The sequence below is a fragment of the Phalacrocorax aristotelis genome, chromosome 1 (assembly GCF_949628215.1).
Source record: "Phalacrocorax aristotelis chromosome 1, bGulAri2.1, whole genome shotgun sequence".
In the NCBI taxonomy this organism is placed as follows: Eukaryota; Metazoa; Chordata; class Aves; order Suliformes; family Phalacrocoracidae; genus Phalacrocorax; species Phalacrocorax aristotelis.
Genome location: NC_134276.1, coordinates 157,964,424 through 158,108,602, shown reverse-complemented (window position 1 = coordinate 158,108,602; position 144,179 = coordinate 157,964,424). Strand labels below are relative to the sequence as shown.

At 41.4% G+C, this 144,179-nt stretch overlaps 3 protein-coding genes across 5 annotated transcripts; 1 reads left to right on the top strand and 2 right to left on the bottom strand.

Annotated features, from left to right (window-relative positions):
- Positions 1–24,589: 24,589 nt before the first annotated feature.
- C1H12orf75 (chromosome 1 C12orf75 homolog) lies at positions 24,590–44,116 on the bottom strand. The gene is made up of 6 exons (XM_075089374.1): positions 43,558–44,116; positions 36,303–36,327; positions 29,032–29,067; positions 27,810–27,889; positions 26,969–27,009; positions 24,590–25,700 (listed from the first exon to the last, which is right to left on the bottom strand). Exons 1-5 carry the CDS (start codon positions 44,114–44,116, stop codon positions 27,005–27,007), a joined length of 705 nt encoding a protein of 234 aa, XP_074945475.1. The 3' UTR covers positions 24,590–25,700; positions 26,969–27,004.
- Positions 44,117–60,721: 16,605 nt separating this feature from the next.
- On the top strand, positions 60,722–100,506 carry APPL2 (adaptor protein, phosphotyrosine interacting with PH domain and leucine zipper 2). The gene is made up of 21 exons (XM_075075428.1): positions 60,722–60,980; positions 65,950–66,048; positions 76,373–76,432; positions 76,904–76,975; positions 78,915–79,002; positions 81,130–81,171; positions 81,291–81,349; positions 82,310–82,456; positions 84,492–84,574; positions 90,218–90,376; positions 91,505–91,693; positions 92,006–92,048; positions 92,137–92,193; positions 92,308–92,396; positions 94,012–94,164; positions 94,288–94,340; positions 95,890–96,064; positions 97,014–97,050; positions 97,167–97,307; positions 98,029–98,076; positions 98,950–100,506. Exons 1-21 carry the CDS (start codon positions 60,927–60,929, stop codon positions 99,076–99,078), a joined length of 1,977 nt encoding a protein of 658 aa, XP_074931529.1. The 5' UTR covers positions 60,722–60,926; the 3' UTR covers positions 99,079–100,506.
- Positions 100,507–100,540: 34 nt separating this feature from the next.
- WASHC4 (WASH complex subunit 4) lies at positions 100,541–143,763 on the bottom strand. 3 transcript variants are annotated; one of them, XM_075075404.1, is made up of 34 exons: positions 143,619–143,763; positions 139,710–139,849; positions 138,554–138,607; positions 138,382–138,447; positions 138,158–138,203; positions 135,693–135,760; positions 132,595–132,677; positions 131,491–131,533; positions 130,868–130,971; positions 130,116–130,236; positions 128,476–128,599; positions 128,238–128,365; positions 127,367–127,527; positions 125,400–125,526; positions 123,935–124,060; positions 122,572–122,679; positions 121,593–121,739; positions 121,418–121,497; positions 120,406–120,511; positions 119,476–119,592; positions 118,322–118,490; positions 118,028–118,182; positions 115,762–115,836; positions 114,887–114,991; positions 113,218–113,352; positions 112,371–112,479; positions 111,587–111,653; positions 110,795–110,881; positions 110,078–110,225; positions 108,668–108,764; positions 107,997–108,193; positions 105,390–105,489; positions 103,824–103,899; positions 100,541–103,056 (listed from the first exon to the last, which is right to left on the bottom strand). In XM_075075404.1, exons 1-33 carry the CDS (start codon positions 143,677–143,679, stop codon positions 103,832–103,834), a joined length of 3,522 nt encoding a protein of 1,173 aa, XP_074931505.1. In that variant the 5' UTR covers positions 143,680–143,763; the 3' UTR covers positions 100,541–103,056; positions 103,824–103,831. The 3 variants fall into 3 exon arrangements, with proteins under 3 accessions (XP_074931505.1, XP_074931495.1, XP_074931513.1); XM_075075394.1 differs by having other exon boundaries at positions 100,541–103,899; XM_075075412.1 differs by having other exon boundaries at positions 100,541–103,899; positions 135,693–135,754.
- Between the last annotated feature and the right edge of the window lie 416 nt (positions 143,764–144,179).

The window sequence follows — 144,179 nt, the reverse complement described above, 5'->3', positions numbered from 1 at the left end:
CAACTGGAACCGATGCCAAAATGACTTAGAAAACACTGTTCAGGTTCCATATAATAAAGCAAACCATGGGAATGGTCTATTAGCATTAAAATCACAGAATCATTGAAACACATTAAAGATAAACATGCCATCAACGTGAGTCGAGCAAGTGTACCACTGCAACATTGCTTTTTAATAGCCCGGATTTGTATATTGCACATAAACCTTTGATTATGTACGCCGTACAGCATGCTGTGCTATGTTATTCATTCGGGGCAGTTCCCTTCTCTCTATTCACTTCTGTTTTATCCCTAAGGTTGCATGGCACGTTCCAAAAGACAACATCCAGCCCCGGGCTCAAAGAAGAACCCACAGCTCTCTGTCTACTTCAATCTACCAAAACAGGAGAGTATTTCATTAACCCTCCAAGTTGGCACCACTGTGATTTCACCAATTAACCAGCCATTTCTTCTACCTTATAGGATTTCAGTCTCTAACTAAAGCAACTTTTCTAAACATATTTCATTATTTCATTCTTTGAGATCAAAGCCAAAATTCCATCTTCTTATAGGTTTCAAAGAGTGTCCAAAAGCAGTTGACAACGATCCAGCTGCTGATATTCCCCAATGCCTTTTAAAAATTACATTGCCAGGTTCCCCTATTCTTGACTGCCATTCAAGTCTCACAGCCAATACCACTAAAACCCAGAAGTTCAGGTGACCAAAGGCTGACAAACACACCCACTACCTCCGTGCCCCCAAGCTGTTGATGTGCCTACAAGTCTAAAACAGACTCAAGGGCTCTCTCTCAAGAGTATTCCTGTCCATAGAACCAAGACCTTTCTTTCTGCCCTAATAAACACTCGTGGTCTATACCTCAGGCGTCTGATGACATATCAAAGGAGATGGGCAAGGAAACTGTGGAAAGGTCGATGCACCGGCTTGGAAGTTAAGAGGAAGAATCACATGAGGCCCCAGATTCCGTGAGAAAGGGGATGTTATGGTTTCCTAAAACTATGGTTTTCAGTCAGTTCCAGAGAAATTACTGGGGAGAAATTAGGAGAAGCAGCTTGCATAGATCAGGCCAATACAGAGCGAGATGTACTGACATCAGTAACAACCTTTCCATCTGTTCCAGTGCAGTTTTGAATCACACCCATGATGAAAGGGGAAAGCATGCACGAAAGGGAGGGATGTTTTGGAGAAGAATATTGTTTTGGCTATCAGCAGAGGTATTCCCAGCTTTTGGTGTATTTCCTTCCGTTCCTCAGACCAGGCCGCTTACATGCCCTTGGCAGTCTGAGAAGAATTTCCCCTTCTTACATCAGATTTAGCATAGCTAACAGTATATATCACTTTTCCACATAAGGAGCAGCCCTGGTTTCTGCAGGGAAGTTGCAAATACGTGGTATTTGGCTACACGTTTTGCCATGTTTTGCACATTCCACACGATGGAAGATTTGAGGAGGGGGTGGCATCCTCACACAAAGGCCAGCCTTACCCAGGAGAAAAAGTGACACTGATAATTGAAACCTCTACGAGGCTTCCCTAAAGTTATCTCCATCCCCTCAATTCAACTCAGACTCACTTGCTAGGACACAGTTTGGGCTGCATTTCCTCTGCTACGGCCACAGTGCCAAGGCTGTTTAGAGCTCCGCCATAAAAAAATGCCAACCTTCGAGAGCCTACTTGTTCTTGCTCTGCCTGGCCCCCTCGAAGAAATTACCTCCTTGCCTCAAGTCTTTTTATATCGGTAATACTATATATACCGTGCGGCTGTGCCAAGCAGGGCACGCGACACAGAAGGGGATTTCCTTTCTCCTTTCCGCAGTGGATACCTTTTCAAACCAAATGGGGCCATTCCCCAGAGCAGTCACATCACATCTTACTCTTCTCTTACAATGCATTACTAATTCCATTTGAAGAATTCTAATTATAATCATATTTCTAATATTAATATTATTATTACTAATAATAATTCAGTTTGATTAACGAATTTTATTTTTGTGGCTAAGTATGCAGAACAGCTAGCAAGATGCTGAAGCCCTTTTCCTGCACACCGCATTAGTCCAAGTTTCACCAGATCCACCGGATTTGCTCTGCGCTTTATTTGTCATCTGAGGAGACTGACGTGAGTCAGACAACTCAGACTTTCTCCTTCCTTTGTTGGAAAATGTTGCTGGACAGACAGCTCTGTCTTCTGACGGGAGAGACAGCTAGCCACTAGATGTCATATAGACTATGGGTAAAAGGAGCTTTATGTGCAACGTCGAGATGTTTCGAGACTCATGGGGATGAGCGAGTGCTCTGATCCATAACCCTGCAATTCCAGCGTACACGTAGCTTTTCAGTGAAACCAAATACTCTCTGCTATTTTCAGCAACACCATAAGCATGTGGAGTTGTTTTCCATTTAATCTACTTTCCAGAAACCTTTCACAGAAGCAGGAGAGCTGCAAGGAAACCTCTCTGCTGTTCTTTATTCCACACCCTTGCAGAACAAGCATGTTTACCCATCCTGAACCCAGACCAAACCTCACAGACGAGTATCTCCAATGACTGTTACGTCAGCACCTTATTCAGCAGACCGTCCCGTGTACTAGCTCGGGTTTGGGGTTTTTTTAAGGCATGCAATCACAGAACCATGCGTGTACAATGACACGTGTACAAGACACCTTTCTCCTGCTCCAGCCAGGGCACTGCTTTCGCCACATCTTACCAAAATGTAAAAATACATGCAGGTAATTCATAACTCAAGCTCCTGCAGGACAGCATTTTCAAAAATCTGTAAGCTAGTTAGCTTTACTTTTAATGCTGGAGATGTTCATTAGGAGCATATGACTAGCAAACACTTCCTCTGTTAACGATGCCTTTGAAAGGGCAGCGGGCAGTTCAGACAGGTCTAGCTGACTTCCAGGTTGCTCAGCCCTAGAAGACGACTCCAACGCAGTAAGAAAACACCGCTTTCAAAGCACAGCTAAACTCACAGTGCCTACAGCAGGCAAAGCAGAAGGAAGCCGTGTGTGTAGAGGCATCAGCAGCAATCGAGACGCGCTTTTTAGGACTCCAAAAGCAAATCTAGCCTACCCTTTTGGAAGCTGAATCCTTTGAAAGACCTCAAAGACCCCATGGAGGGCAACCTTAATGCTGGCCGGCCAAGCTGCTCTGTCCCAAACCTGGGGAAGCTCTGAGCTCATTCAGCAAAGCCTGCAGGAGCTGACTGCGTACCAAACCACCTGAAAAGAGAGGAAAGCAGTGTGTGCATCACCTAACTTTCAACGCTCAGCTCTGTGCTTAGCCAACTGCTTGCCATCTGCCTCTTAAGCAACACAGGTTGCTTTGACAGACAGATCCAGCGCAGGAATCATTCAGGAGCTTCAGCTCTCCCTCTCTAGGGGCCCCTTTGCACCTAACATGAAAAGAGTCCAGAAGGATTACCTTGCTCGCTTCGTGCTTACAGACAGGCAATGTGCGTTTTTCTGCTAGCAACCCCAAGATACACAGTTAGTCAACTGAAGGGTTGTAAAATCAGCATTATATTGAACCAATCTTTACATTTTTTGTATCTTTCCTTTATACAGAGACATACATATTTACGGACATGTGTGTCTTGCTTCTGGCTTCTTATCAATAGGGGGATATTCACAGCTCGCTTTACTTCAAATCTACTGGTTTTAATTATGAAAGCTTTTATTATTTTTACTGCTGCCCTCTGCATACTCTCCCAATGCGTCAGCTTTGCTTTCGTAACATTTGTGGTTGCTGATGACCAGCACCACGGTAACTCCTGCTTGCAGTTTCTTTCCAAAAAAGACCGGTCCAGAGATCTGAACAAGTTGGATGTACTGACACGTATCTGCTTGCCGAATGCCCAGCTTTAGGAAAGCCAAAGTCGTCGTGGACACATCGCCAACGCTACAAGGACCAACTGTTAGAAGATCAGTTCCGTGTACGTCACAGCTTTTTGGGCAGGCTTCCAGCCTGACAGCATGGGAGGATCCATTTCAAAACAAACAACAAAGGGAAGGTGAAGATGGGAATTAAAGGCTTTGAAATAAAACCCATGCAGCAACCAATGGGTCAGAGGATTTGTGAGCTATTTTACCTCTCAGCCTGTGCCAGCAAGGGAACATACATATACGCTACAAGAATTCTTTCTGTACTGGGAGCCTGAAGACACAGAAAGAGTCTCAAAGTCAGATGAGTGCAACACCTTTGAGAAAGAGGTCATGAATCCCACCATGGGATAGATAAAGAAATCCTACAGTCACATTCCAGGTACAGCCAAAAAGCTACTGCTTGAAAAACCTTACATTCTTGCCTGGAAAACGTGAAGAGAATCTGGAAGAAGAGGTATGCCTTTATTGTAGCTGTGGTGTTTCTAATATTCAGACAGGGAAACACTGAAATGGGAAGACGGTGGCTGATTAGCTGAGCCACATCTTGCGGATGTAAAAAAATATAAGCCTACCTTCCCCAGGAAGCCTACCTGGGCCCCAGCTCAGGTGTCTATCCAAATCCCAAACCTGTGATCACTGAACAACACAGAAGGGAAAGAGAGCCGCAGTGCTCCTTCCCTTCCTTCTGAGGTACCCCATAGCCCGAGCGTGCCTCTCCAGGCACCAGAGAGCATTAGCAAAGGTACCTTCAAGAATTAGCAAATCAGCCAGTATCAGGATAAACAGGAGAACCTGTAAGGATGAAAGAGCCAATTGGTGAGGTATTTGGCTGCAGACAACACTTTCAGGGAGGCACGTAGGTTTGTTTTTGTTCAAGCCTTCCCTTCCTCACCCTTCCTTCCAAAGCCGGACATCAGACTACAGGGACAAGCAAGTCAAACCTGTTGGTACAAACGCTGTATAAGGCACTGTTCTTGTTACACTGCCGATCCAGCCTCAGCTTGCACATGCCTGAAATCTGGCTTTGATCGCAGAGCTTTGCTGCACAGGGAAGCAGAGGACTGCAGCCACGAGTAGGCCCAGAGAGGACAAATGGCTTGAAGAGCTCTCGCAGAGCAGATCGCTCCCTGCTTTTCTTCTGCCCCACAGCCACAAGCCTTTCTGGTAGATCTGATAGCGTACATATTTAACCAGCCTCACAACCACAGATGCAAAGGGACCAACAACGAGTCTGTGATGCAGAGTGGCCCCTTTGGATCCAGGACTTAATGCAGAAAGGAACGGAGGTGTCCTGGGTAATTCCACATGACTGTCAAAGAACACCACCTCAAAGGAAATCTGCACATCGGCAAAGGCCTGTTCCCACACTAGGTTTGGACTAGGGATGGAGAACAGATATTTTAGGTGCTCTCATCTAACGCTGCACAGAGCTGGCTTTGTTGACACAGTCCTTGAATGGAGAGACCTTCAGGAAGCCACTAACAGCCTGATTGGAACGGGTCCCACACCAACAGGTTTGAAGAAGTGCCGATAGGCGTAGCAATCTCTTGCAAAGTATCTTGAGTTCCTTCTACCCTAGTTATGACTAAGAGTGTCGTGCAAAGACCTGGTCTGAGAAAGCAACAATGTCTCAGATCTCACTTTTGAGTGAGGTCTGCACCTGCACAGAGTTTAAAGCAGAGTTGTACTCTTTGACTTGAGGACGTCTCTCCCACCTGCGGGGGCCCACAGGATGGAGGTAGATGCCTTTGCTTGCATAGGCTGCATAAATCTATACTGTGCAACACAGTGCTGTCCAGGCATGCCAACACAGGCCTACAAGGCTGTATTCACGGAACGCAAATCTCTGTGCCGTGCCGCTCGGCATAGCTGGTGTGGGCTTAACGCGTGCAGACCTGGCCCAGAGGACTTGGCATTGCACTCCCTACCTCTGGTGACAGTTCATACAAGACCAGTTGAAAGACTTCTGCTCCTCGGGTGTCGCATACAAAGTCGCTGGATGGCTCTGTCACTCTGCAGATAGTTCATAACAAACAAGATATTTTCAGAGGTATGATGGGACTCTTCCTCCTGTACTATACAGGCCTCAAACAGTAGAATATTAGGAGTGATGTTTCAGAGCAGCCATATCTTGGCACAATAGACAAGTAAAGGTAGCAAGATTCACAAGCCTTGAATGTAGCTTAGGCATATGCGTATGGCTAAGCCATCCATACATGTGGTTACATTAATTGGAACCCAAATTCAAACACCTCTGGGGACTCGTTAACATTTAACTTGTGCCAGAGCACAAAGAGTTGTGATGTTCCCTTTGTGGCGCCAAATTAGGCCCATTAATTAGTCCCTATTAATACACAGTCCCTGGCTGCCATTAGCACGTTTCCACTGGCAATGTATTCACAGCAAACATTCGTTCACTCATTCTAACTGCTCAAGTTGTCTTTTTCAGAAATCTAACAGTTGCTTTTGGATAGAAACAGTTGTACAAAACCACAAGTAAATAAAATAAAAAATACACCAGCTTTAGCAGAGAATTTGGAGTGCGATCCAAAGGGCACGGAAGTCAGTGAAACCACTACAATTGTCTTCCACAGGCTTTGGATCAGGCTCCTGAAGAACCAAGGTTTGTTACAATTTCAGCCGTTTGGCGAGTCTGCTCAGCTATTTCGTGTCTACTCTAATTTCAAGTACATAGGGAGGGATTCTCCAGCCCTCTCTTGCGTGGAACAGCTTGGTCCCGTTAATTGCAATGGTTCTCACAAGCATGTGCTCTTTCATACACAGGCTGCATAACAAAGTCCGCGGTGTCTAAACAACAGTCCGGGAGGCAGGAAGAAGTAATTTCTAATAAAGACACTCCCCCCTAAAGCTACAGCCACTTAGACCACATCGGTTGCAGTAGTTTATACTTTGTTACCATCTACACCTTCCTCTTTCTTCAACCTCTTCTAAAACCGCTTCCCTGTGTTCAATTTCTTGCAGGCACCTGCAAGAACAAGGGGAGGAACCATGACCCTGATTTTTCCTTATTACGTTTCAGAACATTTCACCCTTCAAAGGTTAAGTAATGACAGCTCTGCCTCCTAAGAGGTCACAGTGGCAACACCCTCCCACATACGGAGGACAAGGAAGGTTTCCCGTGTGTTCCTCTGGCTCAGTAGCACAGCAGCCACAAAAACAATTGGCTCTGCAGGCAGAGAAGCAATGTGAGGCTCAGCACAACTTTGCTGCCTTCTGCAAAGTAGCAGTGCGTTTCATGAGGGCTGAATCTGGTCTGCAGATCGTCAAATGCTGCAGTAGCTTAATTTACAAGAGTGCCGGTGAAGACCGGTCCGACTTGGAAAACAGGCAGCAGATGCAACAAGCGTGATTGCGCCTCTACAAACACAGGAGGATTTTTCTCCCCACACCCCCCAAAAAGTACCCCAAATAGGAGCAAAATGATTCAGAAAAGGTCTGGACCTGTTAATCAAGCCCTAATTTAGTATCAGCAAAATCACATCCCTCACTGGCATGCTAATGAATTAATTTCCCAAGGTTTTATGCGACACACTCTGTCACGACCCTGAATCTCTCCTATTCGGCATACTGCAGAGTTTTAAAGACCTCTTCATAAAAATACAACATATACTTGACGATTGAAGGACAGTGGGAGCACTTTCTTTGCGGAAAGAATAGCACAACACTAGACAGCAGCCAAGAGCCTTTAGAAAGCCAAGATTTGATTCAAAGTTGTTATGGAAATTCAGGGGGGTCCCACTTTAACAAACTTTTGCATTTTAGCTCCAGTCCAGTGTGTTCACAATATTCTGCAGATCAACACCAACACAGGAATGGCTATGCAAAGCCACACTGCTGCTTTGGCATCCCATCTCTGAAGGAGACAAGAACAAGGTGCTTTCAGGAAATTGCATACAGCTTCTAAAGCCTTTGCTTTATTTTAAGAGCATTTAGTGGCAAGTTTCTGACTAATTTAGAAGACTGCTTGTCAGTGAGCCCTGAGAAGAGCACACCAAAGCAGAAACACTAAAGCCACCATGGCTGAGGCTGGAGGCTGGCTGTGTCCATCGGCGGCGGCAGCTCCAGACCTCTCAGAGGTGTAGCAAACATCAGACCCCACCACCTCGAGGGTGGGTCCAGGTGACTTCTACACAGCAGCAAGGAGCACAGCAAGGGGAGAAGGAACAGCATGAGGGACTGGAAGGAGTGAGGGCGAGTTCTGCCGCTGTGAAGGACCCCTTGCCTCCTGGCCAAGCAGTGCTGCTCTACAGTCACTTCCATCTCTGCCTTAGCATCAGGCTCGGCTCTCCAGCAGTTTGGAATTAGCAAATGAGGCCACAGGGCAACTTGTGATCTTGGCAAATACCTCCCCTCTGCATCAAGCTGAGCTGACTTTTGCCGCAAGCTGGAAGCCTGCTCTCAGAGCTCAAATCTGGCACTAGTTCCCAAATTTATTGTGCAGACCACATACACATATAGAATTAGATATCCATTTCACCAAAGTGAAACTGAGCCTGAGGCAGCCTGGATAATTTTGAATAAAGCTTTTTAAAATAATGATTGTTAATTTTTTTTCTCACTTACCTTCTCACATCTTATCTTGTTCTTCAAGCAGTTATGATTAGCCTGTAGAACATCAGCCTGGCTTGTTTACCCAAGGTTGCTTCCAGTTTCACATTGAGCAAGAGCAATGCTGCCAAGGGCTTGAGCCAAACTTAGTGAAATCCGTACGGGAAAGCTGCATCAATTTTAATGGGCTTTGCAACAGGTCTCTGCAATTTCAAGAGTAAAAGTGCTCCGTTCCTACATTCACAGCCTTGGCGGGAGGACAGCATGTTGGCCAAATGTCAGGAAGACGCAGGGACATAGCCTGGGGTATGACCAGTGGATCTCAGCAGGAATTCCCAAGTCCAGTAGTTAAAACTGAGCTGCTGCTCTAGTGTGCCGCCTGTCAGTGGAGGTATTACCACTGTCATGACACTAGCGCTATTATCTCAATGAGGTTTTAAGGAGTGGAGTAGCTCGCATGGTACAGGCTCAGTCACTAACCACAGAGCCCTTGTTACGTCCTCAAGACTGTTGCAGAAGAAACGCATTTAATTTCCAGCGTTCTTTATTGGAAAGAAAAACAGCCTTTTCGGTGTAAGAACCGAGCCTTTGGTGGTCATATCACAGGTTAGCAGAGGGGAAAGGCCAACTTAATCCTTCGTCCCTGCTCTCCCTCTGAAGCTGTAGTAGAAGCCCTTCCTTCATTACGCAGTAGACATCTACATGAGAAACAGCCACTACTAATGTCCCAGGCGCAAGAAAAACTGTAAGCAGGTTTTGCGTCTTGTGAGAAAGGAAAAAAAAGGTGGAAGCACAAAGTCAGAGGAGACTGGGCATCTCGTGAACTACTCTGTTTCCCAGAGAAGCCAGCTACTCACGTGCACACCAAACGCTGGCCCAGTTCACCTCTCACTGTACTCGAGCAACTCGGGCATCACGACAGGACTCCCTCCGTGTGTGTGAAACAAGTCTTACCATGTCCACATTTTAACAAATGGGAAATGACATTTTTCTCCTAGTCTTGGCCTTTAACATGGGTTTCCACATTTCACCCACTCTTCTGCAGAAAAAGGGCTTGTTTTTTCATCTGCTGGGTAACGTTGCCTAATATCATCAATCCTGCACAGGTATACCCAATCCAAGGTATCTAAACATCCTCCAACGCATCCCTGGGCTGCACAGCTAACAGCTGTTATTCTCTCGGTGTCTCAGCCCAGCAGCAGGAGAACCGAGCCCATGGCATTTTCCTCCAGCGGGGTTTTTGTCTTGCAGTTCTGGGTTTCCTGAGGCATTGAACACGCACTTGAAGTCAAGCCTGCACAGCATGACGACTGATGGAGTGATGTGAGTGAGTAACGGCAATTCTTTAAAGTGCCCTGGGATGCGTAGCACTCAGTGTGCATAAATCACTCCTAAGAGCAACTGCAACAAAGCCTGTGACTGGCAGCACAGGGTCATGAAATGTATCCAAAGCGCTTGGGAAGGCTTTGCAGTGACGCAGCTCTCCCTGCACTGAAACGCGCACGTTGAAGCTCTGTAAGCCTGGTCATCCATTCTCCTCGATAGCTTTAAAATAGACCAAGACAAATAACATACTCCGTACTTAGTCTGTGCTGGTGCAGAAGGAATAATTTTCTGAAACTCTTTTTTGTTTCTTATTACTATGGAAGTAGCACCCCAAAAATTTATGTTCATTCTTTTTTTGTTTTGGAGTGTGGGGTTCTGCTGATGGCATATTTATTTTCCCTAATGCCACTAAATACATACAGAAAACCAGGCTGAAATAACCCAGCTTCTTTTAAAGGTTAGATGTCAGAGGTGATGGGAAGCGTCAGAAGGAGGAACGCTCCTTGGGCTACCAAGGATGGCTGAGTGGGTCAGAGAGCCAAGGCTGCCCTTGTTCTTGCTTTACGATGCCATTTCAAACCTAGCCCAAATGAAGAATGAGCCTTAAGGAACTGTCCGTGAGAAAAGAACTGGCACTGTATGCTAGCTAATAGCAGGGAGGTGTCTACAGCACCAAGCACACAACGCTTTACATTGATTTGTAACCTCTCTGTCTTCCAGCAGGCAAAAATGGGTCTGCCGCAAAAACACCGCGCTCACGAACACATCTGTTTTTCTCGGGGCTCTGCTACCTCGCTGCTGGCCTGATTAATGAACCCACTGCTTCTGGCGCGCCAGGACGTTTCCCAGGAAGTTGCTACTGCAAGGTAAGACAGAGCAGCACAACTACTAGCTCCCATCCAAAACACTACAGCCTGGCCCATCGCTGGGTTGTACCGAGGGCTGCAGAGCCCAGAATGAAAGTGCCACCTTGGAAAGGACTGATTCCTAAATAGGGCTCAGGTCTATGTACAAGAAGAGGACAACAACATTATTTTTATGCCTTCCCCACTGGCAGAAGGTTCATGTTGCAGCAGGTATAATTAGTGCAGCAGGGATTTCAGAGGTGAAAAAAAAACAGGGAAAGGCCAGCAGAGAAGCCCCAACAAACCAGTGGGGAGATGTACCATGCAGACATCAGGGGGACACAGTCTGGCCAGAAAGAGCACCCTGCCAGGGAGCCACACAGGGCTGCCACAGCAGCGAGGACTAGCTTGCCATCAAGGGTGGCCCTGTGAAGGCAGGTCCCTCACTGAGGGGTGAGCCCCAGAGGGCTGAACGTGGGATGCAAGGCTGGTAAGAAGGTCCACTGATGACACGGCAAGGAGGGAGCCAGTAGCAGGGTGCCCAGCCAGGAGCAGACAGGGCCAGACCAGGGCTGAAACATGGCAGCCGGGAGACACAGCTGGAGACAGGCCCAACGAAAAAAAAAAGAACAGGGCAGAAACAAGCTGGGTCCCTGCCTGGCCTGAAATAGGCTCCCAAGGCCATGGTGTGCATGGAGAGCCCAGGTGAAGCCAATCAGGGCCATTAAGACCCACTAGCGCCCTCAGGGTCTTCCTCAGGTCTTTCCTGTTGTTGTTTCTGACTGCAGTGGGTAACTGGGCTCCAGTGCATGTCTTGCTAGCAGGCCATGCAGCAGGAAAGCAGTTACACAGCCCTTCAGGCTGGCCGCCTTCTGACGGTAGCGGGGCTGCTTCGAAGGACCCGTTCTGCCCTAGCAGGCAGGTCTTGCTTTGCTCTCCGCAGCAAAAAATCAACTCTGCCTGAGATCTCAGCCCCTGGAGGAGAGGGAAACATGGGCTGTAGAGGAAGCATTGACTGTACACTGAGCATACTTCACTGGCCCCTTGGGAAAAGTAACTTTGCCAGGTCACAGCATGTGGGATGAGCAGGCGGCTTAAATCAGGTCCAGTTCAGACTCACCCCTGACTAACCACAGGGTCTCAAAGATTTTTGCTAGCCAGCCTTCTAAACAGGGCTCCCTTTTGTCAGGTTACCTCCATTAGGAGCCTTAATTGGAGACAGCAGATGATGCTAGTATCAGTGGCCCAGGCCCCAGCTGCGCTCAATTACATTTGTAGGTGACCTGCACCTCTGATGCTCAGGCCAAGTGCCTCACATTAGACATTGAAATTAGTACAGCACACTACTCGCAGGACTACAAGTTTTAAATCTGTGACAGAAAGCCTGTGATACAATGAACTCTAATTTTTCTCATGCTATGGCTGACCCTGGAATAAAAGAAGCTCTGACCTTCATGAGCACGTTCCCTTTACATTTCACCTCCCTTGCACACAGGCTGAAAGCTTCTCATTCTAGCCGTAGCCTGGGTTTTCTTGCATTCAATACTCTCAATACAGTACGTTTTTTGAACTTTCTCATTCCTCGGCTCCACTGAGGGAAATCGATGCTCCATATGGCCATTTTCCCCCCACCGGCAGCCCCACCGCCCCTTGATGGAAGCAGCACGGCAGAGCTGCAGGAGCCCCGTCCAGCCGCCAGCAACGCAAAGGCGCCGCTCGCCGCTGGAGCAACGCTGCTCTCTGGTGGGGACCCGAGGCGTGTGCGGGCTGCTGCCCTCGCAGCTTCGCCCTGCCTCAGGTCGCCTTTTTTTCTGATGGGTCCGATTAGCATGCCTAGGCTGGGGTAATCCCTTTCTTATGTTTACCAAGTTAAGTAATGCTCGTTTTTAAGAGGCAGCCGGGCGCATTCATGCAAACATGCAGGCGTGTACGATCACCTTCCAACCGTTGCGTGCTCAGCAGGAGAGATCAGAAGCAGTTTTCACCATGTAGAAATATTCACGCTTTAATATGGCTCCAACGTGCTGCTGGTTTGCCTCCCTTCTGTATACACACACAGAAGACAAAAGGTCCAACCCTCCTTTCTCGTCCCAAGGGCTTCATTCACTTGGTCTCAGAGTCTTCATCCCCTCTCGGCTCCCATCACGAGGAGGACCAGGCCTCTCGCTTTCTCCCAGCTGGATTTCTACTCCATCTGGACAGCCTTTGGTCCACATCCTCCTACAGCTCCCAGTACCTCCTTGGTTTTCGATATTTTAGCACTGAAGTAGTGCCCAGAGGCAAGGCAGGGGCCCCTGGACCTCTCTTGCTCTGCTGCTCATCAGCCCTGAGCATCTGCAATGGTTTCCAAGGGGGTCAGCCTCACGGGTGCCCACTATTACTTGCTGTCAGTTATGCCGTTACAGCTGGACCCGGTCACTGAACGAGATGTTCCCCCTTACAGCACCTCAGGCCTTTCATGATTTCTACACATCCCAGAATAGCTCTTCAGAATTCCCCCTGCTGTTGCTGGTTTCAGGAGATGCCAGGTGGAGATCTGAGTGTTTCCCATTTTCCCCAGCCATTCCCTGGATGAGGTACAGCACAGGCCAAGTCCAGGAGAAAATAAGGTTGCTGTGTCTTCATGGAAAGAATCTTGTGACTCTTGCTCTTGCCCTCACCTCTGCTTTCACTGCACAGGAAACCTGCCTGCAGCCAGCCCTTGGGCAGTGACGGGTGCTGCAGCACAAAGCCCCCGCTCCCCTGTGTCTGAATCCCTTTCCCTGGCCAGAAAGCCACTCTGCCGTTGTATCCTCAGTCAAGCTGTCATTCCTTAAATCCCCTGCTCCGTATACCTGAAATGTGTCCCCTGTAGAAAAAGAGTCCAGGATTTTGCTTGGCAATGGTCGGTGTCAGAGGAAGAAGTTGCAGAGCCTGCAAATATCCCAAGGTGACTGCTGCTTACATTGTTTTTTCCACAATGTCTGTCCCACGTCCCTTCCCTGGTGTCTGCACCTAACCACCTGCTGCAGGTCCCTGGTCCCCTTTTACAATCTCAGATTGCCACAGCATGCCCCTGATTTTCCCATTTCCCCTCACAGGCCATGGACTCAGCCATGTACCTTCGAACAGCTTGATGCTCTCCGGTGTTTGTTTGCCACCTTTCTACCTCCATGTGCTCTCTGCCTCCTCATGTGGTGCTTTTCACCCATGCTACTATACTTTTTTACTGGGGTTCCTAAGTGGAGGAGAGAGCAGGCTTCGTTCTCTCCAGTCTTTGGGGAATGCCACAAGATCTTCCCCTTTAAAGCACTTCAGGAAAGGAAATCTTTCCAGGCAGTAATGTGTCACCATGGGTGACTTAATGAAAACGCCTTGGCTCCTACTGCACAGCTGGCGTTCAGCAAGACATAGTCCCCTGCTGGACTCTGATGGGTCCCATAGTACAGTTTGGAAACATGCAGGGATCTCTCCTGTCTTTGCTACCTTTGTGAACGGGCTTCTCCTGCCCAAAGCTGCAGCTGCAGGAGGGGAGTTGTTAGTGCCCTGGAGAGAGGACTGCTCCCAGTGCCCAGGGAAAGCCCAGCCCAGCAACCTCGTCAAGCATCTTCAGGTCCCCAAGACAAACAAGATCTGGTGGCTCCTTTTCAGCAATGACACCTGCAATTTTATCAGCTGGAGGGTGCAAATGCAAGAAGGAAAACCTCTAATGCTACCCTGAGGACCAAAGTAATCCCAGGCTGGACATAAGGGAAACACTGGAATACCTCTTACTTACCTCTACCATTGACCCTTTCCCTGGTCACAGTGCAGAGTAAACAAGCTTTTTGTCCAAATTCAACCTTTTCTTCTGAACAAAAGTTGGTTACAAAAATCACACATTTTCCTGGGCAAAACAAGGTTAAATCTGGATTTTTGTGACATTGGAGTTTTTTTCTCAGGCTGGACCTCTGCAGAGCTGTCTGGTCTGTCCAAACCGTTTGGGAGCAGTGACAAGTTTAACACTTGCCCTTAGAGTCAGAAGAGACTCATGTGTTCGGCACAGACACCACTGAGAAATACATCCAATATGGGTAAAAGTTACACTCTTAAGCGAGCCAAAAAATAGCTGTTTACTCAGGCAGATCTCAGTGTGTGAAAAACTCACTCCGAGTCCTTGCGATGTTTGGATTTTTGCTAAAAGCCACAGAAAAAACATGCAGGCATGCTGCTGCTAGGGCTTTCTGTACAGGTGCACTGGAGGCTGTTCAACCCAGAAAATGGGCACTGTTGGAGTTAACGCTGCCAAATGAAAAGAAACACAGACACAGACATTCCCCCGAGCCAAAAAAGGGTTGACCACAACTCAGCACTCCTGCATGTGCAGAGCTGCGGGTCAGCTTGCATGGTTTGCTGTGCCTGCTGCTCCGACCCCGACAGAGCTGTGAACATGATGGGAGAATTCACAAGAGAATCCACGCTGTTGCATTTGAGCAGGGAATGAGATACGGTATTATTTGTTTTTCCTACTTAAAAAAAAAAGAGAAAAAAACCTCATTCCCAAGCTATTACTAGAAAGAGTAACAGATTCTGAGGCTTTCAAAGAGAAAAAAGACAGAACAAAAAGCTGTTTTGCTAACATGAGTAATGTTTTTTGGCACTTGTAATGAAGTTAAGCTACTGTTTCTCCACCTAGAAAAGAGTAATTTCCACTGAAGAGGTGCAGGGAGCAGCATTTCAACAAACAGCAATTCATCAACATCATTAACATGCTCTTGCTTTCCTGCTCACCTCTCAACACTCCTTCTTCGCCTTCCTTTATCGCACACATAAGACATGCTAAACCCTTATTCTCCAGCTGATGTAAAACACATTGGGGCTATGTTTTTGTGCCCAAGGTGGCAGAAAGGAGGGAGAAGGTAGAGAAGGAGATCCAGCCCCTTGCTAGACTGCCTGCTGGCAGTGTGCAGGCTCCTCACTGTCGTCACCCAGCCTCAGCAGTGGTCCCAAGAGCCTCAGAAACATGCTCACCACTACAAACTCTTCTCAGCTTTCCCTGGAGAAGGAGTACTGAGACATCATTAGAACAAAAGCCCTTCGCTTGAGCATTCAAGTCTAAAAACTGTTTTTGAAGGATTCCACCTAAGTGATTCAGCCAAGACTAACAGGCCTGTGGCATAAGGAAGGCTGGAGTTTCTGATTCCCAGCCCCTCATGTCTATTTTTAGCTCTGAAATCAGATAAACAATAAAAATCAAAACTAACGAGGCAAACAGAACCTGCTGAAAAATAGCAGTTGTGTACTTTTGGCTTCCTTCCACAGGTAGCTAGATTTAAGTAATAATAACAACAATAAAAATAAAAGACACAGACTAAATGAGTAATTAACTGTTTTTACAGGCTTGTAATCTGGATGGTTAGGAAAACTTCACATTTTCACACTGCGCTCCCAAAGAGTGACTGTCCACCCTAAGGCAGGTGCTGGGCTTTCTTTTCAGATGCCTCTTATCCCTTGATATACCTACAGTTTTCATGAAGCAGTAAGGGTACCAGCCTGCTCATTCTTTTTAAATTTATTTTAACCCATTCAGCAGCATGATGAAAACTTTTGAGTTCCCAGTAAATTACAGTAAAGGCAAAACAAAATAATTTGAGATTCATCAAGCTGAAGGCTTGACATTTTTATTCAGAATTTTAGATGGCAACTGCCAATCCTTAGTAGATGATGTCCTCAGTAAAAAGACCATCTTTGGGTAATCAAGAACCAGCTTTCAGTAGTTCAAAAATAAGAGAAAGAGAGAAAAACCACCCATTTTTATTGTTGAACTCACACAAGAAGTACAGGAAAGCATATTCCTGGGCAACAAATTGGCCCAAAGCAATGATAAAACAATGATAAAATTAATGAACAAATATCTGCAAAATTTCAGGGGGAAATATACTTTTTTATACATATCTAATTAGGTTCATCTATTTTAGCATGTATTCTGTGAAAAAATAATATTTTATCACATTGTCAAAAAAAGTGTCGTACTACAAATGTATCAAGAATCTTAATTTTGCCGTTCTTTAATTTTTTAATGTTCAATTATTTTAGGTTTTTGAGCATGAGAGAGTGAATCTTTTGATCTTGTTTATAGTTTAGTAGAGCCCAAAGTGCATTGGAGGTCATAAAAACACAGCAAGATGCGAACATTTATTTTAAGCTATCTTGCTTTTAAGACTTTACGGAGCACCCAGAAAGGGCTGGTTGCCTTTTTTCATTGCAGAATAATAGTTGCATCTGTAGAGGGGCTAGAACAGAGCTATAATGAATCACCTTGAAACTGGACAACACCATAGATTTCATTATAGAAAAAACCTCAGAGACACATTTTTATGGCTTAGAGGACAATCTGAAGTAGCCCAGAGACAATGTTTATATAGCCTCTATTATCTTTCAGACTTGACCTAAAAGCTCCATAAGAAGCAAAGTTATTGAAAATAATTTTATTTTAAAGTGATGTCCATAAACTTTGTCACAGACAGTGGCAAAGTGACAAGTAGTACTGTTAGCACTGTCATTGCTAAGTATTGCTATCTCATTTGTAAAATGAGATAACTCCTCATTTTAATACCAGAACTTGAGCCCATCTATTAAAACTAAACCCTAAAGTGAATAATAAATAACCACAAGCTTTGAAGTTATCGATTAATTCAGTTGGGTAATTTCCTGGAAATCAGGATAATAGACATAGAGTAACTTTTTTTCAAAATTTGTAATAGTGTTTTGAAAAAAGGTATATTTTTAATTGCTAAAATTTTATGTATAGATACAATGAAATCAAAACAAGACATTTGCGGCTTTTAAGGAGCAATCAAGTGAATGTTACAGGAATGACAGCAGCAGAGGTATATGAAGACTCCTTTCAAAGGATTCCTTACACACTTTTAGGGTTTTTTTTAACAAGCCTTTGGGATGCTCTCTCTTCAGAACATCTTTTCTGTCAAGTTCTGCCAGAGGGTTCAGCTTCAGGGAACCAGCGTTGCTATGTGGGTCTGCAGAGATTCTTTCCCATGAAAGACATTTGAAGAAAGCGATTGGCAGCAATATCAAGAAATTTGCTGTCTCTGATCAAAGCAGTTTCTTGAGGCCAGGCACAGTTTGCTGACCTACTTTGGACAGGATCTGTTCCGACATCCCAGGCTACAGCCCACCCCCTCTGAGGCTGCTGGGAGAGCCCGACGTGCAGCTGCAGACGGGACAGTGATTAATTTGATTGTCACCAGCATGGCTCTGAACATAAGGCTTGTTCAGGAGGCACATAAAAGGAAACTGAGTGCAGTCACTTGGGTTTTGCTGCTAAGAGAGCAAGGGAAGGAGAAAAACAAATCCCAGCACTATTTAAGACTCCAGCCAGCCAAAGACAAGGCCAGCCTCTCCAGCACAGCAGTGTTGTTTGTACTGGTCTGCTGTAACTGGGTGCATATGGGACGGTACAGTTGACCTTTGGAGGATCACTGATAATATATGGTTGGTCCCTCAGTGGGTGCAAAGCCACCATACCTCACCCAGAGAACCAAAAAGACAGTGGGATCAACAGAGGGAGTATGTCATGGAGGTGTCCTTCTGCCCCACCAGTTAACTAGCTGGTTCTTCAAACCACTTTCACTTTTTACACTGGTAGACACCATGAAGGTGCGCTGCAGAGTTACATGGCAAAACCAGCAGGTTGCAAAGTGGGAATTTTCAAATTATGATGAGCTACACTTTGTGCATATCAGCCAGACCCCATGACTCAGGCAAGAAAACCTACAGGTCAAATGGTCAGCCCCTGTCAACTGGAAGTAATTTCCCTTACTATCTATGGAGGTGTACAGGCAAAATTATTACAAGACTGCAACTGCTTTGTGGCAACCACAATGACAATACAAGGAATACCGCTGTAATTTGTAATGTCTAATACAGGCATTTATGATATTGAATCACAGGACCAGATTCTTTATTATCTTGCTCCTTTTGTCATCATTTCAAGCCGCTCCAAAGAGACTTTGCAATGTTGCAAAGTCATCTCTCCAACTAATTTATCAGTAACATTTACTCGTGTTTTGCACATCACCATTCAAACAGGAATGCGATGGAGACACTTTTGCATCATTTTGTGCCTTCCAACTTTGTAGCACAAAGCTGCTTGTCCACAGACACAACTGAAGAAGGTGTCATGCAGGGGGTAAGATAAGGTTTCAAAACCCTACACTGAGGAATGGAGGACTCCTACAACCACACCAGTCCAAGTCCCAAGATGATACAGTCACATGTATAGTAGAGAACAATCATCGCTATCCACGTTTCAGCTGGTTGAAAAAAAGCAGCTGAGTAGCAAAGCTTTCAGAATAAAGTGTTCTTCAGCGGCACCTACTTGGAGTGCTCACCTGAGCTAAGGTGTAAGCCTAGGCCTTTGCGTAAAACCTAGTCTGGGGCAGAGTTTTATGCCAGAGGGTGTGCTTGCGATTAAAATGGGAAATAGTGCAAGACGTTTTGAAAATTGTAACGAAGTACACATTCTTAGAACAAATATAGAAGAAATATTTTTGCCAGGGATTATTTCAGGAAGGAATAGGATCATATTTCAATAAAAATACCTGAAAGAAGGAAACATGAAATCTAGTCTAATCTAGCCGAATTTGTTCAAGATAAGAATTGACTTCAAATGTACGAACATGTATGCCCCTGCAGTAGAGCTAGTCAATACCATTTATCTTTCTTCCTGAGAAAATTCTCATTTTCTCTGAATGACAATTGCCTGCAGTTGTTTGCAGGCAAGGAGAGGTTGTTTGTTCACCTTACTGGTTTAGATGAGAAATTGGCTTCTTCTTGAAATTCAAAGGGAAAAATATAATGCTGCTCTTGGCAAATTATTGTCAGAAACCAAGAATTATTTTCCAAGAAGTGATTTTCGGGGGTTTTTTAACTGGAAATCTTGGGCTTCTCAGGAAGCAATTGTTACACAAGCAATGATATCTTGAACAAAGACCCTTTAACAGTACTGTGTAAGTTCTCCAACCATTATTCATTCTATTTAAAAGATTTTGGAATTGATAGAAGCTCCATCTCCCCTGGCTGGCACAGTTTCCTTATTAGAAATTAATTCCCTGCCAAAAATGGTTTGTTTTTATCTGACAATCCAAAGCAATTCCTTTGACAGAACAGTAAAAGAATGTAATCATTTATTTATTAAAGTAACCCACAATTTGGAAGAGGGAAAAGAAGTAGGCGACTGGTTTCTTGTGAGACTTCAGAGACAAAGTACATCATTGTTATAATAACCAGATACTTGGAGTTTGCTCAAGTTGATTCTATTTATATATTAAGATCCAATTGAATTTTTTAATTTTAAAGAAAATCCGTTGGCTGATTTCCCAAAAGCATGTAAGGCTCCTATGGACAAACCAGGTAGTGGGAATCCCTCCAAGTTTTTTTCCTTACAGCAGTATCATTTTGGGAATGCAAACCTGACTGTGGGAAAATATTCCTAGCTCAAAGCTACAGTCAGTGTCCAGTAATATGTAACCACAAATGTGATACTAGATATAAGCTGAAAGGTGTGCATTGCTTCCCTGATTTTATTTATTTATGCATGTGGTGTTATGTTTGTGTTCTCTCATGTAGAGTTTGGTAGTGATGCAATGTGGACTCTCTTCAAAGTTTGAATACCCCCCTAACTCCAATAAATAGTCTTATATTTTCCTGCAGTCTGGTATCCCCCACAAAACAGCTATTGAACATGACCTGCCTCCAATTAACATGTTGCTCTGAATCGTAGCCTCACTGTAAGAATCCAGTGAGCTCAGCTTTTATGGAGCTGAAGCCATCCTGCAGACAACACTGAGATTTGGCCAACATTAAAAGTGGGCAATGAATGCTAAGGGTGAAATTTAGTATTTCACATTACTGCCACCTCCTATGACACAGGAATCAAAGACCATAAACAAAACTTTGTAAGTGGAATGCTAATTCCCAGAGTACCAATAAGGGTGCTATGATCCAAACTAATCACTTGCACTGTGATCCAGTAGTTACAAGAAACGTAAAATAGATGGCCTAAGTAAACCAAAGCTTTGGGTCAACTCTACTCTGATTTTCAGATTAGACTTCAGATTAAGCTCTTGCTTCGTTTTTGCATGTTCTATAATCTCTCCTTGTACTATGCCTGTTAATGATTTTTACATCTTATGCATTTTCTCAGTCTACTAAATTGCTTTTCAAGTGTGATGCAAACTTCCAAAGTAATTAGAAATTTCAGTCTGCATAGAGACACAAAAACACCAACACAACTTTTGAAAGAGAAGGCAGAATATTTATATATCCTGGTAACACTCAAAAGGACCTATAAGGTTCATGGGCTCATTACACTGGGCATTAAACAAACAAAAATGAGATAGAGTTGTTTCCTGAAAGGTTTGCAATCTCAGACATCTGAGGGTTGGAATGAACCGATAAGCCAATCCTCACTTCTCTTTTGTCTTAAAACTATTTGTCAGTGGTCTACTTCTTGCTCTGTTTTTAAGAGATTAGAACTACGGAGCAATGGACCAGATACTTAATTAAACTACTTCCTTTTTTATGTCATTTTCAGTGCCTAACCTCCTTCTGCATCTGTCTTTACTGCATAATATTATAACCCTCATTCTCCTATGTATTTCCTCCTTTCTGCCACACAAAGTCCCTTTCATCCAGGCTCCATCCCATGGCATCTTTCTAATTCTTTCCTCAGTACAGTTAAGCCAGTGAGATTTTCACTGCACTTCATGGAATGATCTGTTTCACAAGCAGGGTCCTATCTTCAGCTATAGGTATTTTAATAATGACCAGAGAAGTGCCCACTACACAGAAGTTCCCACAACATGGATGACAACCATTCTAAGCACCCACAAGCAGGTTTCTCCTGTCTGGGAAACACTCCCATTTGAAAACCCTAGGGCTACAGTAAAAATTGCCAGAACATGTAAAATTAAATCACTCCTATTATGATAAACCTGAGCTTTGTGCCCATTTGTTGTTAAAACAAGGGTTGAATCATTTAGCCCAGCCTCAAAAGATTTCCTGCAATACTGTCACGCCATTGCTCTATGGAAAGTTTACAGAGATGTTATTTTCATGGTCTTTTCCTAAACACGCTACAAAACAAAAATACTCCACAAGTCACCCTCCCCCAGCATGTACTCCACAAAGCAAATTCACCTGAAGTGTTCAAATTGCTGTCAATAGGAAGCAATGACCATGTACTGCAGAACTCCAAGGAACTATAACCAGATAAGAGCTTCTTTTAGTGGGCACACGCAACTGAAGAACTGTAGTAGCAGTCTGTAATAATTGTCACTTCTGATCACCATGGGAACCAAACAGAGGTCTACTTTGCAGAAAACAGATCAGCAGTGACTCATCGACTGCTTGGGAAGCATGATTATTGAGAATCACTAGACTTGTGTGGGTGACAGGGAACAATATGCTAGTGATGCCATTTCAACCATAGTCCGATACAGCAGAGATTCCTCTGCTAGACATGCACAATGAAATCAAGTAAATCAGTACTTTGCCTTTGCGTTCATTAGAGACGGATTTCACCTTTATGTTTTTCTGCAGCTTCAGCCTTGTGTGGACTCTTTGCTATGACAGGATTTCACTTCTAGTGAATGAAGTCCCAGCAGAGCTTACATGGGGCTTTACCAGGTCTTCCACAACCCTCTTACGGACAGATTTAACCCCTGAGCGACACAGAGGTTTAAAGCTATATCACATCCTCTGAACTTCACTGTGGTATGGATGGCACATCTGAGATGCGCAGTATCTCTGCCTGGACTACCCAGATACAGAGAAGTTGGGTTCTTACAACTAAGCTCCAGGTTCTGCATTAAGAAGAAAGCAAAATAAATGCACTGTCTCATCAATGCCATTCAAAGGAGCAGCTCTCATTGAGGTGAATAGTTTGTACAACTAGAACAAAATTTGCAGCCTAACAAGATATTTGGATTGCTTTTCAGCAAATCACAAACTGTTTCAATCCTATGCTTTAATACTCCATAATTTTTCAAGATTCAATTGTCTGGGTTATGTGAATTCAAGCATAATATTTCTGAGCTGTCAAAGAATCCCAAACCAGAGATTCTGCGATTATAAAGCCCAAATCCACTGTCTTTGCTAAATTATTCCACTGTCTCCTCAGCGCTGGCTGGAGAGAGAGTGACAACTGTAAAGGAAATGGCATCACAGCCCCAAGATTTCAATGGTTCTTCTTTACAAATGGTAATTCAAGATGAATTTACAAAACCAAAGTATATCTCTTGATAAGAACTCTGCCATTCAATGGCTTCTTGTGTTCTGTTCTCAGTTGTCACACTGAACCATCATTTGAGTGCCTAAATATCCTCCAAGGATGCCATCAAATGCACAACTGGCAGCTGGCATATAGGGTTTCTTTTGTCTTCCTCCTCCTAACAGAAATATCCATAGGCTTTAAGTTTTGAAAGAGCAGATATACTCATTTATCCATGAAATGTCGTGTGCTTTTATTAACAAAGGCTTAAGAAATGCTACTCACCATAGAGAAATTTTGATGAGCAGAAAATCAGTTCCCTAAGTGGAATTTGGCCAAGACAGAATACAGTGTCCTGTCACACAGTTTCTAGATCTGTGGGTCCTTGGGAAAACAAAAGACACAGTCTGCAATTCTAAGACAAGGGCATGGCCCTAGCTCTTCAGTTTGATGGGTACAGGCCTGCATGACATAAATGAATGTACATCTATTGCAGAAGCTCCAGCCCATGATACTGAAACATTTGTCAGTTGATCAGTAAGCTTTTGAGATTAAAAGATGCAAAGGAACAAAAATATAAAGAAACTACCATACCTCCCACATATTCAGCGGATGAATCATTAAGAGGCCAATTCTGCAAAGTGCTCCACACTTCTCTGCAGGTCTGCACAGGAAAAATTAAGCAATGACATAAACCAAGAAAAAGTACCCTTTGCAACTGCCCCAACAACAACTGCTAGGAGATACTCATTAAAGATCACCTCTTTCTTTCCCCAGCCCACACATGGGGATTCAGATGTCAGTAGCAGAACAAGAGATGTTAAAATTTAGCCCTGTCCACCTTTCTGATTATACTTTCCGGCAACTGAAGGTTAGAAGCAGACAAAATACTGGGAGATAACTGGCGTCATTTGGCTTTTCAAGCACTAGCTGAACTATGATGTGTCCCGGGATGACTGATGGTTTTTCTGCTTTGGGAAGGGCAATCGTGACCAAGTCAGGCATGGATCTAATCTTTTATACTAAATAAAACAGTGCTGTGCAGACCATTTAGACCATTTGTGGAACATATGATGTGGAAACTACACCGTTATGCTACGGGAAGCAGGTGGAAATCAAACCTGCATGTTTATTACTCACTGCTATTTGAGTTCTCATCAGCTTGGCATGCAAGAACAAGACTCTGCAGATGTAATCTACAGGCATTCATTCATACTGAGATATTTTAACACCACCTCTTAATCTTCAAGCTTATTTCATCTTGGTTCAAGGTTGATGGGGTCAAGCATGAGATGTGTATTTGTCTTCTGGAGCTGGAAGCCTGAAATCGTTGATAACCCAAGTAGCAGATTTCTAGAGAATAGCAGTAAATAACGTCAAAAATAATTAAAAGAGGACCAGCAAGGAATATTTTTAAATACTTCTTTTTACAGACCTCCCACCAAACAAATTACCATTTATTTTAAAGCCAGAGCTGCAAGTTTCTGGAAATGATTGTTCATTGGTCTTAATAGATATCAGTGAAATGGGCAGCTCATGGTTCACAGTGTTTTACTTTTTCATGTCCAACTTTTCTGTTTTGCTTTTTTCTTTTAGTTTTAAAAGTGGTCATTAATCTACAGTAATACATTCATGTGGAGTGGGTTGGGGATTCTTTGTTTATTTGTTTGTTTAAAGTGTATGGTATATTGTGTCCTATTAAAAAAAGTTTGACTAAACAATTATGCAAAAGGCTTTAATAATTTAAATACTTGTTCAGCCACATGGAAATGTACAATCTGTTTTATGTTCTGTGGGAAACCTACAGTTGCTATAAACTTCACGAATTTTAAAACCTCCCATCCGTTATTTAATATAACAATTTTGCTAAAGTGATAACAACACTCATTCTGTTACAATTTGCCATACTGGAGATGTTTAGAGATGAGTCAGGGACACAAAACTCTAATAGTGATCAAAAATCCTCTATAGTTCAGGAGGATGCAGCACGGCAGTGTAGTCCCACTATCTCTGAAAATACTATCACTTCATGCTTATGCAAGGAAATGCCATTATAGTATTACACAGAATGGAAGACATAATGTAACAGTTTGGATCATTAGTATTTTTTCCATGTAATGCTTTATCAAAGAGATAAAGCTCAAGAAAATAAAAACAGACATGTAAATACCATGATGAAGTACATTGTTCTTATTTAAATAAATTTCCTTGAGTAATAACTTCTTAAAAGGTGAAAACCAACCACTAACATTTGTCTCACTGTATAAAAGTGACAGTAGTAATTATAAAGAACCTGATGGTCTTATGCTTATTTCATCCTATTCTTAAGTTTTCACAGCAAAAATATTAAAATTTGCAATATTACCAAAAAGATGCAAACCTGTCAAATATATTACTCTGAAGTAAATAAACAATTAATCTATAGGAACCTACCATAGGAACTATTAAGTGGACAGTAGTAATGATTTTCTATATAAAAATCTATCAAAAATTGCTGGAGAAAATATATGAAGCGTAGCAGATGAAATCTGCAATATGGCCACAAAGAAATAAGTTGCAGATCATCAAAGTTAGCTCTTGTACAGAAACATCCACCATGAGTTCATTAACTTCACTTTTCACTGGAGAACAGCAGGAGGTTTCCATAATGCAACCATCATAGGAAACTTATTCAACGCTGTACTTCAAGCTTTACCCGTAGTTGGAACTTGCAACAGTTTAGATTTTTTTGGTGCTCTGATTATTCTTGCTCTCCGGAAGGCTACATAAATATAAAAATCTTCAGCAGAAAGTCAACTCTTTCTAAAGCACTGGCAACTGGTCTTAGTAGAAGACTGCAAAAAAAAGAAAGGAAAAACCAGACTTAGCTGGACAGGTAAAGCAATACAGTAACACTCTACACATAAACCAGCAAACTAGGTCATCACTAGAAGCTTAGATATTCGTGGTCTATGCCCTCCAGACACAAATGCCCATAAACTCATGGAGCTCACAGGACCCTTTGCAGATTTAAAGGTGCTCATCTAAGTGTTTTTTAGCTGAAGTCAGCAGCCAAGCCCTGATCTTGTACCAATGGAGGCAAAGTGCACTTTCAACTATGTTGAATATCAAAAACGTCAAGTGATTGATTCTACCCAACCTCAGGCATTTAACTACAGCACCTAGACAAGGACGTAATTTACCCAGGCTCTGGTCATCAACCACAGATGGAAAGCTGCAACCTCAAGAAGGTGCTTCAGTCTTGCAGAGGTCTAGGGTGACAGTATCCCTAGCTTAGACATCTCAGCCAGGTTACTGAAATTAGGCATGGTGACCAGCTGCAGGTCTCCCTGTATATAATCAGTGTACGTATGTTCTGCTCTACTGGGCCTGCGTCCAGCACCAGGACCAGCCAGAACTGTTTATGGTTCTTCACCTAAATTAAAAAAGGGTTCTTCTTCCTATGGAAAGCATTGGCAGCTTCCCCTGCCCCAGCCCCCACTGGCTAGACACCAAAACTGTTCCATTTTGAAATTTGTTAATGTTTATTCAGTTCAAATTCTGAATGGAAACTTAGCTTGTTTTATTTTTCTTCAGACATAAACTTGCAAAGGACTTTTTTTTTAGTTAGTTGAAACTCTTAAGTCAGGAATAGAGCCTATAAATTTTCACTGTCCTGTTCTAGCCAGCGAAGAACAAAGCCCCAGAGATTCTCCCATACCCATAGCAAGAGGAAAGCTCCAGTACTTTACTTAGTGGGTGCCACACTTTGGTCCTCAAGGTCCTCCCCAAAATGGAGAGGATGTTTTCTAACTGCAAACTACTTGTTCCTGGGAAACATTTTATCTCTACAGATGCTGGTCTGTGCACTGCTTACGCACCTCACCTCTCATGGGAGGTCTTAATACCAAGTCACCAGGAAGGTGAATTTACTCTATTTTCAATTTACATCTGCACCACTGAGAACTGACCCCTGGTCCAGCCTTTAGAAGGGTTATGCTGCAGCTGGAGAAGTAACTGGGCAATTCCCAGACCACCTGAATGCAGCACAGGGAGCATTGCACCTTCTTTCTGTTCAATTAATACATGCCAAGCACATAACACCAGTTAAGACATACTGTACCTCCAGCTGTTTGGATCTTGATGTGTTTATTTCGTTTTAATCTTAATTAGAAAACAAAAGGTAAAGACGGTTAAAATGTTGTAACGCATCACTAATGTAGAACGTTTTAAAAAAAAATGCAACAAAGGTACCACTGTTCCAAATCCAGCCACTATTATTATGGTTAATAGTGTTACTTTTCTTCATTTTTTTGTTTTGCAGCGAATTTTGGAAGCACCAGTTAGTGGCTGACCTCTGTGGTATATGCATGTGGCAGCAGCATTTTGTTGTATTAAATCTAACCAATTGTTACATTATTTCATAAATATGTTTATGACTTGTCTATAAAGTACCTCTAAACCTAATGCTTTTTCCCACTGTTAGAAAACACCACATGGAAAAGAAAGAGTTTGCACTATGTTTCATATAAGAACAAAAATAAACCTGAAAGCAAGCACTTACTAGCTGTTATTACTGGAATTCACCACAACACAAGTAAACACCTTCAGAACTAAAAACAGCACCGAGGCTCTGCAAATGCATCTATCGCAGCCTCTTACTCCTAACAGGGTATTGTTTTCTTTGAATTCTCAGAGCTCTCAGAGTGTGGAGAAGCTGTTCAGAAGACAATGTACCACATTGTCAGCATCTGCTCTAGGATCCTTCTGCAAAAGTAAGTGTGTTAAAATTTAAATAAATGGGAAAAATCACTGTAACAATTATAAATAGCCCCTCTGCCTTAAGAGGCTCCAAGGCTAGCCAGTCTGTCTGAAATAATAATTGATTTTTAAAGGAAATACATCCTACTAGATAAAGTTAAACTGAGGAAGCAGGAGAAACGCAATACGCAACCTTCCAATACCTTTCGGTGCAGTTTTTGTCTGACTGGAAACCATGGCAGCCGCGTCTGACGGCAGGCCAACATACACGCCACCATAGTTCCTGATTTAACGAAACAATAGAAGAGACATCAGAGCTTAATTGTAATACTTCTCCCTATAAAGTCAACATCACACAGCAATATTATAAAGACCATGGATGGTCAGAGAGGAGGGCATCTCTGCACAAGCATCCTCAGAGGAGCCATCCTTTCCCATGGCTATTAAGTGCCACGTGCTTGTTAATATGGTGCCAGGCAAAAAAACCCTGAAGCTAGCTATTACTCTTAAGTGGGACCCAGGCCTGTGAAAGGAGCTATTTTTCACTCAAGTTCCTAATATTTTTCATTAAATCCCAACTGTGTTCTGACAATAAACTCCACTGGCCCAACGTCTTCTAGACACCAAATATATCCAGCTGAGGGCAGAGCCAATCTGATAGTAATGTTCAACACTGGGACCACTGAAGCACCTCACTTCAAACAATGCACACCAATTAAAGAGCACTTTGACTTCTCCTCATTAATAAATAGGACCTGGATCTCCCTGCTTAGGCCACACTTCAAGAAAACCATTAGCAGGAAGGAGCACAAGAGTGTTAGGAACTTTCATAGCCCAATCCTCTCCCCTTCGTGGCCTTGCAGAGCATATTTTCTGGCTCTGAGGCCGATATGAAAAGCAGGGACTGATGCAGAAGTGAAAAAGCGGGTCCTTAAGAGCCTCTGTTGTGCCTGGAGCTACTTGTAGAGACTCCCATTATACTGCTCTGCCCCATTAGGTGCCAGAAGAATCACACTGCCTCCAGCTCCCCAGGCTCTGAGTTGATTTCTGATTTGTTTGATGAGTCACATTTTCTTTGATTTCTAGCCCAGTGGAGATCTTCCACAGGTGCTAATGCCATCTTCTGTGGCAGGGCTGGGGTGAAGGCAGAGGCCACTGGCCCTTATAGAGCACATCACCTACAGCTGTGAGGTAATGTGCTCTTCTTGCCACAAAGTTCCCCCCTTCCCAACTCACGAATGGCGTGGCGGGGACTCATCAATACTGGGCTCTGAGTGAGATTTCCTCCTCTCTTTTTCTTTTTTTCTTTTTCTCTGTTTTGGTGGTGTTGTTGGGAATTAGGAGGAGGAAAGGAAGGATGTACATCTGGCAACAGAACTTTCTACAGCCTATTGCAAATAAAGCCAGTCCCAGTATAGCACCTACCTTCTTTTGTCATCATCTGATACAGACTCTTCTGCTCTGTAACGTCAAAAGATATAAAGCACATGAGCAGATTGTTTCTTTCAGACACTCCCTCACCATCTGGGTAGGTTCACGAGCAAGGGAAGAAGAGGATTAATACTGATGCCAGTTTAATTCAGGTCATCCATAGTTCAATAAAGTATTCACACAGGCACAAAAAAGAGTGATAATTTTCCAATCTAATGTACAGAAGGAAGAAAATGATTGAGAATAGATGCAGCTTAGTTTTCACGACCCCCACCAGTGATGCCTGAAATAGATTTGGGAGCTGAAACAGGTAAATTAACACTTTTCCTGAGTGAGTCCCCACACTGCTCCATATATAACAGGAACATGAAGACTGCACATAACAGGAGTGAGTCAGGGCTTCTCTTCCACCAAAAGAGGACTGGCAGGGGTTGGCGGTCCACGCTTGCATGAGAATGAGGATGAAGAAAGAGAAACTTTCACAGCAGCTGTGCCAAAAGACGTTACAGAACCTCTTCATAAAATGAGGAACTGCAATTCCTGAGTCAGAGTTGTTAGCAAATCAAATAACTGTTACTAATCCTTTATAAATGGGCAATTACTTCTCTTTTACCTTTAGGATAAAATCACAGGTCAGTCTGTAGGTTGATAACGACTCACTGTGGTTTGACTCCCCCCACTGAAATACTGTCCAGCATAGCTGAAGCGGGGCAGGGGGTAAAGTAAGTGGCATCAATGTGAAGGCAAATGTAGTATGGAAACAATGACAATTTTATTCTTACTCCCTGAGGGCATAGTGCCTGTGCTGCAGTTTCTGTCTGTGCCTCATTGTCTGTCTGTGCCCCAGTGTCACTCTTTACACAAACCACTCACCTACCTTCGATTAAATATCTGGACTTGGAGCTCTGCTTGCATGGCTGGGTATGGATTGGGGCAGCAGCTGCAAACTACCTACCCAGCGATAAAAATAGAGGCAAAATAACTTGAGTGCTGTTAAATCCACAGACATCCTTCACTCCCTCCCTACAGCCAGGGGCAACTGTGACACCTGCCTGAGAACGAGTCCCGCACTGTAGCCACTCAGGGAGCCATGAGATATGGCCGCAGCGGTGCCCAGGGAAGGCTGCCAACAGCGAAGGGGACACCATGACCCAAGGCGGGCTCTGCTGTGGAAGTGCTCATGCACAGGCCATTCACACAGATATTCTCAGCTGGATGTTCCCATTGAAGGACCAGTTGCCTGAACTATGAGGGCAATGCAAAGATACTCCCATCATGAGCTGATCCATGAATTTCTGATCTGCTCCCCAGGCAATAAAACTGAGAACTGGCTTTTACCCAGCGTCAAGGCTAAATCCATTCTGTAGCCTTGAAAGGCATTTCTGAACTATGATATTTAACAATAATATACGACATTTCTTATTGTAATTTATTTATTCTGAGAGGTAGATGTGCCTACTCTTTAACCATCAGGGCTGTATGCCATTACTGACCCCTGAAGTCAATGGCATTTTGGCCCAAAGTGCAGAATGCTCGTAGCAAGATGCAGCCGTAAATGCAAGAAAATGCTCCTTAAACCTCAGTCAGCATTCTTCTGGGAGGGTAGCAAATTCCTTAAAAATACCGCTACTAGTTGGAAATTATCTTACACTGATCTTTCTAAGTGGCAGAATGTTATAAACCATCCTTCCTGCATCACCACAAAATAAGGCTACACAGGTCCTTTTAATAGTAAAGGTTTGGGGTAATTTTAAGTATGCTGCATTTTTGCTAAATGATATTCATGCGAGGCATAGCACTGAGTGGGGTGAGCCTCCTCGTCTGCTGTCTTTGCCTACATCTTACTACTCAAAAGAGATGGAGCAATAAACTCCTCATTCTCTGGCATTCCTGCCACTCCTCCCAGGAGGAGCTAGTGCCATTTCAGAAGGCATGTCCCATCTCCTCCGACCCTACGTAGCCTAACCCACCTTGCAGTCCTCACACACGTGGCTGGAAAATGCATAAATAACTTTCCTTGAGGACTTTTAAGCTGCTCTGCCCTCGTGTGGGTCAATTCCAGCTGAAGAAAGTGGAAAGACTGTGTATATCAGTGGGTAGAAATGAGCCCTGTATTTTCAGTTTTGTTTTTTTTAAAAAAATGACAACACTTTAAGAAAGGGACTTTGGGTGCCAAAAGATCACAAACAGTGTTTCCATTGAACCAATTGAATGTGCCACAGGACTGATTTTCTCATACAACTGGAAACGTTCTCTATAATCCAGATTAACCATTATCCAGAGAAAATAATCCTTTAAAAGCACTGGCAACCTCATGCGCATCTCAAAGCCTCTAAAATGGAGTTGTAAGAATAATAATCAATATTGTCCAACAGGAAATTAATGTCAATGTTTGGATTGTTGTTTTTTTTTAAAAAGCCTCTACTAGGCAACAGGGCTATTTTCTTCTGTTCTAGAAACGTTTTGTAACAGGGCATCACTGGACCATTACTGTCATTCTCTCACCAAAACAAATTATCCAGGTCTATGATTAAGCAGACTAGGTTTTTTTAAACATTTTGCTTGCTTTCTTTCCTCTTAACAGCTACAAATCAAAGTCTAATTTTGCAATACCTTTTCCCTTAAACACACAACAGCAAATATAACCTGGGTTTGTACAGGCCACAGCTCCTGAGCTGGGTGATGACTGGGTGCAATCGGTTGTAGCCCTGCTAGGAAAGAGTTGGTGAGCAGAGACAGGAGGAACATGTGTGAGAGGGAAAAGAGAGAAAAATTCTGGTGATGGCACCTAAGGAAGAAGCCATTTTCCACTCCTTTCTGGGGTCTCCTTTCTAAGCAGCATGGGAAGGAGTGCTGCTCCAGTTAATGCATTACGCACGTTCACACACCTCTTGCCTTCACACACTGTAGCTTAAGGCCCCATTTTGAGACGCATCCACTAATTTCATATGATCAAATGTCCAAATGCCAGCTAAGCCATTGCAGAAGGCGCAACTTCTGTGCCCAGGCTGGGTGAACACAGGTGGCTTGGGGGAGCAGGGCTGCAATGGCCACACGTGGAAATGAGAATGGAAAGAAGATCCTCTGGTTTTGGCAGTGCTCCCATTGCCACATCTCCCAGACTCACCAAGAGGGTGTGGGGATACGGGAGTTCAGCACACCCTTTCTCTCTCCCTCCCTACCTCCCGTGTGTCTTTAGCTTTTTCTTATGTCAGGGGTGAAGGAAGAATCTAGCATAAAAAATATCTTTAAATATCTCCATTTATGGAGTCCTCCAGGAAGAGCAAGCTAGGATAAGCTTTTCTGCACCAGGAATAGACGGCAAAAGGAACTTAGCAGTCCAATGTGCTTTGTACTAATCTGCTACTGTGTTGCTGCATCTTCCCTCAGTTGTTGTTGACATCTACTGCAGAGGAACTGAGAGCACGTTCTTCAGCAGGTAGCATGGGTGGAGTCCTGTAGTGGTAAAATCTGTGGTAGGCAGATTTAACAGCAAATCCACAAAATGGCATTCTATTTTCAGCTAGCATAAATGTTTCTTTTGGTAAGGATTTGTCTATCCCAAGAGGCTCCCTGTCACCCTCCGAAGTCTGAAAAATATTCTTGGTTCAACTGTCAGTTTTTACATCCATCAGTCCTATGTCCATTTGATGATAAAAGAAGCTGCCATTTTTCACATAATATTTTAAATATTAAATGACAGGCACTCACATTAATTCATTCCATCCACATTTTTCTTACCTCAGCTTTTATGACTCTGTTCGTGCTGAGCATTATATAGACTCTTTCTAGCCATGTTCTGTAGTCCCACAGAAATTATTCACTAAACTTTGCACAAGTGACAGACTACTTCTCAGTTTCTCAGCATTTCTTCGGAACAAGGGCTTGTCATTTGTATATGATGGATTTCTCCCCAATATCTTGAAAAAGGCTTGAAGTGCTGTGTCCTTTCCTTCCTAATGTTGCTAAACTTCCTCTGAGCTTAGCCGCATTCTGGATATCACAGGCATTGCGTTATTTTCTAGCATATACTTTACCCCTCCCATATCTAAGCTTTTCCAGTTAACAGTGACATACTTCTCTTTATTAGTGGGGCAGGAATGTTGGCTAAAGCTGGCCGACAGATTCAGCATTACTTTGAGGTTTAGAGTACACAGGGAGAGATCATGTTCCCAGACCATACGTCCTTCTTGTCGCCATGCGCCCTTCAGTCTCACAACACTTTGTGTAGGAAGATCATATCATCATCCCTATCTTACTGGTGGAGAAACTCAAGGCCCAGAGGGCAAAGCAGCTTTCTCGCGGCCACCCAGGAAGGCTCAGAGCAGGATCCAGCCCTCCTTTCTTCCAGCTGGCTGCTCACTCCAGGAGGTGCTGGTGCCTTGGCAATGGGTTGCAGTCAAGAAACAAGAAAACCCTTGAGTTAGAATAAGCATACTCTGTATCAAAAAGTATGATGTCAGTAAGGACACACCTAAATGCTTTTCTGGACCAGAGTCAATACAACTGAAATTTAACAGCAAAAAAATTCAGATCTTTTTTTTTAAACAGAATTGGCTTTTTTTTTTTTAATCTTTAGCTGATAGAAGTGAAAAGGTGTAAAATAAAAGCTTGTGTGGATCTATAATGTTAGTTAATATAAATCTGTTAACTTCCATGAAACTAGAATAATTTTTCTGGTATTTTACTTCCTTTGTACAAATCTGCTGCTGTATGTTAGCATGACTGATTTAGGACTTTTCGGGTCATCACTGCCGTTTCTCATTAACAGATCTGTGTTTCTAATGTCTGACAGAAGGCTCAACCATGCTATTACTCACACAGGTTGTTCGGCTGGCTCTACTATACTTATCTGAATGAGTAATGGTTCCAGGATTGACCCTTTCCCTTTGTTGAAGTCTGCACTAGTAATTATTTTTTCCTAAGTTATCCTAATACTTTTTGAAACATGACAGATGATCTAACATTAAAAAGTAGGATGTTCCCAGTTTAACTTCTAAAGCCTGGCCCTACAAATGCTTACACACACTTAAACACAGTTCTACATATACCCATACCTTCAAGCACAGAAATGTGCCTACCAAATTCATAATTTAACAGTGTTTGCAATTCTGAAATTTAAAACTACTAAAGAGCAGAGACAGAGAGAGATGCAGTTCTAAGAGACTTAAATTACCTAAAATAAACAACAAAAAAAAAGGCCTAACAGACATAAAAAATAGTGGGTTTGTATATGTAGAAGTCCTGAGGGCATGCATGGATGCTGCAGGCTGTATAAAAAAGAGGTTCCTCCTAAGTTTGCCTTCTGTAATTTATTGTCTGACACTGCAAACCCAGCAAACAGACTACATGGGTAACATAGATCTCAAGAGTATCTGTGACAACAATGTTCATCTGCCAATTGAGACCTGTCCTTAGTTCTCAGCTGTGCTCTGTAATAGCAAGGACAAGCCTGTTGTTAAGCTATTCTCTCCACTTGTTTATCTGACTTGACATCCCTCACCTCTACACCAGGATTCCTCTGTCTAATTAGAATAGTTATTCTAAATGAAGTAAATAAAACTGAAGAATGTTCCTATTGCATAACATGAAAATCTTTCCCAGGTTCCTGAGTCTCAAACTCTAGTGGCAAATACCAATTATATGAAATAGAAGGAGGCAAGATCTCTAGAGGACATCTTTAATGTTTCCTTTGATAGCAAAATAAATTTATGGATGAATAAAGCTGTTCCTGCACATTTCTGCATCAGCAGATGAAAAATGGGCTGAGAAAGGCTGATCTTTTGCTGCTGCTTTTCTGAAAACCAGAAGTTGGAGGGGGCAACAGGACAACAGAGGTTCAGACCTTCCACATTGTCATGGTTTTAGCTGGGATAGCATTTATTTTCTTCACTGTAGCTGGTGTATGGCTGTGTTTTTTACTTTGTGTGAGATAATATTGATAAAACACTGATGTTTCAGTTGTTGCTAAGTAGTGCTTATACCAGTCAAGGACTTTTCCAGCCCCCCATGCTCTGCTGGGTGTAGAAGACGATGGATGGAGAGAGGGCACAGCCAAGATAGCTGATCCAAACTGACCAAAGGGATATTCCATATCATAGAATCATAGAATCGTTAAGGTTGTTAAAGACCCTTAAGATCATCAAGTCCAACCAGTAACCTATCACTGCCAAGTCCACCACTAAACCATATCCTCAAGCACCACATCTATCCTTCTTTTAAGTACTTCCAGGGATGGAGACATGTGACATCATGCCCAGTATATTAACTGGGGGGAGCTGGCCAGGGGAAGCAGTGATTGCTCTTCGGGGACTGGCAGCATCAGTCAGTGGGTGGTAAGCAGTTATATCACTTCTGTTTGGTTTTTCTCCCCTCCCGAGGTTTCACCTCTCTCTCTTTTGTTATTTTCCTTTTCATTATATTATTATTGTTATTGCTATTATTACTATTACTGTTTTATTTCAATTGTTAAACTGTTCTTATCTCAACCCACGAATTTTCTTACTTTGGCCCTTCTGATTCTCTCCCCCATCCCACTGGGGTGGGGGGAGTGAGCGAGCAGCTGTGTGGTGTTTAGTTGCTGATGGGCTAAACCATGATACACATTTAGAGAAAAACAGGATGGGTAGGGCTGCCCTCTGCTAGTCAGCATCAAAGATAAGGGAGAGAAAGAGGAGACTAGAGAACTGTCTAGGTGGAGTACCCATCTAAGTGGGTACTTGGAAAAGGAAGTCTGGATGGGTTACTGGGGTTACTGGGTCTCCTGGAAAGGGGGGAAATTATCCTCAGTGGCTCTTTAAATCTTTCACAGGGCTTGGTGGAAATTTATGTGGGCGCCTCATACAATGACATGGCCTTTGGAAAAAGGTGTACTGGTATGTGACAGGGAAGAGTAGTCTGAAGTAAAATGACCACTTCTGGGAGACAACTCTCTCAACAGAAGCAGAGAAAAGACACTTCTGTTAAAGAAATTACAAAGGAAGCAATCTGTAGAAAAGTAAACAAGGCATGATGTTGTTTTGTGGAGATGGAAGCTGTCACTAAAGACAATAAACATCTGGTGGTGTTGATTATATGTTAGGAGCCAGATGAATCATGTATGACCAAATCTAGCATAAGGCTAGTAGGAATAGTAGCATTCTAGAATTCTACTATGCTAGAACCCATTCATTACTACTAGAATAGTAGTAGGAATAGTAGGAAATCGGTAAGAACTGAAGGTAAGTCCAGGGTTACATATTTGAAAGAGTAGAGTAAGTACTTACACATCTTTAGTAGTCCCCGTGGCACCTAGAATTAAGAAAAAAAAAAAAGGTGCATGTTTACAAGAGAGTGGCATAATCCTCTAAACCAACCATTAGTACAGTAAGCATTTTCTGCCCTTCCATCCTAAACAACACAGAAATAGCAACAGGAATTTTCTATTGTCAGAGAACAGGTTTCTCATGATTGTCTAGTTTATCCTTAATGATTATCTATAGTATACCTGAAGTCTATCATGCTTAGATCTGGGCCAGATTCTCAGTGGGTGGAAATGATGCTGCTGTGGACCAGTGCCCAGCTACAGTCACTCAGGATGAGGGCAACATAGGATAAAACTCATCTTTCTGAATTTCATACGCTTCACTTTCCTCAGTCTTCTGGTGGTTTTGTCTGCTACAAAGTTGGCACAATTAACCAAGCAGTTACTCCTGAAAGCCTGTTTATTTTGTGCACATGCCATTTGATTCAGTTATAGACTTGGCACTACATGTGTAAAATGCTGCTCCATTCTTCCTGCCAGATAAACAAAGTTTTATAAAACAACTAGACAGAACTAATATAAACATTGGGACACAATCCATCCAAAGCCCCAGACATCTGACGAGATCAACGACCCCTTAATTCATCTTGCTATTTAACAAAAAAGCAAAAAGACAAAAGCTACGACCTGGCTGTCTGATCTCAGTGATTTTTTTTTTTATTTATTTTTTTTTTTTTGGTGACTCAGATGCTTCTTGCTGGGAGAGGAACATTCGCTCAGGTACAAACTCTTTCCTGTTCCTCCTAAGTTATTAATGCCATGTTGCTGTTGCTGGTATATCATTCACCTGAGTAACCAACAAATTATCCCTTCTATTAATTATGCAAGCTAGAGTAGACATTAGAAAACCTTTCACTTCACCTTTTCCTTATCCTCCCAGCACTTAGCTCTAAGAGGTTATCTGAGCTCACTCTGAAGAGACTACAGTTGTCAATCCAAAAGATTTTTGTGGGTTTGGAGGTAGGTTGGGGTTTTTTCGGCCACAGCACTTCATTTCTTGAAAAACTTTACTTTTGCTGCTGAAAAACATCCATAAATAGCAAATATCTTTTGTCTCACTCTGATGTGTAAGAATATGCCTTCTGCATCCTTATTTGAAATGCGGAGAGGAAGAAACAATCCTGTAAAGCCTTCCAGCGCTGTCTACCTGAATGGATGGCTTGGATGGCAGGAAACATCTCCCTTTTCAGCTAACTCTTGGAACATAATATCACTGCCAATTCCTATGGCTTGACCATCCCTCCTTTTCACAGCAACAACGTAGACTAGACTTGTATAAGACTGTACACATTTATTTTGTTAGTATTGCTTCCAGAGCCAACAAAATCTCAGTACAGCAGTGCCAGCAGAAACTCTTAATTAAGGTGGAGGGAGTACCTTTATGCACAACAAGCTCAAGTCATCACTTTAAAACTTTATTCTACCAGGCAGTTTTCTGAGAGTTTTTGGCTCTATAGGCATGTCTACATAGTGCTACATATAAGCCCTCCAAATTAACTGTGTCCAGGTGGAAGGCTGGCATTGCGGCACTGCATGCAAGCTCCATCTCAGCCGATGCAGGGAGACATTTTCTGTTACCAAGGCTAGTTAATTCAGAGTCAGCTCAGCTATGTACCTTCAGGGCACCACCCTGCACATTTAGACAGAGCCTAGGCATCAGCAACACCTCAGACAACACATGTTTTGAAAAGCCTAGCTCCATTGCTGTAGCTAGCAGGATTTTTTTCCCCCCAGAAGATTCCTGTGCTGTGCCTGTTCTGCTGTGCCAGAACCAGGACCTTCTCATTTTCTCAACCTAAGCTCACTGCAGACAAACTCTGTTTCTCCAAAAAGGTTCATAGTCCTTTGTGAGGCCTTTGCCAAGCTTTTTCGGAGTCTGAGCTGAAGTCTCAGCACTTCAAACCCTCATTTGAAAAACTAATGCCTTCCTTCCAGGAAGCAGACCAAAAGCAAAAAGCGTTCAATACAGAAACTGAAACCTTAGCTGAGAGAAGAACTGTGTGCCTACAGTACCACTACATTTCCCAGTGGATATTCTCGAGTCCCAGTCAGTCATGAGGCACACTTCAATGCCATGGCCATATTCAATGCCAAACCTGTCTTCAATGCATTAAGGTACACAAACAGTCACACTCTGGGGACAGGAGCTGTCTGTCAGACCCATCAAGTTGGGCTTCGCGTAGAGCTATGAATGGAGATGTGCCACTAGCATTCACACTTGGCAGCACTTGTTTCCTTTGAATAATAGAGACAGTACCACTGCTGAAAAATCACTGCAGCATTTTGAAATGCACCTCACACAAAAACATTGAGAACTACGTACGATAAAAACAAATTCAGTCTTTAAGATATTATTTTTACTGTGTATAATAAACACATACATACAATAAACAAACAAATAGTTTGTTTTCTATTGGTTTTATAAGCACAAAGAACCAGGTTATCCTCACTTCCATTGGTGGGATTCCATTGATTTCAGTGGTGTTATTCCTCATTTTCACTAGCAGAAGTGAAACAAGAGTATGGTCTAAATTCACTTAAGTACCACTAGAGTACCTGAATATAGATCTGAAAGTATTTCCAGTTCACAAAGCAGTTTTCTTCATGGAAGCATTCTGAGCTTGCAAATGAACACCACTTCAGTTAGGTGGCCTATGTAAAAACTCAGAGGTTTTTTTCATTAGGGAGCCTGAACACTCCTTATACATAGATTTTATTTCACAAGGAACCCAACAACATCTCAGTTTGTACAGACGTGTTTGTGTTTAAAGTCCAATCCATTCACCATCACCCCTGTTACTTCACTGACACATTTCTCTTAACTCTTCCATGTTTAGTGAGCAACACATTATTTTATAGCTATTCAAGTTCTTCCTGCCAGAAGTTCAGCCAAAGAATCTTGTTTACCACCGATTCACACACAGTGCATAGCCGCGCCACAGCAGCAAGGCGTAGCACTCTCGGAGTCATGATGTTTTAGAAATACGACTTGAGAAAAGGCTCACATATTTGAACGCTAGTCCATTTTTTCCCACCATATCAGCTTGGCCTAAAAAGGGCAGAACTTGACCCTACAGCTCTAGTCTCAACAGGCTCATGTTGGTTTGGTTTTCCAAACCCTGCCTAACCTCAGCAACAGTCTGAGAGGTAGCCAGAAAGCTGCATCCACATAAAACAGACAGTACTGAGTTGTCCTGAATGACCTCTCTGCTTACACTGTCTATATAGTAGGACCATGGGGGCATTTGGGCATTTTAGAGCTGCAGGAAGAGGAGGAGGAGGAGGAGCAGTATAGCCTGCAGAACAAACAAGGCACATTCAGATATACATTGCTCCGGGCCCGAGCGCTTACAGAAGGAAAACATTCTGTCTAGAGTAGCGGAGCTGTGATCCCTCAAAAAAAACCCCATAGCATTTAAACAGTCACAAATGAAGGACAAAAACGTACCCCAAAGCATCTCCCATTCAGCAAGAAGGGGTTTTGCACTTTCAAAACAACCGTAGCTTTGTTACTGGTGACCCTGTAGAATTTCAGTAATTTCAGGACAAATGCAAAAGATGGTTGAAAGAAATCGACAGCCACAGACGATATTCCTCTGTGCTGAGAAATGCATCATGAGTGAACGTGGAAGACAAAAACTTCAGAAGAACATAAAAAGGATGGGAGGCAACCACTTCCGTGAATAAAAACATGGATACAAAAAATGCCAGTAACTGACTTTAGAGCAGATTACGAAATGTTTTTCGATTAATTTTTAATTAACATTTTCCTCCACTATTTTATTGCAAATACTTCAAATTTTTACAAAAAGCAAATAAAACACTCAAAATCATGCATACATGCATGCAACAGTTAAGATTATGTATGTAGGCTCCTTTCTGATTTGCTCCAAAAGACAGCAATACGGAACCAAATCCTAACATAAATTAATTTATTCTTTTTATGCCTCAGTGTAACCAAGGAGAGAATTATATCAATTTACTTCATATTGATTACTTCTTCAACTCATCACATGGCAGGTTGTACATAGAGTTGATGTGATCAAACACTAATTTTAAAAATCAGTTGGATTTTAAATAGAACAGCAGCATGGGTTCCTGGGAATTCCACCAAACTTGAAGTTAATAAATCTGCTTAAACTTGGTGTGAAAGTTCTCCTTCATCGTAATCTGTATTTGAAGCCCTCCACAGACTAACAGTTTCTCTGTATATTTAAATTAAGGCTAGACTGCCAGCCTCCACGGAGTACCATAATTTAAGGTGCTGTTGTTGCTACCACAATTGATATAGAAAGGAGGAAGCAGTTAAAAATTGCTGGTGAAGCAACACTAGAATGAAGGGAAATTACTTAACTCAGAACAAAAAGTAAATTAATGTTGAAGGGTGTATTTTCAAACGACCAAAAAAGAAGAACTATTTTTGAGCTTCTAAAATACCAGGAAATAACATGAAAGAAGGATATGTAAAATGAGCTAGCAAAACATCAGGAAAAATAGCAATTCGGTAATAAAACTTCCTATGGGTAATGGGAAATCTAAAAAATAAATATAATCCATAGTTAATGCGTAAAATAGCTGGGCGATTTAAGAAGGATGTGTGTACATCAGTTTACTCAGACAACAGAAGTGGCCATTTCTCAGCTTTTGCCAGTGTCTGATGCCCTGGGAGGAAAATTTGAAGTCTGTGAATTATATTGGTGTTCTGGAGTACTGCACCACAGACAGAAATGTTATTCTAGATCATGTCTATTAGTTTAGATCTCGCCGACCTGGAGGAGCTGATAGCTCCTCTGATGTCATTCCAGACGTGCAACAGAAGATAATACCATTAGCTGAACTATCATTACATATACGCCTGCTTAGGAAAAATCGAGTTAGGCAACAATAGAAATTTTACCAGAGTAAGAAAATGGGGACTAGCATCACACATCTAATGTATTCTGTGAAGTATGCTACAATATTATCCTTAGTCATATAATATGACAGAGAGTGTTACAGGTTAATTATACGTTATGTACCTCTAGCTTTGACATTACTGACTGTAGAATAGTCATAACTTTATCATTAAAGATGTAGTCAGGCTGTGCAAGACACAAAATTAATTTGTATTTACACAGTATTCACGTCTTTTGGGAAAATATTGAGAGTTACACTTTCCTTAAGAGCTCTAGAATTCTGATTAAAAATGGTACGTCTTCTCCTTCCCTTACATAAAATAATTTTATTTTTATTAGACACACTTCGTAAGGAATGCTAAATGGAAAAAAGTAAATAGTAGAGATGTGACTTCCTACTTTTATTACCAGTTCTTGGTTATTATAATACCACAGACTGCATAGAGTTATTCCTGACTGACAGTGGTGAAAGTGAGAACTGGACTTTTCAGAGCTGTATTTGCTTTGGAAAGGTCTATCAGGGCAAGCGTAATAATTCCATTATACTAATTATGTGTTTTACATGGCATTGTTGGCTATTATTTGCTCTAAACCACTGGAGAACTGTGGACTATTTCTAAAGAGTATGCAAAAGGCTGCCACAAAATGCAAGTTCAAATGTATTAGGAATAACAGCACAGGTAAGTTAAACTACTGAAGGGGCCGTACCTTCGGTAAAAATAACTTATGAATCTACAAGCCAAAAACCTGTTGAAAAGAGCTGCCTTTAATGGAACAGTGGACACATCTATTTAAACAAACAAAATTTTAGTTCAATGTAATTCACTAAATACTACCACTGTCAGAGTTAGTCTATTTGACCTTGACCCATTTGTGTCCTGGTACAAGTTCCACAGAGTGGCCAGCCCAGCATTAGTCGAGAAGCCACCACAAAGGCAGTAATAATGAACTCAAGATTTTCCTCCGAACTTCTCTGATACTTGCGCTGGTGCTTCTACCCAGCAAACAGGAATGGGATGCAAACAAGCGTCACCCCAGCAGTATGAAGCTACATTGGTCATATACTGAAAACAACTTCCAGTCACGGCAATGTGGGAATCAACTAACTAGTGGGAGAGAATTAATGTATGCAAACAGGACAGCTCTAGTAAGAGTGCTGGAAGTTCAAGCAAATTCATACAGCGCATTCTTCATGGATGAGAGAGGCTTCTGATAGATACACATGCTACCTAAACCATAATTTATAATCATTTAACAGAAATCAAGTAAGCAATAATGACAGAAAAGCCTCCCCTTCCCCTGTAAGTGTGAAGTGCAGGGCTTAGTGGGAAAACCAGCCACACACCACGCAAACGTACACACATACGTACAACTTGGAGAAGCCATCAGCATTCACACTTCAAGATATGCCCAGTTCAGCACATCAGGACCACCACCACCGGAGGCACCACTGAAGCTCTGGGTAGAGCAGGTCAAAGCGGTGAGAGATGGAGACGCAGCGATTCCAACTGTCCAAACTATTTTGCTGTGCATTTTCAAGAGGTTATGAAGCTAACAAATGTATCCATAACAATACAGATACTGAAACAGGTGGCAATGTTTGCCAAGTGCAGTTAGGATGAAAATTGATTGAGAAGTGCTCATATTGATAATTATATGGTGAAGGTCTGCTTATCAATTTCCATGTACTTTCCTCTTTTGTGGGGATTGGGGGCAGGAAGAGCACAACAGCACCATCTTCCCAGATCTTATCTCTTTTGCAAATAACAATGAACAAATAAGGGAGCCAGCTGGACGCGCCAGCCAGTGGTACAAGTTAACATGCAAGAAACCTCTGTCTTGGAAAATCCTCCAACTTCGCGGGCAAGCAGAGGAGAAGAAGTGGCACAAATTCATTTCAGAAGTGGCATTCGTGGCCTTATAGGGAAGCAAAGAGGATGGTGCTTCCACTCCCAGCGGGATCCTTAGGTCCAGCTCCTGGCCTGGGCTCACCGTGCCCAGGACAGCTACTGGTGGAGGCGGTGACCCTAACGGCAACCCGGGCACGACGAAGCCGCCGGTGCGCCCTGGCGGGCCGCATCGCCCTCTCTCCCCACCCCGGGCAAGCGGATCAGCCTCGGGAAAGATGCTCTTGCAGGAGCGCGGGCAGCGATCCCCGCGGCTCGGACGGGCATCCCCCAAAGCGGGGGGACGCAGCCCCACCGGGATGGGTGTGTGCCCCCCGCTGCCCCCCGGCAGGGCTGCCCGCGGGGATGCTCACACCGCCGCCCGCCCGCCCGCCCGGCCCCACCGCCCCCGCCGCCCCCGCCGCCCCCGCCCTACCTCGCCCGCCCGCGCCGCTGGCCTTGGAGTTGCCGCAGCCCATGGGCGCTGCCCTGCCCGGCGCCGCGCCCGGCGGAGCGGAGCGGAGCGGTGCGGTGCGGTGCGGTGCGGTGCGGGGACGCAGCCGGCGGCAGGCGGAGCTGGGTGGGAGATAAAGCCGCGGGGACCCCTCCTCCTCCTCCTCCTCTTTCTCCTCCTCCTTTTCCTCTCCCTCCTCTCCCCACCCATCGCCCGGGAAACCGCCGGCCCCGAGCGCCGCCGGCCGGCGCCAGCCCCGGCCCGTCGCTGCACCTCCACTCCGTCCCCGGGGAAAGCCACTCCTGACCCCCCCGGATACCTTCCCCGGGTCCCCCGGGCTGGAGCTGTTAAGCCGGAGATAAGGCTTAACACGGGCATAGCCCCCAGGACCCCTAAGGACCCTCACGGGTAGGCGGCAGGCGCGGAGCTTCCCTGGGCAGCGAAGGTGCCCTCGCCCCACGAGTTTCACGACGGCTTTGGGACTCCCCTCATTCACGACGGGGGACCAGGCTGCGACCCCTACATCTGCTCTTAATAACATCCAGTTCGCTATTTTAAGCAAATATTTATTGGCTGCTTTCGGTCTTTCTCTTCTTATAGAAACACGACAGTGAAACTGAAGACCCGCTGGGTTGATACAAGCTACAGATTTCCTTTTCCCAATTTATGTCAACAGCACTGAGAAAATTGCAAGAGTAGTTTACAAAGTCTGCAAGCAATCTTTTTTTAGTTATTTGTATCGTTCAAAAAAAAAATTTACTTATTTTTCTGCTAACCCGAACCTTTCTTCCACACAGAGAAATCAAATACTTCCAAACCTTGATGGCTTACTCTTGCTCAATCCTCTCAAATGACCAGGGAGCCGAAACCCAATAGATACAACCAGATGCAATCACAAATACTCTAGTTAGATAGGTATTACTGCTACAAGAAATCTGTTTAAGGGCTCAGAAAGACATTTTAGGGGTGTCATATAAACACCACTACAAGCACCATGGCTGCATGACTGATAGCTGTCTTTACTAAAAAAGAACCAGATACAAAATGCTGCTGCCTGATCTTTCAGTCTATCCAGAGAAGAAAAGAAAGACATCACAGTTTTCTAGACTTCCCCAAATGCACATATTAAAAACAAGCAGCAACATAAGCAGCAGAGTCAACAATGTGCAGTCTCCTACGAATTAATGCGCTGGGGAGGCACACCTTCATGGGCTCACTGATGTCTAACCAGCAGTGAGCACACCTCGGAGCAGGGTGGGCATTTGTGGCATCTGCCTCCTCTGGCTGGCCACCTGTTTTCATGAGATTTATAGAAAGTCAGGATTTTCAGGGTCTTTGCCTATTCCTTGCTGACAAACTGCTGCCTGAACCTGAACAATCAGTTAAAAATTTAATAAGGCAGTGCTAACAGGCACATATGCACGGCTACTTACCTCCTTCACCACCAGCAGCCCCCAAGCACACAGGCAGTGCAACTGCGTGTGTTTTGCTTCAGAAAAAAATCTCACAAAGGTTCACAGCCACCACTTTTTAATGGGACTTTTTCTGAAAATCGCATATAGAAAAATAAATCCTCAGGCTGAGCTTTCAAGTGCCAAGCATCGGTCCAAAGTGAATTTTTAATGGCAGGGTTAAGAAGGAAGAAACAGTGCTCTGAAAGCAAGGCTGAAAGACATGCTGCTTAAGATCCCATACGGTTTTCTTTTACAAAACCAAAAAAAAGTCCCAGCAACCCACACTGACTATAGATTTGCCACACTGTGGAATAATCTATGAACATGCTTTTACTATATCGTTCACCTGGGAGGAAGCAGTTGTGGTGAGCACAGAAACCGAGCCATCTCCTCACATATTAGAAGAGACAGCTGGGAGGCAAAAACCCCCTGGGGATCCCTTCACGCCGAGCCACTGCCCTGGCCACAAGGAGAAGATATGAGACTGGTTCAGAAACCTGCGGTAGCACTAAAGATAACAGAAGGATGCTTTCACTTCCTTCAAAGCATTCTCACTCATCTTACAGGTTCAGTGTACTGTACGCAAGCTGAGCACCCTGCGTGCACACCCTAAGGGCTCCGTTGGGTTCAAGAAGGTAAGAAACTTCCAGCACGCCCATCCAAAGCTGGAGCCAGTAGCCATTCCAGGGGACTTAGGACAAAGGGCATGTGATATATTCCTCTATATACTGTCTGGGATTGTAATGAGTCAGCCCCTCCTGAACCTTTTAAAAGAAGGGCCCCGAGGCAAACTTCCTCTCTTGGCAGCTGTATTGTAGGTGCCTCATGTTTCAAATGAGAAGACACGCTTTAGTTTCAGCTTTACCTGTGTTCTACACAAACTGAGCATTTCACTTTATTACTGAAAATAACTGGTAGCAAAATACAGTCGCATAAGCAAGTTCATTAAATGAACGTTTTACATTAAAGGAATGGAGTCCTCAAAGCAGTGTGCTCCCTGCATCGACGAACTTTCAGTGTCTGCCATCACACACCCTCCGTACTCCATCTCCTCTGAAGAAGACTGGGAGATTTATGGATGTGAGCTTCGGTAAGTATTTCAGAAGGTGTAGTGAGAAAAGACTTTGTTATTCTTTCCCTAAATCAACCTAAAACTTACCCAGCTGGGAAAGCAGGTTAGTTAACGGTATTACCCAAATCTGAAATTCCAGTGATTTCCTCTTTTTGGACATTTGTACTAGTCTGAGTGTTTGAAATGCAAACAATCTGTCTGTCCAGCTGGTATGCAGGTCTATAGAGAAGGATTTTTAAATCCCATAGTTACTTCTGGGTATTAGGAAACAGCCCTTATTTGTACAAGAATGTATACTTCCCCAAATTCTTTTTTGTCTAGGCATCCATATAGAAACCTTATTCACCCATGATTTTTTCTAACAAAACACTTGCTTCCAAATGCTTGTATCTATCTCAGCTTATGCAAGTATAGAAAAAATATAGTGCTAATCATCTTATGGATATTTTCTTTTGAAGAATGTCTTTTAGATATGGATGTTCTCAAAACCTCAAATCTTCGGGGGGGGGGGAAGAGTCCATTTTTCATCAGTAGTTAGCAACCTGAGATTAATTTTTTCCTAACTGAATTTACAAAAGGAATTAATTTTAGACAAAACTTTCCTACTTTAAGAGTTGCACTACAAATCCATTGTCAGAGTTAAACAATGCAGCCACCTTGTTCATGGTGGATTCTCAATTCCAATGTTTTCAAGTTCAAATTCCAGTGTTTTCAGGCTACTGTGTACTATGTTTCTCCCTGCACAGTTTTACAGTCTTGCTACAGCACTGTTTTTAATAGCTAGCAACCTGGGCTAGTAGTTTTCACCAACCTGTTCAAATATCATGGTGCTGCATAGATGGTGGTTTTGATCATTTAGCCACCAAAGGTCAGCCAGTTACACTCCAATTTCCCAGTAAACCTGCAAGGATGATTCTGCCTGAAAAATTCATTAGTCCAAGCCCCAGTCTACCATGGACAAAAGCACCCTTGGGTCAGCTGGGGGTTGTTTGCTTTTACATGTCAGTAAACAAAGCCTAATGTATCAAAATATTCAATTATTTTCATTGATATGAAGAGGGGGGAAAAAACAGATCAAGAACTTACTAGCAAAAGCTATCATAATTCCACAACCGTTGAAGGTGCCCCTACATGGCATTGGGAAATGCTTCAAAATTTTATATACAGAGAAGATCTCTGCATTGCTGTAAGCATTTTCAGAAAACCCACAGCATTCTTAAAAAAAAGTGTTAACAAATTTGATTTGGGGAACAGAAGCCAAATGACAATTATAACAAAACCCGTAGGCCACCAAAAGGAAAAAACCCTACAATCCCCTGTGTCCCTATAGTATTTCTTAGTAATTCTTATATTGTGATAGGACTTGATCACACCAGCCTGACCCCATCTGTGCGAGGTACCACCTGGACACATAATGAATTTCCACCATTAATGGCAGTCAGAAAGACAAGAAATAGCTGATGGGTGAGATAGCAGAGAAGCCAAAGTAGAAAGCAGTGAGATAGAATTATTGTTATAAAAAAGAATGTGCCTAACAAGAATACAAAAAAGCTGTATCAAGTCAAAGCAAAGATCCACCTTGCTCAGGATCCTGTCTCTGATAGTAGCTGAAAGAACGAAGGAAACTCATATAATATGTCCCCTCAAAACTCTCTCATCTTCCAGCATCGGCAGATCATAGTCTTCCTAAGACAGATGTGGGTGCTACATATTTAGCAACCCTAAATGCATTTCTTTTCTGTGAACCTCTCCTGCGCACCCTTGAATGCATGTAAGTCGTCAGCACCCAAAACATCCTTTGTTCCCCTTCTCGGCCACATGTGATTTGAAGAACCTCCTTTTGCTTGCTTTGGGCCTGGCTCCTGCCCATTTCAGCTGCTGACAGTTTGTTCCTTGAATCAGGATAAATACTGAAGAATCTATCCCCCACTTCACGCCATTCATGATTTTTGTTCTTCACAGTAGAATAAACAGCAAAGAACCAACATGCCATATCCCCTATCCTAATCTTTAGTTAGCAGCAGTGATGGTAAGCTATAATTCCCTGGCAGCTGTATCAGAAAGTAGTTAAAATACTTTGAAAGTGATTTTCTGTAAAAGGATTTTAAAAAAAAATTTTAGAGACTAAATTCTGCTAGTAATAGCAAGCTTATACAAGAAGCAGTGCAGGGACCCTGCATGGAGGGAGCAGCCAAACCGCTTTACCCATCATGGATTTACCGTAATCTGCGCAGCGTCGCCCCTCTTGCACTCATTGTGAGCAACAAGAAAACGTGGATAAAGAGCTTTCTATACGATCCCCCCTCTTCCTTTTTCTGGCCCCCTGGGAGCCCCATGCTCACTGTGGGAGCTTCTCAGCACCAACCCTACACTCCTCTGACGCCCGAGCTGTTCTTGCCTCACCTCGAGCCCACCACTGAAGTGAGCAGCCCACAGATGGGCCCACTACCAGCTAGCCTTAAATCATCCACACAACATTATTTATCACAGCAACATAGCAGAGAAGAGAATCAAACTACAAGAACTTAAAAGAAGAGGAAAAGTGATCTGCCTTTCTCCTTGCAGTGATAGTGGAAAACTTGACATAAGTATTTCTTTTAAATCAAAATGATGACTCCTTCTATTTAAAGCACAAAACAGAGTAGAACATACTGTTTTATAATGGTCCATGGAAGCTGACTTTAAAAAACCAAACATTTAAACTCTTCACTTTAAAGAAGAAAGAGTACTTGTCAAGAACAAGGGTTTTTTTCTTCCTAAGGCAAGAATATTTTCATTTATCTATCTGTTCCTGCTCTCATGAAAGTCACAAATAAAATTCTCATTATTGGGCCAAATCAGACATGGATTGGGACAAAATCAATGACATCCATGAAAGTGCAGCATCCCCTAAAATGCCTGGCAAGAAAAGAACATGGAACCCACTGGTCAGCCATGGAGAAGGGCAAGCATATCACTAAGTGGAGGGCTAACACATGTCAAATAAATGTGAATATTTGGCTAACAAATATGCCAGCTTTAGAAAAAATCCCCCCAAAATCTGTGACAGAATGAATAGTAATTAATTTTGCAATAATTCTTTCTGAATGTGATTATTGCGCATAGTCATGAAAATCACTTTTGTTTTTAAAAGCTAACAGTCCAGGCATGTGATTCTTAGCTGATTCACAACGTAGAAATAAGTTCAGGAGTTCAGGAGTAAAGTTCAGGAGTAAAACTTTCAAAGGTAAATTCATGGGAAAGAAGTAGGTCATAATTCAACACTAGTATGTTCACATCAGTGTCACGTCTGTTCCTGAAAATGTCTACATTTTAGCACACAGACCTGCACAGAGCTTTTAAATAATTTGCTCCTGAACTCAGCTATTACCCACTCCCTGCAAGATTTTTCTTTCAGAGCCGTGAGGATGATTCAGTTTTGGGCTGTGTAACCAAGCATTCTCCGAGCTCATGGGATCCCTGTCTGAGTGAGAATCACTCTATCAACCTCAAAGCTGATTTAGAAGGTATATTTTATCAGTCTCCTTAAACAGCTGCATTCATATCAGTGACAGTGAAATATGGTTCCAACACCTGCAGCACGTTCAGCCCTAGGAGAGCGAATTACCAGCTTTCAAGAAATGGTTACACTGAGACATCAGAGTCCTCCCTGGGAAAGGCAGAGGAAAACAAGAAAGCCTCCCTGGAGACCTTTACCCGAATACAAATTCTGACCTTCCATGTATTATTTCTTCAGAATCGGTTAGGTAACTGCCTCACTTTTTTCCTTTCCAGATACAAATGGAGGATCTCAGTGACTTTTAGCTAATAAAATTCTAAATCCATGGCCACATTTTCTGTAATTCCCCTCCCTTCCATTTGAAAAAGATGCTTGGCTTAGTGTTGGTGCATTTGCTGCTACAGTCCAAGGTAGGTGCCCTTGAAAATAACAAATGCTTACATTGTATATTCAGAAACAGTTTGGAATCCTTTCTGTGCCCAAAAGGTTGATACATATGCTGTATCAGATCCTTCTATTAGAGGTCTTCTAAAAATACAGGAGATATATAACAAGAGTTTCCTACCTCTGAGGTCACTCAAACTTCATTTTACCATCACTGATAACAATCTCCTGAAGCTCTATTCCAGGGGAGAAAAGCATCTTACTCTCTTAATATGCTACGCAGACAGAGTAATCTCTTTCCCCTGTCTCTCACTACATAAATTAATTTGCAAGACGCAGCTAAATCAGCTTTTACAAACAAAGAAGGGATCACAAAAATGAAAAGATAAAAAAATGGAAAAATGCTAGAGAAAGGGCATTTATACTGAGATGTCATTGAGATTCCAGTGCATCCCTTTGAAACAAAGCATGTGGTTCATTTCAGGCATATGCTTAATCCCACTGACACGTACTTTAAACACGCATCATTTGATAAACTTAAACTAATACTCAAAGGTAGTGTAAAACAACCTGATCGAGATCCCTGAGAGGAAACTCTCCTTGCCTCAAAATCGTACATGGGAAAGGCACGCCTCTCAGTAGATGGCCCTCTGCACAGTACGCTGCTCTGCCTTACGGAGTCCCACACCCTCGTTTCAAGAGAGGCCCTTCTGCACACAAGGCTCTTCTTTGGTCAGTATCGTGGGAAGATGGTATCCCTGCTTTATTTTCTTTTCATTTTCATGCACTTTTTCAGATGTAAATTCTTCCTCTGTTGCTGATACAGATTTTCATTACAGTTTTCCACACATGCTTTTGTGGTAATGAAGCCAAATAAGCACAGTCACTGCCTTGGTTCTGTATGCACAGTACCAGCAGACTGTAGCAACAGAAGATACATCCTCATGACAAAAAAATGTCTTTATCTCTGTATTTATCCACCTCTGATTATTTAACACCTTACCTTTTGAAAACTTACATAAGCTATATATAATTCACTCTGGGTGGGGCTTTCATAACTTGTATGCACCATTTTATTGAAAATATGGAATTCTGCTTCAGCAAATACCAGCCAGGTTAACAAGGAGAAAAACTCTACATCCATTAAAACAGCACCTCTTTATCTAAACATACATTTAATACAAGAGGATGTCAATAATTTTTATTCATTGAAACTTCTGTCCTATTAAGCATACGGTAAGCAGAAGTTGTCATACAATTAGCAACATGGAAGCGGTGTGTTAGCTTATTCAAAAAAGACACCCACGTATGCCAGTAATTATTTGGCATTGACTGACAAAGAGCAAAAGTAGGTTTTTACCACTGAATTTTAATCAGAATGTGATTTCTGACAGATAAAACAATAGTAATTTTTAAGCACTTAGGGAGGGCTTTTTTATACATAATTCGAAATATTTGTAAGAGCAGAGTATTTGTACACATGAAATAAAACAAACTGTAAGCAATTAGTATGTGTAGTTACATAATGTTCTCATAGGAGACATCCTTCTAGCACCTACATAAAGGTGACAATCTCCTCTCACTGAGATTAATAAAGATGAAGCAATTCACCCTTGTCCTAACATGGAGCCAGCTTCTGGATCCCCAAGTAGAGGCAAAGGGTAGAGAGACACAGAAACGGACGGAGTTTGGGAATCTCTGCATTAAACACTTTATCTAGTTTAATTCATTCCAGGTTTAACAACATAATGGAGGCAACGCACCAAAACCCACAACAAGCTGTTCCTCAATATATCCCTGGAATTACTCCCAAAACACTATTATTTTGTTTACTAGCATTTGCATCTGCAAATATGTCCAAAAATCATGACTGGGGGCTCTTGAAATGCATGGAATTGTGTAAAAACTATGAACTTATCTTAAAATAATTACTGTGGAGATTTACTTTGATTTCTGATTAATGCGCATTTAGGCTCTGAGGACTTGCATTTGCTTTTTCCTCCAGCAAAACCAAAATCTCTCTCATCTCATAACAAGAAGCACATGTCGGTCGGGGAAGCACTTACGGGGAGACCACAGCCCCAGTAGCCCCTCACAGCAAACCTGCCCCGGAAGGCTGCGACACGATGAAACCACGTGTGCCAGCAGCACCTATCCAAATGTACAACAGTGTAAATGAGAAGAGATCTGGACTCAAACCTAACAATAACCAGAGCACTTACTTGAAACCAAGCCGCTCTCTCTCGATTTAGTTTTCAAAGTACTGAACATTGCTTCATCTGGCAATGCTACAGCGCAGCAGCATAAATCAAATGTAACAAGACCTCTGAAGTACTGTACGCACAAGAAGTTCTGTTCAGGCAAGGGCTGAAAAACTCTGCAGACTCTTCTTTTGTCACTGATTTCTTTCAAAGCAATTAAGTTAGTTTAAATGCTGACGAGAACATTTTCCATTACATTATTACTCATGTTCTCCCAGCCATGGACATGCATTGCTGTTCTGCTTGGGGCTTTTTTCTTTTGGCTATTTCATACAGGTTGGATTTGAGAGGGTGAAAAACTAATTAGAAAGCATTGGTCCCCTCTAAGAAAAACTGATGTCTATTATTAGGTCCTATTGACTGTGCTGTACATGCTGTCTGCACACTTCATGGTTTTCATAAAGACAGACGCTTGCTGACTGAGGATCTTGTCAGAACTTATGTTTACTTATCTTTACGTTTAAAGATAATGACTGTATGTGACCCCTTGAACAAAATGTTCTGGTTTTAAAAAGTGAAAGAAAAACAAAGATAAGCCATGTATTACCATAATGAATTTGAAAGAACTGGAAAACTATTAATGGATCCAGCCAACATTTATATGCCCAATTAATCTCCAGAATTTGACAGGCTAAACACAAGTCTGCATGTTTGCAGGACTGAAGCCAGGGTAGTTAAGCGCACAGGTAACATGGCATCGTTACAGGTGTTACAAAACACCTGCCTGCATTGCAAATCTCATGATGGAAAGCAAAAGGGCAGGGCAGCTTTAAGGCAAATTCTGGAGAAGTTGATGTGAGGTGCTCAAACAGTCACAAAAAGTGGGCAGTTTATAGCCAGCAAGCTGCCTGTGGCCTGGTGAGACAATTCATCTTGCTTCTACCTTGCTCACAGTGGCCTTTATCCTGGGAAAGAAACTGAAAGAGGATTGTCAGCTGCAAGGATTATTTTGCTAACAGCAGTTTGGCCCTGCTGCAGCCTTCGCAGGGGCTGCGCTCTTACCACGGTTGTAAGACCAGCACATCTCTGACAAGACAGTCTAAGAGCTACAATGCTATTGTTAACCTGAAATGTGGGTTCGTTCACCAGGTGTGCAAAATGCCAAACTACACACACAGCGGAGGTGTTTTATTTAAAAAATTTTTGTGCAAAGATTGGTGCTAGGTGGTAACCTACAAGGCTAGCACCCCGCACCGAGAAACTACAAGGCATTTATACAGTTAAATGTGTCAGTCACAGCTAATATTCACACGCTTCAGCTAATAATTGGTTTCTCCCTTGGATGTTAAGGTACAGCTTGCTTTTAATTTGCCACACATGCTCAGAGAGTAAGAGGCTTATGGGGGTGCGGGGTGCTCCTGGCCTATGGGCCTGATTTTTAGTATTATAATGAGGATAGTTCACCTAATGGGCACTTTGTTTTAGCTCTTATCAACATCCCAATTAGTTGTTCTCCTTGACTATACACTTCATCACCCTGTTCTTAGTGTCTTCTGAGGCAGGATGTTTGCTTTGATCAGTCTCTCAGCTCTCCTCAAGGATATAGTCATAAAACAAGTGCTTCCCTATCTCTCAGTTGCTATCTCTGGCTGTCAAATTCTGTTTTGCCAAGCTCACATAGTTCATTGTTATGGTTTAGTGGAAAATTCCAAAATATTCCATTTTCTTTGGGATATCACTATGAAAGGTAATAACAATACGTGGCTTGCAACCTGCACTATAATCATACAGATCCGCTCCCCTTGTACTGCTGACTGGACCCCACAAAACCAAGCCACCAGCATGGCAGGGTGACGATCCTGCCACCAGCAGCAATGCTGGATGGAGCGTCTCAGTGTACACACTGCGCAATTCTGGCTTTCTGGCAAGCCCTGCATTTGCAACAGTAGGTCCAGTCATATGACAGGAAGGGGCTTCCAGAACCTGGCTTTCTCCAGACAGCAGAACAACAACTAAGTGACCGTCACAGGAAGAAAAATTGGAAACGTCTGATCTTGTGAAGCTGGAAGCATCTGAGCACTGCGGAGGAACACAGAGCTCAGTGAGATGGTTCCTGCTGAGCTAGACTGGGGGTGTCCAAACCTTCTGCCTGGGCAGCAATGCAGCAGCGTATTTTCCTGGTATGTCAGCACTTCCTTGTGTACCCGTGTTCCTGACGCTGCCTTGGCAGCCTACCCAGAGGAGTCACTCCCCTTCAGGAAACAGATTGTGATAACAGTGCCCATTTGGGTGCTGCCTAGAGTTTCCTTATTGCTTTCTGTATCATCCTCTGGGTTTTCTGCCGTTTCTCTAAAAGCTCAAAATGACACCCTGTCGCACCACCGCGTCCTGCTCTGCCTTTGCCTGGGGCAGCGCAGGCAGGCTCTGCTAAGGGGGAAGCAACCAGGGGAGCTGTCTGGGGCCTCTGCAGTGCGCAGTAGCCTCAGTTATGGATCAGGACCCGCCTTGTGCTACACTATGTAGGCATAACAAAAAGAGCCCAAACAGCAAGCAGGAAAATCAAAAGGGATGTAATAATGCTAGTACTTTTGTGGACTTCTAACAGGCCTTAGGAGATGTTCTAGCGTTACGACTTTATTGTGCAGCTTTCTAGCCTAAGCAGCCATAGAAAGATGCCAAGGGAAGGTGAATCAAAGGGAGTGACCAGAGTTAAGACAACATGGCCTTTTCAATTCCGTTGTTCAGAAGAAAACACAAAAGTGCAGAGCCTGGTTGGTTCAGGTGATCTCATGAGAGAAAAATTAGGCTAAAAGCTGGCTTTAGACACAGTGACAACATTAAGTGCATTTGCTTCTGATATTTGTATTAATGTTGGATTTTAGAGAGTGTAAAAGAAGGGCGCTGAGTCAGCGTTCCCTCTGACACTAAACTGACAGTCCTACCTGCAGATCCAACCTGCATTTGCAACACGGTATCCTGACCTTTGGTAACCTTTACACCTAACACGTTACTTACTAGCAATACATGAAACAATTATATGCCAGGCATTAGATGCCTCTTATTTTAATCTACAGAATCATACTACGTGCACATTACTTTGATGAAGCACCTGTATTACTCCTTCTGTCACTTGTACTGCACATTAAGATTTTTCACTATACCTTGGATACCTCCGAACTCCACTAGACCATCACCTGAAATAGGAGAAGTGTCTGCTAGGTTAGGGAGCAATGTACATTACAGAAAGCACGGCTAAAAGGAGAAAGGAGCCTATATCTTAGCATTTGCCCAAGCACTACAAAAATCGTGGACAAAAGGTAATAATATTAGCTTAAAATATTTCATTACTTCTCCCTGCCAACGAACCACCCATTCTCTGCTTGCTCCTGCTCCTTGCCAAGCAAATGCAAACTGTTAAATCAGATGTCCTTCATCAGAGTTGTGCCAACACCGCTGGAGGCCACGCACCACCAGGCAGAGGCAGGCATGGGGGAAGTGGTGGTGATACCTCCAGCCAGCACTGTCATGAGAAACTCCGGCTTTTGAAACCGTATTCTTATTCTGGATCTGGATGGAGACTGCTGCTGTACTTGGTTACATGAGGGAACTTAATTGTCCTTAAATTACATGAAATTAAAGATGGCAGTTACACCCTTCACCTTCAAAGAGATTTTAATTGGATCCATCCCACTAGCCACTACATCTGTACATCTGTACATATCCATTCTGGCATATTACTAATGTGTTTAATGGAACTAAACAAAGCCATGTGTTTTATGTTAAAACACAGAGCATGAGATCTTGGTTACATGTCAATTAATAATTTCAATGGCATTTTATTTCACTCCGGTATTATCTTGTGGGTCATACATAAAATCACAAGACACTCCTTCTCTCTGTGTCCAAGAGTTCTCCTGTACATTAGACGCCCTATTATTAATTTAACCAGTAATTTATTCAGATTCTATGAAAAAATTGTTTTGGGATGCTTCTGATAATGCAAGTAGTGAGATTCTTTCTCAAATCTTTCCCTTGTAAAGAATTCATTTGAAGTGATTTATTGCTGCTATAATTTCATACACCCTCTATATTTATGCAGGACAGCTGCACAACTTAGGGTAAACTATTACACCTCTAAATCTAATTTGTAGTTCAAACATTTCTTTGTCACTGAGCACGAAGAGGAATAAAAATATTAGACACTGTTGAATGCATAAATAGACTCAGCTGACTTTGCAAACATGTGACTAGCACACTATTGCTCAGAAATTTCTTGTAAAGTATAAGGTATGAAGCCAAAAAGGAAGTATAACGCAATACGTTCTTTAAAGTTATAATGGAACATATGAGAAAGAAAACACAATGCAATATGACTGTAACTAGTCTAACCAGAAAAAAATAATTATAGTCAGCTATCCATTAATTCTGGGTGGATTATAAAATTTGAAAATAAATTATGCTTAAGGATGCACAACAGCTGCCTTGTTTCCAAACAGACCAATTAAAGCTGGCAGGGCTTATTAAGTCAGGCACAGCACCATCCAGGCTCAGCTCTGCTGCTTCCAGCCCCGAGCTGGTGCTGGGCAATTAGCTGGAAAAGCGCTTGGGCAAATCTGGAAGTGTGGCACTGACACCCTCCAGCCCTGCAGAAGTCCCCAGCTGCCATCTCACATTGTGGTCCCTTCTGTCGCAGGAGCAAGGGTGTTGTCACACAGTTTGAGTCTCCTCAGTGTCCTGAGGAGGACCATACTTGACTGGCTGGTTACCAAGGGATATTCCTGACCAGCCTCAAACAGGAACAAGGCTGTCACACGTATAACCCGTAAAACACCAAATTCTAGTTTGGAGATGCACTAATTTCTGTGAAACTGCAGCAGTACTGGAAGGTTTTACATCACTTGGCCAAGAGATTTATATAGCAGACAAACCTCAAGCTTACAAATCAATCCAAACTTTCGTCTTCTTTCCTTTAAAATTGTTCATTTTCTCAACTATGAGAATTTTGGGCTACATTCAGGTGTTTGCTGGAAGGAAGTACCATCTTTTCTTAGAAACAGTACAGTTACTTCACTTAATGAGTTACTTCATACTCAACACTAAATTATTGATTGATTGTATCTGATACTATTAATTTTATTAGTTTTATAAGCAGTATGTAACAATTTCATTCTGGCCATGCCAGGGTTTTTACCTTAAGTCTTCCCACCCTAAGAGGCATTTATCTTAACATAATCAAGTCATCCGTAGGTTACAGAATACAAACATAAAACTTAATTGGACTGCTTACTGGAAGTGTTCTCCAGCTCAGTTCATACTGCCGTGACAGGTTTTTTGAGCATTCAGGTGATGGATTCTAGGTACTATGTCTGCTGTTTCCCTATTCTCTTTCCATATGTACAATGTGTCCATTAAATTTGACTTTGAAGAATAGCTATGAGAGTGCTTTTCACTAGCAAGACTTTTTGTAGTAACCAAGTGTTGCATTCAGTACCTGGATTTAGAAGACAGGAGCTGAAGTGTTGTTAGTCCTGCAGCGAGCAGCTCCTGGGCCACATCACAAGATAAATGCCATGCCACTTCTCTTCTAGATGGGGATAAAATACTGTGAAATGTAAATCTACTGATGAGACAGCTCTGAAGAAGCTGGCTTGGGTACCAGATGCAGCATAGGTACTGCAGAGTGCTCCACAAGCATGCCACCTGGAGCTGAGCTGGCCAGGCTGCTTCCAGTACGCTGGAAGGCCTGTCAGCCCAGCACTGCAACACTGGTGCCACACATGGAAACCCGTGAAACCCAGAGATGAAGTCTTCTCATGTCAAAGGCTTGGACACACCCTACCCAAAGGTCTGCCAATAAACACAGGTACCTAATTTTTTAATAATATCACTACTGTTGTATAAATAAATTGTTGAAATATTTGGTGGTAGTACTAAGGGTTATTTTAATGACTTTACAAGCATTATTTGGAGTTACTGAGACTGAAGAATAATTATTGAGACCGAATAAAACTAGGTGACTGGGAAATTAATTGCAGTTATCAGTAACCCAAGGAAAAGATAATTGCAATTATTAATAGGCAAGTTTTTTTTAAAATTCAAAAACACCTGGTCCATCTAGGGAAAGTTCAATAAAAATTATTTGTCCACTACAAATAAAGAATCCATCAAGTTTATAGCTGTGTAAGAAATGATGCAAAAAAGAATGACAATAGAAGTGTCACCCTTCAGGAGTTACAGAAGTGCTTTTTGTTTAATTTACATAAAACCAGTAGAACCTGTTCTGGAAATAGCTATCCTCAAGTTTGGAATGGCAATAGGCTTCCACACTTTAACCTTAGACTAAACAAAGCCATCAAGAGGAACAAGATAAGACCTTAAAGGTTATAGCTCTTGGGAGGGAAGACAATGTGAAATAAAAACACAAACTACACCGACTTTTTCTTGTTGAAAAAAATACTTCAATGGGGAAGAGCTGTTGTGGAACTATTTCAAAACTAGAGGGGGAAGAAAAGGCCAGAGTAGCAATAGAAGTATTTGGAAAATATTAAAAAATGCCCTGAAGCTACTTTAACAGATATGGAAAATCGGACAAAGCATGGTCTTCTCTTCCTGAGTGAATTTCAAATAGTGTTTTCAAAATCTCTGAAGAAAGAGAAATAAGACTTTAACACAGACTGACAAAATTGGCTCAGAAGCAGTCTTGAATTCTTAAGTCTAAGGCCTAAAAAGTGCCTTACTTCATATTCTGTAGGAAAAAAAAGTTTCTCTGACCTCTTTCCACCATTCTGACATTCTCTGAAACATTATGATAAAGCCATATCTATTTTTGTTTTCTCATTGTGTAAATATATACTGTCATATTTAGTATTTTTGGTATTAGCTAGTGATTTTAATTATGGTTCAGTGTCTTTATTCAGCCAGGAAAAGTGGACTGACGTGAGAACTCCGTTCTTACTCAAGGGCCTGGAACAGGGAGTTCAGCTCCAGGACCGCTGGAGCAGAGTCATACCAAGGCAGGCTTAGCACATTGGGTTAAAGGTCCTATCACGAGCTTCAGAAGCAATACCAATCAATGTCAGACCCACAGAAATATCTTAGCCAAAATTACAGGGTTCAATGATCATCTTTCACACATAATTAAAGCAAACAATCGCCCATCTGACCTGCAAAACTTTCCTAAGGCCACCTCGTGTACAGTCTTTTAATCACCAAAAAAATCTGTACTAGCAATCACCTTTCTTGCCATATAAAATGTTCACTATTGTATAAGAATGACAGAAGTGGAAAAATCCACTGGGATTTAGATGCAAAGAGCAGGCACTTACCATAATGGCAAAGCAAGCCAATGCTAACGTTTGGAGTTGCTTACAACTCGAGCTGCATTTTTTAAAAATTATTTTTCTTCTTTCAAAAGAGGGCAGCAACACAAGTTATCTGAAGACTGTGGAATTTCTTCTAAGACGACAACATCATTCTACAGCCAATATTTCTGTTTGCATATTCTGTTTAACCAGCAGGATTCTTCCTAAACTCTTCAGAGATGTTTTCTTCTTAAATGGGATTCTGGTTTTGCCTATCTCCATTTTTGCCTCGAGCTACACTGGAACAACAAATGCTACGACTGACAAGAACAGAGCAACTGGTCTGCAGATCAGTAACTCCGGACTTTTACGGAAACCGAGGCACCCAGAAGTGGTGGACACCCTTCAAAAACGTGAACGTAATGAAATACTCATGGATCAAAGCAAGAATCTGCTTACTTTGAAAACGTTAAGCATCTGAATTTATGTCCAAATGCTTAAGTGATCCAATACAATTAAGACAGCAGCAAGATGATAATAAAAACATGGCTTTGTATGTGAAGGACCAGAACTTAAAATTCATCCCTTCTAACCCCACCGAGTGTAGGGACATGACTGAGGGGTGACTGACGTCCCTGGAGCACTGTGATCCCATAGTTTCGCTTGCAGAGCTGTCCATAAACAAGAATGAAGGCAGATGCCACAGATGAGGGCTGCTCGTAAGAAGACCTATCTCACCCAGCGGCTGCACAGAGCCTAAAAGGGAGCTGAGGCCTTGGGGGACCCCTCTGCGCCTGGCTGACCCTGCCGCAGCCCCCAGCTCCCCTCAGCAGAGCCGGGACGCCCCGGGAGGCACGGCAAAGGCCTCGCCCACAGCTGGAGGTCCTCAAGCCCCACAGGCCGAGGCTGGAGGACGGGATCTTTCCCTCATTCCGATCACACCCACGAGGATCTCCGTCAGCTGAGGGGGGATCCCACTACCTCCCCCTTCCCAGGGGACGGAGCCGCGAGTGGGGCTGCGGGAAGCCGTCCCAGCCCCTGCCGCCCGCGGCTCGGTGGGAGGCAAAGGGGCACCATCCATCTGGGGCCTCGTTCCCCACAGGCGAGGCCGCCGCGACGCCGGCCGGGCCCGAGGAGTTAATGGCGGCAGGAAGCTATCCCCGCCCGGCCGGCCACCGCGCTGCCTCCCGCCGCCGGCCCTCCCCGTGACTCGCTTCCTCCGGCGGACGGGAACTGGGAGGAGTGAGCGGCCGCGGGCTGCCGCCCCCACCCGCCAGCGGAGCCAGCCAGCTGCCGTGCCCCGCTGCCCGCGGAGAGCCGCGGCCGCCCCCACGGGGAGGGACGCCGCCGAGCCCCGCCGCCGGGGCGTGCCAGCGGCCGTCCGCCACCGCCGCCGCCGCACACCCAGCTCCCCGCGCCCAGCCGCCCCGCAGCGCCAACATGCCCGCCGTCGATAAACTCCTCCTGGAAGAGGCTTTGCAGGACAGCCCGCAGGTAGCGGCCCGCTGCCAGGAGCGAGGCTGGGTCGGGGGGTGCAGCCGCGCCGCGGCCGCTGCCGGGGGAGGAGCCCCGGCTGCCCGCCGGTGGGACGCCCCTGAGCTGGCGGTGCCGGCGGGCAGCCCGCTGGGTCCGGCCCGGGCGGTGCGGGGTTGACAGCTCGGGAGGGCCGGGGAGCAGCCCTCCCGCGGCGGGGAGACGGGTGCCAGCAGGCGGGCAGGGCGGCGGGGCGGGCTCCCGAAGTGGGTCAGGGTGACTTCGCCGGTCGGAGCCGTCGGGGAGCAGGGATGCTGGGAAGCAGGTCAGCGGCACCCGTGTGGCGTCGAGGGAAGCTTTGGCCTCCTACGGGGCATCTGTCAGGGAGAAACAGCCTGTGTCTGCTCCTGGGGGCCTCTGGAGGAGAGGGCTGCACCCTAGCGTGGGGGGACAGGGTGTGAGGGGCCAGGGGCACGATGCCCTTTCTCCTCACCTCCCTCAGAGTAACCCCTTGTTTGGCTTTTCCCTCACGCTCTCCCCTCGGGGTGGGTGCTGGCTGGCTGTAAGGGTTGCCCTGAAGAGGTGAGGTGCGTTGGGGAAGGATAGGTGGGCATGGCTTGCTGCCCTGGCTTCTTCCGAGGTTCCTGAGGGAAAGGGAGACTCGTGTGCTGTGAGTCACCTGCCGCGGTGGCACAAGTGGGCTGAAGGAATGCCACTGCCAGCATGCCTGCTCCTCCCGCTCGTGGTGAGGGATCCCAAGGGCGGTGGTTCAGATACAGGGGCTTCCCTTGAGGACAGATGAGGTGAGGTGGATCCCAACGAAGATGACCTCCTTCTGAAGGAGTCTGAGAAACAAGGGCAGGTGGTTCCTGCCCTTTCCTTCCCAAGCCCTGCAGGCGGGGGAGAACGCTTCTCCCCTCTGCCCAGTGCTACGCCCAGCCCAGTGTAGCACCCTGTGCCCCAGTGCTGGGAGCCACGATGGGACATAGCTGCAGAAGTGACCCCTGAGGACTGTGGAAACCCCACAGCAAAGAACACGCCATGTCATGATGTTTTCTGGGTGGCAGAGAGGTGTGAGGCCTTGACAGCTGGGAAAGGAGGATGGAAGGTGGGAAGTTTGGGTGGAAGAGAGAAGCAGGGAGAAGGGGAAAGAGTGGAAATTTCACAAAGGGCTGGGGAAGGTGCAGTGGTGGACAAAATGTGGTTCAGACAGAGATAGAAAAGTAATTGGTGAAGCAGAAGAAAAAAGAAGGGAAGGCAGGGTGGACCGGCATGGATCCTGTTCCCATGTAGCCCTGTGTTGTAATCCTAACTAGTCTGCTGATGGATCAGGAGGAGGAGTGAACAGGTAAGGTGTGGAACAGATTGCTAAAGGTGTTGCAGAGTCTGTCATGAGACATTTTGAAGGAAAGACTGGACGTGCACCTGTCACAACTTAATGAGTCTTGGGGCTGATCTTGATCACCTTTTCTTATCCTGTTTTTTCTGTGTTTCCATGAAATCCCATCCTAGCAACAACAATTTTCATCATCTGTTTGATATGGCATATCATCTCCATCTTTGGAGACTTTCAAAACTTGACTGGAAAAAGTGTTGAGCAACCTGATGTAGTGTCAGAGTCGGCCCTGCTTTGAGCAGGGATTTAGACGAGGCGACCTGCAGAGTTCCTTGCCAGCCTGAACTGTTCTGTGTTCCACTGTTGACCAAAATGTGCTAGATTTATTATGAGCAGTTATTAACGTTTTTAGTATTAACCTCCCCACTGCATTCTGGAGCTGAAGAACTTGATACACAGGATAAGTGGACTCATTTTTACCTTTTCAGTCAACGCTTCCTTCAATGATTAAAAGTGTAACAATGACTGAAAGCAGCTGAACAATTAACTGAATTAAATTTGGAGGTCTTCATCTTTCTTCTGACCTGAAATGAAGGCTGTTAACATCTCCTTTGCAATTACTGGAAATACCAGGCTGTGCATAAACCCGAGTATTTGCAGGATGATTGGGCTTGATTTGGTCATTACTTTTTGTTTAAATTCTACAACTTTGGGAAGGAGGGGCATTGTTTAATTTTTCTAATGGCCCAGTGTTGTTAAAATCTATTTTTTCATGCAAGGAAACAGGAGGGTTTTTTCAGTGTTGTATATTTTTATTTTTTCTTGGGGAGAGCTTTAGATTCACAGTGCAACAGGATCCCGCTGCATACTACAAAATCAAAGCAAAAAGGCGGTCTCTGTCCCACAGAATTTACAGCGTAGGAGCTTATGGGATCATTTACTTCTGCATAAAGTGACCTGATTCTCCTCTGCCTTGTGCAGTCACGTACAGCAATGCAAAGAGATGGTAAAATGAGGATATAACCTCACTTTGTATAAATTGTGTGAAGTATGTAAATTATGTGCAAGGCAGAAGAGAATTAGGCCAAAGTTGTTTCTTCATCCATTTTTTGAAACTTGATTTTTCCCTCCCATACAATATAGTACTTTTGTCTTGGTTTGTCTCCAAGAACTGGCTGAAAAAGCCATAAGAAGTGCCTTGATTTTGAAGTGTTTGGCCACGAAATAGGAGAGATTTACATAAGCAGTCATGCTAAAACCAAGGTAAATACTTACATGAAAGTAGATTTTTTTTCCTGTGTTTTTAGAAGCTGAGATAATGGTGCTATTAATGAGGCCTCCTAAATGTTAGCTTAATATTTGGATTACTGGTTTATTTCGGCAGCATTAGCTGCTGTTCCAGGATTTGTCAAAACAGCGACAATGAAAATATACGTATGCTGGTATTTTGTTGCAGTGATTTAAAATGGTGTTCTTAAATATAAAAGTTTCCAAGAACAACTTCCAAACTGCTTGAATCATTTATTGTTTTTATTATTTTTGAACAATATGCTAATAACTGAGGCCAAAACTTTCAGAAATTATTTCCCAGATCTGTTCTACCTGAACCCATATTTAGACATCTGAAAAACTGATCCTACAAAAATTCAGTAATGTTTAAGAATGCAGCTGACATCCCTGTTTTTGGAAACCTTTCCCTGCATGCAGAAACCTGTGATTTGTTGCCTACTTTAGGCAATTTCTTTATAACTTTTTAGTCTTGGCTTGAGATTTGTCTCAATAAACTTTGTGTCAAGTTTTATCATTTTTGCCTTCCCTTAATTTATTTTTTAACCATCTTCATACCCTGTGCATTTCACGTGCTCTTGTAACACCAAACAGGAAAGACAAGCACTGTATAGATAGAATATAGTTTGTTGACATTAGTTTTGCTTGTTTTAATGCATCATTGAAGATAAAAACATTTAAAACCAGATCTTTTGGAAAACCAATATGTTTTCAATTACTGAAATAACAGCGTAGTGTGGAAAACCCTCAAAATCATGCTACTGTCCTTGTAGGGAAGCTCCTCACAAAGGTCCTTTATAAGTTTGGGTTCTTGGTATCAGTTTCATTGACTTGGCCTTCTCTGCATTCTTTGGTTTTTATGTTTTCTTTATTTGAAAACAGTACTTTGTATTACGTATGTCCTTACATGCTGAGATCTCAAACTAGTTACCCAAATACATTGACTGCCAGTGTCGCTAAGGTAGGAAGTGTTGTAGCAGCTTAGCATGATAGCAGACTGAAATGTTGAGAGCTTTAGAGTTACACAAAGTATGGAAGTACTCCCATGCAATGTCTAGAACAGAACCCAGGGACTGACTCCCAAGTCATGTACTTTAACTGCTGAGCAACACAAAATTCTGGCTTAGATACTTCCTGACAGAGATGAAATTATACTTAATCTTAGGTCAGGGTTCGAAGGGTGCTGATTTTGAGTTTTTCAGGACAAACATAAAGTCTGGGCAGAGAAGAATAAATGCCTTGTGAAAGTCCACGTGTCTTTTAAAATAGTGGAGCAACTTAATCTTAATTCTTTGAAATAAATTTCCCAGATTTGAACGTGGATACTTCAGATACGTTAGAGATTCCTGTAATATATGAGGCTAGATAAAGCACTTGCTCTGTTTCAGGACTGACGTGTTTATGAAAGAACTGGAGTTTATGCATGTCCCTCATGTAAGCAGATGAAACTAATTAATGTCATATAAATTAGCTGTACAGATGGAGAGACATTACCAGTTAGCATCAAATAGATTGGATTTGCCAAAGTTAAGACTAAGGATGGATCATGACTTTGTTAAAGGGACCGCCTTCCCTTTACCATAACTGTCTCGACCTAGCAAATCCTGGAGCTTGGCATTATTCTGAGATATCTTTGTTTCCCATCTCAGGAGCTGTGTCAGCAACACAATTCTTTGTTCCTGATGATTTCACTGAAACAAACCAAGGGAATTACTGTCTTTAAGGAAACACAAGTCATTATGCCCTTTTTTCCCCCATTTGGTGATGAGGATGAGCTAGCAGAATGGAGAAAGTACGGGGTATCTCTGAGTGGGTGTATACTTCTCCGCCTGTTGTTGTAGATAAACGTTCAGTTGTTTGGTCTCATTACGTCAGCTAGCTTTGGCAGTGGCCCTTTAAGAGTTGCTCAAGACAGTTGAGAGTGACTAATACTCTGTAAATTATCTCATGGAAAGGGGTGCTTTTAATGCAGTCTGACATTAGAGAAGTAAAGTGAGCAAGCAGTGGTGTTTGACCCAGCGTCCTTAACGTGGTTTGGATTACTGTAGTCAGCAGGCAGATATTCAGGATTTTTTACATTCCTGATTATGTTGGAAGGAATGTCTATTAGAGCAAGAGACTAGGAGTCAGGATTTGGCCGTAGCATTTTATCACTTCACTTCCTTATGCCTCAGTTTACCTATCCATAGTGCAAGGACTAATTTCTACATGTTCTGAGATTCTGAATAAACAGAATCATGGAAAGGTAAAGGCTTATTATTTCTGATTGATTTGAATCTTTTTGCTACCATCTTTTTACAGTTGTTCATGATTCTTTAATATTTTCACTTGGGACTAAAACCATTTGTGTTTTTTCTTTTATTGAAGACTCGTTCTTTGCTCAGTGTATTTGAAGAAGATGCAGGAACCCTTACTGAATATACGAACCAGTTGCTTCAGGCAATGCAACGGGTCTATGGTGCTCAGGTAATTTTTCATTTGTGTTTCTTTTGTTTGATGTCAAGTAGAAGATAAATTGCTATTATAATGCTGTTATTTACATGAAAATTGCCAAGTACCTGCACCTCTTGTGCTTTAAAAGGAGTTGTGGGTGTTTTCCATCTGATATCTTAGGCCCTTCCCACCTCAATGTTCAGAAAGTCATGTGCATGAAAAAAATCTTATCTGCTTTGTCTGTCTCCAAACAATTAATAAAATAATAATTGTGGTATGTCCCTATGGTACATTGGAAGGCCAGCCTTGACAAAATTGCTTGCCTAAACGTAGACACAATACACAGATAGGTATTCACATGGACTTAGGCATCCGACTGAGATGCTGTGACTCACCATTTGAAAGGAGCTGTCTATGTCCATTGATTACAGAGAGAATGTGTGCTTTGAGTCATACTGAAGTTGAGTACCTAAAGTAGTCACTGTTAAAAATATGGGAGCAGGAGCAGAAAAAAATAACACTTTCTAAAGCACTTACATGACCTAGATGGATAATTCCCTTTGAAAGTAAAGTTCATAAGGTACATCATATCCAGTGCTTTGGAAAATGTTATTATAAATCTGAGTGATTTTTCAGTGAAGCTAGGATTCCCATGTGCATAAAACTGGATATTTCAAAATACCATATGCAGGTCTTTAAAGTCATATACAGTATCCCATGGAACACTTGCAGGTATTTATGCAGGTTAGATACTCAAGTTCCTTAGAAACAACAGCTTTTTTTTTTTTATTCTTAAACCAGTAAATCAGAGGACACAGAGAAATGAGAATGGGGGTATTTTGAATTTACTGGAAGACTGAGTGCCTGATTCTTATGTTACCAGGAATCAGCTCAGCTATAAAACTACTGCAAGTCTATTTCCATTTGGTGGGATTGCTCTTTTGGGTGACTGATAGTATGACCTGGAAGAAAGAGCCGTCTGCCCACAATCTAGCTACCTACACATGGAGGATCAAGCTTTGGAGAACTTCAGGGTCTTCATGTCCTGGATCCCGTGCAAATGCAGAGCAGTCAGAGCCTTACAGCACAGCTCAGATATTTAGGAAACAATTCAGCATGTAGCCAGGGGCCGGAGAGGTGACATGAAATCAGCACTGAAAGTCAGTGATGGGCATTTTGGTAGAGTCACTGAGCTTTAAGAGTAGCAAGAGTATGGGCACATTGGGTGGTAGAAATCTGAGACTGAAGGGTGGGTAGGATTGAAATAGGTTAAAGAAGGAAATCAGAGGATAAATATGGCTTGATTGTTAAGTGTCCAGCTTGTGGACTAAGTGTTCCTTTGCCTTTTTAGGATGGCATTTTAGGAAGCGGTTACTCTGGCCTGTGATTTATGAAAAAATGCTTTGTCTGCTTTTGTTTTCCTCTTCCTTTCCATCTCTGGTTTTAGCCTTCTCCATTTCTGCTGCCCCACAGTTATGACATTTCCTCTTTCTTCTCACTGTCTCAGCGCATTTATCCATCTGTACTTTGCAGTACTAATGAGTCTACTTCATTTTTCCAGTGCTTCTTGGCCACTTTTGTCCTGACACTTCCTGCTTTAGTTTCATCTAAATATTCAGTCACTTGTGAATGTTGGATGTGTTCCTTGAAATACCTCATCAGATGTTTGGTGCCATTTTGAGATTGGAGGTGCGTAGCAGTTGTTTAAAGTCAAGCTTTGTAAGGATGTGGAGGAGGGCACCCTACGCTACACTGCCAGGGACTTAGGAGAATTCAGGTTTAGTGGCCAGTGTTCAGGAGTTTACCAAGGACATTGGCTCAACATTTAGTGTTCTTAGTGTTGCTGCTTCTGCCATTTAATTCCTTGGGAATCACTGTGTTGTGACTTCAGTTTGCGTTTGTGTCCTTGTGATCCAGCAGTGGCAAAAAAATGACATTGCAGTAAGAAGAAAGCATAAGTAGGTCATATTAATTAAATCAGTGGAAAAGAAGACTGAAACTTTTTGTGGTTTTTATTATGTATATGCTTTAAAAAGTCTTGATATTTTTGCATGAGACCTAAAAGAACAGACTAAGATTGGGACAAAATTTCTGGTTTTTAAATAAAAATTAATGGAAATTCAGCCATATGTGGTGGTTAATTCCCAAGAGAATGTTAGGAATCAGTGTTAGCCTACAAAACGCTGACTAGTTTTACTGAGCTTTGGAAATATCAATATATCCTTTTAAGAGACTGCTCCTGAATATGTCAAGGGGAGACATGTTTTCTGACTGAACTCACCCTCAATTTTTGAGAGGCATACCCCTTATGGCAAAACTTTATGATTGCGGTTGCCATAGAAAGAGAAGTATAGTGCTGAATTGCCCACTAAACAGGAATGAATAGTTAAGGAAAAATCTATGTGTAATATTTCTTTGCTGCCTAATCACAAATTGAGAGAAAAATCAGCTTTTGCTGCTGTGTTGTTTGTAGACACGTTGTCTGGGCCTCAGTAGTGACATACTAGTAAGTGCTACCAACCCTTTTCATTTTGAGAGGGAATGAGATTTGGTAGAGTGTAAAATTGAGAGAAGTGAGAAGCCAGGTTCTGAATTTGCCTTTTTATTTTCCTGACTTAAATTTTGTCCTTGCAAAGTCACTGACATCCCCTGCTCTGATTTCCTCTTCTGTAAGTTAGGAATTACAGTTACTGACCTACTTTGAAGCAGTGACACAAGTTCATAAAAGTGGCCGGAATCACAGTCATGGCAGACAAAACAGCCGTGGCTTGTACCAGCCCACAGTATTGAAAAATGAGGGTTTGTGCCCCCTCAAAACAGTTAAGACAGTTCTAAAAACCTAAATCTCATTTTCTTCCTAACTACATTCTGAACTGTAAAATTTCCCAGGTGTGTGCCAACCATATTCTCAAGATTTTCTGGAGAAGTTTACTAGGAGTGTGGTGTTTTTTCTGGTGAAAACTCAGATTTTCATGTAATTCAAACCACTGTAGCTTGTGCTCAAATGGTTGATGGTTCTGAGTGGAGGCAGCACAAAGTCTCAGGGGAGTAGCAATTAGTACCAACTGCAAGCCGTTAATTATCTGTGTGGATATATGGGTATATTTGTCCCAAAACACTGCTTTGTGTGCGGAGCAGCATTAAGTTTGTAAATTGACAGCTCAAGCTGCTCTAAACACTTGGATCAGTGCATTTGAAAAGAACATGAGAAAGAGAGAAATGTTTGCCCGGGGTTTTAAAAACACTTAGAAAAGCAGGAATCTTTATGAACACCCCTTTTTTTATTTTTTTCCCTTAAGATACAGGTTTCTGCCAGGTGCTGGGTACCTAACTTTTCAGACTTATATGTATTCAGGCAGGACTTCATTCTGCATGCCTTTGACTTTTCTAATGACATTAGGGTGGTTATTGGGATGAAGTCCATCCCAATGAATGCACCTAGTGAACGATGTAGGTGGACCTTTGAAATTACTTGAAACTGCTTTTGTCCCAAGAGTGGAAGGAGGGGTCTGCAGCATCCTGGTGCAGGGTGAAGGTGTTGCAGGGTGTTGCAGTGGATATGCTGCCTAGGCACATGGAGCCACTTGATGTGGAAGGGCCTGTAACACGGGGCTGCAGCTGGATGTTTTACTGCTAGCAGATTGTCCTTGGGTGCAGGGCCTTCAATGTGTGAGAATCCCCTGGTTTGTGTGCAGGATCAGGACAGTGCTTCCACCTCTTTGGGCACCCATACCAGGTGTGATGGGGTGGTGACTTTGTTTCACACATGGAGTTCTTCAGTGAAAAAGAGACTGTGATGCTACAAGGCAGATGCAGTGTATGGTGATGTGATCGAGGAGAAGTCCCAGGAACCAAATGTAAGAGCTGTGCCGAGGAATGAAGTTTAGTTGATCTGGCAAGCCCATGTGTGTAAATTAGTGAAGCATTTTTATATTTTTCATCAAATAAACCACATCAGTGTGAGTACATCCTGCACTTCCTGCTGTAGTTCTCCTGTCTGTGCTGTGCTACCCTGAAGTAGTTATCACGTTAGCAGCTTTATACAGGAAATCTTCTGTACAGAGTTTGTTCTTGTAGTAGTTCTTCCTTACAAGGAAGTCCTGATGATGCATCTGGCATTACTGCTGTCTGATTTGTGTTCATTGTTCTGCACATTTTATTACCTGAGCAATATGTAATGCAGCAACCAGGGACCGTTAGAAAACTTCACTTACTCAAGTTGCATGCTGATGCTTTTGCAATGGTGTATGAGCAAAGTCTGCCCAGCTTACATTCCTGACTTCCCACTGCAATAGTAAATTACTTTCAGAGTTTTACTGTCACCTCCAGTTCTTCATCATATTATAGAAGTGTCTCAGCTGGGATCTTCACTTGAAACAAAATGCCTTTTAGAAACTCAGGAGACTGTTGTGTCTCTACTGCCTGTTAGAAGGGGTAAACAGTTAAGCAGGTTAGAGGAAAGTAAGATGCAATATTTTGTCATTGGAAAGAGGTTTCATCTCATTATTCCTGACAAATCTTTCTAGATACTAAAAGCAGTGATGGCAGAAGTGGAATAAAAAGAAACCCATGTTGCCTTTATCAATATATCCAAAGAGATAACAGAATTGGAACTGTGAAGTGTAATTCTGCTCAGCATCTGTGCCTCACAACAGTTGTCTTGTGATTCCAGAGTCACACGGGCAACAATCTCTGGAGCTTGCTGCCTTTTTATATCCAGACCCTTAAGGAAACTCTTGACAATCATGGAATAGTCTTGGGTTGTGTGTACCACATTACACGGGTATCAGGACAGCCTGTATCTGTCTAGGGCTGTTTTAGGTAGTGCTTTATACCAGTGTTATTTCTCTCCCCAAAGTCATGACACATCATGTCTGCATTTTCGAATGGTGCTGCTTGTTTCATCTTCCTATGTATTGTCTTTGTTAGGCTATAATTCAGTAGATACATGTCAAGCTCTCTAGGGCATGCATAGATTTTAATATTTATTATGTTGCATAGCTAACTCCAAGTGTTCAGAATTCTTAAATTAGTTCTCGCTAAACTAATAAGCACTGATACCATTTTATTTTAATTGCTTTCTTTTCATGTCGGAGGGAGCAATTGTGTTGCCTTTTCAAATGATAAGACTTTTTTTCCCAAAACCTTTTGAAACAATAAAGTTTAAGTTAGTGTTTTGTAAACTTCCAGTTCCACGCAGAGAAACTTCAATAGAGTATTAGCTAGGACAAATACTTGCAATAAATTACAGTTGTCAGCGCTGACGTCTGTGAAATACCTTATGTATTATCGTTCCATATTCATTGTCATTTTGCATCATATACCTCTGCGCTTCCTGAGGCGTATTCACCATATGTTGCTAGCAGAGGTAAGCAGAGCATTATCACATGAGAACTAATGTATTTACGAAGCCACGGGAGTTGTTTTTAATACTGCCTATGAAGTTAGAGGTGTCACTATGCCTGGAAGCAAGTAAACATTGTGCTAAGCAGGATCTGGAGATTTGAGTACTACAAGGAGACATAAATGTATGGATGCCATGCTGATAGCAGTTGTTTTGCAAGAAACTGAAGAGATTCTTTCCTTACAGAACTAGGTATCCTACTGTAGCTGCTTTTGCTCTTTTACAGCGGAGTTCTGACTACTGTCTTCTATTTCTTGAAGCTATAGATGATCCTTCGCTGAACTGTTCACGTTTGTGAGGACTGAATGCCGTGCTGTCTATCAGCAGCAGGGCAAGCCATATGTTAGCCTGATCTTGTAAAGCGCTGGGCAGCCTGAGCACCCTGGTGAGGCTTAGCTTCTCTCACCCTTGGGTTCATGTTTCCAAGCTATTTAATATGCAAACCTAAGCCTGTAGGCCTGTAACATTTACTAGGTTGCTGGAGAACTCTGTTTTGTAGGAAGATGACATGCACAGGTAGGCAGAGCTGCATAACACTGTTGTATCAAGACGCAGTTCTTTCTGTGCTGTGCCTCATTTTGAAGGTAAATGTGTTCTCTAGTTCTGAAAAGATGAGAAGGCTGCAACTGCCTCATGGACCTCCTCCTTCAGCCACCTACCTGTTTTTTTGGTGTTTTTTTTTTTTGTTGTTGTTGTCATTTAGAGGCATTAAGCTTTCCCAGATATAAGCCAAATTTTATTACATGCCATTCTGCACGTACAGGGTGCATGAATAAATACTTTTACCAGTTGCTTGTTTACATGGAGAAGCCTTTGGCAGTTCTGTGTGCTGGGTACTTACAGAGTTTTAAAAATGCCAGCTTTAGCTAGAGTAGGAAAGTAGCTTTGCAGAAAGCTTCATTATATTGGGATTGGAACTGGACGTGCTGGAATAGCTCTCTGTCTTTAGAAGTTAATTTATAGCTCAACTTAATCCTTTACATGCCCTCAAATCTGGAGTCTGTTAGATGATTGTATATAGAAATATTTTCGGACTTCAGTGTATTAGCCCTCAGAGTTTATTTTGGTAAAATACAAAAAGAGACCCTAAAAAGGGATGGACTGCGTCACTGGTAAATGGTTAATGGCATGGAGATTTTATTACAAACAGGTTACAGAAAAATCATACTCTGTTCTGATGATACAAACAGCTTGGTGAATAAAGGTGTTAATGAAGAAGGTGGACTCAACCCAGGAAAAATGATGTGCTTTTGCCTTGGCACTAGAATAGAAAATAAGAGTTGAACGTTTTCTTGCTGACTTACTTGAAGGCATGGTGAGGTACTGAAATAACTTGAGAATTAAGCAATGTTTTTTAATACGTTGTTTTTTCATTTCTGGTAGATTAATGCTAGATTCAGGACACCACTTCCATTACCTTATCTGTGTGAACTGGTATTAATGAAGTTCATAATAATCTTTTCCTAGGGCTGGCGTGCTAGGGCATGCCAGCCAAGGTTAAAAAAGAAAAAAGGTCAGCACATCTGTAATTGTAACCGGGTGCTTGATACCTATTTGTGTGCAGTCCTTTCTAATTTCCTTCTAGTATACTTTTTTACGTTAATGTTGCAATGACGTTTTCTCTGCAAAGTAAAATAATCTCATGAAAATGAATGTATTTGTGAGGCCCAGTACTGGGTAATTCTATCTTCATTTAGAATACTTAGATTTCTGTTCAGGATTTTATTGGTTTTCTTGCCTGATACATCATCTCATCAATAGGTCTCCCACTCCAGCAATGGTTGATGAGTTCTGAAATGTCAAAGTAATGTGGAAGAGGTGTGAGCAGGAAGTCAGGGTTGTATAGTAGCTTTTCCTTTGCTGTGGTATACTGAATTTCAGTCACTTCAGGCTAAAAGAAGTGAATGTTGCTGTATTCCATGGGAAAATGTCTTGTAAATAGATTAAAACCTGTTAAAATAATTTGCCTGGATTTAGTGGATCTGTCAATTGAAGCAATGCAAATAACTTCTAAGTCTGGCGACTAATTAGTACTGGGGGAGGCGGGGGAGAAGGCTGATTAGGAAGAAATAGGAGGAGGATTAAACCAAACTTTCCCAGATTAGTGTGCTTAGCAATGCAGTATTACCACTAGGTCAGCAGAGCACTTCGCCTGCTTCCTGTTCCTTATGCAATGCGGCTGTGTTTCAGTTTGCTAGCTTAATTTTATTTGTTTATGACTGTTTGGGGGTGGCGTGTGTGTTGTTGTTGTTACTGGTTTTTTTTTTCCCCTACTGATAATAATGAATGATTTTGTACCTTTAATGGAACAAAGTCTGGCAGAGGTTGGGAGGGAGGATGAAGGACCCAGGATTAACTCTTCCATATGGGCAGGGATTGAGTAACAAGTAAGTTTGTAGTGTTTTGACACAAAGAACTGAGTCTATAAATGAAAAATTTGACTTTCTGTCATCAATGGGATATCAATGATGTGTGGAACTGTTGTCCCAAAATTAGCCCAAAATCCCGAAGTAAATTTTATGTCAGGCCCTTCCATCATGCTGGAGTAGTATGCCATGAATGCCTGCTTGGCATCTATATGTGACTGTTGTCACCTGATAATATCCTTGATATGATGTTGTTAACTTACACCCCTTTGAGACCCTCAGGGTTTATGTATTCCCCTGTTATCCTGTCACATACCGGAGACTACTCCTGGAGAGTGGTAATCCCTGGAACATGGTTCTTCCAGACACCTCTTTGCATTGCCCATCCTCAAACTGTCCCATGCAGATGAGTAATGATGCTCTTTGCTACTCTTTGGATATTGGGTGAGGAGATTGAGGATCTGGTGGAAACTGTGAGGATGGCTAACACAAAGGAATAGGATGTCTTTGGTGTCAGCCCATTATTCTGAAGTTTCTTTCAGTGTTAGTAAGTTTAAGCCAGAAGCATTTATTTTCCAAATTCAGAAGAGACTACACAGTTGCAGACTTCGCAGGAATAAGTAAACTGAAACAAAAAAAGGAAAGAAAGAGGCATGTTTCTAACACTCAGTTTATTTAAAAAGATTTCTCTCACCCTGGCCCAACTGTACAAGTGACAGATGGCATCAGAGTTGCTGTGTGAGGACTTAGTCTTCTTGCGGTTCTTACTCGGCTCTATCATTGAGGTTGTGTTTATGAAAAAGATCCCAGGCCTGAGAACCTCTGCTTCTTTTTGTAATCTTAAATTAATCTTTGGACTCAACCCACATGCATACAAACAAAGAAATAAATCATTTTAATGTCATCTGTCCACATACAAGGAGTGTCATCCTTCCTGTTATCAAGTCACTGCTTGCTAGCTCCCATTTTGAAGGTGGCCAAGTCCCTGCCTGAAACCTTAACACGGTTTGTTAATTTATTATAAAGCACGACATCCTTTTCCATCCACTGGCTTGGGAAATACTTAAATGCCAAGTGTTTTTTAAAGCTTTTTCATATTAAAAACTACATAATCTGCACAACCAACCTGCAAACCTTCTGTGAATCCTTGGCATTATTATTGTATGAAAGTGTAATGCTCATTACTAATTGGTCTGAGACAAGAAACAAGAATAATCCATCACTGTGGGGTGAGAATAGTCACGGGGCACACATGATATAAATTTGGACCCAGATTAACTCAGTTCTGAGCCCTTGTATGTACCTTGGAAGACCTCTGCTCTCCTGTCTCCAGCCACCTGTGAGTATTATTGCCATAGCTGCTCAGAATTAGCTCACCCATCTTTTTGTGCCATGTGTTCACATACAGCTGCTGTTACCTAGGCTGCGGTGATGTCTCTTTGTTCTTTCTGAGCACATGGGCATACTTAAGACTCTGGCTAAGTGTTTGGGCCTTGCTATCCATTATTAACTACTTTTCTTGGCATGCCAAGGTGGTGCAGAAGCACCAGGCTGTATTGCAGTATGACAGAAGGGCCACAGTAAAGGGTGTTTCAGAATCACTGGCCCAGATAGTTAACTGTGCCACGCTCTGTGTGCTCAGGATGTCAAGGGAGAACAAGAGAGCACACAAACTCTGTCCCAGTTTTAATGGATTTCTGTACCAGCCCCAGCATAAAGGGTGCTGTTAAAGCACTTCAGAGATTGCTCTGAGTTTTACAAACTCCCTATGGCCTTATGCATTTGGAGAGAGGAGTAGGTTGTGTTAAGGTTTAAAATGAAATTAATTGAAAAGTGATTAGTTTCCTGGATTACTGAGGAAGAGGAGGATCTGGCAGGGGTTAAGACAGATCCTGGTTCCCCCCCTTCCCCTTTTATTCCAATTTCAAGTCACTGTTAACAAATCAGGAACAGAAGAGTTGATATATTATTGTTAGGAATACATTGACATATCTAAATGCTTATTTGTTTTTTTCCAGCTGTCAAGCAATATTATACAACCTCCCTACGAGTCTTGTTTGCATATGCACATCTTAAGGATATGAGTACTTTCACTGGCCAGTTAGCCATGAGAATACAGAATTATGTGCTGGTTTGTACTCCTGTATCAACTTAAAGCACTCTAATTACATCAGCGTGTTCCCTGAGCATGAATGCATTATGTTAAGGCACATCTACTGGTTCTTCTTATTGCTGTAGATTCTGGGGAAAGATGATTAACTAGTGTGAAACTTTCTTATCTGGTATGATAGTTTACATGTTTGAGGTTGTTCTAGTTTTTTGGGGGTGGAGGGGGAACCTAAGCCCAAAATAAACCCCAATTCCTAACTCTCTTCAAAGTAGTTACACAAACTTTATGTTGATTAGATCTGAAGTGTACCTGTTATTACTGCTTCTCTATGCCGCTATTTTGGGACTGGTTGTTTACACACAACTGAATGTTTGTGCAAGTAGTTGCAGATTTAGTCAAGAAGCTGGTAACAAAGTAGGAGTAACAGCAGAGCTAAACCTTTCATTATTTCTATTAACATGTCACTTCTGTTTGTAGAATGAAATGTGTCTTGCCACACAACAGCTTTCGAAGCAGCTCCTTGCCTATGAAAAGCAGGTATGTTCAACATATGCCTTTGATTTCTTTTCAGCCTCAGCACTTGCAAATAAGTCTGTATAAATAGTGTGATTTCCAGAAGTGCTTAGGGTATTGGCTTTACTTGGTTTCATGTGAAGGCTGTTGTAAAATTCCCCAGCATGTTAGGCCATTTCTTTAAGGAAAAAAAAAAAAAAAAGCAGAATATGAGTTGATAAATTTATGAAGATGCAAACGAGTTTGTTCCTATTGTACGACTATGACATTAAAATGAGTATAATAAGCAATAATTTTATCTTGTCCAAAATCCATTAATTTAAAATAAGAGGAGCAGGGTAAAAGAGTATGTATTGACGAGTTACTGTTTTTCCATTTAGTTTTATCGTTTATTGCATTTTGTAGGAGTATTCATTACCTTTGTAGGAAAACACATGTTATATTTTATACTCACCTTTATTGATTTACGGAACAAATGTGTGTTTCTATTTTCAGCATTTTGCCTTAGGTAAAGGAGATGAAGAAGTGATATCCACTCTTCATTACTTCTCAAAAGTTGTGGATGAGGTAATTTGAATTGCCAATATTCTATTTTTACGATATAGAACATCGGTGGTTTGTCTTTGGATTTGTCCTTTTTGATTCTGAACCTTTCCACTGAAGGCTAGATTGTGCCTGGATTTTACAGAATCATTTAATTGGGGAGAAAAGAAGTGTCATCACCCTTTCATAATGGTTAGAACTGTTTTGTGGCTTCGTCGCACATGCTGTCCTCAGAGCAAAGCTGAACTTCCTAAATAAGGGAACTAGAAAAGAGACTGAAACAGGGTGTTTTGTCTAGGCTGGGATCATTTTTAATTCAACTCCATTTAAAAATGTCATTTACATTTTTAAGCTTTAAACACTGCAATTTCAGCCAAAGCCTGACAGGAATGGATGCAGGGCAGCTGTGATTTAGTAATGTTGCAGTTCATTTGCTGTGAGATTGCGCAGAACCCAGAGATGTCTGGAGGAGGCTGCAGAAGTGCCCGCTGAAGGCAAGTTAGGTACTCCAGTCGTGTGCACTGAACACTTCTACTCTCTGTAGGTTGTTGCTGAGTACTGAGAGTCTTTGTAAATGCTTTTGTTAGACCTGCCCATAAAACATATCAATATAATCTTAATGTCTAGGTCCCTATTGCTAAGTATCATTTGTCACATTACTCTTTCTGTTGTGAGCAGTGCTGTGCCATCAGAAAAGTCGTGGAGTTCTTGTTAGCCTACTTTCAACTTCTGTTAAGAAGGCAAAAGGCTCTATTGAGGTTTGCTTTTTGGGAGAGGAGGAGAGATGTGAGGGTTGGGCGAAAAAATAAGTTAAAATTTTTAGAGCCCATGGGTAACTAACAATATAGTGAGAGGAATTCCAAAGGTTAACGTTTCCTGTAGGCATGTCTGCTCTCTGGGGATACTTGAAAGGAGCATTTATTGTCACAAGTCTTATACTTGTTTATGTGAACTACGAATAAGTTAAAACAAGAACTTTCTCCTTCGTGGGTACAAGAGAACCATCCTGTTTGGGAGCAGAAAGCTGAGAGTGTCTTTGTTCAGTTCTGTTGGTCACATTTTTCCTCACAAGAACTTGCTCCATTCTTCAGCCTCCTTTTCTGTGTGTTAGCTACCCTCTGTACCTGTTTCTCAGTTGTCTGTTCTACAGGCATTGAATTGTGCTTGTTTAGTTTTTATTGTCTGGTGGGAAATACTGACTTCATCCTCACCTGCGTAACTCTGCCTGGAGGCCTCCAGGATACCGTGAGTAAGTGGGCAGAATATCATGTCAGTGTGCGATGCACTCCTAGTTTGTAGTATCAGGCGCTCAAGCAGTGTGATTGATAGTTGCCCTACCTGAACCCATCTAATATTCTTCGCATGCCACTGCTGACGTGAGAGCCTTGCCTTCATCCTAAACAGCATCACACGAGTGCTTTAAAATATGCCTTGATGTGCTGGATTTTAGAGAAACGCATATAAAAACAGGAATGGGAAACTGCTCTGAGGGTAAAATATTTGAATGGGACCTTGCATTGTTTGCCCCCTGTTGTGATTGTGTCCCGGGTAATCCTCATGAATGGAAAGAGATTCTAGTCATGGCAGTGAGACTGTAACCCTGTCGTGTAGAGACTAACAAAAACTGGTTAACAAAGGCTAATTACAGATTAACTCCGGTTGAGTTAATTAGCATTAGCGGTCAAGTGAACTGCCCATATACAGTATGTGGGAATTGAAAAGTTCTTGGATCCTTGGAAAACACCAGGGAGGAATTAAGCATTTAGGGGAAAATCCCCATCTGTCTCACATATCTTGAGAAATATATTTTAACCACTGAAGTACATTGAAGTACATAACATCCTTTTTTTGTCTGCTCGGCGCAAATGTCATGTGTCCTCCTTCAACAGCTGTAGAGTCCTGTTATTTTTATTTTTTAAAATTTATACTGTGATTTAGGGCATACCTCTGTTCTCTGTTTCAGCTCAATATTCTTCATTCTGAACTGGCAAAACAGCTTGCAGATACAATGGTTCTACCAATAATACAATTTCGGGAAAAAGATCTTACAGGTAAATTTTATTTTAAGTTTTCATTTTCCTCATGTGTTCCTTCTTGCTTATGTCTCAGTTTATTATTAAATAATGTCATGTAATAATTTATTCTTTGATGATTCACAGAAAAATTTTTTGGGTTGGTTTTTTTTTTTCCTGCTACAGAATTTCATTGACAGGTGCGTGCTTTTACTCAGACTCCAATAGTGCAAGTTCACAACATAAAATTTTATACGCCATATGGTGCAAGTTTGAAAATACACAGTTCTGTACTTTGTCGGGTCACTCTGCTTCTACACTAGTGTAATTTTTATGAAGTCATTGATGTTATAATGGCCTAAAGAAGGAAAATTTAGCAGTGAACCTGGCTTGCAAACTGTATTTATCCCACTTCAGAAGTTTGGGGTCGTTTGAAAAGCACAAGCAAGAATGCTTTTTCAACTGCAGAGTATAGTGTATTCCCTCCCTTTTAATGAATCAGTCTGCTTTAAATCCTTGCCATCCAAGGGTAGTTCCAAGTAACCTGATTGCACAAACTTGGAAATTCTTTACGTAAACAGCAGATCAATAATGCAAACATTTGGTGCAATTTCAAAAGAAGTTCATATTCAAGGTCAAGGACACTCTAATGTACTTATGCAACAGAAACATGAGTTTTTAGTGCAGCGTTTTCAGGTTTTTTTTTTTTTTTTTAAAAGCCCACTTCTCAACTCCCTAAGCTCAGTCCTGTTTATGTTCTTTTTTAAAGACATCATTTTGATGGGAGACAAAACAACTACAGCAAAATAGTGACTAGTTCAGGTTCTTTATATCATAGCATCTCATTTGAAGTTGTGAAGACATCAGTGAATGTCTTGTTTATAATATAAAGTCAAATATAAAGCAGCATCTGGATAGTGAGATCTTGGTTCTATAAACACTTTCCCACTTCTTTAATGTGGCTTCACTGATACAGTGATTGTTCTCCCATTTTTACGGATTCTGCCCCCTGATTCATAAAAGAAGACACAAAAAGAAAATACAAGTGAAGCCTGCAACCAAAGCCTCAGCTGCTTCGTGACAAAAAATGAAAGTTTCTTCAGCTTCCCTGGATGCCAGAATCTTTTTTGTTCTATCCATGCATCCATCCATCACAACCTCCATTTTTCTCTGACACAGTCTGTAGAACAGCGAGGCGTGGCCGTATTGAAATTTCATCATAAGATTGAACAAGGAAGATTAACTGTGTTCTTGTTTTTACTTTTGATCTTGTTATGTGTAGGTATTGAATACTGTAGAAACCTCTAGGTACAAGTTAGTCACACCTGGGAAAAATTACTGCCTGTCTGCACTAGAGTCGCAAGGAAGTGTTTTGGTGAGAAAAAGGTGGCTTGAAGCTCATTCATGTGTAGGTTGTTACAAATAATCAGAGACCGTGATGACATCATAGGATTTCCCCTTACTCTTTTCACAGTTGCATGATGTCTGTTCTTGTGAATGTGCTTTCCCTGTAGCTTTTCGAGAAGGGTTTTGCCAGTTGCAGCATACATTGGTATGGACACTGAGGGTAGCTTGTGTCCAACACTTGTGAAAGTTGAGTCGCCTGTTTACTTTCTCTTCCTTCTACCTGCATCAGAAGCTCATGGTCAGTGTTCGTTATGTAAGCATCATAGCCAGCAGTCAGATGTGTTAGGTACCTATTTCTTGTCACAAAGAAACTTAGCAAAAAATGTTCCACACTGATGAAGATTCATGTAGAGGAAAGAGGCTTAGTTCATACGTCTCTGGGACTCAGATTTCTCAGTATCACATAAGCATTGTCAGGAAGTTGTTCAGAACTGCCAGTCTTTTATGATAGTGGTAGGCCTTTTGTCATAACAAGCATACTGAAACGGTGCTTCTTTGGGTAAATTACACTGGCAGATGAGGAATCTTTTTCACAGTGATAGCTTGCTCGGTCAAGTAAACTCATTCAACTCTTGCTATCTGCTGATTCATTTCTCTAGCAGCTGATCTGGTTTATCATTTTCAAGACAGGCACAACTTATGCATCTCTGCTTTGAAAGGGTTGGAGTGACTTAGGCATTAAATGTGCTGTAAATGGTCTCAGTTGAACAAAGTGTTTACGGCTGTTTTTACTTTGAATATTTGATTTCTCTTTTCCAGAAGTAAGCACGTTAAAGGATCTTTTTGGCCTTGCTAGCAATGGTATGTTTCCCTGTTTTGTTTGTTTCTAATGGTGTGCACCCATTATATCACAGAAGACATTTTTAATCTACGCACACACACATCACATTTCTAAAAAAAATAATATTCCTTGTCTACAGAACATGACGTGTCCATGGCAAAGTATAGCAGGTTACCGAAAAGGAAAGAAAATGAAAAGGTAACAAACGTGAAAGGGAAGAGGAAAAGTTTTTATCAGCTGTTCTGTCTGCATCATTGTTCACTTATGAACTTTGGAGGGTTCATCAGTTAAATTCACAGTAGCTCAAGAGTACTTGTGATTTCATTTCTAAGCAGACGCAAAGCTTTTAAATATCAATTCCGCAAAGTTATACCTGTTTTCTCCAAGTTAGGCAAGTGATCAAGTATTGTGCTGAACTAGAGCCCTTCAGATCCAGGGGAACTCTTCTGACAGAGGCAATCCAAATGGCTATAAATAGATTTTTATAGGCCTACTGTTGTATAGCTGATGTGACAATGCTGTATAACTGGGTACAATTAATTGTGAACTGCCGTGAAGCCTTGTGTCTGCTGTTTATAAAGCATTCAATTTTTTTGCATCTACCCTCCTGCTAAATTTCTCTGCATGGGCTGTCATTCCACTTCCAATACACATAACTCTGTGGGATTGTTTTATGTTTCTTCTTCTTTGCCCACTGGACCACTATTCCAAAGTATATCCCTGTACGCCAGTAAGCGTGTGACTGGCTCTTCCTAAGAGCACATCAGTTCTACAGGATGGTCCTTTGAAGGAAATGCATTACAGAACAGAATGTGACATAGCATATTGTGAATTATTCATCTCTGAATTCTGCACTTGCAAACTTGTGATTTCAGCTGCAAATAAATTTCTTGCACTGAGATCAGATCCAGAATTTTTGCTGTGGTAGTTACGTAGTTTATAGTCACAGGGGCTCCCCAAATGCTTCAGTATGTTGCCAAAGAAGGGCTTGAAGTACTTGCTTTGGGTTTTGGATTTGCTTTCTTAGTTTCTCATCCTTCATTTTAATGTGGAAAAGTTCTGTAATGAGAGTTGTTTAAAGGTAACTTGAAAATAATCAGTAAATATATCCATGTGCACATTAACATTTTGTCAACGTCTTTATTAATTTTTATTCAGCTTAAGGCAGAAGTTGCAAAAGAAGTGGCAAATGCAAGAAGAAAGCAGCATCTTTCATCTCTGCAATATTACTGTGCCCTGAACGCTCTGCAGTACAGGAAGAGAGTGGCAATGATGGAACCTATGCTAGGATATACACGAGGACAGGTATGGACAGTAAAGCATCTATATCACTTAGACGTGTCCCTGGGAAAAGTAACATGTTGTAGCTCTGGATTTTTTTAAATTTTTTTTTTTTTTGAGAAGGGAGGAAAACCTTTATTCAGCTTGCCTAGATTATAACAGCTGGTTTTGTTTGTGGCAGATAGTTGAATGTTTAGGTATTCAGGAAAGACACAATATATTAAAAAAAAAATATCCAATACACTTATATGCAAAATCATCCTGGGGTTAATTTTTTCGTGGCTAAGCTATCAGTGCAGCAGCATTTACTTCCACTGTTGACTCTGTCTGCACAAACTCTCCTATGTAGCAGTTCCCTTCCTGGCACATAATGTTCAGCATACTGATGAGGAGCGTACATGATGGGGAACAGAGCGTGCACTGGAGAACTGGAAGGACAGAACAGTAGAGTGGATTGAGCATAAGGCTGGCAAATTCTCTTTCTAATTTTTATTCTGCTAGCAATTTGACAGAGCATTTCTTAAGTCTGTAAAATGTGGTAGTAATATTGATAATCTGACTCTCCAGGATGTCAGGAGGATCAACAAACCAGTGTTTTCACAGCACTTGATTCTCATTACCACCTATTCTAAGGGTCTGTTGTGCTTTGACATTGACGAAAGAAAGCCTTGGGAAAATGAGAATTGGGCTGTGAAAACAGGAGAAAAGGGTTGCAGTGCTCTGTTCGGGATTGTAGTGTGGATCGTCATCTCCATTGTCTTGTGCCTTTTGCAGATAATGTGCCCCATATAAAATAGGTAATGAATGAGAATTCAGTTACTTTACCACAGGAGTTCACACTGCTTCTCTGTGTTAATTATACTACGTGAAAGAACTACATTGGTTTTCTTTAGTGGAAGCCGAACAGAACTTTCTTTGCCTGTATTTTATCTGGCAAAACTGCCATATCTCAGTGCTTTATACAGGAAAGTCTTAGGTTGTCATGGGAATGGCTGAGTAGCCAGAAGCCAGTTGGTATTGATGCTTAAATACTGTGAACTACCCTTTGGCCTAAGTATATATTTTCTTTACTAATTACTCAAGACGTGTCTCATATTTTACATTTCCAATGAATGAGCAGGCCATAAGGAATTTTTGGAAGAAGCAGTGGCTAATACAGGGTTTATTTGACTGAAGACTGACATCAACATCTAAGCTAGGTATGTCGGCCTGTCATCAGTGAAATTTAGAGCTCTTCCCTCCTGAAGTAGGCTTCTGAAATAGAATAGGTGAATCATTCTTTAAGAGACCGTGCTTTCTCTCCTTTGTCTGTAAAGGGCGTGTGGGGTCAATAACGTGGTTGCAGAAATCTGTTCCTGGTAGGTCCTAACGATGACTGTGTGCCCTACAGCTTTGCTGTATGTATGGATCAGCATGCCTGCTGATCCATACCAGCTAAATGAATTCATCTTCTGTCACAAAATGTGCACTTTGGCCTTAGTAGCTTTTTTTTTTTTTAGCTCCTTCAGTAGACAAAATCCATGGTAAATTTGTAGTTGATACAATTGATTGCCCTGGATGCTTCTGCTAGCGCAGCTGCACTTCATCACTTTCTGGACTGACTTTGCTGTAGCAGTTTAAAAATTTCCGGGTTGGAGCTGGTAGCCCAGGTTGGACTACTAAATCTCATGGATGATTTGTCCCCTTCCTTTTGACATGGTGGCATTGCACGCAGTGGCTCATAACACCACTAGACCCAATTCTGCACAGTGCTAGCGTGGGAGAAGGCTGCCTGTTCCCTTATTTTAGTCATTTAGCAAGTGCATTGGAAACACGCCTGTCAGCAGCCAATAGCTTATGTGTGTGTAAAAGGGTGTATGAAACGGTGGAAAGTTGCAAAAGTGAGAAATACAAAGAAAGGCAACACAGCTGTTTTGACCATGTGTTTGATCACCAGCCAAAAGTATCAGTCATAATGGGATAACACAGTCCCCACGGGCTGTTATTTGTCTGCCAAAGCCAAGAAAACTTCCGGTGCCCAGTGTTCTGTTATTTTTTTTTTAATTATTTGTTTTTTCAGATCAACTTTTTTAAGAAAGGAGCAGAGATGTTTTCCAAAAGAATGGACAGCTTTTTGTCATCTGTTTCAGACATGGTGCAAAGGTAACACAATACTTTAGCGCTGTAACCTTCAGCACATAACAGTGAGTGCCTCTGTTTCTTTCTCATGAGAGTCCTTAGAGTCCTTCCATGCTTGCATTGCATTGTCAGGCATATTTTATTAAAGCAGCAGGTGGAAAGGAGGTATGTTTGTACATGTAAAGGAAAATGCCGTCAGTGCACTGCAGAGAGTATTTTTAGAGTATAGGCAGGAACTATATACTGTAAAGTGTTCACATGGTTTTTTACATCCCTGTGTCTCTTCATGGACACAACGCATGGAATCTGGGCTTGAAATGGGCTAACAGAATTAATACAATAGAATTAAAATTCATTCTGAATTAAAGGTATTTATACTTGCTGGGTCTTCTGTAATAATACTCTAACAATAACCCATTAACCTCCCAAATAAGGACTTAGGGCCTATAGCATCTCATGTTGTAGCTACAGAAGGGCAAACAAAACTCCTTGCCTTAGAGAACATATTAATTGCATCTAGTATAGGCTGTATCGGTCCACTGAATTCAACTTGCTTTGGCCAAGTCCTTATTTCAGTAAACTGCCTCATTTTTGTACTCCTAATTCTGTGATTATTTTTCTTCCCTGCCCACTCCCACTTGTAGTTTTCTAGATTGACGTTTTCTTTATGATTAAGTCCCTGTAAATGTACACTTTACATTTGAAACATAATCATATTTGAGAGAATATTAATAATTTATTTTAAATCAGCTGGAACACGAAACTGAGTCCTTCACTTCATACCTTTCATATTGTACCATATCCAAACCATTACTTATTCTGACTGTCATAGCATTTTAAAGAACGCATACTGTTAATTTGAGAACAGTGTTGTAAGTAATCTCCCTGTATAGTTGATTCTTTCACTAAATGATTCTTTACTTCCTGTACCTCAATACTTATTTACATATCTTTTCACGGTCACTTCTGAAATAAAACCCCCCACAGTCTACCTAGCAGTTTCTACAGACTGGAGGACAGATTTTAAACTCCCTTGAAATAGTGCCCTTTATTTAGTAAGGCCAGAGCACCTTTCTTTTGTCTTACAGGCACAGTGAGGATCCTGCCATTGCAGTCTCACCATAGAATAAGCCCTTGTTTTCTGAAGTCTGATGGATTTGAATTCTGGATAGTACACAGTAGTAAATGGAAGCAAAAATACGCTGCTCAGCTGGTTTGCTGAGTCTGGGTTTTGTCTTAAGTCTGTCACACAGCAAAGCTTGAAAGTACAACTCAAATATAACTAGTACAGGAGTGTGACATCTTTGGAAAAAACAGAAGAGAAGCTTGCAAAATTCTGAATGACACCGCGCAGCTTAGCAATTACTGACACAGGGCATGGTTTCATGACTTAAGATTACACAGCTACTGAAAACCGTGCTGCCCACTCCTTTCCTTCTTTAGCGCTGGGGATCACAAGGCCTCAGTGAGTCAGGTCTGCTTGCTAATCAAGTTAAAAGCCTTTATTTGTCAGGTTTGTTTTCTTGGAACAATAAGCTGATGAAACCCATTGTGCAGTTACAGATTTTCAGTAGTGATGTAGTCCTGCATCTGTTTAAGCTGATTGTGAAACCAAGTCTTCATATTTAAAAGTATTTTCATTTATACAGTGAATATTCCAACAGTATAAAAATACGAGAGGACAGATCATTAAAATATTCTCAGTAACCAATTGGTCTAAATGCTGCAAATGCATATAATTTCAGAATTGTCAGCTTTTCTCTCCTTTCTACCTTGGAGATAAGACAAACATGCCTTAAGAAGGGGAATCCAGGCTTGGGAGCCATGAAAGTGCCAGGGCAGTTTTGTCAGAAGCAATTTGTGGTGCAACAAAAAAGGCTGATCAAAAGATTAATTGAAGTAGTGCTTATGCAAAAACTGACAGCACTGTTCCATTTTATTTCAAAATTGCGTTGAAATAATTCTTATTCAGACATTTAATGATAATGTTGAAAGGCACTAGATTGCAAAATATGGTCTAATTTAATTCAGATCTGATGATGATATTACTCAGCCTCTCACATGACTTGGCTAGGTGGTAGGATGAACACAGCTGGCTGCATTTTGGAGGTGATATGGGAGCTTAGGAAGTCTCCGCTTCCTAAAGATGCTGAAAATCTGGAAATAAGCTAACGTGAAACAGACTAACACCATGATGCAAGAGTGACTCTTCATCTGGCCGGTCAGATACTGCTTAGTGCTGACTTAAATGCAGCACTGTGTCTCTAGGTTACTTCAACAGTTACAGGATATCACCAACTTCTACAGAAGACTGGGGAGGAGAATGGGAGAAGAATCATACGTACTTGCCTTGTACTTCTCCACAGGCTTTTTGCCACTGTCCGAGACAGGATAGTGGACTGCATGATCTCTGGTCCTGCTGAGTACAGCCTGTCTTATGTGCTCATGTTCTTCAAAAGGTTTAACCGCTTGGGCAGGAAGTAGGAAGAAAGTTGCTTGTTGCATATGTGCAGGTATTAATGACTTTTTAAGGTATGCAATGACAACTATTCTTATGTTGCCACCCCATGACTTTTCCTGGATACAGTTCATAACTCCTCAAGTTTGGAAAAGTTAATAAAGAAATATTTGCTAGTATTGTTTCTCTGAAAGTCAAAGAACAGTTGCTGCAGTATGGACCTCGAGAGGTCATGTAGCTCACTCTCCTGCCAAGAGCAGCGCCAGTTAGAGCAGAGTGCTCAGCACTGTGTCCAGTCACATTTTGAGCATCTCTGTCTCTCTGTCTCTCACACACAACACACAGAGCATCTGGTTAAGGCTTGTGTCTATTGTCTCTTATCTTATCACTGTGCACTTCCAAGAAGGGTCTAGCTCCATCTGGTGTATACCCTCCCGTCAGGTAGTTTAGCTAGTAGTAAGATTTCCCCCACCCTTAGCCTTCATTTTATGAGGCTGAAAAACAATTCTCGCAGCTTCTTCTCATGTCACATGTTCTGGCCCCCTAGCCATCTTGGTGGATCTTCTCTTGAGTTTCCTGTCTTTTGTGTGCTGGGTCATCAAACTAGACACAGGACTCCTGTTGGAGTCTCAAAAGTGCTGAAGAGACGGGAATAATTACTTCCTTTGACCCATTGGCTATACTTTTGCTCATGCAGCCCAGGATGTGACTGTCCTTTTTTTGCCACAAGGGTATGGTGCTGGCTCAAGTTCAACTTGTCCTCAAGGACTCCCAGGTCCTTTGCTGAAAGTTGCTTTCTATCCAGATGCCTCCCATCCTTTCAGTTTGCACAAGGTGATTCCATCTCAGGCAGGACTTTGTATTTGTCTTTGCTGAACTTCATGAGGTTCCTGTCTGCCCAATTCTGCAGCCTGTCAAGGTCCTGCTGAGCAGCAGCCCTCCACTCTAGCATATCTGTCAATCAGTCTTCCCAGTTTGGTGTTATTTGCTCCTATGGGTTGTCCAGCTCTTGTTAATGACTGTTAACCTGTAAGCCTCAGTATTGACCCATGAGGAACATCACTAATAGCTGGGTACCAGTTGGGCGCGCTCTCACTGATTACAATCCTTTGAGCTCAGTAGTCCAGCCATGTTTTCTACCCATCTTGTAGTCAACTTCTCCAGTTTGTATTTCACCAGTTTGGCTATAAGGATACTATGGGAGACCATGTGAAAGGTCTTGCTGAAGTCAAGTGAAACAGCGTCCACCGCTCTTCTCCCATCCACCAAGCTAGCCATCACAGAAGGCAGTCAGGGTGGTCAGGCGTGATTTGCCCTTTGGTAAATCTCTGCTGGCTGTTCCCAGTTGCTGCCTTGTCCTTGGAAATGGCTGGGTAGTTTGCTCTATAACTTTCCCATAGGCTGAGGTACGGCTGGCTGGCTTGTTGTTCCCAGATTCTTTTTCTTGCCTGTCTTGAAGGCGGGTGTGACACTTGCCTTTTTTCTTCTGTCCTTCCCTGACTGCAGTCAACTTTTGAGGACGATAGAGACCAGCCTTGCAGGAACATTAGCCAGCTCCCTCAGGACCTCAAGTTCACAGACATGTAACCAGGCCTCAGATTCACAGAAGGGCAATGCAAACAAATGGTCTAAAACCATTTTCTACTTCCTTGTCCACAGCCACACCTAGGAGCACTTGCAGCTGACATGAAGATCTAAGCCCTTTTATGTAGAGTTTATCTAATAGTTATTTTTTTAAATATTGTATTAATTATATCACATTTTCAAAATGGCAGGCCTTTAGTTGCTTTCCGATTATGCCCATTGCATTGATGTTTATTGATCAGAAGAGTCTGCAAGTGAAACACAGACTTACTAAGGTTGTTGGAAACAAGGCAGGTTTATTGGTGTAATGGGACGGGCAAGTGGTCTTTGGGAACCTTTGAAAATTCAGTGGCTCCCAATGATTGCCTGACAGTAGAGGTGAAAAAAAAATGATGAAGGTATTCACTGGTATATGATGACTCTGACCTCTCTTTGCTTGCTTGTTCCAGTAAAATGGCTGCTCTGCTTCCCCCTTTATGCCAAATGTCTCTTATAGTAATATTACGAAAACATAGATGTTCAACACTGCAGTATATACCCATATGATGCTTCTGCAATGAATTATCACTTTCTGAGTTAAATTTTGCACACAGATACCCTTTCACAGTTACCACTTTCAGAAAACTGGATTTTTACAGATGTGTTCAAAAAGAACTCAGTTTTGCCAGCCTGCACCAAGGATATTTTCTGAATCACACTGAAGTGGAAGACAGTATTATAAACAGAAATTAAAGCTTAAATGAGGCTTGAGCTATAGATTTTTATTACAGTGTTCTGAATTCAGGGAAAACTTACTGTTGAACGTCTGTGACCAGTTAATAGGTGGTCTTATGGCGGGAATTCCTGCATGTTACACAGTTGCAGGCATAAGACAAAGTTCTGTGAAAGCCAAGAGATACACAGTGAAGCCTACTTTGAACTGTGCTGCTATACTAGAGCAACATCTTTGGATGTTCAGCAGTGTAAATTCATACAAGCATGGATTTAAAAGCTGTCTCTCTCAAAAAATAGAACTTAACTCTTCGCTCTCAACACTTAAATGTTTCTCACGTGTGCTTGTTTCAGCTTTACAGAACAACCCCATAATTCTGATAGTTATCTCTCCATACTGCTTGAGGAAAGAAGATAACTGTTTAGTACAAATTGCAAAAAGCAAAACATAGCTAGTATATATGAGACACATTGGGTGTAACATCTTCAAGCTGGGCTTTCAAAATACAGAGCAAGGGGAAATCCTGGCTCCACTTTCGCTGCCAGCTCGCCAAAGATAGCCATATTTTCCTTAAACCACTGTTAATACCTTCAGAGCAGATGCATCTTGTCTCCTTAGGCTCAGATGACATTTTCTGGGAGCAGTTTCCCATTGTATGCATCTTCCTTTCATTCTTTCCTAATTGCACTGATTTATCTAGTCCTTACAGAAAGCAGTGAGCGTGTAGTCTGACATTACATTTCCTATGAAGTCTATTTGAAAAACAAACTCTATCTTGCACTGCTCTCCAGTATAATCTCAACTGGTATTTTTGTTTACTTTGGATTACAGATGTTAGCTATATCCTGGTATAAATTGACGAATGATGGCTTTGGGTTTGTTTTTTGTTTTTTTTTTTCTTTCTTTTTCCCAGCATACAGGGAGAGTTGGATGCTGAAGCTGAAAAAATGAGGGTATCCCAGCAGGACTTAATTGCAGTTAATGAATCTGTTTACACCCCAGATTCTGATGTAACTTCACCTGCTATCAATAGAAATCTCATCCAGAAGGCCGGCTACCTTAATCTTAGAAAGTAAGAAGACTGTTGCTACCCGCTGGTTTCTTTAGTTACTGACTAGTTGCTTTTTTTGGGTGCTTTCTGTTTGTTTGTTTGTTTTTTGGTTTAGGTTTTTTGTTTTGGTTTTGGTCATAAGACTCCTCAGGTAATGAAGTTTGAGGCTCCTGAATCACTGTGGTAGCCATACTCTTCAGCTCCTAAGTATCTCTGTCATCTTTGGAAATGCGATTTAGAAGCTTAAACCAAATAAGAGGCATTTGAGACTGTTTTCCTGAAAACGAAGTTTACTTCTGGTTGAATTCACCTACAAGGATGCTTTCTTGAATTCAGGAGGCTAAAAGTTAGAAACTGATGAGGCTGGATTCAGATTGTTCCCAGTTCTTAGGGTTAATGAAAACTGTGTTCACAAAATAAACAGCTATATTTTGTAGTTAATATATGTTTCATAAATTGATTCCTTTACATAAATAAAAGCTTTATGGACAATGCAAATGCATAACTTTGTATACCACACCTAGAGTTACCTCTGCAGATTTTTCAAATAAAATAATTCATGAGCTTCTGCAGAGCTATGGATATTCATGGCATATAGTAACCCTGTTTATGTAATTGATCAAATATCAGTTTATTTGACTAGTAATATTTTTTGTGAGTGGACTTTTATTAATGTCTCATAGCGTTCTAAGAGCTGGATTGCAATATAGTAGGACTCCATAGCTAGAGAGAAGGTGGAGTCTGAAATACTGCTTGTAGAAGATGCTTTTTTAAATGATGATTCTTTGTGCTGAAATTGCTCATGCTGCTCTCCAGCTTGAAAATACTGGGTTTTTTTTTTAATCCAGTTTAGTAGTCTTTCATGTCGGTTAATACTGATAATTCTTCTATTCCTTAACTAGGAGATACTGCAAAGAATGTTTTTAACTTGGGATGTTTGGAATTAGTTTAATTCTTCAGCTCTCACTAAGGATTAGTCTCTCCCAGGAGCAGGTGCTGCTTTTACTTCCTAACAGAGCCTCATCATAAAAAAAATTCCGGGGTTGAACATAAAGTTAAGATTAGCATCAGAATATGTTTGCAGTTTTTTGTCTATTTGGAGTAATTTCTAAATAGTAATGAGTCTTTATCACTGCATCTTTTCTTTAGTAAAACAGGCCTGGTGACTACAACTTGGGAAAGACTGTATTTCTTCACTCAAGGTGGCAACTTGATGTGTCAGCCAAGGGGAGCAGTGGCTGGAGGATTGATTCAGGACCTGGACAACTGCTCTGTTATGGCTGTAGATTGTGAAGACAGAAGATATTGCTTTCAGATCACTACTCCTACAGGCAAAGCGTATGAGACAGGTTTTATTTGAGGACAGCCAGTTACACCTACCCTTTCAGATGCTGTTTCATGTAAAACATGCTTGCTGTAATATAGTAAGCCTTTCTGGGTTTCCAGAAGGGTGTTTCCAAATTAAAAGCATGTTCCTTCCCATCCTCCCCCACAACTGCCTGAACAGCCCATGTGGTATCCTTTAGCTGCAGCTCTTTTGTGATTTTTGTTCCTTTGATGGTGAATAGACGCAAAGCTTGGTGACGTTATTATAAGACCTGGAGTCCTGGTGTCCACTGCTAGCACTGATACACTATGTTTATATTTTAGGGGTATAACCCTTCAAGCAGAAAGCAAGAAGGAATATGAGGAGGTAAAACTATTTTCTTAATGTTTATACATGACAATAATTGTTATATACAAGTGAGCTCGAAGAGTTCAATTTAATGTTTTTCTTCCAGTGGATTTGTGCCATCAACAACATCTCCAGACAGATCTATCTCACTGACAATCCAGAGGTAGGAGCTTGTTTCCATCTTTCAGCCCATCCCTTCCGACTTGCTTTCCCATTCTTCCTTATATGGCACTATAAAGTACGTATATAAAGGAGCTGTTCTGTCTTGTTTTTGTAGGCAGCTGCAATCAAGTTAAATCAGACAGCCCTACAAGCAGTGACGCCCATTACCAGCTTTGGGAAAAAACACGAGGTTCACCACCCCAGGTAACATTCTCATGTGCACAGACTAGAGGCTGTGCTCAGTCATGCTCATTTTACAGGGCAACGGTCAGCCAGGAGAAAGCCCTGTTTAGGCCCTGGCTTTACAAGCCTGTGTGTTCCAGCAAATTCCTTACTTCTCATGTTTCCTACTGAAAGCCATAAGAGATGCTAAGTGTTGAGGGTAATGCTTAGTGCTCCACATCACAGCTTTGAAGCTACTTGTGGTTGCCATTGGGATTTTGCTGTTTCTTCGGAAACTTAACACAACGCTTTACTTGCAAGTGCTTTGCTTGTAATGTGGGTAATACAGCAGAGTCCCCAGTACACACTGAAGTAAGTATATTCTTGCATATTACCTCAAGCAGTTCCTGTCTGTCTGTCGCAGGAATATGCCTTATGCAGCTGTCAGAATAATTACTATTGTTCTCTTGTGCTCATTCAGGTCGATAAAGCTCCTCTCCTTCAGAACTTGTTAGTAATGCTCTAGGATATGCTTATATTCAAAATACGTATTTTATGTATCGTTTCTTTGTGTCCACGTGATCCTAGCACCTTGCTCAGTGGGAATTCTTCAGACTTTGTCATCAGAGTTGGCTTTCAAGCCCCGTGCTGGAGTGAAGTCCTGCTTTCAGAAGCAGTGTGATAAATAACGTAGGGCTAGTTTGTGTCACGCTGACTTCAACATGAAGAGACTTCTTGCAAGTTTTGTCAGAAAATTGTAAATTCTTACTCAGATATTTAGTTCCAGAAATTCAAACCTTTTCCAGATCTTCTGCCTCTCAGGCCAGTGCCTTGACTATGATTCCCTTTATCATGATTGCTTACAGATTCCAAAGATTCCCTACAGCCATGGGGAATGCCAGTCAATTTCCTTCTAATTTTATTCACAGTACAGCTGTTTTACTTGGATTACAGATTTATAAATAGAAAAGGATTGCTGTCTATTTCACTGGGCAAAGGAAATAGCTATTTCATTGACAACTAATCTCTCAAGTCACTTTTACATCTGTACACAACCAGAAAACATTCTAGAAATAGAAGGATGCTGCCAGTAAACTCTGTACCATATGCAGTGATGAGTATAATTACAACTTCTGTAGCTGTGGGGAAACTTAGCATTTCATTGTTTTTGAGAAAAGGTGTGGGAAGAAATCTGACCCAGAACGTAACACTTCTCGACTATCACATTGTAAAAAGCCTGCAGCCGAGTAAGGTCTTAAAAAGATGGCGGGGATTGCTATGGACACCTGCAGACACAAGTCCGGGTCTTTGCTGTTGGAACTGGTAATGCAGCTGTAAACAGTGGCCACTGGAGGGCAGGGAGGCAAACAGCAGCCTATTGCTGGAAGTCTGCCCACACTCGGAGTGCATTCAGGTTTAATATACCAGCATTTGCTTTTTTCCTAAATAATTTTGGGTACAAAAAAATAATAAAATCTCTATTTTATTAGAGTCCTCAGTAACAGGTAAATAGGAAAATACTTCTATTTATGTTTATGTATAGTGGTTCAGTCGCGCCTTGGATTTTTGAATCATCTTGTCTCCCTTCCAGAGCAAAGATAGGGTGTCACTGATTGATTGAAACGCGCTTTTTTTTTTTTTCCTATTTTCACTTTAGCCAGAATGTAAAGAATATGGAAAATGATAAAATAATTCCCAATGAATCAGTTGGCATTCAAGACTCCACACAACTCATTGCTCCTGGAACACCGATTCAATTTGATATCGTACTGCCTGCCACAGAATTCCTGGACCAGAACAGAGGTGGCAGGTATGGCCAGGGAGAGTGATCGATTGCTTTAACAGAGTGATTTCAGGGGAGAAAATTAGGTATTGCAGCATGTATGTGCGGTGACCAGAATCTGTAATGAGAGTTTTTATTCTTATTTCACAGGCGTGCAAACCCATTTGGCGAATCTGAAGACAGCGGCAGAGATGAGGAGGAAGGTCAGTGCTTTGTTTTTCCAGATAAAATTAGTCATGATTTTAGGCCTAATTCAGCTGTCAGCCTACCCAGTGTCTCTTAGTGAAAGCACCTGACACCATGGAGCAGCAGTAACAGACCCACAGTACAGTTAAAGGTAGCTACCTTTCAGAAGTCAGTCTTCTAAACATCACTACCTGAGAAAACAAACAGCTTTTTCATTGACGGTCCAAGCTGTACTCCAGATTAGTCTTATTTCAGATGTTTAAAGGCAAGAAGATTTGGTTTGCTTGGTTTTTGTCTTTCATTCTTCTTCTTTTCTTTTTTATTTTCATAAAAAAAGGAGCTCCTGAGTTCTTTAGAAAGGGTTTGATTGGACCATATTATAATTCTGCTCCAGTTTGAGACAGCTTAGTAGCCATTTCCTACCCACACATACTCTGAAATCTACAACCTAGATCTCTCAGAGGCCCAGCACATGGCTAGCAGCCAGCAGCAGCAGCATGTCTCTTTCAGCAAAGGGAGAGTTTTTTCCTGCTGCCCTCTTTCCCTCCCAGTGACATGCTGGTAAAAGTCAGCAGTTCTGACCTTCCTCTACCAGCACATGCAGGGCTCAGACCCTGGCTGTTCTCCTCTTCCTCTGTGCCAGTTACAACCACCACCTAGAACCCACAGCCCCTGTCAGAAAACTGCTCACAGAACCAAAGCAGAACTTTCTGAACACTCTCACTTGCACATACTGTCCCATTGCGAGGCGGGGTGGTTGCAGGCTGCCCAACCACAGGGCCGCTGTGACAAGCAGGCACCTCCACCCTGCCAGCAGCAGCAGCACCCTGCTCCACTGCAGGATGCAGAAGAGAGTACAGTGCTTAGGCGACTGCCCTGCGTCTTGTACCGCACAAATGGATCTGTGTAGCTCAGCTCAAGCTGATGCTTAACCATCTTTGTGGTGTCTTGTGCAATGTACGCACAGCGTTGTGGCCTTTGAACAGTCATGTTCAGCAGGAGTCATCCTGCTGGACCTTGCTCGCCACCAGGCATAAATGGAGCCTGATCAAACAGTGACTTTGTTGCATAATGGCTACTTAGTTGTAAATAGTTTACGGTGATAGTCAATGAGCAAGGCAGGATTTAATGAAGACCTCACTGGAATCAGCTGCATGGAAGGTCAGAAGGACTCAAGAAAGCGAGCAATGTGCAGGGTTTAAAGGTAAGAGTTAATTTGATGGAAGCCAAGGCTTGTGCACAATCATAAATCTGTCACAGGTTATGTGCACCTGATAACAGGGTAGGCAAGTGAATTTTACTGGCTAATCAAATAAGGCATAAAGGACCCATTACACTTCTAAAGCTTCCAGGAAACTGTGATTTTGGCTTTTTTCCCTCCCACTCACTGTCAGTCCAAGCACTGTTTAAAACTGGGTCAGAGCGCTGCCTGGCTCATAGCAGGAAGTCACCACCCCCAGGTTTGGTGTTGAACTTCCAAAGTGAAAAATATAATTCCGTTGACAACTTCAGCTGCTGGAAAACTGAAGTAGCACAGTGAAGGAAGTCACGCCTTTTATCTTCCAGATTCGCTCTTGCAGCAGATGTTCATAGTTCGGTTTTTAGGATCTATGGCCGTTCAGTCAGATGACACAAGTGAGGTGATTTATGAAGCCATGAGACAAGTGTTAGCTGCTCGTGCCATTCACAACATATTCCGTATGACTGAATCCCATCTCATGGTCACCAGCAAGAACTTGAGGTACTGTAAAATCTTCAACTTGTCAACACTCTGTTCTCTTCATACAGCCTGTGATTAGTGAAGTAGTTTTGGTTTTGTTTTTCCAAGCAAGATACCATTTGAGGGAGCAAGATCCCAAAATTCACTTTACTTTGTAAAAATGTCTCTTGTCTTACTCTGTAGAATCTAGAAATCATCCTTCTAAGCTGTAAGAACATCCTACCAAAATTTAGGGGATGCAGTGGGGCTATAAAGCCCTGCAGAGATACAGAAACAGATGAAAGAAGGGAAAAAAAAAAAGCATTGGAAGATTCTCTTTCCTTCCATGTATTAACAGCAAGAGAGCCATCCCTGTCCTGTTGTCAGTATTGTCACTGTAGAACATGTTGATACAAGACATTTGAGAGGACAAGGGGGAATGGACACAAGTTGCTCTTGGGGAGATTCCAACTGGACACGAGAGGCAAATTTTTCACAGTGAGAACAGCCAACCATTGGAATAATCTCCCCAGGGAAGTGGTTGATTCCACCATATTGGACACTTTCGAGAGTCGTCTGGACAGGGTGCTGGGCCATCTTGTCTAGACTGTGCTCTTCCTAGAAAGGTTGGACTAGATGATCCCTGAGGTCCCTTCCAACCTGGGATTCTGTGGTTTGCTTTGGCTGGCGCACCTTTATGTCCATACGCACATTTGTGCATTAGCCCACGTGCTCAGGATGCCCTCACCGAACGGGTGGTTCGGAAGGATACTATGACCTCTGCACATCAGGCAGCTGCGAGTCAGGGTCTGCCTATATTGAGCCTTGCCATTGACCAACTTGCAATCACAGATAAAGCATTTGATTCTGTACATGTTTCCTCATCTGTGAAATTGCTATAGTGATTGCCATGCTATTATAAAGCACCTTGAAATAACTAAGAAAGACACGCTCTAAAATCACTTTCTTTCTTCCCCCCCCATTATTGCAGGTTAATAGATCCTCAAACCCAAGTTACACGAACAAGCGTAAGTAACTTTTGTTTTGAATCTGGTTTTCGACCACAGTCACATGAACTTGGGCTCTGGGCCAAGCTAACCATATGCTGGTTAAGAAAAATCACTACTTCATTATACTTTTCCAGTTTGAACTCGCCACTGTGACACAGTTTGCAGCTCATCAGGATAACAGGCGGCTGTTTGGCTTTGTGGTCCATCTCAGTGAGACTCTGGGAGAAGAATCCATGAGCACATATATTTTTGAGAGCAACACAGAAGGGGAAAAGGTTTGCGTAACTTTTATTAAAATACTTTATTTAGAAAACAGGTCTCGGGCTTCTTGGCTTATGCATCTGGGAAACAGTGCTATAGAAGCAAGAGCAGCTCAATTTCTTGCCAAGAAAACATGCCAAAACATGCCTTAACATGCAAGCCGTTGATGGCTTACGTCTAAAGGGGACCAAATTTATAGCTAACGCAGCAGCACGTACAGCAAGGAGGAAAGGACATGGCTGCTAGCACCAGCGTTAAGAGGTGGGGGAGAGGGTGCGTGTCTAGCACCAGCCCTAACAGAAGCGAACGCCAGCTATGGGAAGACGTGCATCTGTCAAGCTTTCAAAGACAAGGCAGCCGTACTGCATTAACGCCACTGCGTGCATGCTGCGTGTGGCAGACTATCAGAAATAAGGAACGTGCTGGAGAATTTTTGGCTTAAGAAACCGATAACTCTGTTGTGTGCACTGGAAAAGATCCCCCAGGTTTGGAAATAAAGTTTGGTGAATAAAACTGAGGTGAGTACAAAGACTTACCGGCCTAAGTGAGCTTTGAAGCAGAACATAAGGTAGTTTTATTTTTATGTAGTTAGCACGGTGAATTGGTATTCCATCTCTACTTTTAGACCTGTATTTAAGACTAAGTTTGCACTGACACTTCAGTTTCAGTCCCAGTTAAGCAACAAAACCAAACCAGAACTGAGCTTTGCATACTTTTTTTTTTTTTTTTTTTCAGATTTGCTATGCCATTAGCTTGGGAAAAGAAATCATTGAGGCACAGAAGGTAAGTTTGTTTCATTCCTGGTGTCTGTGTTATGATGCATCATGTTCTGCTTTTGGTCGTGCTGTCCAGGTACCTCTGGTGTGCCTAACATAAAAAATCACTGCCCCTCTCCCTAATGCCAGAGTTTTACAGATGTCATTTAACGTGGCCCCTGGGTAGTTCATATGAAAATTAAATTCAGTTTGACTCTGCAGTAGCTTGATTTGAGATAAAATTTGCCACCCTAAATCAAATTCAGAACTATACAAATCCAGTTGTTCATGTTTGAAAGGAAGCAGTGAGCAAAGCTTTCAAAAAAAACCACCAACTCACTCTTCAGGATGAAGCGTAAATCACACACGTTGCTGTTTTACTTTAGGAACTCCTATTCCATCCTCCCTTAGGGAGGAAAAGCACACACTGTTTTCCCACTTAAAATGAAGGGCAAAGTTAACCTTGTAGATAAATTTATCTACAAAAAGATGTGACACCAACACATTAATATTTGCTGTATATTTTTGCTGCTACATTTTAGAACAAGTTGGGGAGATGAGCTTTTACTCACAGGCAATAAGCACAGGTAGAGTGATTAATTTCTATTTAGACAGTTATTTTTTCTCCTTTTTTTTCAGTAATTACATCAGTGCTAGATGAGAACAGCAAAATAAAGGGTCAAATGAATGACCTTTTTCTTATATACCCAAGGGGTGGTTTTACTGAACCGGAAAGGATTATTTGTGTTTCAAACCTTTAAACTAAAGGCTGTTGTTAAAAAAAAAAAAAAAAAAAAAAAAAAAAGTTGCAAAACCTTAACAAGATGACCTGGGAAAACTGTGTGTTCCTCAAAGGTTGCTGCAGCCTGCTCACCTCTGCGTTGGTCTTGTTTTTCTTCAGGATCCAGAAGCATTGGCTCAGCTAATGAAGTCTGTGCCGCTAACAAACGATGGGAAGTTCATGCTTCTGAACGATCAGTCAGAAGAGGATGGAACTGTGCATGAAGAAGGGGAGGAGTCAGAAGCATAAAAAAAATCTCATCTTTTCCTGCAGCCTCTGTGGGAGCCAGAAAAGCAGGGCCTCATTTGCAAGGAGCCCTGGTTTTCAGTCATCAGCGCACACAAGGCCGGTTTCTGTCTTCCCACCAGAGACAGCGTGGCCTCTTTGCAATGGAGTTTCCTCTGCATTTACAACAGAACAGCAGCAGGACTTGGCCTTCGAGCCTTTTTGCATTAGTGAATGTGCAGCGCACGGGTGCGTCTGGGAAGCTGACAATCTCGGGGACTGTTCCAGCATCAGCCCCCAGCGGCGGGCAGTCAGGGCAGCATGGCTGCCAGCCACGGGGGGTTAATGGCACTTCTTCAGATTTACATGGTGAACGGCCTTCAGTTCCACTGAAGTGAGTGCAGGCTGTGCGCTGCCAGCTCCTTTAACAAATATCAGGCCTCAACTTTCCTACCGTAGTCAGTTTTCATAGTTTGCATGAGTATGTGCATCTGAATGAAGGTTAAAAATGCACTATTTACTTTATTTCCAGATGAAGTTATTTTTAGTCTAGTCTAAGTGTAATAAGATTTATCTTTTGTGCTAGCCTATTTACAGAACAATTTGTTAAACACTAAATTTTTCCTATTAATATAATCTATTTTTATATTGCATCTAGAATAATCTTACAAAGCAAATCTAAGTGCCTACTCTTACCTTCATGGGGACTGCACTCACACGTTCTGCAATAATGTACCTCCTTCATTTATAACTCTAAATACCACTGACATGCGTGCATCAGAAGTAGATGGCGAATGTGGCATGTTAGTTGGGTGCAGTTTTTCTGTGGTTAGGTTTCTTAAAAGTTAAATTGCCAGAGATGGTAACTGTAGGACAAATAAGTACTTTTATAATAAGAATTCTTTGTATTTTTAACATTATGGTGATATGCAACCGCTGAGGCTACCAGCAATCTTTGGTTTTAAGAAACTTGAGCAATAAAACGCTAGATTATACGTCTACAATGTATTGACTAGTTATGTAGTACATGCCTGAAATTAGACACTAGGTCTATGTGGCTAATAAGTTCAGATTTTTTTTTCCCCTTCCAGTTTAACTTGCAAACAGGAGAAACTGTACTTTGCAAGAACAAACAAAAATAAACAAAATAAGCAGTAGGTAGTGGGGGGGGGGGAGGTGGTTTTAATCTGTGGCATAGTTTGTATTAAGATAACTGGAACAAATAGCTGAAATTCCTCAAATTTATTTTAACTCTTCTCAAGCGTTTACTAGGAAACTAGATTTTCTGTAAGCAGCATTGGAAAGATCCCAGTTTGGAAGCGTTTGACACGGAGTAAATTGAATTTAGCTGGTTGTTGAATGTTTGGAAGACCCATGGAACAGAACTGTTAACAACTGACAAATACTTCTTCATAAATAAAAGCTGAAGCTGTCTTATTAAAAAAGTTAAAACCTACTGAGCTGATGTTACTGAAGAGACTAAGAATGAGGTTCTCAAAATGACATTTATTAACACAGTTTTTATGTACATAATGTTCTCTACTCACAAACCAAAGAGACTGAGGTAACAAAACACCCTTTTGTACATGAGTTAGGAAACATTAAGTGTTACATTTGGTCCTTCGTACCTGAGAAGCTGAAAACAGCTGTTGTTGATGAACATCAGATGAAAACTCAAATTTAATTCTGATTACAGACCACATCAGGACCTCTGGAATCTACCCTGTGGCAGCAGCAGCAGTTCACTTCCCAGTGACCAGACACCCGCTGGGCGCTGCTGCGGCCATCGCTTAGCACCGGTCAACACAAACACCTTTTGACCTTGGGGCTGAAAGCAAGTGAGGCAGCGGCCGTGCTCTGTTCCCCTAAGCCCCTTGCTGCAGGGAGGGAGGGTGAGGCAGCCCCCTGGCTTCTGGCACAAAAGGGGCACAGCACCATGTCAGAAGCAGGCTGCGAGACCCCTGGCAGAGCAGCTGCTGCCATGGGCAGGCGCAGCGGCCTTGGCACCAGACTGAACGCGCCAGGGCACTGGCAGCACCCGCCTTCTCAGGGAGAGAGGCTGGCCTTGAGCCTGCTCCGCCCCTGATGTGAAGGGAAAAAAAAACCAATAGATCTGTTTTATGTCCCTGCAGCAAACTCATCATCCTCACTTTCCTTTTATCAACTCTGGGAATTTTGGGTAAGCACATTCGGTTGAGTTTGGGGGGTTGTTAGTTTTAGCTCCGTCATCTCACCTCCAGCCAGGCAGCTAGGGCCCATTTTGTTCCTATAATTGGAACAGGAGGGCAAAAGCAATGAAAACAGTAGTAGCACCACAGCAAGAATTTTGCACCCTTTTCAGCTCCTTGGCATAGGGAAAGGATTTAATGTGACTCTCTGAGGCAGAGGAGAGTGTGACATCCAAATCCAGGGCCCACCTTGTATTTCAGACAAGAAAAAGCTTTCTGCATGTATGTGCCGCTACATGACAAAAAAGAAGGAAATACAGACTACAATCCTGTATTAGCAAGAATAGCTCTATTATCACTGTACATATTTGTGTCTATGTATATACTTTTGCTGTATATAGTATACATTCAGGTGTCCCAGATTAAACAGGGTTCTATAAAAATAGGCTGATGTCTTTCCTGTAGAATTTCCACTGCCAGAACCACATGAATGTTAGCCGCCATACATTACGAAAACACACAGTCCAATTTATGTTCAACCACAAAGTATTACCATCCGAGATAGCGTCTTTCCAAAAAAGTGGGAGACGGGGAAATACAAGTGCAGATTTTTATTAGAGCTTGGGTAACGTCCTGACTGTACATAGCTACCCAGCAGCTCCACCCTGGGGGAAACGAACACCATCGACACATGATTCTGCAGCCGCTGTGGAAGAAGGAAGTGTAGCGCTTGGCCCTTCCAAGCCAAGAACTTACGTGACTTCAGAGGAGACAGGAATGTGGAAATACGTACGCTGCAATTGCAACAGTATGGAGATGAGCAGCAGCAGCAAGAATGCTGGTCTCAGCAGCGCTACTGAGTGTTCAGTGCGGGCACGATTTGGTCAAAAAAGAAAGTGTACAAGTTACAAAAAAAATAGATGTATCAAAATAAAAAAAGCAAAAATATAAATCAAGTAATGCAGCATTCTTTAGGGCAGTTTCTGCAGTTATAATGGATTAAAACCAAAAGCTTAAATCAGCTGGGCTCATTAAAAAAAAAATCCATGAAGCTTCTGTGATATGTTTTCAGAACCAACAAAAGGACTTTTGTATCAGTCTGGTCTTCCCAGTTGCAACAAGACATCTCTCCTAGCTTTCTGAGGGTTGAAGTGACTGGCAGGAAATAGCAGATCACCGGCAGGTCAGGAATTGTCTTAACCAGTGACCCAAGGGTGGGTGGAACAATTTGACCATTAAAACGTTACCTTTGTTGTATTTAAGAGATGAAGGAAGCTGGTAAGTATGGTCTAAAAATACAGTTAAAGGGTGCCAAAATAACCCCCAAAAAGTAACTCGCAGTTGGACTGACTAGAGTAGTTTATTCTAGTTAGTAAGACCTAGAAGTGTTTAATGTTCTGGGAGACTAAAACACAACTGCATCCTTTAATGAAAGTGGTGTTTACTTTTAAGCTAAGTCTAGCTACCTACTTAAGTTAGGAATCTGAGTAACTCTTGCACAGTCTAGAACCTCTCCTTGCAGGCATTAACAGATGGTATATTTATACAGAGTTCTCACAGTGTTCAGCAGCTTCTGAAGCCTGCAGTGCAATTATTGTTAGTAATCAGGCATTTAAGACTGTATGAACGACACAGACGGTACAACAGACCTACAAAGGCTAGGAAATACAGAACTGAGGCTGAAACTTGCGATTAGGCACAACATAGTCAAGAAGTGTAAGATCACTTAATAGTTACAGACACCCGTCACACAGTGTCTGGTCATAAAAGGAAGAGCTGACTGCAGTTCTGTCTTGGCTCTGGATTTCCTTACTTCTGTAGATGCAAATCCGACCTTCGGTATAAAATGAGAAGTAATTTATTATGTTAACTTTTCTGGTTTTCCCACTCTCTGCTGTGGGGGAAAAAACAGCGGGGGGGGAAAAAAAAAACAAACTCTTGACAGGATCCTAAGTTCCCACAGTGCAAATACAATCTATAGTAATAACAGGGGTTTGTGGGATAAATCGTTAATAAGGATTTCCATTTTGTGTGATAGCTTTAACATACATTCACAACGTACACTGTTACGCCTACAGTGTAATCTGTGACTGCATTAGATAGAACAGGGCTGTATGAAAACATGTCAATTATTTTCTGGACAACAGATACGCACAATATCTTGATTCAATGGTGGTTGGTTTTTTTTCTGGTTGAAGAGATGCACCAGTTCAAATCTTAGACCAACGGCCTGTCTTTTTTATTTATTTTTTTTAAATGCCATGTTAGAGATGCAAGAATGCATCTAAAAATTAGTAAGTTTTTTTTTTTAATCTGCACATCTGTACTTTAAAATAACTACCTCCAAGGTCAACATTTTATACAATTATTTTCAATGTAAAGAAAGTGCTGTAAATAATGTAAACTCCTGAAAAATAGGAGTTTCTACAGGAAATATAGACAAACATAGACCTAGCCTCTCTGGGTGCTAGTATACTACTGTACATTTTTCTCTTGGGTTTAACAGAGCAAGTAAATCAAATCTAGAGATTTTACCTCTACAGAGTGTTACTGGTAACAACAAGAACATGAATTATTTGAGTAAGTAATCACCACCCATACCAGCCGTATCACTTCACAACAGGATCTGCAGGTGTAGAGTTGGAAAGATCTCCGTTGCTTGCCTTAACAGATTCTTCTACAAAAATAAAAAATAAAGACATGTTTCAAGGCAGTAAAGACAAAGTCGTAGCACACACATTATGCTGATGTCATAACACACTTGATACAGCATTCCATGGTCAGCATATGCAAACTGACCTTGCAGCACAAAGGTCCTGGGCCCTATGAAGAAATCTGTGTTTGGGGCAAAAGGTTTCTTCAATCAGTAGAACTTGTGTAAAGCTGACATACGCACGCTCACACATTTTGCAGAGTCCAAGTATTACGGCAGAAGGCAAAGGCATTGCCGTGTTCAAAGCTTTTCACCCTGGCATGCGTTTCAAGCTTTCCTCACCACAAAACACATTTTTCAGGGAGCTGAACACGTATCGTGACAGTGAATATTTAACTTAAATAACTGACATTCTGTAGAATGCTCTTCTAAAGAAGCCAGGGTAATAGGTCTATTCTTACCACAGTGCCTGTAGTTGGGTTTGATTTGGGGTTGATTTTTTGTTTTGTTTTGGGTTTTCTGGGGGGTGTTTTTTTGTTTTGTGTTTTTCTTTATTTGTTTTGGGGTTTGTTTTTTTTTTGAGTTGAACAATTATTTGAGCAACTTCACTGAATATGATTAAATATATATTAACGCTAAAAGACTTCTTTCTTTGCAGACTGTTTTCCTAGTGCAGAAGAAAATTGAGCTTTGGCTCCAGTGACTGTCATCTCACAAGTAACTCGTGCCTTTGTCAGAACTACAGTGGAAAATTATTTACCAATTCCATTTTTAATATACTGCTACCTGAGTTTTTAAGTAACTTGTGACTTAACTGCACTTCTGAATCTTAATCCTTGGGAGGATTCTCATTTCTCTGAAAAGAATTTTCCCACGCCAGAGAGAGTCTTCCAGAATTCATGAGGGAGAATATATAAGCATGAATATAAACCACAAAATACTCGTGTTACCTAGTCAAGAGACCATACTGCAAGATAATATCTTACCCTTTGAATATAACTCCATGGTAGACCAAAACATATCATAAACATCTGAAAGTCACATATAGTGTCTGCATCATCTGCCTACGTAAGCTGAAAAATAGCTGGGAAGTAACAGGCAAAAACCACTAGTTTATTTCACACCAGCTAAGGCTGTGCAGAAAAGGCTGTCATTGTCAAAACTGGTAACTGAGAGGATAACTATGATGCTGAAGCTACTGAATTTAATATTACTGCAAGTCTGCAAAGTCTCCCTGTCCCAGATTTTTTTGGGGTTGGTTGGCTTTTTTGTGGTGTTGGGTTTTTTGGATTCCCGCTCCCCTCCTCCAGAACCCCAGCTTGAAATTGACCCATTCCAAAAGAAGGCCTCTGTGAGCTGTTCTTGAGTCCTCGATCACCCTTGACCCCATGAAATTCCCTGGAATACTGAATCAACCCACTAGCAAGAAATCAGCTGTGGAAAAATGGAAAAAGCACTTTCCCTACTAAGGCACACTCATAAGCCAAAATCTTCTATGTATAGCAGTCACTCACCTTCTTTTTCTTTCTTTTCCTGGTTTTCTTCCGCTGCAGTTTTATCTGCTCTGAAAAAAATCCTTGCACTACTTAGTGAGAAATAAAGGAGTTCAAATTCCTAAGAGAAAAGACACAGAAGAGGAGTGTCAGTGTATCACAAGAATGAATTTCTAGACAGATACAAATGGGATTTTTCAGAAGCTTCTATGGCAATAAGATTTCAATATCTAAATCGCACAAATTCTCCTTCACCTGGATGTCCACAAGCCCATGGGGCCGGATGGGATCCACCTGAGGATACTGAGGGAGCTGGCAGAGGACCTCGCCAAGCCACTCTCCATCATTTATCAGCAGTCCTGGTCAACCGGGGAGGTCCCAGACAACTAGAAACTAGCAAATGTGACGCCCCTCTATATGAAGGGTCGGAAGGAGGATCCGGAGAATTACAGACCTGTCAGCCTGACCTCAGTGCTGGCAAAGGTCATGGAGCAGATCATCTTGAATGCCATTACATGGCATGCGCAGGACAACCATGGGGTCGGGCTCAGCCAGCATGAGTTTATGAAAGGGAGGTCCTGCCTCACTAACCTGGTCTCCTTCTATGATAAAGTGACCCGCTTAGTGGATGAGGGGAAAGCTGTGGACTTTGTCTACTTGGACTTTAGTAAGGCCTTCAACACTGTCTCCCACAGCATTCTCCTGGAGAAGCTGGCTGCTCAGGGCTTGGACAAGTGCACTCTGTGCTGGGTTAAAAACTGGCTGGACGGCCGAGCCCAGAGCGTGGTGGTGAATGGAGTCAAATCCAGTTGGTGGCCAGTCATGAGTGGTGTTTCCCAGGGCTCAGTGTTGGGGCCGGTGCTGTTCAATATCTTCATGGATGATCTGGATGAGGGGATTGAGTGCACCCTCAGGAAGTTTGCAGATGACACCAAGCTGGGTGGAAGTGTCGATCTGCTGGAGGGCAGGAGGGCTCTGCAGAGGGACCTGGACAGGCTAAATAGCTGGGCCAGAGCCAACGGTATGAGATTCAACAAGGCCAAGTGCCGGACCCTGCACTTGGGTCACAACAACCCCATGCAACGCTACAGGCTTGGGGAGGAGTGTCTGGAGAGCTGCCTGGAGGAAGAGGACCTGGGGGTGTTGGTTGACAGCCAGATGAACATAAGCCAGGAGTGTGCTCAGGCAGCCAAGAAGGCCAACGGCATCCTGGCCTGTATCTGTTCAGTTTTGGGCCCCTCACTACAAGAAGGACATCCAGGTGCTGGAGTGTGTCCAGAGAAGGGCAACAAAGTTGGTGAAGGGTCTAGGGAACAACTCTTATGAGGAGCAGCTGAGGGAGCTGGGGTTGTTTAGTCTGGAAAAGAGGAGGCTGAGGGGAGACCTTATCGCTCTCTAGAACTACCTGAAAGGAGGTTGTAGCGAGGCGGGGGTAAGTCTCTTCTCCCTAGTAACAAGCGATAGGACGAGAGGAAATGGCCTCAAGCTGTGCCAGGGGAAGTTTAGGTTGGATATTAGGAAAAACTTCTTCACCGAAAGGGTTGTCAGGCATTGGAACAGGCTGCCCAGGGAGGTGGTTGAGTCCCCAATCCCTGGAGGTATTTAAAAGAAGGGTAGATGTGGTGCTTGAGGATATGGTTTAGTGGTGGACTTGGCAATGATAGGTTAGCAGTTGGAGTCAATGATCTTGAGGGTCTTTTCCAACCTTAATGATTCTATGATTCTAAATGCTTTTGAAAGTCTTCCTCTTTTCATACCTTGTTTACATGCATTTTACAAAGCAAATGTCAGCCAAAACCTTTAAAGGGTAATTTAAGCAAAGCAGCATCAATGCAATACATCCACCACCAGGCCACTGAAGCTGAAAGTGTGGTTTGTAGCAGCAGAGAGAATTTGAAGCCACTTGGCAGTGGAAAATCATGCAAGCCAATAATTTAAATGACCACAAGCTTGATCAGTTTCTGAACAAGGTTCAGTGATGTGGGTTTTCTAGCAACAGAGGACTGACCGAACACAGTGCATGCTCGTGGGAATCGTAAGGACATACAGGATTTTATCTATTTCAACAACAGATGTGCTTTTACAGAATGTCATCATGGGCTATGTATAAATAGCCAACTATGGATCTGTCCCATAACCTCCTCAAATCAAGAGCAGAGAAAGAGAAAGCTTTACACCACCGATGCGACTTGAACAGCTATTCTTCAAAATTCAAATGCATCTTTCCTCTGTTGGCAGCTAGCACGTCATTCAACTCAGCAGCTCAGAATTAACACCCAAGCAGCTCTGAGGGTTCAGCATTATGCAAAAATCTTTGCTATAAGAAGTTTAACCAAAAAGTTATTCTCTCCTATTTAAACATTAGATTTTAATTCCATTATATTTCAAACTCCACGGGACAAAGAATTCCAAACAACCAGGTCAAGTTCCTGCCTCATTCAAATACCTCAAACACTTATGGCATCCCCTTCAGATGATACACCAAGTCTTTATACTCTTTTTGCATTGTTGCTGTACACAATGCTCTGTTTCTTGCTCCTGATAAGCTCTGTCAGAAAACAGACACCTGAATGGTGATGGGTAAGTGCAGAACTCAGTACAGAACAGATAATCAGACCCATGCCATACCTGTAAACAAACTTCCAGTCGTTTGTGGGTAAGGTTCATGGTTTGTAGTAGTTTTTCATCTTGATTAGTAGACTGCACATTCTGCTGCTTAGCTACTGCTCTTATTTCCTTCACATACTTCTCTCTGACCGACTGGAACCAGTGCAGAGAATCAAACTCCTGGTACTGATCCAGAAGCTTCAGAATGTAAGCCACACCTATAGTCATTAACAAACCATGCACCAAAGTCAACATGCAATTTGTAAAATGTTTTGTTAATGTCTTTAATGGATCAGTCTAAGTTGATAATTCCCACACAAATCAAGTGTAGATTGGAATTAATTTACATCTAAATCTAACAGGGAAAAAATATAATAAAGAACAAGCTTCAATTTTTGAAAACCTCACAAATTATCCAAAGACTTGCATACCTTCTCATCTGCTGAGATCTGCAAGCTTTGAAAGAAACTGGGGGCACCAGCAAACTGTCTGCTCCCACACTCAGCTATTCCATGCTTAGGAGATTCTGAATACAACAATAGCCCTCAAATCCACTGTGCTGAAGCCAAGACTGCCCGAATTTAAGGTATGGCAGTATTAATTATAGGAACACATAAAATTAAGCAAAACGTTTCTTGCAAATATCCATTATGTTGGCTGACCCAAAGGCTAGTCAGTGTGCTGAAACTTACCCATGGCAAATCCATCATCAGTGAAAGCTGCTCCGCTTTTGTTCTTCTTATTCAATTTCTCCTTGCAACTGATTGAGTGCTCTACAAAATTGAGGGTCTGAAAGAGGGAAAAGCTGTCTTGGAATCTTCAAGGGAGACTCACAAATTGTAAAAGGTGTTCGCATACATGCTGCTACCTATGAATAGAATTCCACACCCAAAACTATGCTAATTGCGTCTCCCATCGTTAGGCATTTTTGTATGAAAACTTGCCCTTTTTCTAGATTTTGGGGGGAAGAAAGTAAGTTAAGCTTTGAGAAACATTTACATATGTATTAGGAAAAAAACCAAAGGTGCATCTTCATCTTTGATGTTCTTGTCAGACTATTACTTCGCATTCTCTTGGTGACTACTAGAGGTAAACATATAAATGAGTAAAGGATAATTAAAATAGACCAGGTTCCCGGAAAGCTTAAAGATATTAATGTTTTAAAGATACAGTATGTTATTTCACTCTATTTAGAAAACAGTAAATATATTTGATGTTGAACAATAGATCCAGGCAGTAATACTGAGCGATAGATATGTATGTGTTTGTATGCAATAACTACTCCAGACATGGAAATGCGTATACATTAACAGCTTCTCAAAAACCTGTGACAGCTTCAGATTTAACTACACTGAAATGCCTTTTTAAAACTAAAACGGATAAACTGTATTTATCAGAAAAATCTCCACAAATGGGAAGGAAAAAAACCCAAATGTATTTGTCACGAGCATTTACCTTTCCTCACTTCTGTCATAATGAAATACCTGTCCTCTCACAGTCTTTAAGTTTATGGCTCATCAGCACTCAAAAATTATTTCTAAAATGGGTTGTTACACATGAATTTTTTAGATCATTTAGGCTTTTAAACTGGACTGCTTCCAAATGCTCAGAATGCTGCACTCAAGCGTGCACCTCCTCAATTCAGTTGGACTCTTTCTAAAGAAGATTCATTACCCAAAGCAAGTCCAATTCCAATAGAGAGGGTCCCAATCTTACTGCATTACAACATGACATTTAAAGAGCCTAAAGATACCTAATGTGGTGCAGAAAGAGGACACGAGAGAGAAGGACATGGTTTTAAACTCCCTTCATCCTTACTGTTCCAATTCCTCCTTTTTCATCTGGGCTTCTCCAAGTTTTATTCAAATAGGAAAAGTTTTTAAAGTTACCTTTTGAGTGCTAGTAAATGAATTGACACAAATGAAGAAAAACATGGCTTTGGACGACTGTCAACAAAGCCATGCTCAAAACAACCCCACTCATAATCAGGGGGAAAGGTAGAATGTGCTAGTCAACAGCCTAACACAAAATATTTAAACACAAACCTGATCTGATACATTATTTTTAAAGGAAGTACTGGTACACACAATGCAAATACTAACCAGTGGGGGAACAATTATATAGAAGTTCCGCAAATGCATATTCTTTGGACTGCGGAACTCGGGAGCAAATACATCCACAAGCATTTTGAAGTACTCTGTTCCTTCTGCGAAGTTACGCGTGAGGTCACTGAGGACAGAGTCCAACTGCCTGCAAAGGATAAGCAATATGTTACCTGATTTCTGCGGGAAGTTTCTTTCCATAGTCACCCCCTTTGGGGTTACAACCCTCTCTTCACCCTTTGGCTGCACCTACAATCCAGTATTCGGATCACTGTGTCCAAGATTACACACTACCTCTACAGCCACCTTGAATCATGTTTCTTGATTTAATTTTCTCAAAAAAATTTATGAATGGAATAGTTGACATCTTTTTTTCCTAAGGCCCTGAACATTCTAAAAGCAGCTGTCAGACATGTGGTGAGGAAAGCTTGTTAGTCTTTAAACCACAAGGATTTTATCAAGAAACCAGGTTCTAACAGTCTATTAGGGCAAACGCCATGCTCCATTTTTAAAAAAAGTGCTTCTATCTTCTCTGCTTTTAAGAGCAGCAAATATTTTTGCATATTATATTTTTAACTTTTTAATTAATTTTAATTAATATTTTTAACTTTTCACACAGACACACACGTGCAACTAATAGCTGCATTTGTAACTTTAAAATTAAAATTATCTCATCCCATCCCTGCCCCGGCCCTGAAAAGCATGGTGTCAGGGTACCTTGCTGCTTTTTGTGTTTCTTCCGAGAGCCCTTCTTCTTTCACCAGTTCTTCAAAGTTAACGATATCTTCCAGATCAGGAACAAACCTGAAAACTTACTGTTTGTTAGGATTATGCTCAACTGTCCATGTTCACTGAAGTATCTACCATAAGTTATAGTTTAGTTAATTTAGTCTTCTGGGCTCAAACTACTTCCTCGAAGTTATAACACATCTGCCATACCATTCTCATCCAGGCACTATGAAGTTCACTTCTGAACACACACAACATTATTCATACTTCTGCTTTTACCAGGCTACGATCTAGCACTTGCTGCCCTTGATAACTGTAAATTTACTATTATTTGCAAGAAAACCAACTATTTCTTTGTATGTAAGAGTCATTATGTTTTAGTGACCTTATATAAACACAGATAATGATCTATACAGAAATAAGTATCAAAGGAATGTTTCTTCCAAGTTCCTCAAGGCTTGTACTGTTTTTAATGCCCCCTCAAAGTGATTAACATGAGGAATTAATCACTTAATTTAGGACTAATGACTTACATGTACATTCTATTAACTCTTTTGCAGTGTTTTTCCACAGATTTTGATTTTTAGTTGTTTACGGCAATGATTGTACAGTGCTGAATTCCAGGACTGTTTTTGATAATTCCACTTCAGTGAAGGCATAAAAATGGACCTTTTCAAAATTTAAGGGGGATAGGTAAGAACCTAGGGAATATCAGCACGAATAGGGAGGAAAGGAATGAGAAGGAGCAAACAGAGAAAACAAAGATATTTTTTTAAGTACCTAATTGCACTACTGCAGCAGTGAAGTCCACCAGATCTTATCATTCGTACATAACCCATAGCGTTGCCTTTAAAAACAGGAAAAACACAAGGAAGTAATTTATAATTATTTAAATACACATACTCTCTTCGTAACTCCTACAAGCTCAAATGTAAATTAAAGTTGTCATACAGTTCTGGCACACAAACTGTTCTGAAAGCCAAGTTAAAAAGTTACACTGAACCCCAGTATCAAAAGCCTACAGAGAGAAACAACACACAAGTGCATCATCTAGCAAGGTCGTGTTCACTTTCGCGACAGCGTAAGGGCTAAATAGTACAAACTCTTTCCACTGGGCACACGAAGCACTTGAAAGTTCAGATCAGCCCTGCACATCTACAGCATCCATGGCTGAAAATACCACTGTAATGCCATGTGTCACTCCAAGTTATTTCAGCTGGATATACGGCCATTTGCTGAAACACGTGAACTTAAGAGTACTATTTTTTACCGGGAAATACAGTCAATCCAAATAAAAGTCAGTTCCATAACACAAAGAAAACTTAAAAGGAAAACTTAAAAGGGAACAGGCATCCATGCAGCTGTAGGTATATTTTTAGACATGCAAGTGCTATTTCTGTGTAATTAGGTTGAGAGTATTTATTTCACACAGGGTGCAAGTGAAGTACTTTCCATCTGACTGGAGTTAAATTGAGTTTTAGCCTGAGCTAAACGTTGGCTTACTAGACGATGAAGTCTTCCATTTAATAACATTTATGACATTGTCTTCGATAGCATTTCATACCAATTTGACTTATGAGTTGTCTGAACTGGTCAAGATAGCTCTGGCCATCCGGCGTTATTCCAAGTTTTCTGATGCCGCGGTTGAATTTATCTGCTCTTTCAAAGGGATACTGGAAAAATATTTAAGAATAATTTGTAAGAATAAATACCTACCCTTCAAAAAAACATTTTACATCACGTCAATACAATTCTATTTGCAAAGTATTCCTACCTCACATCTAGTTTCATTTTTTAAATAAATTATACACCTGCCTGTCTATATTAGTTCACAAAAGTCATTTGGCTCAGTTACTTCTGCAAGCTGAGAAGTGAAATAGAAGTGTTACTGTGACTGAGAAAGTATTCCTAAAAGAAATAAGCACTTGACATACAAAGAAGCTGGCAGTCTATTTTACTGAATACATTATCTTTCACATTTTTGAGAGATCAATATTCCAGCACAGAAAATCAGATCCTAGTCCCCAGATCTCCATGTACTGGAGTAAGTGCTACATTTTCACGTGATTTTGGATTCAATTTTAATAATCTTACTCTAACCTGACAACAACTGTTAAGTATGATTTGGACCAGAAGTTCAGAACCTCCAATAGACTATGACTCCATCAAATCATCGTTTTCAGGTCACTGAGAGAATTATTTTAGCCAACCCCATATTTACACAGTAGCAAAATGAAACAAAGCCATCCTGGATACAGCCATTTGTAACACCGTATTTTGCTAGGACAAAAGCTGCCATTTTGTCCTATTATTTAAATAATAGGAATACTACGGTTTCATGCACCTTCAGTCACATGAAAGTAGCACTTGTTTCAGCCAAGTTACTCTCAGTCGTTCAAATATTACTATACCTTGTGATCATTTTGATCCTTGACTTCCCTAAAGAATCTGATGTCTTTGATAAGTCTGGATTTGATATGTTCATCATACATGAACTGGCTAAAAATGTAGAACTTTTTCCTCAAAAATTGGTAAGTGAAGTTTACCTAGAAGAAAAAGCCAAATACTAAAATCAAGAAAAGTCAGCAAAGTAGCAAGCATATCTAGCAACCCATTTTCAGTAGATTCCCGAGTAACTTGTATTTATATGGAACTTTCTACTCAGTTTACTTCCATTTGTTATTCTCAACTTATCTTTTTCATTTCACTGGTTTAAAAGAATAAAGAAAACCCTTCTCCTAGAAGGCCTACTCTCTTCCAGGAAGGGCAGAGAGACCAAGACAAGTTAGCTATTTCAGTTCGATGGCCTGCCCCACACAGCCATTAGATACCCTGTAACTGTCCTTTTGAAGCAATGCAAACATTTCAAGTTGAAAAGGGCAGACAAGCTCAACTTCCACAGCCAAGTTATGGAATTTGCACAACCTCCCGACACACCTTTTCACTTCCTCAAAGTTTTCTCTGAAACGCTCTCCCATAAGACAGAAGCACACTTCTACCCTACACATCTCAATTACTTCTCATGTCTGCATAAGCAACCTTACTCACAACCTGAAGTGAATAAGGCTACATTGCCAGGAAATAATGTAACAGCTTTTTTTTTTTTTTTGCATAACGGAGGTTCCCAAGATTAACTATTCCAGTAACAAGAAAATCATTTGTAGAAAAATAGTGCAAGAGAAGTTATTTCTAATAGTGCAAGAATGCATGAAAACCTTATTTTTCTAATCATTTCCACTTTTCAAGTAATGACTTGAGAACAGGTTCAAGATTTCAGCAAGTTCCTTGAAGAATGGGCAAAAGAAAACAGCAAGGAGGTAGAAAGAAGTTGAGCAGCAGATTGGAAAGCACCAACCTGAAAATACCTTTGGCACTGTATCCAAACCATAGAACTGGAACGGTAAATTCCTGCAGCAGTAGCCATGCCACAGGAAGTGCCCTTACCTACCTTGCAAAGGGGGAGATGCCTTTGGTTGGTTAAAATGACCACCTAAACTACAGACATCATTAAAAGTATGGCAGTAAGAAGTCGCAGTCTTCCAATAAGTGATCAGAGATCTATAGCTTTTATTTTGCCAACTGAAAAGCTGATCTTTCTTAAGCTTAAATGGTTACAAGAGGAACTTAAAGTTAGCATTGCATTTCTTCAAGATTTGCTTTAACTGCAGCAAAAATACCTGGCTACTAAGTGTCAACACGGAGAAACTTAAGAGCATGCTAATTTCTGCAAGCAGCTTAGCAATCAAAATGTTTTACTATGCTAGTTTGATAAGTATTATTTATCTTTACTGAAATTCAGAGTCCCACCAGAACATCTATATCTTCTTTGATGGGTTTTTAGATCTCCTCTTTACCTTTTATATAACAACTGCAAGTGGCAAAACTCCCAAGAGATTCTGATATTGATTTGTGTCATGTCCAAGACCTGATCTGTTTTATTAATACACACACAACATCATTATCACATAATTAAAACTGCACAACCAAATAAACCATTAGGAGATGCAAGAGTTTGGAGGCTTTAGTGCACTCTTGGGAAGGAAAAAACCCACAAAAAACAACAGTGCAAAAGATACTCACTGTTGTGTTCATGATTCCTGTTCCATGAGTTCGAATTGAATTAGCAACGTGTCGGATATTTATAGTGTTCAAGTGTTTGTTGTTACTTGTTCTTTCAATGAAGATCTGGAAGGCAGGGGGTAAAAATAGTTATTTACCCCAACCTGATTCTGTGATAAATAATCAATCTAGGTAGCCCATATCCTATTTTTGAGAGCAGCTAATAACTGGCAATTAGGGAAAGAACCAAGAAAACACAGTATGCATGCTTTAAACTTTATCTGGTGGGTTCTTCCAATTTCTGCAAAGTGGTGATTCAACAATCCCAAGGCAGATGTTGTACCCAAATTCTCATACTTACCAAGACTATATCCTACATTAATTGTTCTAAACTCTTTTGGCCCCACTGTATACCACGGCAATGAGTTCCACTACTGAATTACATGCTACGAGAAAAGGCACTTCCTTTTCTTTAAGGAAGCTTCTCATTTTTGTAGTAGTGAGCCCCTCATTCTCACACTATGAGGAACTACAAAGGGTTGGTCCCTCTACACATTCTCTGTGTCATTCACTGCTTTATCTCTCTGAAAACCTATTTTCAGATACCCTTTTTTCAAGTTGAGAAATCACATACTTAGTACTTATGTAGCTGCCAATTATCCTTGCTGTCTTCTCCTAGCTTCACCGGAATATTTAATATGGAGTGATCCTACTGGCAACACTGTACTCAAAATATGCTTGGAGAACATTCTCCAAGACCTATCTATAGCATCCCCAAAGATGTTTTTCTAGAGCAGCAATAGCTATTGTTTTTTTCTTACATGTATACTACTCTGCATTTCTTAATCCCTTCAAATCAAAGCCGAATCCAGTAAAAAGTATGGGATATACCTTACCTGATTATTCAGATTGTAGAGGTAGCGGGATACAAAAACATGAATATTTCTCATGATTTCCAAAACATCCAGACCCTGAAACAATATTATCTATTGAGAATTATGATAAAAATTCTCAAGAACTACTGACATGCCTAACCACCAAGATGCACAAATACTATTTCTTGTAGTTACTTGATAGCATTTCAGAAAGCAATGTTTTCACTTTGCAAAATGAAGAATCTCGTACAATTTTTGTTCAGTGCCTGTAAGATAATGCTTGGAGGAGAAAAGAAGCAGCTCAGCTCACAGTTTAACGTTTACACTTCTGCCTGTTTTTTTTTCCAACTTCCCCGGAAAGTCTTCCCAGTCTATTCCACAGCCCAATTAAAATAAAATAAATTTGAGATTTGGCTGTTCTCAGATTCCAGAAAATGGAATCTTGCCTTAGAAATTTTTATAGACACACGGATTTCTACAGAGACATAAGCAATTAGCTACTTTTTGATATTGTTTTGCCTAACCTGCCTAGAAGACTGAAGCTTTTTTTTTTACAAATTAAAAAAAAGTTTTTACAAATATAAGTTTTACAGCTGTTTTGCTTGAAGGAGTCCCTTTAAGCATCACTGTACATAGAGAGGAGGCTATGTAATCTATACACACTATTTCCAGTTGTACCAAGGATTTTATCAGGTTTTTGCTGGGGATGGGGGGGCAATGGAGCATGGGGTGTCTGTCTTGAAGTAAAGCTCATACCAGAATGAATGTTATGAAACCGATGTTGTGAAATTATTTAATTCTTTATAACAATGTGATGGGCAAATATTGCCAACAGAAAGCCAAAGCCAGAAACAGAAACTAATCCACAGTGCTTCTGTACCAAGAAGCGGCTAGAATTCTTAGTTCTATGCCCTCTTTCAACTTAGGAAGGCACAGCCATCACCAACATTAGAAAAAAGGAGCCTGTCTTTCTAAGAGCTTTCACCAAACGAGGGAATGAAGCTAACTGCCAAAAATATCCAAGGTAGTAAATTTTTGACGGAAGGTCTTCAGAAATATGTAAGTTGTATTTCTTTTGCACCAACCCTATAACACTGAATGCCTTCACCATCAACCTGATGAAACTACAGCTTTCCTCTATGTAACTGCTAAACATGGTATCTAGGACACTCTGAGTCACTCTCCTATTAAGCTCAGTGCCAATGTCCTAAAGTCCTCCATATCCAGCCTGTGAAATAGTTTCTCTTGATGATCACACTAAGCAGAACCTGCTGAGAAACAAGAAATAAACCAGGGACAAGACCCACCGTTCAAAGGTCAGCGCAGACTTGTGATAGTTATATTCCAGATGCATTGCTTGCCAAATTGCTGATACTAAATTTTCAAGAAAACGTTCTCTGACTTTGTATACCCAATTTCATTTTATTAAATCTCACATTAAAAAATGAATGACGCAAGTCCAACATGAAATTAACCGATTATTGGCGTTATGTCCAAAGGGACTGTCATGGTTTCAGCTGGGATAGAGTTAATTTTCTTCACTCTAGCTGGTATAGTGCTGTGCTTTGAAATTAGCAGGGAAAAAAAAAATCCTGTTGAGATAACACACAGATGTTTAGGCTGTTGCTGGGTAGCGCTTATACTAGTCAAGGACATGTCCAGCCTCCCATGCTCTGCTGGGTGCACAAGAAGCTGGGAGGGGAGGGGTCACAGCTAAGAGAGCGGATTCAAACTGACCAAAGGGATATTCCATATCATGTAACGTCATGCCCAGTATGTTACCTGGGAGGGGCTGGCCGGGGGAGGGAGGGAGCAATCGCGGCTCGGGGAGGGGCAGCGTCAGTCAGTGGGTGGTGAGCGGCTGTATCGTTCGTGTTTCTGCGGTTTTTTTCCCTGTTTTCCCTTTCCTTCCTTTTCCCTTTTATTATATTAACATTATTGTCATTATTATCATAATCATTTATCATCATCATTTTATTGTAATCATTAAACTGTGCTTATCTCAGCCCACAAGTTCTTTTGCTCGTCCGATTCTCTTCCCCATCCCACAGGGGTGGGGGGGGGGATGTGAGCGAGCGGCTGCGTGGTGTTCAGTTGCCAGCTGAGGCTGAACCACGACAGGACGTAAAGATCCTGTCTCAGAAGTCACCCAGAAATTAAAGGTCACTTTTTCCAAATAGTTCTCTAAACTTGGGTACTTTCATTTTAATGGCTCAGTCCTTTGAATATCTATTTAGTATGACTGTGTAATGGAACACATTATATTCATACCCTGTAGGCACTGTACCTGTTCCAGAGTCTGGCTAGGAAGATGTGCTTCAGTCATACTTAAACCATAGCGCTGTGTTGCTAGGTTTCTCATTTCACTGTACGTGGCCCAGTCATGAAGAGCTACAGTTGTTAAGTTGTAGAAGGTCTTGTCCAAATAGTGAGTTACGTAGGCTGTGAACACATAAATGGATGAATAAAAATAATACTATCTAGTTAGTTAGGGAAGTGTGGAAAGAAGGGAAAAGATATACTAAGCCAAAGTGTAACAGAGGTGAAAGTAATGGAATTAAGAAAATGTGCAAGTCCTCACCTTTTATGTCAATGAATCGATTGAAAAAACGTATTGGGTTCAGAAAGAAGAAGTGTGCTAGATCCTTCATACCAACTCTGAAGGGATTTCTGTCATCCAGTTTTAGGTGCGTATGAACTGACAAGCGCAGGTCCTTTTCTATCTCTTTACATAATTTGTCCAGCAAGTGCTATTCAAGGAAGTTTAAAAAAAAAAAAAGTAGTCACATTCAGTGTCTGCTTACAATGCTCTGTTAACAGAATTAACGTCTCTCTCTGGAGATACATAAAAGACTGATTAAACTAGTCAAGACAGCTTTGCTTTGGCAGGGCCACACAAGTCAAACTGAATGAATACTTGGGATTGAGTGGGATATTTAATTCACATGTTCTTGTTCTAGTACACAACATCAAGAAAAAGCTACAGAGCTCAGAAAAGGTAAAGGTTTAGCTACCTAACACCATTCTGCACGTGACTAAAACTTCCACACAGGAGTGTAACACAATTTAAACTTCAACATTCTCATTTCTCATTTTAAGGGGAACTATGCTTAGGGCTATCTATCTAGGTAATAGTAAAGACCTAACTCAGTGAGGAAGAGTCTTGCAATAAGAAATTTGGCTTGGTTTTCTGCAGAATATGTAATACTTGGTTTTGAACAAGTCAAAAAGAGTGATTCAAAGATTAAAACCTAGGGCTTGGGAAATCTGAATTCACATTTTCTCTTTGTCAAACATCCTTCTTAATGCTAGATAATAATTCACTAAAAAGGCCACCTACATTTACAGAGCCTTTGCTACTAAAAGCCATGCATACATACCAAGAACAGCAGCACTTATTTTAGGCATTCATACAAGCTGAAGCTAACCCGACAGAAAGCACTCCTCTGTCTGCATAGTCAAATCTGTAACTGAGGTTATGTCAATTTCAACTTATGTAATTTACAGTGCAGTGTTTTCATGTTCCCAGCCAATGCAGATACCATTAACAACAGGTCTTAAATAACCAAAATCATCAATGAACACTTTGTTATTTAATAAGATACTTCGGACCAATCTCACAAGTATCTGTGACATTTTTATAGATCTTATCAGATCTTATCAGCACAATACGTGCTGGCCTATAAGCCATTACAAGCATAGCGTTGCCTTTAATTTCCATTCACAACAAATTACCTCATTGAGCACTTCCATGATTTCTTTGTCATAGCATTCCAGAAGCACCTCGTAAGATTCCAAGTGTCTTGCATGCATCATAGCAGGTACACAGTCCCGTAGTGCACTGAACATATACTGAAAAAATAAACTATTATGCTTAACCAGCACATCGACAGACGTGTCAACAGCATCTCAAATAGTGTTCAAAGCTAAGAAATCAAAATCGCTAGTCTTCCCACTTTTATTAAAAATATACTTCATAAACCCTACTGAAGTTTCCTGTCCTTAATGCATTCATCTGAAGTATTTAGTTGCTACTGCAAGGTCATAATTATTAGATATTTCATCTGAAATTATTTGCACTATAATAATTTCAGTACTGTAATTGCCCATGGCATGCACAATACTAGAATAGATTATTGATTTTTATCAGGACTAGATGCCAAAACATGATTCGCTTCTGCAGCAAATACTTGATACTTCAAAGAAGGGAGGAGACATGGAAGAAGCTACATGACAGCTATCCCATACAGCATCAGTGAACACAGTGATATGTGCTTTAGAAATGCATAACCAAAATGTGGAACTAAGACTTCTAACGCTCAAGTCTAGCAAAAGGTGTTCATTTCAACTTAGAATGAAGAGAGGAACAAAGAGACAGATACACATGGAACAAGAACAACCTGAGATTTTTATAGCAACCTAACAGATATACTTTAATTAGATTTAGAACAGAAGACTGCTTTTAAATCCTCCAGATTGAGAAGAAATGTCTGCCTTGGTAGTAACTGGGTTTTTGCAGGGTTTTTTGGGGGTTTGGTGTTGTTTGGGGTTTGTTTGGTTTTTTTAACCTTTTCCTGAAGAGTTTCAGTCTAAGCTTTATCCTCTCCTCTGAATCCCTCCCACTACAGTGGCTCGTTAAACTAAGTTACTAACATTATTACTTACATGCAGTCTAGCAGAATCAACAGCATTTTCATACACATCATCTAAATAGATTGGAAAGACTGCTCGATGCCAGTATAAGAAACAACAGTCACATTGTACGCGAACTCTAGAATACAAGATTACTTATTAGACATGGAACTGGAAGAAGCCATCCTTCTAAACACAGTGGTATTTATTTTAGTGTGTTTAAACTAAAGACAACTGCATTTCAAGCCGAAGTTTTACATAATTATTTTAATGTTCCAGGTGCGTTGTCGTCCAAAAGAAAGTTCTTGAACAAATAACTTTTTCCTGCCCTTGTTTTCCACTAGGCTATTTATAAACAAAATGTACCTGCTTTAGAAAAAAGTTTACTCAGCCTCTAAAAGGATTAAACCTTACATTTCAACAAAATCCTGAATAACTATTTTATTATTGCATGCAATTAGTAGCCTAGAATTCTAACACATACTGTAAGTTTCTCCTGTAAGTCAAAAGAGAGAAACAGGCCTCTCTTGATACAAACCATGTGCAACACTTATCCCAGGAATTTGTCCCATGAGTCATCCACTGCAGGTGTTTCTCTCTCCATGAAGCATGCATGGAACCTAGATATTCACCTGGCTTTCAGATGGTGAATGTAGAAACTGAATGCCCACTAAAACTACAGCAGCAGTAAAACACGTGAACTAACAGCCTTATCACCCAGACTGGTATTAACTTATAACTTTTGGGTTTGGATTAAGATGAATACTTTAGCTTAACATAAAGCCTAGCCATCCAAATAAGTGACAGAATTTCTAAACCATTAGAGAAGTGAATCGCCTAATTGGCAACAGGTGAAATCTGACTTGCCCAAAGACTAGCAAGCTCCTGGCTTGGCTCTGGAATTCTTTCTGTCCATCCCTGGTCTACAACGCATGTAAAAATCACCACCAGCATGCAGCTACCAGACTTTGCAATTCACACAGTGAAGATCCAGCTCCCCCAGTGACACTACACTGCCTTCTATATATCACGCACCACTGCTTACCGCTCTGTAAGTTCACTGATCAAGTCTAGTTTTTTCAGAACTAACTGAAGGGGAATGAGTTCTTCATCTTTAAAAGTTTTCTGTGCAAACAAAAAGGAAAAAAAAAAAAAGATTATACTTCTTTATAAAATACTACACCAAACAAGTAAAGGTCTGGAACAATCGTGGCGCTTACCATCTGTGTTCCCACACTCAGTGCAAGGGAAACAATTAGTCGCCTCTGTTTTGTGCTTGGCCCATTGAGGGTGTTCTCAGCCAACACCAAAGCGGAGAGGACATCTAAGCGTTGCTCGCTGTACTTCTTATCAGAAATTACTCTTTTCTTGATGACAGGAAGACACAGAAATTCAGAGAAAATTTACTTATGCCCCAAACCAATAGCCTACCTTTTCTTTCCAAAGCTTATGAACTTGTCATAGATTATTTCTGCAAACAAATTATGTTTTGTGAACAGAGCTAACCAAACCCAGATTCACTTACTCTGTACACTTGGAATATGTGCAGTTCAGCATGAACATGGGTCAAGTATACAAATATTGTGCAAGCTGCATGTGACTGCACACCAATTTTAGTTCTAAGGTATATGTAATTAAAAATTTTAAAATTACTTTTGTAATCAGTGACTCCCCATTGTTGGTTACAAAGTCCAGTTTACAGCTGAAGAGACACAAGACGTATAAACATGGTAACAACAATGACTTGCAGAGAAATAGTGAATTTATGCCCACATTAGACTTCTGTAAGCCATCATTTATTTGCCACTGCTGTTTTGCCATGCAGACAAAGATTTAAGTGACAGCCTGTTTGCTTAGACCTATAACAGATTGCTTTAAGAACGTGCATCAGAAAAGAGGTAAGAAAAGGACAGTTTGTGAGCATTACAGAAATAAGAAGTAAAAAGAACACAAGAGGAACACGACAAGAGATGAGGCAGTTTAGAGGAAGAGAAGACCCATTCTTGGTCAAAAATACCTAGCTAGCTATGCCGTACAGTTTATAGGGCAAAGCTCTGACCTACTGGAAAGCCTATATATGTGTCGATTATGGTAGAGCAACACTACAGATTTTGCAAAAGTAAGAAAAATAATTTAACATGGAGATTTTTTTTAAACACTTAGCTAGGAAGATTACCTTTTAGAACTTGAATTACATACCTTGGCTACAGAAATAGAGTGAAGAGCCTGATATTGCAGATGCTGAGTGATGTGCGTCACAGAATCTGCCACAACCATACTTCTTCGGTAAAACATATGTTCTATTGCCTAAAGTCAATCCCAAAACACAATAGTTCATGTAGTTAATGACACTGTTGCCTTTAGAATTTGGCTTTATGCTGGCGGACTCATCCACACTGCAAATATAGACTCTTTCCACTTTGTAATATGCCATTAGCAGCAGTTACAACGAACCCTTAAGAACTGAGAAATCATTCAGGAGTGTAAAAAAGTTTCAAGGCTGTGATATAAGTTCTGTTGGGTTTTTGTTTTTTTAACTAATCCAGCTCTGTTCAACATTGCTTTCTGAAGTTTATCTCAAAACAGAGTATTTTCCTTTTGGAAAAAGTGCCAGGAGAAGTGCAAAGTCCTGCACCTGGGGAGGAACAACCCCATACACCTATATATACACCAGGAGTCATCCAGCTGGTAAGCAGCTTGGCAGAAAAGGACCTAGGGGTCCTAGTGCACACCAAGTTGCATGTGAGCCAGCAGCATGCCCTTGCCACAAAGAAGGCTAATGGTATCTCTGGCTGCATTCAACAAAGTATTGCCAGCAGGTCAATGGAGGTGATCCTTCCCCTCTACTCAACACTAGCAAGGCCACCCCTGGAGTGCAGGGTCCAGTTCTGGGCTCCTCAGTACAAGAGAGACATGGACACACTGGAGAGAGTCCAGCCAAGGGCCACAAAGATAATTAAGCAACTGGAGCATCTCACAAGAGGAAAGGCTGAGAGTGCTAGGACAGTTCAGCCTGGAGAAGAGAAGGCTTGGAGACAGGGGGCAATCTTATCAATGTATATAAATACCTGAAGGGAGGATGCAAAGAAGACAGAGCCAGGCTCTTTTCAGCGGTGGCCAGTGACAGGACAATGGGCAAGTGGGCGCTAACTGAAACACAGAAGCTTCCCTCTGAACATCAGGAAACATTTCCTTGCTGTGAGGGTGACTTGAGGGCTGGCACAGGCTGATTGCCCAGGGAGGTTGTGAAGTCTCCATCCTTCGAGATATTCAAAAGTCATCTGGTCAGGGTCCTGGGCAACCAGCTCTAGGAGGCCATGCTTGAACAGGGGGAGGTTGGACTAGATGACCTCCACAGGTCCCTTCCAACGTCAATCATTCTGTGATACTAACTAAGGAAGGTGGTTAGAAGTTAAATCAGTTCTAGCCTCCCAGATCTCCTGTTCTAACCAGATCCAGTCTTGAACAAGATGATGTACAAAAACATGCGGAGTTTGGGTTTTTTTGGGGGGTGGGGGGGTTTAATATGTGATGTTTGATCAGTTTTCATCCAGTGACCTACCTTCAGAAGTTCTACAAGTCTGCATAGAGCTTTCACTGAGGTTTTGGTCATAGGTTTTTGCATTGACATGTAGAGATTCATTGTAGTTTTAATGATGGTGCTAAGACTGTATGCATAAAGAAAACCCTAAAAATAGATGATTAAAGGGAAGAAAAAAAAAAAAGATTTTTTCACAACATATCCATCAGATAGATCCTCTGTCTTCTTTCATACATGACAGAACTAACTTTTGCCTTTTCACACTGGAGAACCTACCACCCCACCTAATAAGCCAGAGATCCCAAACCTCAATGAGACCCTTTTATTGGGCAAACATTATGAAACTGCCTACAAGTCGTCAGATCACTAACCTCTTCTAGAGGTATTTAAATTAAACATAGGTCAGTGAATTAACTGCACAGCATCGAAATTCTAATAATTTCAAATCTATTGTAAACCAACCCACCAAACAACTCCCATCCCCCCAAAAAACAGCCTATCACAAAAAACCAAAAACTTTCAGATTCTGTGGAATAAATACACTGACAGTATTTACACAGTTCTACACTGTCTAAATAGGCCTGTCCATCCCACAATAAAAACCCAATTTCTAAATCAATCTATGCTAACCTTTTAAATACCATGTTGATTACATACGGTATGACAAAAATGTTGCTACTTTTTCTTTGTAATAAGTTGAATACCAGTAAAAACAGAGAGTCCAGGAAAGACAGCAAGCGGTCTAGGAATCTCAATTTGCTACAGAGCAAAATTTATGTAAGTCCACTACAAATAATTCAGATATAAAAACCTCAGATCCTAGTACATGTGTGTCTTTAGATATGGAAGATTCAGGATCATGCTTCTATCACGCTTCTATCACGCACCTATTCTCATCAGATTTCTGTTAGGCAGATAGATACATATCAAAAGTAGCAAAAAATAAATTCAGAAATAAGATGCATCTTACATTAAGACTACATGCTGTTAGTAGGCCAAAAGAAAACCAGCTGCCTCGGAACGTAGTAAGATTCTTGCAAAGTACCATCACTAGGCAAAGCACAATGAAACAACACAAAACCTTTACCGGAAGTATGCACTATGCTAAATAAAACTAAATTAAGACACCGGTTCAGTCCAACTTGTGCACCTCATGACTGACTCAAAAGGAAACAACCCAAAACCTTTACTACAGAGGAAACGAAGCTTTCTTGATTTCCTAAGTCAAGAGAAAAATTCAAAATTTTAGCCACGGAATATTTTAGTCAGATTCGCTTTCCCCACACACCTTATGGAAGTACCTTCTACAGATTTATTTAAAAGAGTATCTACTGGGCATTTAAATTTTTAGAAGAATCCCCACATTGTAAAATAACACTCTGATGATCACAGAACCTCTGTGATTTCTTTTTATGTTCAACCACCTGCACCAAAACATCACTTTGCTGCATCATTTGCTGTATCACCAAATTAAGAGACTGCGCACCTGGATGAAGACATTGCAGCGGTTAGAAAGATCATCTGCAAACTTATCCTTGCGTTGCTCCTTTGACAAGATAGACTCCATTTTTGTCATCCACGAGCTCACAAAAACATAATATGACTGCATATCTCTGAAGAAACAAAAAGCGTTGCTTACTTCAAATAAGAAGAGTATGAGGATTTTCTTTTCTCTTTCCAAAGCTTAAATTCTTCCAAGGGAAATATATTAGATCTTCAGTCCCCAAAGCAATAACTCTCCATTCCTAAAAGTATCAAAACCTCATACTCATTTACATTTTAATTCTGTATTGGTAAGGATTAGTCTGCCAATTATATCTGTACAAACATACCCCAAAAAGTCAAAATCATCTATCTTTCAAGAGAACAAATGGCCTTCTTAGCATTACATATATTATACTTCTTTAAATTAAAAAAGTAAATAAAATTGCTAGAAAATGCTTTTAAACACTACTAGAAAAGCCCTACGCTTAAGTTTTTTCCTCCAAGTTTTAATTTGTTTTTAATGTATATATATAAAAAATAAATAAAACTTATCTTTACATTAATTCCAAACTAGACTGCTCTTAAATAACATAATTCTCCAGAAGTTAATCTGCTTGGATTACACTAGTTGTAATTAAATGTTTAAATAGAGTTCACATATAAAACTTTTATTTATTCCATGCTACAGAACTGTGACACTGCAATACTACTTATTATAGCAGTTACAGCAGGAATGTATTCAGGTCATTGATTATGACATAAAATACCCTATACTTTCAAGAATACTCATATTTAAGGCTACAGTCCAATTATATCTAAGGCAATGCAAGAACTTGTAAAAAGGCAAGAAAAAGTTACTGTCAGAATTCAATCAGCAGATATAAAATCTGCATTGTATTACAAGTATCCTCAAGACGTCCATGAACACCGAGATCTTTCTTCAACCTTTTCTTAATCTTAAGAGCTGCAAGGCATGACTTGTACCACTGCTGAAGACCAAACACAAAGCAGCAGTGCAATTACGCTCCATCCAGGAATTGAAGTACAGGAAGGAATTCAGTCAGAGCTCTTAACTCTTCCTGTGGATATAGGTCATAAACCAGGAGGAGGTGGACTGAAACAGGAACAGGGCAGGAGTGAAAATGAAAATAATCTGCCATAGGATCACGCAGACATGGAGTTGCTTTTCCCTCCTCCCCTCCAACCCAGTTATGCCAGCTTGTACACAGGGTTGGAAGACAGTCTGCAAAATCCAAGTTTTTACTTCTATTCCACAGAACCCATTTTCCACAGTCTTGTTTTGGTCTGCAGCGTAAACAGAAATCTTAGCCCCGTTATCTCCCTGTGCAGTGCAGCACACTTGTATGGAAGACAGACAATTAAAAAAAAAAATTCCAACTCATCTTTAAAAGTATTTTAGAAAGCACTTGGAGGAGTGACCTGCAAACTACATGCAGAGGACAACAGCCTTTTCAAATATAGATCATTTCAGAGACCATTAAACAAGCAACTGTAAGAGTCATGAAGAAAGAAATGTATGCAAAGAAAGTATCATCACCAAGCAGAGGAAAACACAGTATAAGCCTACTAGTGACTAAACACACAGAAAGCAGAGAGCCGTAACAGAAAACAGAGCTGCTCAGGTTACTAGACGCTATATTAAAAAATGGAGGTTGACAGTATGGAATTAGAAATAACAGAAACAATCAAATATTTAGAACTGCCAGGAACTTTGATATTTTGGTGACATAATACACATTTTTCTGAAAGCAGGACATGAAGACAGTTTTGTTTTGACCAAAAATTTTCAGCAACACTCACACACACATATTGCTGCAGTGAAATAGAAAAGTTGTTCAACACCACTGAGCAACACTACGCAACATGCTGGCACACCGAATGAAAAAACCCACGTGTTTACAAACTGTTTGCCAACCATCATCATGAAGCAGTATTTAGGAAGCATACTTGGTAAGTGACTGTGCCTTCTGCTGTAGAAAGCTCTCCCTTTGCATTTTAACTGTATGAATACTTTTCTTGTCCAGAAGTTTGGCAGCAGCTGGTATCTTCTGAATCAGAAAGTTGTCAGCAAACCAGATAATGTTAGCTGTTAATGTGATGGCTGGTACCTGGGGGGCGGAAAAAGGAGGGAAAGCGTACTACAAGTAGCAGTAAACATACGTAACTACAACAAATACTATGCCACCATGCACGCTTCTTACGCCCTCTTTTGAACCATAACACACAATTCCATTTATTTCTGCATAACTAGCTTCTACAAAGTATTATGTTCACATTAAAAAAGGTTTCTCTCCTAGAAGTACACTAAGGACACCACAGGCAAAATTATTATCGCTCTCAGTCATTCTACACAGTATTAGAGAATTTAATAATTCCTTAATACCATCTCATATGCAAAAGATCCAATCATCTTTGGACTTAGATGTCTTTCAAGACACATACTTATAGCCAAGGTCAAAGCCCAAAGCATTTATTCAGTCCCATAATACTAATAACTCAGATAATTTTTTTGTCCTCAGTGCGACATTAAGCTTGAGAAGAAATATTTTAATGGTAATTTCAAATTATTTTACCTTGCTGCTAAGCGAGTGGGCAGGTTTTGGGGGGTTTTGGAGCATCTTGAAAAGAAAATGGGGGGTGGTGGAAGAAATTATAAAACGTAGAAAAATCTTGATTCTGCTTTCTGACTTCTTTTGGTAAATTTTATGTTTTATTTTCCCAAATCTTTGCAATGCTATACAACTAAGAAAATTATCTACTTCATTACTGAAGATTTTTTTCCCCCTCTTACTTATTGACAAAAAAATAAAGCATTCACCTTTTTACAGACATCCAACAATGACTTGTAAAATTTCTTGTCTACGGTCCGAAAAATCTGAAAATGCAGTACAAAGAGGCCACAGATGCCAACATATTTATCTCTCTGGTCAATTTCTGAAGGCTCACCTACAGAAATACACACAAAAAAATCCTTTTCTGAAGTCTACTCCCAGACAAACAATACAAACAATTTTAGAAACAGTGAAGCTGGCAGGACAATCGTGAGCTTGCATTACCAAGTTTGGCTTCAACATTTGCAAAAGTTGTGCGAAGAGTATACGCAAATTCTTCAGCAAATGTGCTGTTCTTCGCCACTGACACTCCACCATTTACAGAATCAAATTGTTGCTCTATACAGGCCTGAACAAAAAGGATACAAAAATAATAATGCAATGAATTTTGAACCTTAGTAAAATACTGATTTTGCAAGAAAAGAATACTGCAAGAGCACACTGATTTATGTTATGTAGCACTAACCTGAAGTCTTAGACTTCACAATATACAATTTTAAGTATACTTAAATTATTTAGTATAACAGAAAACAGTAAAAACCTCTCTTATACCTAAACATTCAAAAAAGCTTTTTATTTCAGAATTCTGTTAAGTGGCATTTTTAAAGAAATCACATGATGTGCTAGCGGTAAGAAACTAGATGCAAATTTGTATTATTACATTATAATATGTTACTAACTGTTCATTAACTAAAAAAAATTATCATACAAGTCACTTGTAGCATGTGGTTCGTGAGCTTGTAGCATAACCCCCCCACACACCACTAGTGACTGTTTAAAAAAAAGGTTTACTAAAACCCTAACAAGGGTTAAAAAAACCCAACAAAAACCACAACAAAACACCAGAGAGACACTTCAGATTTTCTAAATATATTAGAAAAGTCTTTAATGGAATTGTATTTAAGAAATTTTTTCATGTATTTTTGTCAGGAAGGGGGGTTGGCAGGACAGCAAGGGAAACATCTTGAACAAATGAGACAAATCCTACTGATGTCTCAAACATACAATGAAGTCTTTGTACTAAAGCAGCATTAGAGAAATACAGGTGAAAAACAGATCGCTGGTAGCAATGTCCTTTAAAAGAATAAGCCAGATTGTGTCTAATTATTTATTTACAATTTCCATTTTGGAGGCTTTTACAGAACAAAACCTTCTTCCCTATGCCATTTAAGATGTAACAGTAAGAACTAAGCAACAGTCCTGTTCAGTTGACTCTGCTGTGACCGCGTTCTGCCACACTATCCTCTGCCTCCTACACCACAACATCAGATTTCAGTGTCTCAAATACACACTTTTCTAAAAAAAGATGGCTTCTTGTATGAATGCATTTAAGTTAACTGTATTCAAAAAGTAATAATCCTCCTTATCCACCTGTACACTTGTATATTTTGGGGGTATAAGCCACTGAAGTGGTACCCCATGACAGCTAAAATGAGACAAAATATGTAACAAGAGGGCACACTTGAAAATACGTAAAGATGACTGAGTAGACTTCAACCTGCAGCTAAAATAAAGAGGACCTATGTTATATAAGCCTTACCAATATTAAAATTTCTGGTGAAAAACAGACTCCCTGATAATACACAGTCTTAAAGCCAAGTTGTCTGCATTTCTTTAATTCTGCAAAACAGTAAGCGTTAACTACTACCATTCAAAGCCCAGCACAGTTCTAGCCCATGAGAAGAGCAAGGAAGGATCTTAACAATAGAGCCTTTTTGTTTTTCCATGCACAGATGCAAGAGCCAAATTCACACATCACTGTACCCAGAACAAATCAAAATAAAAACAAACAAGACATTCTGAAAAGAGCATTGCTTTAATGTAATGGTTTCCCCTATCATACTGGGGAACATTAATTTAATTACCTGAAATATCATTCCATCAAGCAACTGGCATTCCAGTTTTAACAGCAGCTTTTCAAATGGCTTCAGTTTATCTTCCTGAATCCCAAACTTAGACGGGTTGTGATGGACAGATTTTAGCAGCCTGTAAGGAGGTATGGAACACACACACACACACACCACAATTAAAACACATTAAGAGTTTTATCATATCCTGTACTATTTTGATAATAGATCTTAACTGCTCACATCTGTGCCCAGCAGCAACTCCAAAACAAAAATAAAATAAAAAAAAAAACCAAAAAAAACCAACCCACTAGGTCTGTATAAGCCATTTGCATTTTAATAACTCCCATTTATTCAGGTTTCCAATGAAATAGACTACCTTTATAATTGTCAACTCTTCAGCTTCTACTTAAGATAGTGTTCCTACTTAAATCTGTATGTCCGTCCCCATGATCAGTATGGATACTCTTAGTCATTCGAGCTGTGCAAAATTAGATTTCTTATTGAATGTGTTTTAAACCCCACCAGCCATAACTCTGTCAAGATGTTTATCACGTGTTGCAAGTGTAACATTCAGCACTTCAAAAACTCATTGGTGCTGACAGAGGAACAAAGTGGGAACTTAGCCCTGCTTTTCACCGAGGTTTCTGGAAAACTCTCAGGGCTACCAAAATCCACGTTCCCACACTGACTTTCTTGGAACGAAAATGCACACACATGCTTTTATCTTTTATGTTGTGGGACTATGTTTCACCTTGACAGACACACACCTCTTATACATGGTCCAGTGATCTTTCAGAGTGGCATGATTGTCAATTATTTCATCAAGAGTGATTAAGACTGCGAGCAACTCTCCCAGATGCTCGTACATTGCCTGTTTAAAACAAAAAGAAAAGGACTGCAGTTATTGAAAAATTTATTACAGTCATATGTGGCACGTAAAATTCCAGTTCCTTTTAATACATTATCAGCCAAGAAGGTATCAGAGAGTTAGACTGGGTATTTCTTGGTTTGGTGGCTTAAAAATATAGTATTTCTTGTAGTGACACAAGGAACATCAGTTTGTGTACAAGCACAGCTTTAAGTTCACTGATCCGATTTGACATTGAAAGTAGGATTTTCAAAATTGTCTACATGCAGAAGCACATACTGCACACATTAAGGGAGCATGCGAACACTTTTGAGCTAAGAAAACTAGACTATTACAGACATGGAGATACCAGCCCTTTCCGCATAAAGGCCAGAAAAAGCTGATTAACAAAATAAAACCTTTAAAGGAGATTCCAGATAGAAAGTTATTCTTGAAATTCACCTTCTTGCTGCTTTTTTCAGGATTAATGATCAAGACATACACATATTAACATACGCAAAAGGGACTTCAAGTCATTCCCACCTGAAAATGAACTCCAGACGTCTCTATAATTTTAGGTGCATTCCTGTAAACAACAAATATTTTAATGCCTTTTTCATCCTTAGAACAGAGCATATTTATCAACTCTATATCATGGTGCGTTCTTTGTTTCTTGGGGTACATTTTTCTTCATTAACAGTTACTTCAGAAAACAAACGAATTCTCAAAATCTGATCAGAAGAATACACTGTGAATGTGTGTGCTATGATTACATTTAATATTGCATTTTTGAATATACACCACATGACTGGTTCAAACCACTGATTGCATTCAGTGCAGAAGAATATCAGCAATTCCCAATTCAATTATGCTAACAGCAAGTAGCCTTGATACATACAGCCTTGTGGCCCAAAAGTACAAAATCACATATTTAATCAAGCCAGTCTGAGCTATACATCCAGCCTTAGTTCATTCAGCACTATACAGAAAAGTCTACCTTGTGCTACGATGTAAGACAAAAATGAAAACAAGTAAAACTGAGAAGAATGATGCTATTCTATCGGGGTGGGGGAAGAGAAAAAAAAAAATCGAAAGCCTTGCAGTTATATTCAGAGCTAAACCCAACAATTCTGTTCAGAGCTAAACTCTCCTCAGAGTTTTCAGAGGAGCTAAACCCAACAGCCCTTACACTAAGCTCAACTTCAGGTGTTAACACCATGGCTATTCTGCGAGGAATATATACCAAGATTCACATATTTAAAACAGACTGTGGAAGCACTCTGATTTTTAAGCTTCTGAACTACTGACATCCACTGTATCAGCCAACAGAAGAAATCTCTCAGAGCAAGCATGAAAGAGTAATAAGACAATCTCTTAACCATAAAAACTAAGTGCCTCTGAAGCATCAATTATATCAAAAATGGCAAAATTAAAATTCTTACATCCCATTATATAAAAGCACAGCCTTTTCTGAAACTAAATCAAACTTTCATAATGGTTTATGAAGCCCAAACTTGCACAGCAAATCACTCTCTGTATCCCCAAACAACAGTATTCCAAAAATGACCATGCCTTAGGCAGAACATTCATATTTTATATATTTGTTTAACTACATAAAAACAGTATAGCATTTTAGGGAATAATTACTTGTTGCTGGTATAGAGAACAGCCAACTGATGTACTACATTCACCACCACTTCATAACATCGGGTAACAAAGCAAGACAGCTCCTGAAATACAAGAAAATAAAATGCATACATATGTAGAGACCCTCCTGGTACACAAGTTGTCATTACTTCTAAAGCACTGAATTTGTAGCCCAAGCTCCAACCACATTCCTAATCCAAGTCAGTGGACAGACCTACAACAGGATGGAAAACATCCTAGTAACACAGCTCCAAAAAAGGATCTGGGACTAAGCTAAGAACTTACTGAACACAAGCTCCCAGTACAAAGTGAGCTATCAAGGGACCACTATTGACTTTGCACACAAAGAAAATGAAAAAAGAAATTATTTCACACTTGCATATATCTTTGCCAATCTAGATACTAAAATACCAGAACTGATACCAAGGACCACATTTTAGAAAGGGTATTGGTTCTTTAAAGAAGGTACAGAGAAGAGTCACCATCATGGGTTCAATGTGCTTTAAATACCTTGCTGTAAAAGTTTTCAAGAGTTCAATTTATCAAAGACAGTAAGAAGCAACTTGACAACAGTGCCCAAGTACCTTAAGAGAGAATATCCCTGACCGCAAAGGTGGTGTGTTTTCCTACTAGATTCGAGAACCACATTCTGGGAGCTGGTGATAGATGAATTCAAATTAGAAGTTAACACATAATCCTGTACCTACTGTAAGAGTGATTAGCCAGAGGATACTGCTTTCAAAAAAAAAAAAAAAAAAAAAAGAACAAAAACAAGACAATGTCTCTGAGAGGTATGTTTGACTAAAGCAGAACTTAACCTCAGTTATGTAGTACAAAATAAGTAAGAACAGGTCAACTCTGAACACATAAAAGACTAACTTAATTTCTATAATGGATTTTAACAAGGCATTCCTTGAACAACAGAATAAATAAATCTGAGTTTCCCTTAACTGCAATATTTGCTCATTAATGCACCTGATAATCCCATCAGGGAAAAGTCAGCATGGGATGAGTCTAGCCAGTCAGCGCACAGATGGCTTCCTAGCAGACAGCCCACGCTGGCTAACCAGCCAGGCTTCCTGCTCCTGCCAGAAGACTGGCTGCCAGCTGAATTCTGTCTTCCTCTCCATCAAAAATAGATCTTATTTGGGCTTCTGTCTTCTATTAGTCACCAGTTTTCACAAAACACAGAAGTGTCATTACTTCTACTTGTATTGCTCTATCAAATGCAGCTGAAATAAACCAACAGATTCCGGAGGAATGGGATTAATAGACAACCGAGATCATGTTTCATGGGGAAGGGGCACCAGCTGCCATTTTAGAACTTCCAGGAAACAGTCCAATTTAACAGCACGTGCATATTACTAAATGCATAATATAGAGATCGTTTTATCCGATTTCTTCAAATACACTATCTTCTGCAGGATCAAGAATACCTAACTAGTGTTTCAGAGCATTATTTTGATAATTTTTTAAAAACATTTTGACAGAGCAAATTTGAAGCTATTGCATCTAGTTCATCAAGAAATCCTGATCTCAGAAGAGCCAATAAACCAATACATGGGCATTAGCTCCATGAAAGCAACATTTCACCACTTTTGTCATCTTCATTCATATTTTCACACCACCATTGGGGATATGCTTGTAAACGTTGACCAGAACAGCATTTCCCAGTCTATGGATACAGACTGCTAATGAGTGGATTTAGGGGAACACAACAGTTGAAAAAGAACAAACTCAATAAGGAAAAGGTTTTCCTCATAGCTTTACCCAAAGCAACACACTCCTGGCTGCGCAGTAACCTTCACTTTGGGGCAACATCCTGCATCTCCCTTCTTTCCCAAATTGCTCAGCAATCAGCAAGCCATCACAGCACGCATACAAAGAGGGGTCACAAGAAATACTGCTATACTTTTGTGTAGTGTTTACCCTATAAATATACACATCAGCATATGCACCATAAACAAACAAACTTTTTCTACAGAGTAGGTTTGCCATGCACATGTATTCAGACAGGCAGTCACCCTGCTCTGAACTTCCACCTGGACAGAGCATTGTGGTAGGAAAAAAGTCGGGGAAAAAAACACAAGTGTACAGTAGACCCATTTCAGAACCACTAAAAAGTCTCAAACACCTGCTTGGAAAGAAATAAGAGCATGAAAGAAGATGCCAACAAAGTTGACAACACAAAAAACTTAAAAACTGGGGAAAAAAACCCACCAAGATACCATAACAACTAACTGCACTTGGACATGATAAACAGGTCGAGGAACAAATTCCTATATCATTCAACCTGTTATGACTTGGTAAATGACTACTGCCATGCTAGTATACAGCAAGATCAGGAATTTTAACCTTGGTTAAACTAGAATTTGTTTAAACACTCTGGAAGCTTCCTGTATATTCTCTGCTTCAATGTAGGGACTTCATTACAAGCAATATTGCATAAAAATAGAAACATTTTTGGGAACAGGACAGTCACTTAAACTATACTGAAGATAAAGCTCCACAGTGGACTGAAACCCAAGAGCACAGGAAATCCTCAGATGAAACACAGATCCTGTTTTCATGCAAAGGACCCTGATAACAAGCAAGCAACAACTATAAGAAATGAGTATTAAAAGTTTGTGAGGCACAAGCAAATTTTTTCCAGGTACATGTTTTAATTTTGCTTTATCAGCTTAAAAAAAAAAAAAAAGACATATAAACAATCCATTTCCAATGTTCAATAAAAATTAAAACTTGCTAATCAAAGCCATAAGAATAGATATCTTTAACTTTACCATCAAATGAATCTTCTCTTCTGAAATTTTCTTAAGTAAATTCTAATTTCTTTGAACAATGATTACACAAACTCTAATTCCTTCTGTCATTAGACTTCCAGACTTTTAGACAAGTTAAAAAAAAACCCAAACCAATGTGTGATATGTCAGCCGGCTGTGACAGGTCTGCAGGCAAAACATAGTAATGTATCAACTGACTGCAATGCCTTTCAGCAAGATGCAAGCAGGATACTGCAGACTGTTAAATACGCTTTGCAAGTAAAATTAAGACTATAATTGCTGTCAACAAAAAAAAAAAATCAAAACATACTCTACCTGCAAAAAAGAAACAAATCTTCCCATCTGTATTTGGTAATCTCCCTCCACCATGCTGGAATCTGTGGCTTGAAAGACAAACATTTGTCACTACTTTCAAAAGCCGGTGTTAGATCTGTTAACATTGGAGCTTGCCCTCCAAGCCATTTGTTTGTCATACAAGTGGAGTGCACTATGATAAGCATACTGATGGAACCGTAAAAACTTAATTTTGCTATCCTAAGCTAGACTTATTTTTAAAGTCTCATTAAAAATTACACTGTTTGAAAGTTAGACATAAAGCATGAAAAGTCTCCATCACCTGAAAGAAAATAAAGAATACGAAACATAATTCTTGAGAGGCATATATATTATGTATTTTAATATAAAAGTTCACATTTTTAAAAGTTTGTATGAAAGCACGAGGTATTTATATTGCAGGAACATCTTTGGTAGTTATTTATGGAAAGAATATACTACATCATTAATCAAAAGAAAAAGCTGCATAGCATACAATTTCCTCAATAAACTGGTTTTCTTTTTCCTGCATATCATCCTGCACAAAAGCACCAGCTCATCACCATAGCTTCAAAGCATTACCTGTATGACACAGCACACCAACAGGACACTATGCAATAAAATAATTACATCGCCAATGCCAAATTGCTTCATCAGCTGGAGCAGTTGTAATACTACCTCACAAAACACAGTCTTTTTAATGTGATGACAGATTAACACTCTAGACTTGAGATTTTTCTATTCAGCCACTCTGAGCAAAAATGGCTTACAATTGCAACTTTACCTGCATAAGAAATGCAGGTCTTACTGCTTCATAAAATATGTTATTTTAGAGCAGTCACCAGAGAGTAAAGTAGTCTCCATACTCCTGCAAGATGGAGCTCTGGGACAAGATTCTACCTATTGCATACTTCTCCTTTACACCTTTTATGTAACCTTTACTCTGTTTAGTGTATGCCCCACAAAAACCAATCCAACTGTTTAAAGTTCCTAGACTAGTCCTAGCCACTCCAAGGACAAGATGAAAAAAAAGTGTTTCTTTATGCAGAAGGAAAAGGCCAGCACATTATTTGTTTAAATTTCAACCACCCTTGAGCCAGTAACTTTGCCAGCTATTCTAAGTAAGCAAGCGTGCTGTTACTAAAGTAGATGCTACAAGGAGGGATAGAGAAGTGGAGAACATAATTTCTGCATCCCCACCTAACCCACTGAAGTCTGACCTCTCAGCTCCTGCCATTCTCAAGCATTCCCTGCAGAACACCCATGAGGAACAAATAGCTTCTGTAATATGTTAATCTGCAACAGTCTGACTTTTTTCATGTTAGAGGCGTGGAGGAATTTTGAAGGATTCCCTAGTATCATTTTGGCAGCATATAATTTTCTCTTAAGGTATCTGAAACCATGTCTGATAAGGAGTGAAATTCTGCTATGAAAAAAAAAACCCAAAACAAAACCACCTTTTCATCTTCCTTAACTGAACCACAACAGTCATCTTATATAGCACTTAAAGATAAATAGTCCCTGTCGCAAAGATTTCACGTTCCCCAATACTTCTGTCACAGTCAAGACTCTTGAAAAGCTTTAAAAGCCGCCCTTTTTACTACGTTTCCCTTTCTCTCAAATTTCTGAAATAGAAAACAAAGTTAGGTGATATGTCTCCATATCAACTCATTAATATATTCAGTCCTCAGGACAGAGATCTGTGCTTATTCCCAGACTAGCACCTTTTAAGGTAGAAGCTGAAGACCAACCCTTTAGAGGAGTTACCAGTTTAACTCCAAGACAAAAAGCAGCTTTCACCCAAAGCAGGGTCTCATGATTTGTCAACTGAATTGACTTACTATCACTTATGTCCCTGTATTATGTCATGGTCTAAACAGTAGTACAAGTACTATTACCTGCACTTGAAGGGCAGATGACATTAACACACTGCAACTTCTCTTGGAACAACTACGATTGCATAAGTAGGCAGGACTTGGTCCAAGTTATTTATTAATGGTTTCATTATTTTATTACAATTGAATTACAGATTTATTGTTTTATTACAACCAATGTAAAAGTCTAGTCCCAGTAGGAAATAAGTTGGTTCAGGGTGAGTTTACATGTGAAAAACAGGTTTTCAATGCCATACTTTGAAAAACAGCTACTGCAGTATATAAGCTTAGGTTTCTATATGTTGTACATTAAATACAACCTCAGCAATCCATACTCCCTACTTCCCATGTAACTAAGGCTCCAACAAAACTTCCTGTTAAAGTAGCACATAAATCTTAGTTATCTTAAGCTAACTCACAAGCGTTACAAGACACTAACATATATACCTATAACCTCAAGCCCATTACTTGGTGTTCATCAAAGACACGGAGAAAGCATGTATCTGTATTGTAAAATTAGTTACTGTGACATTTAACATAACCTGAAACAGTAACGTAAAACTACAAACTTTTACAGTAAAGGGAGCTACTTACCTCCTTCTCCATAAAACAAGAGGCCATTATAAAATTTAGTTTCTGCCTAACAACAAAAGCAGAAATGTTTTTTAATAAATAGGATATATGTATGTAATCATGCTATAAAAGTTATTTAGACATTATACCTTGTTTCTTTACTGCTAAAGAATAAATTTATATATCAGCTTGCCAGTCTGCAAACATTTTCATACACAGTAATAAAAAAAGACAGCTGAATTTACCTCATATTTTAACTTCTTGATTTCACAGCAAAGGGCAGCATACACAGTTATTACTTTGTTTAGGACCTATACTCAAAGGGGGAAAAAACCACACAGATTACAAATAAGATTCACGTATAAAGAGTTTGGTTTTGGCTAAAATAACTTTTTTTTTTAATCATGAATCTCTTACCTTGTTTTCTGTCTTTATGAGCTCCAGGAGGGAGGACTGTTCATATGGCAAAAGCTAAAATTAAAAAGAAACAAACAGACAAAATGAAACCACAAAACAAAAACAAACAAACAACTTTAGAAAATATTGATCAAAAATACACTTATCCAACTAGCTAAGTAACTTCCCCCCCAGTTTAATCTCAAATAAGGTCTGTAATAGAAGAGCAAATATTGCACATTACAGGCCACCTATGCTGCAGGAAACCTTCGCTCTTCACATCTGCATAGAAAGAGCTGTCCTTTCACTCTAGGCAGAAAGGCAAATAACTAGCTATACTATATAGCATTTACAAAAATTTACTTACAAAACATGGAAAGCAAAAGCATGGTCATTGTGGTGTACATAGGAAAAACAGCTCAGGAAACCTAAAACACGAATTAAGAATCCCAAATGCAGGAAACAGGATGCATAGTATATATCTGTATGCAGGCACTGACGCTTTCTACTGAAGTCAGCCACAATATTGACCAGTTTATATACATCCAGCACTGTGCTGGCCCTACACATAATTTATTCAAATTACTCAGACAGATGATTACTTATGAGTGCATCTTCTGCACAGACAAGTTCCATATGGTAACAAAAGCATTTTTAAATGATGTCTGCAAATTCAGTGAAGAAAAAAAACAGCCCAACAATGTTCCACAGAGGACAGAGAACTCATGACAAAGGAAACAGCCATCTCTGGAGGACAGAAAATACTGTACCAAGGCCATTAGGTCAAAACACATCTGTACCATACACAGAGTTCACTCTGTGGTTAAACAAGTATTAGTGAGCTCTTCTGGAACTCCAACCCTCAGATAAAAATCACCAACACCCACAGGGAAGAAGTTTGCTGGAATTATGCTCCCCAACACATAAAGACCTGTAAAGTCTCTTAACTTCCACTAGTATCCAGAAGACTGGAAAAGAAGAATATGAAAACATCTTCTCTTACGAGATACACCCATTTATTAATTACTTGGTAATTAAAATAGTATTGGATAGGTTTCTCAAACCCAAAGTCAAAATTTTAAGAGCACAAATGATTCAAGCTTTTACTTCTCAGGTTTTGAAGGGAAGGAGGAACTAGGAGAATAACAGTTGCAATGCATGTTAAATAGATGAAGACCTTTAATGCAATGGGATCAAGACTGAAGTCCCAAACATCTCCAACAGAGTCATCCAAAGCATCTTCAATTCTCTTCAGCTGAGATGTATATTCCTCAAGAAATTTTCCATAATTCTTCAACTGCACTTCAGCATGAATTTCTGAGAATTGATAACATTGTTACAGTTTTATAGACTGTTCAGTAAACTGCAATATCAAAAATTTATTAAAAATATTTAATCTGTTGCTGTTTAGCCTGTAGTACTGTACTTTTCATTTTGCTGCAGCATTTTCCCTTAACACAACTGCATCTTTAATACAAAGTTCTTATTTGTATAAAACCAATCATACAGCTCAGTGTCAGTTTAAAAGAAATCCAAATACTACTTAATACTACTTAAAGAAACATCTAAGAGCTTTGCAGAAAATTACTTCTAAAATTTATCTATGTTTTCAACCTAAGATCTTAAAAAAACCTAACAATCACATCAAGATGTTGAACAAAGAAATGACTGTAGAAATCGTCTACGGCTGAACCAGGACATCGGCAATTATAGTAGAACTTTGAGGCAACGGGTCTAATCAATCACCCAGGCCTGAGCTGCAATTGTATTAGTAGCAATCCACCTTCCACTCTCTCTAAAGTCTAAAGACAGAAAACTGGTCCACAAAAGTTTCAATCACTCTACCCTGATCTTTCTTCCCACATTAAGACGCACAACCCTCCTCCCCCAAATTAAGTACTTGGTTGCACAGTCTGAACTCCAGAGTGAATGATTACAGCTCAAGGCTTTTATGTTCAGTAAGGAAGTACAATCCTTTTTCATGTGAAGACTTAAGTGCCTTCCCCATAATTAGATAACAAATCTATTAGCTTGTGATCTTTTATTTGTTGAAAACAGGATTACCTAAAAAAAAGTTAGAGAATGTAAGTCAGCTGAACAGCTGAACTTTCCCTAAACAAGAATTCAATTCTCACGTAACTTTATATGTGCCCTTTTCACATTTCAGCAAGTAGGCTGCTCTAGAAAGTTAAAAAACTTATATTCTTCTATTCTGCATGTTTAAGCTCTCTCTCATCCACGTTGCCAGTAACTGAGCCAAATGGTAATTGATGGCTACTTCAGTGGGAGAGCACTGCTGAATCAATTATCACTTAGACTTTTTTTGGGAGAAAGAAAATATTTGACTGAGACACTGCACCAGGCAAAAGGGGAGGAATGAATATGGACAAATTAATAAGGAAAAGGTGAGAAGGACTATGCATAGGAAGGTTGGAACTGAGAAGGAAAAATGACTGCATTGAAGTCCTGAACTAATTCTAAGCTATTACTCTGAAGCCAGCAGCAACATCAACTGTAAGCGCACAGGGACTGCAAAGCCTAATCCAAGAAGCATGGTAAACTCTCCCCCACTACATTCTGCATTACTGCCATTGGGTTCTACCTGTACCGGCAAGTCTAGACAGCACACAGGCACTGTCAAAATAAGGAGACTGAATTTCATGCAAACGGATGAGAAGCAAGCGAACAAAAACCTCTCCATCAGCAGCATGCACTCCAGACACTGATGTGCAGCCCTCGAGTTCTATCATCATATTATTCTATTCCATCACATTCATCTCATCTTTCAGATTTCTTCCACTGCATCTTCTAGAAGGACAGCGCAGAAAACCAGTAAAACACTGATGGATGCAGAACCTTGCAGAACAGAGTTTAACTAGCCGCCATGTCAGCTTCGGTGCTTTACTGCTAGAAAATTTGGAGTATGGAGATGTTATTATAGAGATATGCTGCAGTATTCCCCCAATGCCATCTTCTTCCTTCGCATAAAAGACAAACTAAGAGCAGAGGAACTGACAGAGATATTTGGGCTTTTTGGGAAGAACAGAAGAAGCTTCCAAGTCATACAAGAACAGGAAACTGGCACTGCTGTTCAAATTGATTCCCTACAAAACAGGCAGCATTTCTCAAACAAAATCTCACAGCAGTGCTCTGCTAGAGACCCACAAACTGTCACCTTTCCAGCAGCCAAATGAGGGATTTGAACAATGCTATAGCTCAGCAAAACTGGTATTAAATATTTCCGAATATGTAACTATTGATAGCCATCAGTTTGCCGCCTTTCACTGATCATATATAAAATAAGAAACAGGTGTGAACAATTTATCACTATTTTAGAGAGATAAGCGAGTGAACGCTATTAGCTAGCCAGAGATAGGCAGGGTTGAACTGATTAAAAAAAAATACTAGGAGATGGGGGAAGGTTTTTAAGATCCTGAAAAATTTTCCTAAGTAAACTGTCTCACATGAAGAAAAAGAAATCACAGAAAGCAGATATTTTCCTTTTCTTCAAAGCAGCAGACATACTTCATAAGGTATAATCTGTTTACCATAAACTTTGATTTAGTTTCTTTTCAGGTGATAAAATGAAATCATTAGAATTGGAACAGTGAGAGAGATCTCCTCAGCAGTACAGATCCCCAAACTTAATCTTATCTTCTTCCATAAAATCAGCAGTATCAATATTCAATGGATTTATTGCCATAGCAGGATTTGCAAGTGCTATGTCCACAAATATCTAGGACAGAGATGCAACAAACGAGGCTTACTTAGTATCTTCTGTCCTCAGTTGAGAACATTATAATTGCTAAAGGTTAGCGATATAGGTACAAAGTGGAAGTAGACAACAACAACAGAAAGTGTTTTTCAAGTCACAGGATTTTTCTTTGGCTTTTTTCTAGGAGAATGTTGTACGTTGTTCTCAACAGAAGATCAGCCTGTTTGTGCACCGTCAAGATGGTGGCACTGGAGCATATTATGCCATGTGAAGTTCTTCCAGTGGCACTTCATGTCACGATCAAACTAGTGGAGATCTGGCGTTTTGAGTAAAAGCTATATTTTCCATTCCGTGGACCGAGAATTGGTAAAAACCTCAGCTCAGGACAGCTTCAGTTTCCACTGAAATCCAGATTAAGTGAATATGGCATAAACAGCATCATCCCTTGGGATAACACTGTATGTGAAACAGTTGGTCCATGAGTGACATATTTTCACAGCAGCACCTGGTGTAATTCATTTGGCAGAGCTCAATTTACAGTGTGACAACCATATACACTCCCTGTTTAGAAAGTAGGTCACCTCCACAGGCTGAGAAAAACGTGGATTTTGACGTGCACGCAAACCCACTGTCAAAGACTGAAGCATCACAAGGTCTCATTTAATTATTTTTAAAGGTGAAACCGCAAGCGGCTGCGCAACTCCACGCCAGAAAGCCTTCACCAGCAGAAGCTGCGTACAACTAACTTCTCCCTGCATGACTTCTCTCGCTGAGGAAGCAAGGGCAAAAATCTGTGAGCCATGAGAAATGATGGGGAAGGAAGAAAACACGATTCCCACGACAAGCATCTCTTCCTGCCCGGGTCGCGCAAGAAAAGAGAGTCCGGCAAGCCTGCCAGCCCCCTCCCTGCCGCCCCGGGAGCACTGGAGGCGGCTCCCCAGGGCGGGCAGAGGATGAAGGGTTGGAAAAGCCACTCTTCCACGCCAAACAACCTCCGACAACTACGGAGAGGGCGGCGGGAGGAAGAAAGGCCACGGCGCCAGCCCACCCCCGGGGGCCTGGCCCGGGGAGGCGCAGCGCCGGGCTGGCGGCGGGGGAAGGGGCGCGGCGAGCGCCGGGCTCCCGGCACGGGGCAAGGTCCGTGAGGGGAGCTGGGGAGGGTCACCTCGTCCAGCCCCCGCGGCTGCCGCCTCCTCCTCCCACCCTGCGGTTCCCAGCGGGGGTGCAGCGGCGAGAGAAGCCGGGAGGGGGCCGGGAGGGGACCGGGGTCTCCTCATCCCGCGCCCCCCCCCCCCCCCCCCCCGAACCCTGTGGCGGTTCCCGCCGCAGCCCCGCTCGCCCCCTCCCGCCCCGCCCTCCGCACGCCCTCACTCTGCGAGCCGTCGTCGAGGCGGTCAAACTCCCAGTCCGGGGAGAGGGTCTCCAGCGCCATGGCCGCCACCAGCGCCCGGCAGCGGCTCCCCCGTCCTCCCCTGACTCAGGCACACGAGACTTCCTGCCCCGCTGCCGCGCCGCACTCTGGGAAATGGAGGCGGAGGGGGGTGCTGGGCTCCGGGAGGCGCTGGGCTCCGGGAGGCGGCGGCGGCGGGGCGGGGAGCGGCGCCCCCACTAGGACAGCTGTCGCACACCATCCGCCCCCCCGCCCCGCCACTTGCGCCCCTGAGCCGATGCCGCTCGCCACGCCCCGCCTGCCCTGCGCGGCTCCCGGCCGTCGGCTCCCTCACGGCTCGGCCGGCCGGTTCGCAAGTGTCGGCCGCGCCTCCGCCAAGCGCCCGCCTCACGGCGGAGGTCGGAGGGGTGAAGCCGAGGAATGGCGGAGGGGGCAGCGGGCAGGCGCCGCGCTGCGGCCCCGCGGTGCGGGAGGAGAGGGTGGCGGTGCCGAGGTCCCTCCGGAGCGGGCAACGGCGCCTCGGAGGTGCGGTGGGGCGGGGG

Coding starts and splice junctions, on each gene's coding strand:
- APPL2 (XM_075075428.1), top strand. CDS start 60,927: ATGCCCGCCGTCGATAAACTCCTCCTGGAAGAGGCTTTGCAGGACAGC. Junction 76,976..78,914: donor TCTCAAAAGTTGTGGATGAG/GTAATTTGAATT, acceptor TCTCTGTTTCAG/CTCAATATTCTTCATTCTGA. Junction 91,694..92,005: donor ACTACTCCTACAGGCAAAGC/GTATGAGACAGG, acceptor TTTATATTTTAG/GGGTATAACCCTTCAAGCAG.
- C1H12orf75 (XM_075089374.1), bottom strand. CDS start 44,116: ATGTTATTAAGAGCAGATGTAGGGGTCGCAGCCTGGTCCCCCGTCGTG. Junction 36,328..43,557: donor CAGCGGCGCGGGCGGGCGAG/GTAGGGCGGGGG, acceptor TCTTAATTCTAG/GTGCCACGGGGACTACTAAA. Junction 29,068..36,302: donor ACGGGGACTACTAAAGATGT/GTAAGTACTTAC, acceptor TTGACGTTACAG/AGCAGAAGAGTCTGTATCAG.
- WASHC4 (XM_075075394.1), bottom strand. CDS start 143,679: ATGGCGCTGGAGACCCTCTCCCCGGACTGGGAGTTTGACCGCCTCGAC. Junction 135,761..138,157: donor CTTGTTTTATGGAGAAGGAG/GTAAGTAGCTCC, acceptor TTGTCTTTCAAG/CCACAGATTCCAGCATGGTG. Junction 121,740..122,571: donor ACTCTATTTCTGTAGCCAAG/GTATGTAATTCA, acceptor CCTGTCATCAAG/AAAAGAGTAATTTCTGATAA.